This window comes from Ursus arctos, unplaced genomic scaffold (genome assembly GCF_023065955.2).
Source record: "Ursus arctos isolate Adak ecotype North America unplaced genomic scaffold, UrsArc2.0 scaffold_16, whole genome shotgun sequence".
Lineage (NCBI taxonomy): Eukaryota > Metazoa > Chordata > Mammalia > Carnivora > Ursidae > Ursus > Ursus arctos.
The window spans coordinates 44,160,692-44,304,870 of NW_026622830.1; the positions used below are offsets into that span (position 1 = coordinate 44,160,692).

At 42.0% G+C, this 144,179-nt stretch overlaps 1 non-coding gene across 1 annotated transcript; it reads left to right on the forward strand.

Annotated features, from left to right (window-relative positions):
• Positions 1 to 61,703: 61,703 nt before the first annotated feature.
• Positions 61,704 to 61,810, forward strand: LOC113246798 (U6 spliceosomal RNA). Its single transcript, XR_003313070.2, has one exon. It is a non-coding gene; the product is annotated as a U6 spliceosomal RNA (small nuclear RNA).
• Positions 61,811 to 144,179: the final 82,369 nt, after the last annotated feature.

The window sequence follows — 144,179 nt, forward strand, 5'->3', positions numbered from 1 at the left end:
ACCCAAAGATTTATGGCAACAGTATTGCAACCCAATGGGGAAAAAAAAATCTTCAACGTAAAGGCAGTTTACATTATGGTTTTTTGTTTTTTATTGCTTTTTAAACTTTTTGCTTCTAAATCTTGGTTCCCAGAATGGTTTAAATGAAAATAAGGTCACCTTATTTTTTTAAATATTCATCTTTGACTCTCTGTTCTTGGGAAAACACCTGACTTAGATGTACGTAACAGACTGAGTCCTTCGGGGAAAATGTTATAAGAAATCCTATTTAAACAATCATTCTGGTAATAAACGAACAAAGTCATGGACATAAAAATGAAAGTATAGATAGGTCATATGAGCATGAGTATCAATGTAAAATGTGGTCCCTTAGCTTCAACTCATTTCAGTTTTTTTTTTTTTTAGATTTTTATTTATTTATTTGACAGAGATAGAGGCAGCCAGAGAGAGAGGGAACACAAGCAGGGGGAGTGGGAGAGGAAGAAGCAGGCTCATAGCGGAAGAGCCTGATGTGGGGCTCGATCCCATAACGCCGGGATCACGCCCTGAGCCGAAGGCAGACGCTTAACCGCTGTGCCACCCAGGTGCCCCTCATTTCAGTTCTTTAACTGGAATAATATGTGAGAATAGAATTTACAAATTTTTTTTCTGCTCTTTTTCCTTCCTTGTGCACATTCTTTGTTTCTTCCCCCATTAACATACTAAAAAAGTAATATTTAACCAAGGATACTAGAAATGTAACAGTTTTTAGATCCAGTTGTTAAACTTCTTGTTTAATTCAGAATTTGTGGTGTTACGATGGAGCTTATCCTTTCACCCGAGTGTTTTCAGCCCTGTCTTAGGGTTCTCCAAAAAACAGAACCAATGGTGTGTGTGTGTGTGTGTGTGTGTGTGTGTGTGTGTGTGTGTGCACGTGTGGAGAGAGAGAGAGAGAGAAAGAGATTTTAAGAAATAGACTCACATCATTATGGAGACTGGAATGTCTAAAATCTGGGGTGCAGGCCAGTATGGAGACCCAGGGAAGAGTTGTGATTTCGTCCAAAGGTGGTATGCTGGCAGAATCCTCTCTTTTTCTGGGGAGGTGAGTTTTATTCTGTTAAGACCTTCACCTGATTAGATGAGGCTCACCCACATTACGGAGGGCAATGTGCTTGAATCAAAGTCCACTGATTTAAATTTTAATCTCATCCCAAAAATACATTCTGAGAAACATCCAAAATAATGTTTGAACAAATATCTGGGTACTGTGGCTCAGCCACATTGACACATAAAATTAACCATCATAACCTATCATTTTTTCCTGCCAAAATGATTTCTTGAGGGCACAGACAGACCTTGGGATGGGCAGGCACTTTTCGTATCATCTCACACTCAGGCACGCAGTTTTTACACAAGACAACACAGCAGGGAGCAGAGAGAGGGCACTGGGCTGTGAGGTTAGTCTCATCAGTACTGACCACTCGTGTGGCATTGAGGAAGTATAAGGTCCCTCCTGTCTGTGGTTTCCTCCTTCAGGAGAGTAAAATCTCCAGAGAGCTGGCAGTCCTCCTGCAGAGGCCTGTGACCCAGTGAATGCCACAGGAAAGTCAATTGAGCCAGAAGGTTCTAACCCAACTCCTGGAAGACTCAGGCAGGTGGGAGAGATGCCTTCTGGGGATTAAGGCCAAGCTCTTCATTACAGGGTTAGAGCAGGGCCCAAAGTCTGAATCAGAACTTGGCATATGTTGGGTATTGAGGCTGTGGTAAATTGCTTCCAAAAATGGCTGCAATTATTCCCCTCCCCGTATCTATGCCTCTTTCAATGTGACTCTGCTGCTCTTCCCACCAAAAAGCAGAGTCTGTGTTCCCACCCCTTAACTCCGATGGCTCTTATGACTTGCTTTGGATGATAGAATGTGGCAGAGCAATGGTGTGTCAGTTCTGAGCCTACGTCTCAAGAAGTCTTGCATGCCTCCTTTATGCTTCTTAGAATCCTACCTTACCTCTGTTTGAGCAATCCTGGGGTAACCTGCTGGAGGACATGAGATGTTTGGCTCAGGTATCCCCCGTTGCTCCGGTCACCTCAAAGTTAGGGGTGCTTTGTTTAGCAGCAGAAGAATGAAGTGGCTGACCAGTTCTGGGAAGAAATTTCTTTACCTAGAACCTTGCTATGGTAAATAGCTCCAGTAGACGAGCATACAAACCTCTCCATACCACTAGCTATAAAACTCACTTTAACTGGCACAAGTACATTCATATGCACATGAAATAAATGAATATGTTTTCCTTCCCAGTCATAACATCTTTAACTTGCTGGGAGCTCAAGGTGGCAATTCAGTTTCTGCGGTCTAGAGATCTTTAAATCATTGCATCCTCTTGGGAATTAATCCTTGTTTGGAAGTTTCTAGTAGACCATCCCTTGTTAACATCACTTGTCAGAAGGCTGTCTCAAGCTTCTTAAATAAATCTGCCTCTCAACCTACCCCAGTCCTGCCTTGGCTCCCAGACCAAACCCTATGGGAGGCACTATGCTACCTGCCTTAATTACCCGAGTTCTGTCTTTAAGATACCTGCCCTTTCATGCCCTGGCCTTCAAAGCCACTTCAATTCCAGTTAGACTCAGGGACAAGAACCTCGAAGTGATAGATTCGGGCACCTGTACTGTCCCCCACCCTGGTCTCCTTTGTTGCTGTTGATCCATCCTTGGGAATAGACCTAAATTCCAGCTTCCTGTCCAGGTCCTTCCTGGGTCAAAGTCCAGTTCTACCTGCTTGCTCTCTGCCTGTAGTCCTGACACTGACCCCCACCTTCCAGGTGGTACCCTGCTGTCTCCTCTCTGGCTTTCAGGGATTCTGTTTCAGGACCTAAAATCACTTTACCACACCGAGAGGCCATGACGTACAAGGTGGTTAACACCTCATTCCAATCTATAAGGCTGTGAAAGACAGTTTATTCCTCTTGGTAAATAAACACTGGATGATGGATGGGCACGTTGCCCTGATGGACTAGAGCCATAGGATAACACACTTCTCTCCAGTATTTCCACTGGAGCAGTGTCGTGATACACAGAGCACTCTTCACAGGAGATTATTTGTGAACATAGGTACATGGGACTGTGACCAACATTTCCATCCTACAGGTGGGGAAGCTGAGGGTTGAGATCCCATGACTCGTAAAGACTAGACCTGAGAGCAGAGCTCTGGTTTCTTGATTCCAGACCCATCTTCCTTGAGTGAAAGGGGAATACAAACCCCTGACAGGGTCCATAGTCCCAAACTCTCATTTTTTCCCCCTTCAAACTCACTGGCAGGGATGGTATGGTGCACAAGGTGCCACATTTGGAGTGCTGTGGTCTCTGAATAAAACAAGTCTTACAAGAACATATTACCACAGAAGAAAGTATATTACAACAGACGAAAGACAGTGTCTGATGCTGCTGAAGCTACAAGAATAGACAAAAGATATCCCCTGCGTCTGAGAAGCTTACTCTGTAGCTGGGGAGGAAAACATACCTTGGAAACAGCCAAGTCATCAGCTAAAGGGCAAGCACACGCATGCCCTGCTCGGTGTCATGTTTTGGGGGGGAAGGGATGGGTGGGCTCCCCAGGATGCTTCCCTGAGGGAACGGAGGCTTCAGAAGACTATGAGGATGTGTGTGTTACAGCTTACATTTCATGTACATCTTGCACATTAAAGAAAAGATTTAAAAAATCATATCTCATTTCCAGCTTACAGTGAACATATATCTGCCTCCTTCCTCTGCCATTTTCTGGGCTTTGCTTTCAAGTGCTTTATCTTGATTCAATGAAGCATTTTTTTGTGCATTTATTTTTTATTTATTTTAATTTTTAAAAAAGATTTTATTTATTTATTTGACAGAGACAGAGAAAGCACAAGCAGGGGGAGCAGCAGGCAGAGCAAGAGGGAGAAGCAGGCTTGCTGCTGAGCAAGGAGCCTGAGGTGGGGCTCGATCCCACCTGAGCCGAAGGCAGAAGCTTACCCGACTGAGCCACCCAGGCACCTCTGTTGTGCGTTTAAATACATGTTTAGACATAACATTTCTCGAGCTTCCTTCCTGACCAGAGGAAAGCATCATCTATCGATATTTGGATCATTTTACCAAGGTTTCCAGGCCTCATGGAAGTTAGGAATGTGAGGAGTCTCTGGGGCCCTAGACTTTGGATGGAAAGGTACTAGCACATCCCCGGTGATGCTGTATTGGGCGGGGACAGCGCATGTCCTCCTCCTCCCAGTGGGCTAAGCATCTCCCCCAAAGCGAAGCTGGCCTTAGCACTCCCCATGCTTGGCTGTCACTTCCTTAATACACTCCCAGACCTCACAGGATTTGACAGTAAAGTATTAAAATAATATTCCTTCAGCGTGAAGTCTGAAATTTAACAAGGTTTTAGACTTCTGATTTTGACATTTCTAAAAGATATCATGGAACTAGTCACAACCTACTTTCCCAAACTGCAAAAATATTCTGGCATCCTCTGGCTTTGTGACACACTGCCAGCTGGTTCTGGAGGCCTTTGGCCGGCTTTGGATTCCCCAGTTTGAAGATGCCTGGAAGTTCTCCTTTTCCCCAGGAGAGGTCAGGAGGGGGAGCTGCAGGACAGCACTCTTCCTCCTCTGTGTGCTTCTTCTGCTTCTTCCTACCCAATGCCCTTCCTTGACCTACAAAGAGCTTTTAGAGGGAGTGGCAGGCCTGCCCACAGTGGACACTCACTAAGTAGCCCATGTGATTACGATCATTAATACTTTCCCCTGCCAACTCCTCCATGTCCCATCTTGACCCCTGCCCCCTGTAGCCTGACAGCCCTTGCTTCCCCTGGGGGGCCCCTCCCCAGCTGGAAAAGCTCCTCACTCTCCAGACTGGGATCCTCCATGCTCCACCAGTGAATTTCTAAAAGGGCCAAGGGAGAGCACGCAGAAAGCCATCACTGTGGTGTATTTTACAGAAAGGTTCCAAGAACTCTAATGCCCTGTAACACGCTCTGCGTGTGTATTCCAGGCGCGGTCTCTAGGGAGAGAGCTCCAAACTTCAGGAGGTTATCAAAATGAATCAGTGACAGACAAAAAATTAGGAACCACTGCTAGACGGAGGAGGAGGAGAAGAAAGAATCGTTCTTATACGTGGAAGAAAGCATCCTGCCCCAACATGGCATATTTTGTGGGTTTGTAAAAAAGATAACTTGAGACATCCTCTCTTCACATTGGCAGCTTGTATTAGCAGGTAGGCTCCCCCAGAAACAAGTAGAGTGTTTCTGAGTAGCTTTTTGAGTGGGAGATTGAAGTATGGAGCTTCTGTTCAATGACTTGGTGCTTCAGTCTTCAGATGCTTTGTGCAAGTTCAAGGTCATATGCCCTATTAAGCTAGAAAGAGAGCAGAAAAGGCATTCATTTTGTGTCTCCATTTAAACAAGCCAAGAAAAAGTAGACACCCAGTTTAGTCATGGTGGACATTCCAGACTCTGGGCAGCTTGGTAAACTCTGGTTAAGGAACAGGGCAGGGGATACTGCTCAGATATCCCCAGAGAGGTGACAAAGCAGTTCCCCAAGGCTTGTGTGCCCATGAGCACTGCCAGCCAGGAACGAGGAGTTTAGAGTTTCTTGTTTAAGTACCCACACAATTACAGTGCATGAGTCTCTCTAACCGGTCCTACATTTATTTGTTTTAATGTAAAATGCCTTGACAGTGTGAGTCGCCTGCTCCTGCAGGGGACCTGTTCTTTGATGTGCAGCACATGCAGTCAGTGACCTTGCAGCCCTGAGGGGAGGAATCCTGGGATGGAAAGCCCCCATTGTCGTTAAATGGTGAGCCTCTCCCTATCCCTTTTGCCTGGCCTCCCTTCTTGGCTGCCCTTCTCTCCTCTGTGTTCCTGCTGTGGGTAGTCACCTGACTTTCTTCCTTCTCTCCAGATAAGCCACTTCCTTTCTGATGCAACTCATTTAAACACATGCTTGTCCTGCCAGGAACCCGAACTTGTCATTTTCATGGTAAAAAGCCAAAGTGTGGATTCAGGATTATTTAGCTTCTTTTTTTTTAAGCAGAAGCAAAATCTATTTATTTATTATTTTTTTTATTATGTTGTGTTAGTCACCATACAGTACATCATTAGTTTTTGATGTAGTGTCCCATGATTCATTGTTTGCGTATAACACCCAATGCTCACTGCAACATGTGCCTTCCTTAATACCCATCACCGGCTAGCCCATCACCCACCCCCCTTCCCCTTTGAAGCCCTCAGTTTGTTTCCCAGAGTCCATAGTCTCTTATGGTTCGTCTCCCCCTCTGGTTTCCCTCTCTTCATTTTTCCCTTCCTTCTCCTAATGTCCTCCATGCTATTCCTTATGTTCCACATGTAAATGAAACCAGATATGACCAGACAATCCTCCTTCAGAAAACAGCTCAGATTCACAGAAACAGATCAACAAATCAAATGTCTTCTAGTAGAAACTATTGCTAGCTTGATTTTTCTATTTTGTAAATATATATATATATATATATATATATATATATATATATATATATACTTTTCTTCAGTTAAAAGTTTATTTTTAGTGGCTAGTTTCTATTTGATGATGTGACATCATTTTAGTATTGGGTGTTGCTACTTTGAACATTATTGTATTGACAAAACGTGTTCTTAATTTGCTTAAAGAAGTTCTTTTTATTTCCTTCGGAATACCTCATGTGCGTTTTGTAACACCCACTCTGTCCTGTGAAACCTCTGAGCTCTGTTGTGACGGAACATCTGCAAAAGAATTGCAGATTACAAAGGAGGTGGAGGGTCAGCTTTTGGGATCCATTTCTTAGTAGGTGGTGTCCCTTGGTCCAAATAATACAGCAGTGTTATTATACTGAGCGGGTTGTTAGAATGGGTTCTCTTATTGTTATTTATCTAAGAATTTTATCTCCTGACATAGATGGATGCTGAAATGGGGGGTTGGGGTGGCCTGGGAGATGGAACCTGGTAGTCCAGGTGCTCAAGGGTAGTGACAGACCCAGGATGGCCAATGATAGAAAGCCCATCTGGCTGGTAAGATACAGTGCTAGGCAACTAGCGGTCACCTGGGCAACCAAGGGGGTTGGGGGACGTCCATCAAGGGGTGACTATGGGCCCAGATGATAGGGACTGATGTGCACACAGGCAGGCCATGCAGGCAGGCACTATTCAGACACCCAGGCAGGGGGTCAGCACTGGGGACATCTGCCAGCTGCAGAGACAGGACGTCGGTCCATAGAAAGAGCAAGAGAGAACGTTCCATTAATGTGAAAGTTACCCAAAAGGAGGTGGGCACAGGAGGAAGAGCTGTGTGTGCAAGTAGGTGAGCTTCAGGTGGGGCAAGGCACTTGAGGGCAAACAGAACCCAAAGTAGCTTAAAGGTTGCAGAACCATGAAGTTATTGAAAAATTTTCTTAGGACCTTTAGGTTTCCATCCTGGGAAGGCCTACTCTGTGGTCCTAAATATGAAAACAGCAGACAGAAGTGGGGCACCAGGTGGGGCATTCTTGTGCTGGGGCACTTGGTTGGATATTATTGAATTTAAAAGTGTGGATTTGGAAGTCTCTGTGTGTGCCCAGGGCATGGAAGTGAGAATGTATGTAAGGGAACGTGTGTGCAAGGGTGTGTGTGGGTGTACGCAGATGTGTGCGCAGGGATGTGAGTGTGTGGAGAAATGTGTGTGTGTGTATGCAGGGGTGTGCGGGGGGGTGTGGGTGTATGGGTGTGGGAAGAGATAAGTGTGTGCAGGGGTGTGAGTGTGTGTGTGTGTGTGTGTGTGTGTGTGTGTGTGTAGCAGCTTGGATGTTGGTGGCCAGAAGATGGAGAGCAATAACCCCATGTCCAACGGTGCGCTGTGTTTATCAAGAGAGTGATTGGAGTCTCCTTTCATTTTCTCAGAAGACATTTGCCCATGTTTAATTTCCACCTGCCAGACAGGCAAACTGATAGGTGAGCTTTGACAAAACAACCTCCTTCGCCCTGAACAGAGGGCTCCAGAGAGGGAAGCCAGAAGATGTTTTATATTTGTGTTTGTCTTTCCGGGACCTCCATCTGAGTGTTCAAGACACTAGGAGATTGAAAGTCCCTGTGCTTCAGAAAAAGGGGCTGGGCAAGGGAAGGAGATAGGGCCAGGGCTGTCAGAGGGGTCGGGCTCCAAAGTAAGCCATAGCTTTGAGCGGCCTCACACTCAAGTGTCCCTTCTGTAGCCTCACAAGGGGTGAACACCCCAGGGGGTATCAGAGGTGTTCGTGCCCTTCTGTTCTGATTTCTCTGGCCAGGATCATCCAGCAGTGGGGTAGCAGCCCTGAACAGTCGGGTGACTTTAGAATAAATAGCAGGGCTGAACGTGGAAGTCAGCGGGTCTTTCCCAATGAATGGAGCTCTCAGTGTCTCTGATGCAGAACTGTTCTCCTTTTGTCTCTCTCTCTTTAGCTCTCTGTTACATAAACATCTGGAGGGCCGAGTATCATTTTAACCATAGTAAATAGCTTAATGGAAGAATACATCTTATATTTCCCCCACAAAGAGGCAAAATGGTACATGGGCTGAACTAGCAAAGGAACTGGAAAATCTCTGTGTGGAGTAGATTTGAAGGACAGTCACTCTTCGTGCATGAATCTCTTTCCTCTTCTTCTTCCAAACATCTGTGAAGCAATGAAATAATATGTATGAAGACTCAAGATTCCCTTCCGGATCAATCTGAGTATATTTGTTTTACATCAACGGTCATAAAGAAATGGGTTAAAACATCTAATGGGCATGAAATTGCTTCCATATAATTTTTCAAACCCTATTTTTTCCCAGTGTATTAAGCAGCCTGACAACTACCAAGCTGCTTATTTCTGTATCTGGAATAATTTCTGTTGTGATTATATGTTCTTGTATTTTCTGGAGTTAGGATGTCTGGCAAGATAAAGAAAGAAAGAAAGCAAAAAAAAAAAAAACAACATTTGTTTTCTGGTCAGTGTTCTGTTCTCAAGACTAAATAAGAGATTCAATTATTTTAAGCATCGTTTGGTTATCTACAGCCTCACTGCTCAAAATGTGGTTCACGGTAGCATTGGCATCCTCCATGACCTTGACCAAAATGCAGAATTTGGGGCACTTGTCCTAAATCAGAATCTGAATTCTTAACAAGATCCCCAGGGGATTCCAGTACATATAAAAGCTTGAAAAACACTGGTCTCAAGGCTGTGTCTGGATGGTTCGGGGCGGGGTGGGGGGGGCTTCTTTTTTGCAGATCGACTTTGCTTAGTGCTCATAGCTGGTACAGACCTGTTTCAACTTTCCTCATATTCTGCTTGCGTATCTCCAGGTAGGTAGATGGATGGATAGATAGATAGATCCATTTTGTACTCTGCTCAATCATTTTGCATAGTTCTCTATCTTATGTGAAAATATCAGGAAAAACTTATGCTTCGTTCTTTAACAATTGATCAGCGAGTATTGATTAAACACCTACTGTGTGCTCAATGCTGTTCTAAGTGCTGGGGACACAGCCGTGGCTGAGACAAAGGCCTGCTTTCATGGAACTTAAGTGCCAGAAGATGAAGAGTCAAACAAGCAAATAACAAGTTTTAATAAAGGCTCAGATCAGAAATAAGACAAAATAGGGCACCTGGGTGACTCAGTCAGTTAAGTGTCTGCCTTCAGCTCAGGTCATGATCCCAGGGTCCTGGGATCCAGTCCCACATCAGGCTCCTTGCTCAGCAGAGAGCCTGCTTCTCCCTCTGCCTGCTGTTCCCCTGACTTGTGCGCTCGCTCGCTCTCTCTCTCTCTCTCTCACACAAAAATAAATAAATAAAATCTTTTTAAAAAGAGAAATAAGACAAAATAGACTATAGGAATAAGACCAAAAAGACCATAGGGGAAAGTTACAGTTGGTTCTGCGGAGATCTTTCACAGCTGTCCATAGAACCACCTGCCAGATGGATTAAGAGCGATTGGACCAAGGGGCAAGAAATGAACTAAGAAATCTCTGAGTTTCCATCTTGTCTTGAGAGTTTTTAAATTAGAAGAAATCCTGGTTGAGATTTCTATTGCAGGAAAACCCAAGCAGGAAGTGAAAGATGGGGGGAGAGCAAAAACTCATTTCCTTGGGTTTGATCTAAATGTCCATCAACCTTCAGATCAGGAGGGGCTGGGAGGCAGGCAGAAATGATTCATCTACAAGAACAGCTGCTATATCACTGCTGACTCTTCCAAGTGGGTTCTTGACATCCCAGGAGCAGGTGGCTCCTTCCAGGCGTGCAGCCTAGACATTACAGGACAGGATGGGGGAATCATCACCTTTATGAAGAAAGAGTGGCTGTGGATTCAAGTACCATATTTAAAATACTGTTCTGTCAAATCCTAGCTAACTGTCCTCCAGTTGGTGAAAAAATTCCTGAAAACCAATGTTAATAGCAGCAGAAATGGGAACTACTAGTCAAGGCTAAGGCTACTATACATACACCAAAATTTTTTCCATTGGACTTATGTTAGGAAAAAAGATTTCCTGCTGGAAAAGTATCTGCTCCGAATTATTGTTTCCAGTTCATTATTATCAGGGCTTTTTTAACCAAAGGGAATAAAAGCCATGTGTTTGTTTGAAATAAAAGCAGGATAATGTCCACAATAGCCATTTTGAATAAGAACTCTTTGAAATAGGGGGAATAATTCTTACATGAAGATAGTCAATATTTTTCCCCACTGGAGTTTCCTGTTGGCTCTGAGCATGGCAACCTACAAGTCTTCTTCTTCATGAGCTTAGAAAACCACTTGTTCTTTTCCTTGGCTTTTGCCACTTAGCTTCTTAGTTGGGGAAGAATGAGAAAAGAAACATGTCTTTTTCAATTTCCCAATAAGGTCATTTTAGTTCATACATAAGGGCATTTGTGGATGGAGAAGTGTACCTGCCGTTGTGTGGATGGCATTCCATTCATACGTGTGCCCTTTTGCTTGCTCTTGGGAGAAAGGAAGATAGTCAAGCCAGACAATATCACCTACTGACTATTCTTCCCTTCAGCAAACCATTATTAAGATGGTGAGTGCCTCCTGAGTAAGATGCTACAGGTGGTGGTGGCAGAAACATATAGAAATGTGGTCTCTAATAGTGAAGGTGACTCCCCTCTAAGAAGAGAGGCAGGTACACAAAGACCATCAGAGGGTACCACCAAGGAGTTTGGAGAGAGCCAAAGAAAACAAGAAATTCATGCTGGAACAACAGGAGAGTTGATTGAAGGAACAGTTACTTTAGTAAAACTTCAGGAAACCCCTGTCCAAGAGGTATCCAAGAACTTATGTTCAATCATAAGTGCTCTCAATTATACCATGGAGTCTACCATCTGGGGAAGATAGGACTGCAAAGGGAAAAGCATATAAATGGGAAGTAATGAGATTTGTTTAGACTACAGGGATTAGAAAGACAGGTTGTGATCAGTCTGCAGAGAATCTTGCAATCCCAATATGCAAAGGGATTGGAAAGTTTATTAAGTCAACAGTGAGGTGCTATTGAAAGTTTTTGAGCAGGGGACGTGCCCAAACCATAGAGGGTCTGTGCTAAATTAATCTGGTGGTGTTATGCAGACCTGTTGTGAGAAGGAAGAACTGAATTCAGAAAGATCTGTTAGGATGTGTTTTTAATGCAGTCCCAGGAGGTGGCAGTGGGAATGAAAAAGAGAAAATGGATATGAGTGAGATGTGGAGTAGTTATCCGCAGGACAAATGGGATGAAGGAGACAGGAAACAAATCGAATGTAATTTCCAACCTTCTTGTTGAGGGATGGGTCACGCCTTTGACCAAAATCAGACAGTTGAGGGTGGACTACATGTTTGGAAGGGGGACATAATGAAAGTGACTTGACATGTTGAGTTTGATGTTCTAAGGCAGTATTTATAATGTTTATAAATCACTTTATATATGTATAAAATATCTATATTTTATATAAATGTATAAATACATGTAAATTTACATATAAAACATGTATAATGTTTATAAATTATTATTATTATGTTTTACAGGGGGTACTTATTAAAAGAAATACCATCAATATGACACTTCAGAGTTTACTGAACCCTCCTTCCTAGGCTTGGAAAGACCTTCACATCGCTCATCTTATTTTTTTTAATAGTAGTTTTTTATTATGTTAGTCACCATACGGTATATCCTTAGTTTTTGATGTAATGTTCCATGATTCATTATTTGACATCGCTTATCTTTTGATTCACTTTCTGTTTTTCTCTTAAATAATTTAGTTAGACTGGTGCAAAAGATCGGAGTGTCACGGTCATCTGGAGTTTTCTCTGGGTGGGGTTAACTGGACCTTTGGTGTCCATAACATACTTAAGGACTCATGCTATGTTGAAATATCACTGGAGTTGGAAGCAGGGTAAGAGGGGAGGCTTCCCTTCTGAAGAGGCTCTGGATGATACAGGAGGTGACACAGAGTCTGTCATTCTTGGTGGGGAGAGAAAAGAAAAGATCCAGCAGGTGTCATTCACTGAGGATCCTTTAGAGAAGTGCAGGGGGCAGTGAGATGGTATTTTCTAGTGTCTGTACTAGTGATGTTTGGAGCAAACCAGTTGGAGGAACCCAGATCAGTCTCTTTCTGTTGTCTCTGATTATGTCATAGAGAATCTTACTAAACTGTCTAGAAAATCTGAACAAGTTCAATGTGACACAATGGTGTACTCTTGGCTCTTACAAGGTTGCTAAGGGCTCAAATGACTAACTGCGGCTGCCATGAAATATGTGAGAGGAACTAAAGTTATCTCTCTCCCTCAAGGTGATATGACACATAAATGACAAAGGGTCTCTAAGAAAAAAACATTTAAAAACTCTATAATATCTCAGAAACATAGATTTATAAAGAGGATTGAGATACAGTTAAACCACATTTTGAAGCTGTGAGCATTTTTATGCCTCTGCTATGTGACTAGAGGAAGTGCAATCAGAAGAGACATCTCAGTGGCTTAGAGCAGGCTTTTGTGGTAGGATCCCATTGATCGACTTGACTGAAACCCTTGAAGCTCATTGAGTCTTTGTTGTTCCTTCTCTGAACTGCTATACTCCTCTCCCTATGTTCTAGTACCAGAAAGATACCTGTTGCTTGGTAACTTGATATGCTTACTCTTAAAATCTTGACAAGTGATAATGAGAAGAGAAAACACATTTCTTGGAACTCTAGCCCCTGCCAGGGAAATTCTGGAATTCCACTCCTCCCAGCATTTCTCAACACATGGCCAGGAGGTGTCTCAGCTCTGCTTACCATCAAGTTTTCCCAGGGAAAGCATGGTGCCCGCCATCTTCCTTCATCCCTGCTCTGACTCCACTTGGCAATGTCTGTGACTGATTATTTTGCTGCCAAATAAAGCCATAAGAGTAGAAAGGCTGGCTCCTGTCACCAATGTTCCTGCCAAGGCAGCTCTTTCCTGTATGTGAGTCCCAAAGGGCTGGCACTGCCTCCATGCTGCTAGAGCTATGTATGCCACCACCTGAGTTATTCTTTTATTTATGCAGTAAGTAGTTATAATTATTGATAACCTACTTGATACCATGCTCTGAGGTAGGCACTGTGAATACAGTGACTAGTTCTGATCCTGACCTTATGGATCTTAGAATCTGATGTTAGATGCACTCGCAAAATAAGCAATGCAAACAGAGGAGACTCTTTAGATTTGAGGTTGATTGGAAAGATCAGTGTGAGGCTCCACAGTGATATGAGCCTTGTAAGCTATGGGTTGGAGATTTTAGTCTTTATTCTAAAAGCACTGGAAACCTTTGAAAAGTTTTAATCCAAAGCATGAGATGATCACTTTAGGTGTTTTGAGGAACACTTTGACTCAGAGTGGAATTGTAGGTTGCAGGAGGACAAATGGAAATGGAGACAGCAGTTGTGAGACTGTTGTTAGGATGTGGGAGACATAGTGGTAGCATAGATGGGGTATGGCCGTCACAGCCCAGGTCCTTCCTGTCACTGCACTGGGCACTGCTGCTTCACTGCAGCCCACCCTGGCCAAGCACCAGACACCATATTTGTTCTGCACCAATCCAAGGAGATTCTATTTTCCTATTGTGCCAGTCTGAGGTCTCAGCCTCATAGGAGCATTAACTTACACTACCAATGTCTCATTCCAGGTTGTGCCTGCCAGGTCAACCCCTCCGCACTCCTAATGTGCCTAGAGTGTTGGAATCCAGAGATGAACACCACTTGGGCTTCAGCCAACCGTTTAGTGGTGGAATGTTCATATTTAGGGAACTGGCTGGTTACCAGAGTAGGGCTGCTTTGGAAAATGACCTGTGTTTTGGAGGCACATGGAAATATCAGAGTCACTATTTGGTAACATTTCTGTTACATATAACTAGACAGGTAAACATATACATTTCAATACATTTTAAGTGGGGTGGTGGTCCACAGTTTCCATCTAGAAGCAGTCATATGGCTGGAAGTGGCAGCAGTGGAAATGGGGGTCTTGGATGTGCATTTGTATAACACCCTCTAGAAGTTTGGGGAAATGCCACTTGCCCATATTTTTTTAAAAATGGAAGAGCTGATGGAAATAGGCAAGCTGGACTAAATCAATCTCTCTCTCTCTCTCTCTCTCTCTCTCTCTCTCTCACACACACACACACACACACACACACACACACACACACACATCTGCTACCTCCTCCATGACCAAGAGTCCTGCTTGGAGACGGTTACAATAAATAGTAAAATAAGACCAAATTCCTCAACATCTGTTACCATAATCTGAGCCAGCAGAGGGCGCACACACGCAGAGTCATGGCAGAGGTGGAAGCCCTGCTTACAGTTTTACCATTGACAGAGGTTCTCTCCTGCCTCAACCATTCAGGAGGGAATGGCTTTGGTGTCCGGCTGTACATGGATTTAAAATCCTAAAAAGTAATGCAAGTTCTTTTTTACTGTTGGAACTAAAGGCAATTATGTAGCAACTCTTAATTGTTTTTTAAAAAATCAGAAACCAACTAAAGCTTCCAGAACCATTATTTTACAAATTGACAAGAGCAATAACTTAAAAGAACTAAAGAAAAAAAAAAACTTGTTATGTCTCCCAGCAGACTCCTAGCACACATTTGGGGGAAATGATAAAATAATCGTAAATACCAGATTCTTTTCTGAAAGCTCGAAAAGGCAATGAAAGAGATGAAGGCAGAAATGATACTTAAGCAATAAACACATTCGAGTAAACGTATCAGTTTCTGTACACACTCCATTCCCATTGGCATCTGAGCATGGATCTTAATTCAAGAGGTTTAACCTACTCCAGGGAAAACGAATAAAAAAGAATGCAGCACAATGCTCGAGGATCTTCACATTTATAGACTGGTGTGAACTCTCTCCCCCATACACTGTAATTTGGGTGACTTTCCTTCAAAACTATTAAGGCATCTTCGTGGAGCCAGGGTAATTCTCAGCAACACTAATGGTGTTCTCGATGTTACTGTAAGTGAGATAAATGATAGCAAACTTGTCTGAGCAGATGCATCTAATAACAGAGGCGTAGAAGCATAATACGGCAAGAACAGAAATGTTCAACAGCAGAACACAAGAGCACATGGAATCACTGTGAGTGCGTTAGTGTGCAGCGAGTGAGGGAATAGTGCATGTGTGTCATCGGTTTTGCCCACATCTCTGTCTCTTCTGTGGCCACCTTCTTCAAAAGGTCAGAGTCACAGTGAAAGGGAAGCCCTTTTGGGTTTCAGGTCCCCACTTCCAGAAAACCCCAAGAAATTTCTAGTGGAGGAATAAAGAGAAAGCCCTTGAGTTATAGAGCACTCAATGGGATTGGGAGATTGAATCTCTAATATTCACCCCCCACACACACATTCAAGGGAAATGACACAAGTATTGATTTCAGCCTCATTTCTTACAGATCAAGGAAAATCTAAAGCAAATAGACATGGCTTTCTGCACTGCCCCATCTAATCTGTTTGTTGGCCCCTTTATCCACCCCCAATATGGTTGATGTTACGCATTTTCTCATTATCCACATGCTGGAACGCTCCCACCACTCAAGAGATTTCTTGAAGAGGAGGGAAAAGATGGAGCCAGCACAGTTTGGGCAAATATTTTAGTCTTTGGCATAGATATAACAGAAAGGAGGGAAAAGACATATTCAAAAATAAAGGCACCATCTCTTGGTATTTAGTTCTCAACATTTTAATATTATGCCTTCAAATGACCTGATAGCAATGAGTCTACATAAGGCACAGCTCTGTGTGGGGAGTTGCTTGCCTGGTATGCTCTACACTCCAGGATCCTGCCTGCACAATCACGCATGGCCCATTCAGTCCTGGTGGCCACACACAGCACCCTTTTGCAAGGTTCATTAACTTGTAGTTTTTATGAAGATGACAAATGGGCGTGTCAATGACTGGACCCACACCCAGAGAATTAGAACAATGTGCATTTTACCATACAGAAATCAATCTGGAAATATAAGCAACTAAAAGATTTTGATGTGAACTATCAGTTCCTTCTCACAGAAGAAATGGTGAAATTGCAGAGGCCACAATGGGGCGGCAGGAGGGGAGGACTTCCTCTTCTCCTGATGTCTTCTGAGGGCCAGTGTCATTTTCACTCTGTCCTGTCCATGCTCCCAATCTCGTAAGTACAGTTGGCTTTCCACTCTACTTGAGACCCTTGGAATGGAGGCTCAGGATGGTAGCCTGCTTTCTCACACCTTCTAACCAGGACCCTGAGCATTTGTCTGTGTTCCCTGGTTGGCTATGCAGCATTTTCTGCCATACTTCAATGGAAGGGTGGAGATTCCAAATTCCTTAGGGAGAAAGAACTTCTTCCTGAGAAGAGTTTACGTCGAAGATGGTTTTCTTCCCTGCAACCACAAGAGTTCCTATCTATACGACACCACTGAAATTCCCCTCTGCTCAACCCCTCTGGAATGGGGAAGCCACCTCTGTTAATAATTTCATGTCCAATGTTGCATAGGCCAGGACTTCCCAAAGGTTGAGCCAAGTACAAGTGTGTGGTGACTGTGGCACTGGAGACTTCATCAAATGAGAAGATTTGGGGTATGCACCTTTGTACTTCTGATTCATCAGGTCTAGGAGGGGCTCTGGGAAGTTCACTGAAGGAAGGCACCACAGACAAGTGCTATACCTATATCCCCAAGAAGGGCTCTGGGTTGCAGAGCTACCGGAAATAGTTCTACCAGGATAACAGAAGCCAAATGACGAATTATGACATGAAGTGTTAGGTAGCTTGATTCTAGTTAGATAATATAGTTGACGTGGAAACAAAATGTAACTTCTGAAAAGACTAACTGTGAACCCCAAGATTCTTTCTTCGATGTTTGCCTACCTCTGCTGAGACTGGTGTTTAGTGGGGTGGGGGTGCATTTATCAAGTATGTCAGTATGGGAAAATGAAAATCAGAAGTGGATTAGCATATGGAAGCAGAGAGAAGGCAGGGAAGGAGAAGCGTATTTCAGATACAGCTGGTGGAAACCATCCCCGTCTTTCCCATGGCAAACTCCGGATTCTGTCTGTGCCTTTGCATTGAGGTGTAGGCCAAGGCAGTAGCCACTACTCTAGAGTGGCTACTGAGATTTAAATTAATTAAAATGAAAGAAAAGTGGAAATTCAGTTGCTCAGTCCCACTAGCCACCTTTCAAATGCTCCAAGGGCCACATGTTTTCAGGGGCTACTGCAGTGGACAGCACCGATAAAGAGCATTTCCATCATCACAGGCTGTTCTGTTGGACAGCGCTGGTCTCGAATAACCGCTGGGGGGTAGAGATAGGGCCCCACAAGCAGTGGGACCATGACTAAGGTGGTCCTTGTTCTCTGATGTTGGTGGAGAGTGTCAGGGTAGAATCCCTCACTGGTTTCAGCTGAAGCCAGGAGACATTGGTTAAAGGGCAAAAAGAAACGCGCATTATTGGAATACCTCAGTGCTGGCCTGAGTTCTTCTGAGATTGTTCAACTATTAACTTCACGACTCTCTGAATCTCTAGCCAATATTTTTGATGCAGTCAGAGAAACGTGTGGAATCCTCGAATCTTTATTTTTGCTCTATTTTTTTCCTCCATAATTGGAATTAGGGATCTGGCTCTGAATCAGGTTTTGAGTGTCGGCTGCATGGTCTGGAAAGACCCTTAAAAGAGGCCTGCTCTTCAGCAGAAGAGGAAGATGGAATGCTGTTTCTTCCCATCATCTTCTGACGTCTAAGGGAAGCACGTGGCTTGACACAGGCCTTAAGAATCAGGCTATTTTAATGGGGAGAGTTTTGAGGGGTTGGAGTTGGAAAAAGGAAAAAGGACTTGCAGATGAGGTTGCTGTAGGGTGTACTGTTCGGTCCGATATTCAAAACGGGCTGGGCACTGAGGCGAGTTTTGCATGATTTCCTGAAGGTGGAGATGTTGGAGCTTGGATGGGCTTTGTGGCTGTGAGGAGAGACCCAGCCTTTCCACAATGAGTTCAAGCTCCATGTAAAGAGACATGATCCTACATTGCTGGCTGGATGATAACATAGGGGTGGGTCACACTTCAAAACAAAACAAAACGAAACTCATTCAAATAGTTAAAAGGGAAAAACTGGATTCCAAATCTGTGTGTCTATGAACCACGTAGACATGGCTTGCCAGGGAAGAGTTACAAAGAAACCATTTGGCAAAAATATTTTTTATAAACTATTTATACCCCTTGGTACCTTGCTATAGAAAACCAACGAAGATTTATGACCACAACTTCATCTTGCATCTTTTTAAATTAGCTAGCTCTCTCAACTTGCCGCTAGGACTGCGGGTTAACCCATCAGTGAATCAATACCCATTTATTGAATGCATGGTATATGCAGACTGGAGCCAGTGTTTCTCAGCTCGGCATGTCCCTTAGTCTATAATTCCCAGGGCCCTGAATTCTCATTTTTGCTAGCACTTAGAAACGCCAGTCTCTGCTGTTTCCTCTCCATTTTTCACTGTACCCTCTGGCTCCCAGTTCAAGAACACAGTATCTAGTATATGAGTATTTGTTAAATGAGTGAATGAAGTTTAAAAATCAGGCTTAGAGGAGGATGTCTTGGGTTAGAGTCAGCAAAATGCACTTGGAGAGTGGTGTCAAGACATCGTGGAGTACCAGCTTCTCTGTAATGATGCCCTGTATTTGGATAGTGCTCTTCACTCCTGCAAAACTCTTTCACACCCGTAATTTCATTTGATTTGCTGTTAAACCCTAGATAATGTTATTAGCCTTTCTATGCCTTCAGTTTTCACCCATGGCACACAAAAAGATACCCAATGGATATACCATTATCTTTTCATCAAGATGCTGTAATAGTTACTATTGAGTCACTCCCTAGAATATCCTTAGAAGTCAATCTGAATATAAAAGGGAACATCATCACTTTTGAAGTTTTTCAAGCCATTTGTTATGGTCTAAATGGGAAAAGCTGTCTCCAACAAACTTGTACAATTCAAATATGGACGTCAGGTTACCTCTGACAGGGGCTCAGTAGAAAGTGAGAATCTTGGGCTTTAAAATCCTGCTGAGATGATTCTGGAAGGCAAGCCATATAAACAGATCTGCTTATTTCATAGCCAACCTATTTTCTGTACCTCCAGACCATCCTCTGAGTGTTTTCCAGGTGGGTTGCCCAGCCAGCCTGTGTGCACGAGTTTTATTCCCCAGTCTGTGTATAAATTTCTTAAAGGCAGAGGTTAGATGAGACTCCATGGCCAGGGACGTGGGTTCAAACCCTATCTCTGCCACTTACCAGATGTGGGAGCTTGGAAATTCCCTCACCTCTATGAATCTGAGCATCCTCATGTCTAAATGGAAATACTTAGCTCCCATAGAAGGAATAAGAAATCGACAACTGTACAATGTAAGCAATAGTGCCTGGCATGTAATAAATACTCAATAAACAGTAACTAGGATTATATTCTTGTTGAATTTTCTTTCTGACACATCCCTTAGTGCCTATAGAAAGGTTAAGAAGTTGGAAGGCAACAAGTAACCATCTACCAACTGGAGTGAAATGGTCCTTACATGGTATTAATGATCTTGATCTTTCTTTCATTGATCTTTGATCCATTTCTATAATGTGGGCAGGATATATTTACTACTAAAGGTAAGATGGTGGAAATTCAGTATGTAATTGAAACATCTGCACTTTTTCTTTAGTGGGCTGAGAAGATTCTGGGCAAATTAAATATTAAACTCTTCTAGAAACAGCTGTTAACATCATAAAAAGCCAAACTAAAGGTAACTGAATGTTGATTTAAAATGCGCCGATTTCACTGACTTGCTTTACATAAGTAAGTCTAAATTAATCGATAGGAAAAAACAATAGCAATGTCCCAAATACTTCATCTCAGCAAATATAGATGATTTTGAAAATGAAACTCTCACTCTGAAAATCTAGGAGGGAATCCTATTTTTTTTGGTAGCATTGTAGGGCAAGCACCTTGGCTCTTGGTGGGAATTCCAGGATCCCAAAGCTAGATTTTCACCTGATATTAGCATTTCTATGGAGAAAATTATGTATGAGATCACATTTTGAAGGAAGGAGAACAGATAGCTCAACAAACTCTAAGCTTCTCTGGAAGGTATGTGTCCTCATTGTCAAAATTAACTCTCTGATGACAATGCTTATCACTTTTCATCTCTTCAAGAAATTCTTTCTGTTACAATGCTCCCCCCTCCTCACGATAGAATGGATTTAATTTTTTTTTTTTTTAGTTATTTACTTTTTCAAGTTCCAGTACAATTAACATACAATGTTATATGAGTTTCAGGTACATAATGTTTCAAAGAATCGATTTTGCCAGACTAAAAGAAAAAAGAAAAAAACCACAGCACTTACACAGCATTCTTTGATATTTGAATCAACAGCACTGTTCCTATGAAAAGCAGAATAATAGGCTATTAGTTTGGTGTTAAGAACCCTGATTTATCTCCTTGCGATTTTGTTACTGGACCACCAATAGAATCTTTTTTGTTTTTTAACAGTTGCAAGCTCTGATTCCCCCTTTCCAATCCCTCTTGAGATTGTTTCTCTGTACCAGAAACTTAGCCTTTATCCTTTACTGGGGAGTTGGCATGCGCTATGAAAATATCTTTTCAAATTAATGTTTTCATACAAAATCTCAAGAGCAGAGCACAGCATTTCTTAAATGAGGAAATTGACAATGGTACTGTTTCTAGAAGGAGCCACCTACCAAAAAGGGAAGTGGCAGGAATGCTGGTTTTGGAGAGAGAGGAAGAACAGTACTTGCTTTACTGAGCTCTATGTTTAAGGCCTCCTGAGCGTGTGCAGGATCTTGTGGCTTCATTTCGTCCACCGGTGCCGCTCAGAGGAATGTACTACTATCTACTTTTTACTTCTGTGACAACTGAGGCTCAGTGGGATTAAATACTTACACGGAGTCCTATTTAGTAAATATTTGACTGGAATTTGAACCCAGATCTGTTTGACCCTGAAGGCACTTTGTACTATGTTACATCGCCTCTCAAGATAGTCCATTCTGTTTGTTTCCTTAATGATATTAATTAAAAACAGTTTTTTGAAGGGCACTTGAGTGGCTCAGTCAGTTGGGCATCCCACTCTTGATTCTGGCTCAGGTCATGATCTCAGGATTGTGGGACCGAGCCCGGTGTCCAGCTCTGCATTGGATGTGGAGTCTGCTTGGAAGTCTCTCTTTCCCTTTCCCTCTACCTCTCCTGTCTCTCCCTCTCCCTCTCTCACTCTTAAAAAAATTTTTTTTTGAGTAAAAGAAATTTTTACTCAGAAAGATCTTTTTTTTCTCTCTTTTAGAAACTCAGCAGCCCAAAAGACTATTCTGTCAGAACATCTGATCAAGAGTTGGGAAATTTTGAAATTTCCAGGCTCAACAGTTATTCCAGAAGGAACTATATATGTGAACGATGTTGTTTTACTTCATTGCTATGATGAAATGATTAAACTTTCCAAAGGTTTCCAATTGGTGAGATTGGTATGCCGTGGAGATGTGCTGTCAGCATCTGTGAGTGGACACTGTTGCCCCCTTGTGGGATGAAGACTGGGTAGAGCAGTGTTTCCAAGATGGCCTCCATGAGCCTTAGTGGGAGGGGCTTACACTTGTGCTGTGAAACAAGCAGGTGTGTGGTGCCTTCTTTGAAAATAAAGGCAGGCCATTAGCACAGTAAATGTTGCCTTCCAAGAACTGTAGTGGGTTTTAATCTGGAGTCTATTGGCCCTTGAAGAGGTCCATGACTGGAATTCAGAGAATCTGTGAACTTGAGTGACAAAAAAAAATTATATCACTATTTTCAAAATCTTGTGACTGAAGTTTAGCATTTCCTTTAGTTATGAATGGAGACAACAAACTGCAATAGTATCAACGGTGCCTGTGACTTTGTCATCCAGAGGTATCAGATATCCTCATATCCCATTGTGGCTGTTGTGGACATGAGCAGTTATACTCATCACTACCTCAAAATTATGGTCATAACTGATTTTATCACTAGATCCTGTTATTTAATGTACTAATAAAGAAGTATGCATATGCCATACATTTATTTTTTAATACTTTGGTAACTGTATTGCAAGGTATTGGTTCTCTTTATAATTTGCTGTATTTTGTGCATTTAAAACACTATTTTGAGAGTATTTTCAACAAAATGCAGTCAAGATCCCTGTCTTAGGAACAAATAACAAAAATACATGTTTAAAATCATAACTCCCTCTCAATGTGTTTGGTGATCTTTGGACTTCATTCAGTGTAAGTCAATATTTTTCAAATTTTACCCATGCACCTGTTTTAACTAAAATCTCTAACAAATTTCAGAATCTGTATCTATTAATATTTTTAATTGGTCACCATTTTGTATTGAGATGATTAAATAAACCATATTTTGAAATTTGCATGTATCTTAAAGGGAAAAAAATATATCAAAGTCAATTTTCTATACCTCCAGGTATTCTGGGGAGAGAAGGTGAGGTGAGGGACAGATGTGACCAAACACTTGCCTTTGGGTGCTTGTTGAAGTTTCAGCCTTCCTCAAGAGCTGGCAGCTTCTTTAGGGTCCTTTAAACTGTAACAGAAAATGAGTCCCTGCTCAAACATCTTCCCCACCAACCTGACACAGTGCCTGAAATATCCACTATTAATTTGACTTTGAATTAAGGCACTATAGTTGTAGAACCACTGGTCTAAAAAATAATGCAGAAAAGATACACTGTCCTATTTTTATACATTTTTAAATGCCTCTTTCATCCTCTCTTTTTATATCCCCACTTCACCCCCTGAATAATATAGACTCCTGTGGAAGAGTTCAACTGGTTTTGTTGTGAAAGCAGGAAAAAGAAAACATGCAGAGTTTAGCAGTGCTTGTTAGCAGGAAAACAGCATGATACATGTTTTTTTCCCTTTTGTTGAAACCTTGATTATGTGGGTCAGTCCCAGCACTGGCCTATGAAGTCCTGGGGGGGTCTGGTTGTGGGCTTCAATTTCTTGCACTGAGTAAGTATCAATATCACTCTGATAATAGAAGGTAGGTGTTTGTTGGTTTGTTCTACCAGCATTTCCCAGCCTAACAAACATCCCTGGACTGAAGTGTAATTTCCAGGAAGCTCTGGATTATAATGGAAATATCTTTCCTAGGAGGGGCAAAGACGTTGTTATAGCACCCCTTTCACTTAGAAAAGTATCTTCCTTATTTGGAAGACATTATCTAGTGACCCATTTATTGAGAATACCTGTCATGCAAGCAAGTATAAGAATGGGACAGAAGAAATGGAAGGTGAAAGTGTAGTTTATCTGTGGAGGAAAGGTGCAGGACAGAGTTGACTACCTGTAGGAATATCACTAATTAGAAGAAATTGGTAAAAACACCGGGTGCCCTCTGGTGACAGCATACCGGGAGCACAGAGGATCAAAAAGGAGAACGGGCCAACAAGTGATTTGACCTCCTCCCAGATTTCCTGACTGCCAGGACCATCTTGATGAATGAGATGTGCAAATTCGGACCTTCAGGCCTCCTCCATACCAAATCTTGGATTTATAAACCCTCGTGTGGGCAGGTTCTGAAGTGACTTGCTGACATCTTCCCCACAGGAGCTGGAGAAACTCTTCAACTGAAAGTTTTCATTTCTATCAGGCTCCCTCTCTTCCCTGCCTTCTGTTTCCTATCTTGAAATCCACATCCATGTAGCTCCTGGAAACCTAGGGGTGCGCGGGTGGTGCTTGCTCATTAAAAAGAAGCCCCCAGACCATGCATCACCAAGGAGAATGAAAAACTGAAGCCATCCGTGGTTCGGTAATCCACACTTATTGTTACTTTGTATTTTGAGCATCACCTTTTCCACTTACAAACAGTTATATTATTAAAAAGATATTTTCCGAAGATAGTAACCTTGGCAGTAGTTGTCAAGGCTAATAGTTTGACATTTCAGATCACCCACAACTAATCAACTGAACATGGCAACACATTTGAAAAACCCATTATAGGCAGAAGGCCCTGAAGTAATATGTCAACGCTCGCACTAACAGCTGTTATGTAAACGGGCTGATTTTTCTCTGCTGAATGGTCACATGGTTGGAGGGAGAGTGGCTTTGAAGGACGCGTGCATGTAGCTGGGAAGGGAGATTGTGTTATTGAATGCCACATATTTATGGGGGAAAAGTCCCTATCACTGATGATAAAAACACTCAGTCATCTCTCACAAATGCTTTTAGGGATGTTTTCTCTTCTAAACATAACACTCCCTGAAGGGCGTGGAGAGCTGTTACACCATTATTGCCTTCCGTATTGGGGAAATGATCTTTAGGACTGAGCATCCCAGAGCTGTTTTCCAGGCTTCCTTGAAAGATAAGAAAGAAAATAAGCCAGCATCTCCAGCTTTCAAAAACTCCCGAGTCCAGATGGGCAAATAAAGAAGGGAACTAATTTTGTTTCTGTAATTCCTACAGATTTTCAAGTCATTGGAAGTATTTGAAGAACCTCATTCCGAGGACAGTTCCCTTTTATCTCTGAGCCTTGGGCTGGATTTATTACTGAAGGGTCTTAAAGCTCTTTGTGTTTTTTGAAAAACAAAATAAGTCAAAGAGGACTTACATATTACTCTGAAACAACACAGAAGGGATGAAAATCAAGGGCTGGGAAAGATACCCCAGGTAAGCAACAAACCAGAGAAAGCTGGTAGCTAAGTTCATGGCAGACAAAAGTAGAATTTAGGGTAAAAAGCCTTAATATGGGAAAAAACAGACATGACAGGTTTTTAAAAAGGAAACATCCATACGTATGATAAAACATTCATGGACCTAATAATTTTACCTTGAAATATAAAAAGCAAAGGGTGGCCAAGAAGCGTGATAAATAAATCTACATAATGAGGAACTGTAACCCGACTCCTAGAAGCAGAAAGATTAAAGCAACCTGAAAACTGCTCAGAATAACACAAATAAACAACACAAATAAGCTCTATGAGATGGACACAGACATCTCAACTGGATAGAGAATATGTTTTCATTTTTGAAACATACACAGAATATTTAAATGAAGAAATTCTCCACAAACCTCAAAGAATTGAGAGATCAGAAGGCTATTCTCTGTCTAAAATAAACTTCAATTAGAAATTAATGCTAAAAAGACAGCCGAAACCCCTTCAACTTTCTGGAAACTAAAAAACACTCATCTGAAAAATTTCATGGCTTAAAGAAGAAATAATAGTGAAGACTCAGGTGAAAGTATTCACTATTATAAGAATAGTGAAAGATTCATTAGACCACAGTAATAAAAACACTATAGGTCACAAGAGGTGGGACAGAGCCGAGGTTATTCTGAAAAGAAAATCTTTAATCTTCGATGCATTTATTAGGAAATGGGGAAATAAGTATATCTTACCTAGTAGGGGAAGAATAGCAAGAAGGAAAGAATTACAATAGAAACAGGAATTAATAAAACGGAAAATGAGTCATTTCATGTTTCTCTGCAGAAATTGTGGTTACTGAGTAATGGTTTATGATAAATTGTTTATTAAAAATCATGTATTCGAACCACGATTGGGGAATCTTTTCAAAACAGCATTTCCATTTGTTCAATCAAAAAGAAGTAGTATGGCGCATGAGAGTTTCAGCAGGTGCGCGTCTCCCCGTCATGGTGTGGGTGTTATAGAATGGGTCTCTCAGAAAGAAGTGGAGGGAGGAGAGACTGCTACTGGCATTGATGCTTCCTTAGGTCAAGCTGGGAGTGCATGAACCATGGGCTTTGGTGGCTGGGAATGTAGTCGTTTTCTCAACAACTAGAGCCAGAAAGTTCCTTGTGCGTTAAACATTCGTCCATGTCAGCAAGCTACTTAGCCTTCCTTATCAAGGCAATTTCTCACAATTTTCTGGTCATTAGAAATATACTTTTAAACCATAGACTTCGCTTGAGGGCTTTCTTGGTGCAGTGGAATCAAAGTTGGCGGTCCCTTACCACTCCACTCATTTGACCATTCTGGTGGGCACCCACGCTAAATCTGAGAACCTGGATTTTGTGCCCAATTAAACACGGAATTAAAAGCTCAGAAAGGCACATCCATTATCAAAAATTGAGCCTTTTTACACCATACACTCACTTGAAACATTTCCTAGTGAACTGAAAAACCTCTGCTGGTTGTAATTCAGTGTGCTGTGCGCATTTGCAATGAAAGGTTGGCAGGTCTGAACGGAATCCAAAATAGCTCAGTTCCTGGGGTGCCTGGGTGGCGCAGCGGTTAAGCGTCTGCCTTCGGCTCAGGGCGTGATCCCGGCGTTGTGGGATCGAACCCCACATCAGGCTCTTCTGCTTTGAGCCTGCGTCTTCCTCTCCCACTCCCCCTGCTTGTGTTCCCTCTCTCGCTGGCTGTCTCTCTCTCTGTCGAATAAATAAATAAAATCTTTAAAAAAAAAAATAGCTCAGTTCCTATGGACTAATTGAAAGCCAGGTAAGTCAGGGCTTTTCTGAATTAAAAACATGGCTTACAGCTTTAGAAATCTTAACTTTCAGCCAGGTCAAAAATGGCTCTTGGGTTGGAAGAAGAGAATAAGCCAGCACACGAAGGTGGAATAAAATCCTGTCCAATGGCCATTATTTTTTTCTTTTTGCTATTTTCCCACTTAAATATGCTATATTTATTTAACATATGGACTATAGAGTGAAATGTATTGAACTTTCACATATGGCCACAATAAAGATTCGTTCCTTTATAAATCAGGCAGAAAAAGTAATAAAGCTCAAAGACAGGCTGGAGGTAGAAAAAGATAAATAGAATTAGCTATTAGTTTTGGAAATGCTATAAAGCAGATCTGACTACATTATGGGCAAGCTAAGGTAGGAAGAATTCATCTGTATTAGAAGAATAAGAAACATATATATTTGAGTATGGAGATACTGAGCAAATTTAGAGACTCTCTTACTTATGCAGGAAGTCCTTATTTCCTTGGCATACGCCTCTGACATTTCTATCTCCTCCTCTCAAATTCACTTACCTGCGTAAATATCTCCTATCCAGTGTTGTGATGGAGTGTGGATGGTGAATGGTAAGAAGTAGCAACTTATGGAAAAGTTCTGTTCCTTGCTCCCCAGGAATAGAAAACTGGGGTGTCCCCAGTGAAACAAACCACTGTGTCCCTTAATAGGTTAAGAGCAATCTCCTCCTAAGCCTAAACAAGGAAATTCAAGGTCATTGCCACATTGGAAAGCAGAGGTTTTGAGCCTCCCCTCATCAAATAAATGGGTAATAAGGGAGCCCAAGAATTTGAGATCATTCCACATCATCTTCTCTTAGCCCTTTCAGAGGTTTCTTAAAGGTAGTTGATATTAAAATCTGCCATAGAACAATATACTACAAAAGGCAAGCTGCTCAGTATCTAACATGGCCATATGTACCTGCCCTTTCAAACAACACAACTATTGCTTAATCTATTGATCTCATGACTTTTTTAAACAAGACAGTGGCTTGAAAGCCTGGGAGTCAGTGCTACAGGTGCCAGCCGTGGCTGAACTGCTAATCAGATGTCTGCCGTCTCTGATCTTTTCACCCATAAAGTGGTTAAGTGAGTATCTTCCCCGTGTTCCTTTCCTCTCTAACAAGTTATATGTTGTTGCTTTCTGAAATTCACTCTATTATATGTGAAACCTTATCTATCATCCATTTTGAAGGTTAATTTTTTAGGAAACACTGCATGATAACAAAGAAAAATCCTGGGCTCTGAACTCGGTCAGACACAAATTTGAATTCCTGCTCCACTGTGTGACCTCAGGAATTTGACCGAACTTCCGTTTTCTTCATCTACTGTAAAGGACCACAATATCTACCTTGCAGATTATTCTAAACAAAAAATGGGGCAATGTAGTCAGAGTCCAATGCCTGGTATGCAGTAAACACTCAGGAAATCATAGTTTTTACTGTTATTATTTTCTTTGCTGAGATTTGCAATTGCAAATTTTATGTAAAAAATTTATGTAAATTTTATGTAAAAATTTTTATGTAAAAAACATGTTAGGGTGACTCCAAACTCATCTTACTGGACACAGCTTTCCTACATTTTCCAGAACTCATTGCAGTGGCGTGTGCATATGTGACTGCATTCTGCCAAAAGAATGTGAATGGAAACCTCCCACTTGTAAACAGCCTTGCTCTGGCCCCTTTTCTAACTTGACGCAGACAACTTCAGAAGCCACATGTGAAAGATAGCAGAGCTCAGGGATGGAAGGATCCTGGGCCCCAAATTACTGCTTGAAGGACAGATGACTGATGATCAGATCACTCTTTTTGGACTTTGAGCATGGGGGGAAAATCTTTAGAGTCTTTAAGCCATTTTACACCTTTCAACATATTTATCATAGCGACCAGCTTTGTCTAATTTGTCTGGAGAGAAAAGCTATGATTAACATATCCATTATAATATATATAATAATAATATGAAATATTATTAAATGTAATTGTATGTTATATTATATATTATGTATTATTGTGGTGATAGATAATAAATATATTAAGTTATATCATTGTGTATTGTATATAATAAATTTTATGTATTTATTTTATATATTATATATAATTGTATACATAATTATTAAAAATAAATTGTTATATAAAACAAATACATTATAATATATAAAATAAATACAACTGCTTATTTTTATTTACCTAAATTTTGAAACCTTTCAAATTCAATTTAACTAACACTTATTGATTGTTTATGGTGTTCCAGACCAGGCAGGGGGACCTAAGTGGAGGATGAACACTAGGACCTATCAGGGTAGGCAAGGGAGGTTTGGGAGGTCAGGGTAGGCAACAGGAGAGCCATTTGGCCTATCTTGCCATTTACAGGGCTTTAGATTTAGTCTCTTGGCATTTTACCCAAATAAGGGTATACATATAATTACAAAATTCACCCAACAAGATTAAATAGAAGACATTCACCATACAACACCCAAACTATTTTGGAAACTTTTATTTGTATTTCCTGATTTTATCCCTTATTTTTCAACATGCCAGGAATGCTCTGAAATGGGATAGGACTGATTGTCTCATAATCCGTGCTCCCAAGAAGTGTCTAGCAATGAACCCACACAATTACACTAAGTACGGCAATGAACGTATGGAGCAGATACAGAAGGCACAGGGGCAGAGAAATAGAGAGATTTACTCCACTGGGGGTTAGTGGAGTGAACTTCCCAGAAGAGAGGGGCCTCAACCAGCTGATAAAGGATGACAAGCAATGTCCAGGTGGATAGTTTAAGTGGGAGGTGAGTTGGGGACTGGATTCCTGGCAAAGAATGACACGCTGGCATGGAACAGTGTCAGGGAGCCTTCGAAAGGTTTTGAGCCGGAAGATAACCTCCCTAGATTTGTGATCGAGAGCCATCTTTTGAACAACGGTGTTAAGGATAAACCGAGGAGCGGATAAATCATTGGCAAAGAAGACTGGTAGGGAGTGATTATCTAGAACAAAATGGGATGGACTGATCCAAGAAAGTGGCTGTAGGGGTGCAAAGGATGGGGCAGAATCAAGATATTTGGAGGCTTAAGTCACAGTGCCTGCTTGGCCTGGGGGAAGAGGGAAAAGGCATCTTGGATCACTCTGTGGTTCTAGCTTTAATGGCGGCTGGCTGGTAACCCTTTTGGTGTTCGGGTTAGTGTAACATCTTTATCCTGACCAGTAAAGGTAAAACTCAGAGCTTCTCAGACCATCTCTTACCTTCTTCCATTCCACTTCAGGTTTTGCCCAACAGCCTCTTGGCTTATAAGAAATAGTTACTTAGACTAAACCATGAGCCAGTTGTACTTGGGTCTTTGTGTGTGTGTGTGTGTGTGTGTGTGTGTGTGTGTGTGTGTGTGTGTTCCTACCAGGCTTAATTGCAATAACGTTTATATCACATAATATAGTGCACTGAGGTTGTAATTTTCCTATCATCTAAATTGCAGGCTGAAATTGTGTTAAGGAAGGACTGTAGAGAATGAATTACTGCTTTCAAAATGACTACTTTTAACCAACAATGTGACTGGCAAATGAATGCCAGAGATGGAAGGACGTTTTGTATTTAACATTAGTCCGCCGTACCTCAGGACTTTTTAAGTGTAGCTAGCTCACACCATTTGCATTTTAAATTAAAACTGGCAGCTGATCTACCTAGAAAATATTTTTTTCTACTTAATCTTATATTACCTTTGGAAAGCATAGTAGGAATTTTTGAAAATGTCATAGGGACAGTTCAACCTGTCGATTTCTTTCAGACTCTCCTGCTGGTTGGGCCTGGGTTTGTTCATAAAACCCAGAGTTGGGGTGCAAATTGGCAGGGACACTTTGACTTCTTGCCAGTTGTGAAATGAGCAAAGGAAAATTCAGCATCTTAAGTCCATCCGACTTTTTATTTGTTTGTTTCACTTATTAAACACAGTGACAGTGAGAAACTGGTCTCACCAGGGAGCAGGCATGACAGTTATGAAGGTGGGTGCTGGGTTGAAATTCTACTCTGCCATCGATTCCACCATCCACTGGATGACCTTAGCAAGTAAGGCAACCTGTCTGAGCCTCAGTGTTCCCCTCTGCAAAATGGATATAATAATTAAGCTATCCTCACGAAGTTGTGGGAAGGTAACCAAGGCAGTGTCTACAAAGTGTATGGCCAGGGTGCATTCTCAGGGAAGGTTAGCTACTTGTTTAGTTTGGAATAGGATTCTGACCTACTAGAGAAATCCAGGTGACAAAATAGAGCAAAACCGTAATACCTCAAGAAGCTTCCACTGTCCAAGCTTCTGGGGACTTCCACACCAAAATGGATCAGAGAGAGAAGGAGGTGAGTCACCAAAGAGACAGGGAAAACTGGAGCATGCAGAAACAAAGGTCCCCTGCTCCAGATCTCTCCATAGACAATGCCTCACTGTGTACAGCCTTTAGCCAGAGCCTGGGGTCCCATGTGCTTTTTTCATAAAAAACTATAACACTGTATAGTTAAAGCTGTAGTGATCAGCGGGGCCAGCAAAGTAGAAATGCTGGCTATGACCAGCTAGATGCTATCAAGTCTGCAAGGAACTGTTTGTCACTCCAGAGCCACTGACCCCAAGCCTCCCTTCCCCTGGTCACCTGAACGAGGCTGTTAGCCCAAGGTCTGGGATACAAGCTCGGGCTGGAGTAGGAACAGCTGCTCTGTAGTACTCCTTGCAAATCAGGCGCACCCTTGCTGGGCGTGCTCCTCATTTAGGATGTATTTGGAGTGAGGGACATGCAAAGGAAAGAGTTAAGGTTTGTCTTCTTGACTCTCCCTCCCTTTCTTTTTTTGCCCTTCCTTGCTCCCAAGGCCCCTTCTTAGGATGGGACTTTTAACCAGTGGTGCTGGGACAAACTGAATAGTTTTGGACAAAAATAAAATTAGTTCCATAGCTCACACCAGATGCAGGAATAATTATCCAAAAGGGTTTGAGAGCTGAGTGTAAAAATATAGCCATACCAGCATTTGGAGCAAATGTGTGAATTCCCATATGAGCTGCAGTGAAGGAAAGACCGTCTAACTGTCCCCAAATCCAGTAGCAGCAGAGGAACACATTGATAACTGTGACTATGTAAAAGAATTTTGAAGTTTGCCTGACAGAACACATTGTAATAAAAGCCAAAAGACGAGTGCCAAATTCAAGAAAGTGATTTCAACGTGTATTACAGACATAGGGGAGGTATCTCTAATATAGGGACACTTGTTAATACCTGCAAGAAAAAGACCAGCATGGAATAGAAACATAGGTTAAAGACATGTACAGACAATTCACAAGAGGTTGTAAAAATGGTCCTTAAATATAAGATGTTCAACTTTATTCATACTTAGAGAAACACAAATTAAAATTGCACTGACACCATTTCTCCTCTATGAGATTGGAAAACATTCAAAAGCTCCACAACACACTGTTAATGAGGCTGTGCGGCAAATAGATACTCTCATACACACTGGCAAGAATCTAAACTGCTACAGGTCTGGAGCAGGGGAACTTAGAAATAGCTAACACATGTGTAGGCACTGGCCAGTGACCTAGCAGTACCAGTTTGATGAACTTACACCTTTAACAACACAAAAACACATATACGCACAGTTGTTCTATTGTTTTTTTTTTAAGATTTTATTTATTTATTTGACAGAGACAGCCAGCTAGAGAGGGAACACAAGCAGGGGGAGTGGGAGAGGAAGAAGCAGGCTCCCAGCGGAGGAGCCTGATGTGGGGCTCGATCCCAGAATGCTGGGATCACACCCTGAGCCGAAGGCAGACGCTTAACGACTGCACCACCCAGGCGCCCCTGTTCTATTGTTTATAATCACAAAATACTGAAAACTTCCTGGTAGGCTAATCATAGGAGAATATTTGCATGAACTGTGGAGCTTCACAATGCAGTGCTAGGCAGATTATATATATATATATATATATATATATATGGAAGTTTACTATGAACTGCTATGCAGTGATTTCCAGGATATGCCATTTAGTGAAGGAAGCAAAGCACAAAAGAGAATCTATAGTCTGCCTCCTTTTGTGTAAGGAAGAGTGGGAAATAAGAAAATATGAATTTATTTGCAATTCTTTGGCAGAAAGAAATGCAGGGAGGATAAACCAGAAACTGACAAGATTGGTTACCTTCAGGGAATGGGTTGGAATGGGGCAAAGGAGACGGTGGGGTAAGAATGGAGTGGGGGAGACTTGGTGGGGGGGCTATAGAGTGGGAGCCATGGGAGCCAGAAATGCCACTTTTCTTAGGATACCTTGGAGTATGGATTTGACTTTTGAACCATGTTAATTTTTTCATACTTGGGAAAAAGAATTAGATGAACACAATGTGGAAAAACCCTAAAATGAAATATAAACAGAGACAAATAAACGTGACTGTCTGTCAAGCGGATAGCGTGGCCACAGTGAAGGGGGAAAGCGTTGGTCTGAACCTGTGATGGCCTCAAGTGCTTTATTTCCCTACAAGTCTACTTTAGCATGGAAGATGGTACTTCGTGCAAAAAGAGCTCTGGAGGAAGGGAGGAAAAACTTGCTAGAATGGATTTTTGAAATGATCCTTCAAAGCTCTTGTAACACGTGTTTTCATGGGTTCTTAATGTAGGAGCAATTTGAAGTGGTTTCAGTTTTATAGATAATAAGCATGAGGGTAAAGATCACAGCAGACATTTGGTTACTAAAGTTGAGTGATATTAAGATTTTACATACATGCATATATATATATGCAAAATACTGAAAACTGTATTATATATATAATGTGTATATGTATGTAAATGCACAGATTTATATATATGTATGTATATATGTATGTAAATGTGCAGATTCCGTGGGGCAATTCCAATGGACTAGTTTGCTTGATGCCACCATAAAATATAATTTCAAAAGAGAACCAAGAAATATCCAAGTGAGCCCCAAACAAAAATGTCAAGTGTCTTTTCCTTATCTTCCAAGTGGAATTCTCCCAACAAATATTTATCGAGTGCCTACTATGTGCCAGGCATTTTGTTCCAAGAGAATAAGGAACGAGGCCTTCAGAGACAATGCACAGGAAAACAGTCAGATGAGACAAATTTAAAGAGGGAAATGCCTCCAAGACAACAGAGTGGGGCTAGGAGCTAGTCGTACTATGATAGTTAAAAGTCATTTTCAAATAGAAGGCATTTGAACCGAGACCTGAGTGGCAATCTGGGGAGAAGAAAGTCAGGCAGAGGGAAGAGCAGATGCAAAGGCCCTGGGGTAGGATCAGCCTTGGAGTGGCCATAGCGAAATGAACAAAGAGGAGCCTGACATGAGATTAAGTAGGTGTACATTATAAAATAATAAACCCACTCAGATAAAGCTATATTCTTTAAAAGACTGACCAAAATTATATTCCAGTTCCCTGAACCTGAAAATTGTGTTTCTACCTCATGAAAATTCCTATGCCCAAGATAAAACTTGAAAAGGATTTAATGAAAAACCTTTACTCTTTTCCTTATCTGTTCTGATTTAGCTATTTCCTCGGAGGTTGTCAGGCAAGGAGAGGAAGCAAGCTTAATGTTTTAAAAATGCCATCACTCTGTGAAGAGCAATGCTGCTTTGCCAAGTCATGGGTGGGGTAAGCTACCCTTGATTGATGAAAACCCTGATATTTGTTTATTAAATAATTATTTTAAAAGTATGCTGCTTTCTGTCTGAAGATGCTTCCTGCAGCCTCTCACAGCAAAGTGGGGAGGCACAGGCCACAGGAGCAATTTCATGGTTCATGCTGCCATTAATCCCCTGTCGCAACCTATGAGAGCAAAACTCTTTTGTTCAAGGTCGGGCAGGGAAGGGTTTAAGTTTTAGATTCTGTCCACTTCCATCACCCAAGTGAAAACAGTGCATCTTGGCTAGAGTGCCATGAAGGTTAATAAGTGAGCGGCCCTGGGGAATCTTTCTGTTGGCCATGAGGTGGAACAGTTTTGTTAACCACCAGCCAATGCTTTGGGTGGGAAGGCCCAATCTTTGCTGTCCTCCTGGCAGAGTCTGATCCAGGACAATCAAACCACAAAGACATTTTCCTCATGAGCTCACCTTCTCCTTCCTCTCTGGTCAGAGCCAGCGTTGGCAATGAGATGCTCAGAAGACACAGAATTAACATATCCTGCGCAGGGCTGTAAATCCACAAGAGGGCTGAGGAGAGTTCAGGAGACCACACCACCATTTGCACATTACTTAGGTCCAATCAGACTGTCACCTGTACAGAGAGGGAAGCAATGCTTAAACAGGCATCGCTTACCAGCCCAAGCCTCTAGCCTCCTCAGGGTGCTGTGGGTCCTGCTGAGTCCTGTCCCTGGAGACATGAGGAGAGAAAGACTGGAGAGCATCTCAAATGAGCCCTGAGAGGGATGCTCCAGATGCCCCTTCCTGGAGCCAAGGATGCCAGTGTGGGGTTCTGCGTGGTCCCCTGGAGACAGATACTCAACACTTTCCTGTTTATAAGTCTCCAACCCATCCTGCATCATGGAAGAAGTTAGATTTGTTTTGGAGGCTTTTTCATCAGCAGGGAGCATGGACATACCAGGATGGCAAGATAACCAAAACCAGTTTGCTATCTGCAGCCATGAGAGCTGTTAGTATGAAAGGTTCTGAGTTCTGATCCCTGCAAATAGTTCCCAGCCCTGCTTCTGGTGAAGTTAGCTACTAGGGATGACATCTCCGGAGAGAGGAATGAACAGGACCCTAAACACTGCTGTGCTTTACTGGAGGAAGAAGCCTATCCACATGCAAGCCACGTCCACAGATCCTTGAGAGCATGGTGATGCCTCTTTGAAATAGGAGGAAAAAGAAAAGAAAGACATCAAACAGATGTCTGTTCATCCTTAACTTTTTCAGGAGTATTTTCAATAATTTGCTATAAATGAAACCTGATCCCAGAATCTTGAGGCTGGTCTGGGTGTAGGTACATTTTTGGAGGAGTCATTCATAAGAAGCGCCACCAGCTCCATCTGCATTTTTGTGCTTTTTCAGATCTATGGGCCGGCCTTTTGTTTTCTTCTCTCAGTTATCCAGTTTTCTCATGTTATTACTGTTCCAGCCCCCGGGGTTTAGATGCAGCATTTCACCACTTCTTTTCAGAAGGAAGGAGAGAGGGAAAGAGAAATTATTGATCACCAGCTCTTTCCTTCTATAGGAAATCTACCTGTTACACCATGGTTGTCATCATCAAGCCGGTAAGCAGAATTTAAACTCCATTGCTGTGGAACAGCAGACAACCCTGGTGAACCTTTCCCCACTTCACACACACACACACACACACACACACACACACACTCTCATACACATGTCATACATGCTCACTTTTATCCACTCACACATACTCACACCTGTACACATGCCCACACATGCTCATACACTCATACACAGAGACTTCCATTCACACTTACATGCTCATACATGTTCACACTTGTACACACTCACACACACGTGCTCATGCACACTTTACCTTTGCTTACAAGAGTGGGTGTAAGTGGCCATCTTCACATTTCCAGTGAATGAAGACATTCACTCTCAGTTTCGGTACATTGAGACCTGAATAAAACAGCACATTATGCCAGGGAGACTCATGACAATCTTCTCGAAGATGCCTATGGTTTATGAACAACAAAGTCTTCACTCCTGGCCCACCTCCTAGACTCTATCATCTAGACCATGTTAGGTCCAAACATGGGACCGAGGGTCACCTGGGCATGTTCCAGGCTCTGTGGGCGCTGTGGAAGTCGGCTTCCCAGGTGGTCCAGTTAGAACTATGTGGGGCTGACCGGTTCTCAACTACCCTGGGGCAGGGTTGAGGCCAGCACCCATGGCGGGGGGTTGTCACTCAGATGCTTGAGACCCAGGGACTAGGGGAACAAGAGCAGGGCTTAGAGATCTTTTGATCACATGGTTAGCTTGCAGAACAGGAAGGCAGAAAAGTGGGGGTTCAGGACAATATTGATTTCCCGCACAGGCCCCCCCTGACTCCCCAGAGGGTCATGAGGCCAGGCTTGTATTTAGTTAGTCATAATGATCTCATTAGGGGTATGAAAGGGCCACCACCAAGACATTCGCCCTTGCCAGCGGGCCTCCCCACCCAGCTCTGCCTCTCCTGTGTGGCCTCACACAGGACGTGAACTGTGATTAACAGACTTCTAGTGCTTAGTAATTTGCAAAACAGCATTAAATAAGGGAAGTAGAGGACAATGGGAATGGGCCACTCGCCGGGCAGGAGGTGGTTGCCAGCGGGGCCGGGACAATCCCGGGAGCGGGGCCTTCACACAGCTGGTGGGACACAATGTCACAGCTGGCTGCTGGCAGGGCGCCTGGCCACAGCGCCTCCCGTCTGCCCAGGTGGTGGGCTGAGCTGGCCTTTTAACTTCTGAAGTTTTTGAGGAAGGGAAGAGATAGAGAGAGAGACTTAAAAAAAAAAACTCTCTTGTTTCTTCAGTAGGAAAGAAAGTAAGAGAGGCCATTGAGCAAGAGAAAGAAAGAGATTAAGGAGCAAAGAAAGTGACAAACGGATCATAGAAACCCCCTTCAATGGTGGTAATCCTTGACATACAAGGACAAATATGAATGCTTTTGTTCTTGAATTTAGATTAACGTGGTGTCAGGAGGGAAAGCGAAATGAAAGTTGATCCAGTTGGGCCTCCTGTGAAGCTCGGGAAGGCGGGCTGCCTGCAGCTGGATGAGGCCACTGGGAAACTGTCGCTTTCCCAAGTATTTACCAAACACGACCGCGGCCGGGCAGTCTGTGTAACCGGCGAATTATTAACTGTGCGAGACGGGAGGGTGTCTGCCCTGTCTTCCTTCTTCTCTCGGTCCCGCACACCGCAAGGTCACCTCGGTCCTGTGGACGCTGCTTAGCATTCAAAAATCATAAAAGTTTGGTATTTTTAATATCCATCGCATGCAGAAAATCCGATTTTTATCAATGTGTATTCAAACTTCCATGTATCGGGGCCATTATCCGCGGGTTTCAGAGCAACAGGAAGTTGGTTGTATGGGAACCTCATAATGAGGAGACTTGTTGGATTCGAAGAAACTTAATGACTTATTAAGACCCAGGGAAAGGATGCAATAAGCTAGGAAGTGTCTGGGTGGGATGTATTTTCAGTTTCTTGTGCGCTCTGTGTCTGAGCCTGCTGGAGCCCTGCGTTCAACTTGGGTGGTGCTCAATTTATCTCCCATCTACCGATTGGAGTAAACAAACCCGGCACCTTCTTCCAGGGAGTTCACCTCATGCTAAACGTATTTCACTGCTGGAATAGTCAGTAACGCTCCTGCCAGCCGAAATGGCACACTGTGTTTCCTGGGGGAGATGCCTTCACCGCTTTAAAAATAGAGCACCAGCTGGCACATTGGACTCGCCCACAGGATTCATGATGGGAGTTTGAAAAATGGGTTCTCAGTTTCCTAAAGAGCCTGTCTGGAGTGACAGTCAGAGAGATGAATGGGGACATGCTATGTGTGAGGCACAATCCAGCACCGGCAGTGCTTCAGTGAGGAGGGTTCTATGGAGATGACCCCTTGGAACTCAGCATTGTTTCTCACGGTTCAGGTCAAAACATAACATTTTTGGAAAAGAATGGCGCCGGGCAGCTGAGACTGAGACCATAGTAGTGTTGGTGATGGAGGTGCCAGAGAGGTGGTGGGGACCTGGCAGGGGGCACGGTGGGTGTCATTGGGCAGTGACACAGTGACATTTCATGGATGTTGTACTTTTAGGGCCACATGGCATGCAGTCAGGATGACTGACAGCCTTATTCTGTGATTTACTTAGGAGCCGGGGATTTGTCTTGACAGCATGCTTGATGTGTCCCTCTCCAGGACTGGCAGTCTGCAGGAAAAAGAGCCTGGGGACCCCCACACCCTCCCGGGTGCAGGCCAGAGCTGGTACACCTCCTGCTCCTTCCTCGGAGTCACTGTGTCAGCCTCAGAAACCCCTGTTACAGGTGTCACCTCGGGCCTCTTAGAGCCTCTTCCTGATTCAAACAGAAGAACAGAATGGTTTTGCTAGGAGTCTTGTTTTCTTTCCCAAAGGGATCCTGTTTTAGCCAGCCGGGGTTGCCATGCCATAACACAATAACACCCGCTGGGAATGGCTTAAACAACAAAATTAATTTCCTCATAGTTCTGGAGGCTGAAGGTCCAAGATCAGGATGTCAGGAGGGTTGGGTTCTCATGAGGTCTCTCTCTTTGGTCTGTAGACAGCCACTTCTCTGCTATCGCTCACACAGCCTTTCCTCTGTTGGTGCGAGGAGAGAGAGATGGAGATCTTTGGCGTCCCTTCCTCTTCTTGTGAGGACACCAGTCCTATCAGGTCAGGGCCCCACCCTTACAACCTCATTGAAACTTTACCTCCTTAAATGCCCCATTTCAAATACGGTCACATTTGGAGTTAGGGTTTCCAACATAGGAATTTGGGACGAGGACACAATTCAATCAATAACAGACCCTTTTCTGGAAAGGTGTGAAGCAGGCACATCCTGGAAATTCTGGAAGAATTAAAGGTAGTGTCATCTTCTCCAACCAAAATAATTGCTTCCAGAGAATTGCTTCTTCTTCAAAAAATCAAAATTGGATTTGTATAAAGTTTTCAAATTTTCATGGGTGTGGGGGGTCTACCTGGGAGAATAGCTAAAAATAGCAGTTTTTAAAGAGTTTGGGATTTCTGTATGATACAGTAATGATGGACATATGTCATCTAGAACACAAAGAGTGAACTGTAAGGTAAATTTTAGTTTATAATATATATTTATATTATATATTTATATTTATACAACATATATTATATATGTATGTATAATATATATATTTAAAAGACTTTAGTTAATAATGCATCAATATTGGATCATCAATTGTAACAAATAAACCACACTAATAATAATACTAATAATAGGGGAAACTGTGGGGAGGGGCTATTGGGAACTCTGTACCTTCTCATTAGTTTTTCTATAAACCTGCCATAAAGGTTCTATAAAGGTTCTGTAAACCTTTCAGCAAAACTTCTCTTTAAAAATAAAGTCTATTAATTTAAAAGCAAACAAACAAAAGCATGGGGTTGAATTTCAGCCAGAGTGGAAAATTTTTGTTTTTAATTTGTAGCCACAGGGTACCACGCACACGGCTGCTGATCAGCTGCATACCCTTAACCCTCCCCACCACTCACACACCCAGCACGTGACTTCCATCTGTAGGCACCCGATCCTCTCTGCTGGGGCATTTTCTGGCCCATAGTGTGGGGCAGGCCAGAAATACTAGGAACCAGACTTCAGGTAAAGACTCAAAGGTATTTATTGGTAGAGAAATGCCAGCTATGGGCAGGGGGCTCCGTGTTCTCTACACTGTCCCCAAGGGCCCCCAGAGGGATGGAGCCCTCACTGCCCACTGTAGAAACCTGCTTGTGAATGCCCTTTATCGACTCCCTTCCTCTCCTTGGTTTACCTCCCCATGCTTTCCTGATGTTTCTTTAATTCGCTGCCAACTACTATCCATCACTCTCATCAGTGTCTGGGAGGAAAGCAGACATGGTGTGGATTTCCGCTGGTTGGATCCTGTCTCCTGTAATCTTTGATGGAGACCAACAGCATACTTGCATGTGCTTCTTGACTATCTCAGACACATGGCACCCATCCCCATGAGCGTCTCTGAGAGGTGGTAACATTGGAGTCCTACCAGATACTAAGTTACTGAACTGGACAGGTTTATAGGCATTTTAGCATGGAGTTATTAAAACCCCTGTTTCTGGGGCACCTGGGTGGCTCAGTCATTAGGCATCTGCCTTCGGCTCAGGTCATGATCCCAGGGTCCTGGGATCGAGCCCTGCATCGGGCTCCCTGCTCCACCGGAGCCCGCTTCTTCCTCTCCCACTTCCCCTGCTTGTGTTCCCTCTCTCACTGGCTGTCTCTCTCTCTGTCAAATAAATAAATAAAATCTTTTAAAAAAATTAAAATAAAATAAAAATCCCTGTTTCTCATGCATGATTAGGTTTACAAAGTAGGAAAAACTGGGTGGGAATGCAAGTTGGTACAGCCACTCTGGAAAACAGTGTGGAGGTCCCTTAAAAAGTTAAAAATTGAGCTACCCTATGATCCAGCCATTGCACTACTGGGTATTTACCCCAAAGATACAGACGTAGTGAAGAGAAGGGCCATATGCACCCCAATGTTCATAGCAGCAATGTCCACAATAGCTAAATCGTGGAAGGAGCCGAGATGCCCTTCAACAGATGACTGGATTAAGAAGTTGTGGTCCATATATACAATGGAATATTACTCAGCTATCAGAAAGAACGAGTTCTCAACATTTGCTACAACATGGACAGCACTGGAGGAGATAATGCTAAGTGAAATAAGTCAAGCAGAGAAAGACAACTATCATATGATTTCTCTCATCTATGGAACTTAAGAACTAGGATGATCAGTAGGGGAAGAAAGGGATAAAGAAAGGGGGGGGTAATCAGAAGGGGGAATGAAGTATGAGAGACTATGGACTATGAGAAACAAACTGAGGACTTCAGAGGGGAGGGGGGTGGGGGAATGGGATAGACCGGTGATGGGTAGTAAGGAGGGCACGTATTGCATGGTGCACTGGGTGTTATACACAACTAATGAATCATCGAGCCTTACATCGGAAACCGGGGATGTACTGTATGGTGACTAACATAATATAATAAAAAATCATTAAAAAAAAAAAAAAAAGTAGGAAAACCTGTACTCTCACTTCACGGACTACTTTGTTTGTTTGGGTTTTTTGTTTGTTTGTTTTTGTTTTTATTTTCTTTTTCTTTATTTGTCTAAAAAAGGTAAACAAACATTAATTTGCAAAGAGCATGGGGAGAAATGAATCCAAGATGACCTTAAGGACTTTTCCAACTCCAACATTCCTTCAGCAAATGTTTTTTTTTTTTTTTCGTTTTTGATGTAGTGTTCCATGATTCATTATTTGCATATAACACTGAGCGCATCATGCAATATGTGCCCTCCTTAATACCCGTCATCGGACTATCCCAGTCCCCCACCCCCCTCCCCTCTGAAGCCCTCAGTTTGTTTACCAGAGTCCACAGTCTCTCATGGTTCATTCCCCCTTCTGTTTACCCCCCTTCATTCTTCCCTTCCTTCTCCTACCGATCTTCCTGCTATTTCTTACGTTCCATAAATGAGCGAAACCATATAATTGTCTTTCTCTGCTTGACATATTTCACTTAGCATAATCTCCTCCAGTCCCGTCCATGTTGCTGCAAATGTTGTGTAATCGTTCTTTCTGATGGCTGAGTAATATTCCATTGTATATATGGACCACCTCTTCTTAATCCAGTCATCTGTTGAAGGGCATCTCGGCTCCTTACACAATTTAGCTATCGTGGACAGTGCTGCTATGAACATTGGGGTGCATATGGCCCTTCTCTTCACTACATCTTTGGGGTAAATATGCAGTAGTGCAATTGCTGGATCGTAGGGTAGCTCAATTTTAAACTTTTTAAGGGACCTCCACACTGTTTTCCAAAGTGCCTGTACCAACTTTCATTCCCACCAACAGTGTAAGAGGGATCCCCTTTCTCCACATCCTCTCCAACAATTGTTGTTTCTTGCCTTGTCCATTTTTGCCATTCTAACTGGCGTAAGGTGGTATCTCAATGTGGTTTTGATTTGAATTTCCCTGATGGCTAATGATTTTGAACATTTTTTCATGTGTCTGTTAGCCATTTGTATGTCTTCATTGGAAAATTGTCTGTTCATATCTTCTGTCCATTTTATGATTTGTTTATTTGTTTCTCGTGTATTGAGTTTGAGAAGTTCTTTGTAGATCTTGGATACCAGTCTTTTATCTGTAGTGTCATTTGCAAATATATTCTCCCATTCCGTGGGCTGCCTCTTAGTTTTTTGACTGTTTCCTTGGCTGTGCAGAAGCTTTTTATCTTGATGAAGTCCCACAATTTCATTTTTTCTTTTGTTTCTTTTGCCCTTGGATATGTGTCATGAAAAAAGTTGCTGTGGCCGATGTCAAAGAAGTTGCTGCCTATGCTCTCCTCTAGGATTTTGATGGATTCCTGTCTCACATCGAGGTCTTTCATCCATTTGGAGTTTATCTTTGTGTATGGTGTGAGAGAGTGGTCAAGTTTCATTCTTTTGCATGTAGCTGTCCAATTTTCCCAGCACCATTTATTGAAGAGACTGTCTTTTTTCCACTGGATGTTTTTTCCTGCTTTATCAAAGATTGGTTGCCCAAAGAGCCTAGGGTCCATTTCTGGGTTCTCTATTCTGTTCCATTGGTCTATGTGTCTGTTTTTGTGCCAGTACCATGTGCTGTCTTTGTGATCACAGCTTTGTATTACAGCTCGAAATCCGGCATTGTGATGCCCCCAGCTTTGTTTTTCCTTTTCAACAATTCCTTGGTGATTCGGGTCCTTTTCTGGTTCCACACAAATTTAAGGGCTGTTTGTTCCAGTTCTTTGAAAAATGTCATTGGCATTTTGACCGGGATGGCATTGAAAGTGTTTCACGGACTACTCTGGAACCACAGAAAGACACTGCTGCGTAGTCTTATACTCCAAGGCAGTGTTCTTGCTCACTTTACCATTGGCACGATCACTCTAAAGCCAGATGTGAAGACCAAATAAATTCATGAGGTAGTCAACAGGACACACAGGAAGGACTTAAAATTTGAGAAATCAATGCTACAAAAATAATCGGGCATACAGATTTGTGTCCAGGACGACAGCCTCTTTAAAATGAGGCACCAGATGATCTAAGGTATCTTTCAACCAGCTTTGGTGAGCTGAGGGGTGGGGGCACATAAGACACTGTTGCATTATTTTGCTACTTTGGTTTGTATTTAAGACTCTCAGAAGGACTTTCCCAGAGAGAAGCTCTAGACAGCTGCAGGTCTTTCTTCCTGCTCGCTCCAGGCTGGTGTTTACAGGCTCGGGCAGGAGGGCACTGGGAGAGGCTCGGGCCACGTGTCCACCTTCATGCAACATCTTCCCTGGGACAGATCGATGCCACACTGTGGGCTCCAGAGAGGACAGTTCTCTAGAGAAGCACTGAACTAGCTACTCTTGGTCTACTTGGTTACTTCATGTGAACAGGTAATACATGAATATGATACAGTTATTCAAACAGGAATAATAAAAGACAGCAGAGCCATTCCCTTCCTCTGGTCCCAGGTTTTCAGTTCTGCTTTCCAGAGACAAGCCTGGTTATAGTTCCTCCTGTTTTCCTGCATATATATTTTATGTGTATTTCATGTATGCTTTTCCTGTTTGTTAAAAGTGATCAGTAGTGTGGGAGGCCCCGAGTAATCCTCTCCTTGTGTGGCGGCTGGTGAAGATAAAGGGATGTCACTCCCATGATTAGGTTAAGCCTCCTTACCTAGGAATCTGCCATAGTGGAGCAGTGGGAGGTGCTCCTGCTGGCCTTGAAGCAGTGGCTGCCATGTGTGGGTGAAGGTGGGACTGAGGCTGGTCCATGGGAGCTGAGGGTCAGCGAGAATCAGATTCTGCCAACACAGCTTGGAAGAGGAGCCTGAGCCTCAGGTAGGATCCAGAGTCCTGGCTGATACTTTGATTTCAATCTGGTGTCAGGAGATCCTGAGTAGAGGACCCAGCCAACTCCTACTCTGACTACTGATCCCTGGAAACTGTGAAATAATAAATTTGTGTCGTTTTAACCTGCTACCTTTTTGGTAATTTATTACACAGTAATCAAAAACTAACACAAGTAATGCACTGTGTGTACTGTTTTGTAGCTTTTTTTTTTCAACTTAAAATCCATCTTGGAGATGATTCCAACAATACTTTCTTCAGCAGCTTATGTACAGCTGTTTGTTTGACATTTGATCAGTTGAGTTCTTTCCTAAAGAAGGTTATGTTTCATGAATCAAAGTTCAGTAGCAGCAGCATTTGACAATAGTCTTAGGCTGTCAGCCAGGTGATACCAGAGTAATCTGGCCAAAATAATTCCTGATCCTTCTGTTTTTATTGGTTGGTTTATTGGTTTGAAGGTCAAATCTGTGAAGACGCTTAAAGATTAAGATAATTTCCAATGGCACATACTTAATAAATGAATTTGTCCTGTTACGATTTTAATATGCAGATGTATTTTCTTCTCTTAGGAAAGCCACACCAGAGACATTAGGGACGTCTGGAAGACACTGGTGAGTTTTTCACTGACTCAGTTTCCCTTTCCTCTGACAAGTAGCTAGACCACATGTCTCAGCCTTCCTTGGGTTCAGTTTGGCTGTGACTTCTGGCCAATGAAAAATGGTGGAAGTGATGTATGCCTTGTTGGGTGTGGCCCACAGAAACCCCACACTGGATCTGCCACACTCTTTCCTTCATCCCACCTGCCAGCTGGAAGCAGAAGCATCAAGCGAGAACTTCATGTTCTGAGGGATGGTGAAACCACAAGCTGGAAGGAGACTGGTCTCAGAATCACCACATGCATGGAAGGCTGCCTCTATTGAAGCATTATGTGAGCGAGAAAGAAACTTCCATTGTGTGAAGCTGCTGAAATTTGGGGGTTCAAATTTCAGAGAGCCTCTCCCAACTGATAGAGGGCTGAAGATTTGCTTTCCAAAAGGATTTTTTTTTTTAACCTTGCAAACGAAATCACACCGGGATCTTTTTAAATTGCAGGATGGCCTTATAGAGATGATGGGATGCTGTTTCTTACAAAGTGACTTCAGGGGCACATGGGTTGTGCCAGCTGCCAGCACATTCATGGCCACGCTCCAAGTGGGTGCTCAGCAAAATTTATGCACTGAGTTCCAGGGCTAAAATACACACAGTGATATTTGTGGTTAGATCTCCCCAAAATTAATTGCACATAAATGCTAAGTCTGTCTTTGTTTTCCTGTCTATGCTGAGTCCACCTTGTTCTCTTAGTTTTTCACCTTATCCTCTTGTTTTTCACCTTATCGTTTGAATTTCCCCAGAAGCAATCTTCGAATTCAATGCAAAGCAATCAAAAGAATTCCCTGCTAATTCTATTATTTTTTCCATAGGAACACACTCTTGAGGAAAGTCAATCTACAAGTGGTTCCCATCAAATTCAGAGGACTTAAGCTTTTGATCAATGAAATATTTTTAATATCATTTATTTATTGAGTGGACAGTTTACACTCCATGGGATTTTCAAAGTTTATTCCCACTTTTCTGCTGGACTGTGAGCTCTGGGAGGTCAGGAATCATGGCCTTTCCTGCTTTAGTCCTAGCTCATGGATCAGAGCCTCATGGTCATAAATTCCCACTGAATATAAGAATACTTCAATCACAGGCCCTTTGACCTTTATGGACACATATATCCTAGTTTAGCCCACATGCAGAAGATGACTTCAAGCGATGTGTACTGGAGGTAGTACAGATTCAGTCAACCATCCTGGTTTGATAAAGTTGAGATTCCAGTTCAATGATTCATCTTTGGTCTAAGGTCACGGAATGAGGATTGGAAGGATAGATCCTGGCTTTAGAATCTTGAAAAATCAATAAACAACCCACAGGGAGGAGAGCAAACCCTGAAGCTTTGGGAAAAGTGGGAAGCATCTTCTTAAGAGCAAGAAATACTTGCTTGAAAAGCAAGGGAGATTACAAATATTGCCTGAGACCAATTTCTCTGAAAATTTGCTGTTGGCAGCTACGAGAATTCACTTGACTGGACAATCCCGTGAAAGCGAAGAATGAATTCCAGGAATAAGCCTAGGGAATCTGAGATCACTTTTCCTTGCCTCCTTTTAAGAAAAGATTCAACAAACTCGATTGGCTTGGCAGGAAAGAAGAGAGGGAAAGAGAAATGGCACCCTTCCTTTGGGAAGTTGCCACAGCAACACTATGGTTGCTCATGGTTGTGACAGCTAAGAACTTGAGCCCTTGGGGTGGTGTGCACAACCACCTACAAAACCCAAGTGGGGTGGGCTTTTGGATTAATTATATTTTGATGAAGATACATGTTACAGACCTCAGGAGGAAGAGAATGGGGGGGCCAATGTAGTACAAAATCACAAACAATATTGGGATGAAGGAAGGAGCATAGAACTACATTCAAGGACACCCATGCTTTTAGTTGAGTTCTATCTCTACTGAACCATGTGTCACTTCCCTACAGGCAAAATTAAGGAATGGGATGAGCTGAAGGTTTCCTTCCCACCTACAACTCTTTTATCCTAGTGAATCTGGAGGTACAGTTATACAGCCCAAAGAAATCTTCATTTTTCCAAAAACCAGAGTCAAAATTCTTTGTTACAGTGCTCTAAATCGAAAAGTAAGATAGACTAGTCTTCTCATGAAAGACCCTTGTGCACATTTCCATAATCAGAAACTCACTCCTGGGACCAAGTTGTACTCCCTCATTTTGCTTTGCATATTTGACAATGGCCTTGGCTCTAGATCCCCATTAATTTCTCTTGAAAAAGAAGATTGTGCTGTTTCATTTCAAGACATTATGGGATGGCAGGGATTCCTACTGGGAATAGATGTGACCAACAGAGGCACCAAGTACCTAAGAAAGTCAATTACAAAGAAGTACCATTGTTGAAGCTGAGGAATGGAAAGTGCATGGGGGAGCCACCTGAGTGGCTCAGTGGGTTAAACGCCTGCCTTTCACTCAGGTCATGATCCCAGGGTCCTGGGATAGAGTCCCACATTGGGCTTCTTGCTCAGCGGGGAGCCTGCTTCTCCCTCTTCCTGCCTCTCCCCCTGCTTGTGCTCTCTGTCTCTCTGACAATTAAACAGAATCTTTAAAAAAAAAGAAAAAGAAAAAGAAAAGAAAGTGCATGGGGAAGGGGGTGAATTTTGCAGAAGGAAATAGACAATTTGGGCAAGCCTGTGTGATTCGTTTCTATTGCTACTTTTGGGCAACTGCCATTGGCTGAATTTCCAACTGTTTCCTTCTGTTGTTTCTATATATGGACAGCATATAATGACTTTTGATGTTTTCAAGATAGAAAAGCATGGTGAAAAGCATGGTCAAGTGTTTACAAAAAAGAAATAAAGCAAAATAAGTAAGAGTTACATTAGAACTTCTGGTTCCCATCTCAGGCTGATTATTAGTGTGTGTGCAAGTGCCTGCCTATGGAAGAAAATAGGTGTTCATTAGATGTCTGTTGAAGCTTAGTTCAATATATCTGTTTATTAAATATTAATCTTCTAAATATTCTCTAGCATAAAAGAGCATTTTCTTTTTGATAGGAAAATTCTTTTAATGAATGATCACAATCATATTTCTCCCTCTTAAATTCCGAGTTTAAAAAAAAGCCAAACGTCAGATAACACGAGTTCGAATTTTAATGGCCTTCACATCATGAATACAACTACAATAAAAAATAAACTCATCACTACATCTCAATTTACTTAAAAAAGATCCCAGCTGTCGTCCAATGCCAAAATGGGTAAAGACGGTTTGGTTCACAGGACTGGATCTCCGGCTATTGAAAAAGCATTTATAGGCATTCTTAGCAAGAAGAATCAGCCTAGTGAATAATACAATTATGAGCTATGGTTCAGATATTCAAGTGCAAGTGTCCAGAAGGTGATGTAGCAGCTAATCTCTGAGGGTATTTTTTAAAATAATGACATTTAACCTATTAGAGCAATTGTTCTCATAGAAAGCATGAACTGCTGTAATGAATAATAAAATCCAGCATAAAAATTACATCCTGCTGGTAGAAATCATGAAACTGAACACAATTGGTCTTGCCATATGAAGTCGCCTATATGGGGAAAAAAAATCAATGCATTTAAAAGTACTTAGGGAATTTATTTAAAGAGGAAAAATACTAGTGCACCTCTGTTTCTTCTGTTCATTTCTAGACAATGTACTTGCCAAATTCACTAAGAATAATTTTAATGATTATTCAAAGCATAACATGAAGGACAGCAGTTAATCTGATTACAGTAATGACATTTCTAATGTATTTACTTGGAGTAGCGATTGCTGAATTGCACTGTTATTAGCAAGCTTACCCTGTTTACTGGAATGTTGATACATATTTAAAAATCTGTCTTTGAATAATGCAGCCTGAGCATATGGACAATAGAAAGGGTCTTCTGCTTTCCTAGCTTCCTTTATATATTATCTGATCTGTCTGCCTTGATTTGGAATGGGCCCCCGGGCTTTGCTATTGTTGATGCCTCTGCTCTCCCCCACCTCCCTGGTTTGGCCTCACTGGGCCCTGATGTCTGATACACTCATGACATCTTGGAGGAATGCAGCTGAGAATTAATTGTCCCTCTCCTTGCTTTTTAAACATCCTCATGAACTCTCCTCTTTTTGCCTAGTTAGGAACCATTTCTCATGCTCGCTTGGTTGATTGACCAACCTTAAAATTAGTGCATCTGTAATTTGTGAGTAGCATCAGTTATCTAAGACATTCAGCTCCTGGCACTATCAGCCCCACTGAGACAAGCTAGAACACAGACCCTCCTAACCTGAGGCTTTTTCCAAAATAGTATTCTCTGATTTATACCCAATCCCCATCCCAGGTCCAATCCCTTCTGCAACTGGAAACTCAAACTACATTCCTTCTTTTCATTCTGCACTTCCAGAGTCTTCAGGAGAACTTGAAAATTTTAATCCTCAGATGTAAGAATGGGATTGGTGTATATTTTTAAAAGAGGGGGGTGGAGGTCCAAAAGGAAAAAAAAGAGAGATAATCCAAGCCATTAGGTATTGGCAGCCTCTCCTATATAAAAGCCTTTCGTTTATAAGAGTTCTGAGTGAACTTGAAGATTTGGACAGACCTGTAGCTAAATCATCCTTTGGATGCCATTGAATTGATGGGCTGATAGTTGTGTCAATCAGTTGATGTCTGTAGAGCTCCAGCTACATTCCAAGCTGTGGATACCAGGGCAGCGAGGACAGGTGATACCTATTCATGCTCCCATGTAGCTTTCTGGCATACCATTGACTCCTACTGGGGTTTTTATCCTGAGGATTCACAGGTCAGTAACCATCTGGTATTGCATGAAGTTCGCATGTGAGCGCAGGATGACAGTTTCCAGTAAGCATCGTACTGCCTGTAATGATGGTCATTGAAATGCTTCTAGTCTGATTGGTATAAAAAGGACTAGACTTGGCCATAAGTAATAGAACCTAGGAACAGAGCTCCTGTGGAAGTGAGTGGCCCCTGGAAACTCTGAGTAGACCAAGGTGGGGATGGCAGTAGGGCAGCAGGGCCTGGGCAGTGCCTGTCCATTGCCCTGGGGCAGACCTGCATGGTGGGAGCTATAGCATAAGCAGGCAGGTGGCCTTGTTGTCAGGACCTGAGGCTCCAGGTCATGCCATGCCAGATATGCAGGCTAAGGTACAACTACTTTAGCTACAAAAATGACCAGGAGGTGGGACCTAATGACCACCACTTTAATAAGAAAGAGTTTGATGAGCTTTCCTGTGTTATATCATGCAGACAAAAGCTGTCTATATATGGACCTTTTCTATCATTCTCACTGTAGAATTCCCAGCACCTGCTACAATGCTTGAGCTGAAGCAGGATCTCGGTAGTATCTGTCACTCAGCTAGTGACAGTGAGTTAAACCAAAGGTCACACTAATGATTCTAAAATCAGTAAAAAAATTATTAGAATGACTTGATTAGCTATAATTATATTACCTGATAAGAATTTTATTATAATATATATATAATATATATTATGAGATACATAAGATAAATATATACATAAATCTAACTTATTTAGAAATTTTTAAAGATTTTTATGTTGATTTGTATATTAATATTTTTTATTATGTTAGTCACCATACAGTACATCCCCAGTTTTTGATGTAAAGTTCCATGACTTCATTACTTGCGTATAACACCCAGTGCACCATGCAATACATGCACTCCTAAATACCCGTCACCAGCCTATCCCATCCCCCCCCCCAAGCCCTCAGTTTGTTTCCCAGAGTCCATAGTCTCTCATGGTTCATTCCCCCTTCTGTTTACCCCCCCCTTTCTTTTTCTCTTTCTTCTCCTACCGATCTTCCTACTTCTTATGTTCCATAAATGAGTGAAACCATATGATAATTGTCTTTCTCTGCTTGACTTTCAATAGATGACTGGATTAAGAAGATGTGGTCCATATATACAATGGAATATTACTCAGCCATCAAAACGAACGATTTCTCAACATTTGCTGCAACATGGATGGGACTGGAGGGGATAATGCTAAGCAAAATAAGTCAAGCAGATTTGTATATTAATTTATATTACTTACCAGTTCTCAAAATTGTTAAATCTTCTAAATATTATCTTCTGTCTATATATGGATTTTTCAGGAACATATAACTTTGGCTTCTAGTGAATTTTCAAGTGGTTCTAATATTGGCAAATCTCAGCACAAAGTACAGATGGAAGCTGCCATAACATATGTCTAGATATTTGAAACTTATGCATCAAGCTTTTGATAAGTGTTTATCTTCCCACCTTGAAAAATATTCCTTTGTAAAATGACCTGGAAGACCAAGTTTGCATTCAGGATTCTTGAGACTCCTCTGAGTTCCCATCAGCATGTGGTGATACAGTCCTCAAAACATGGCCATCTGTCCTCTTTCTGCCTCTACCTCCCTCCTTCACTGTGAAATGCCTGGACATGAACATGGAGACCCATACATACTCACCTGCAGGCTCAAGGCTGTATGGACTGTGAATTCTGGGTTCTTGGTTATTCCCACCATGGTCCAGGGGAGAAGGCTCCAGGTAGGCATGTCCCTAAGACCCTATGCTTCCCAGAACTGCTCCCAACCAAAGATGAGCACTGGGGGGCACTAATTCAGGCTCATTTCTGTGAGATGTGGGACTCCTTTAAGGGATAACTTTGGCTCAAGGACTCCTTGTGGGCCTGGTTACAATTTCCTGAGAACTGCACTACAGTCTGGGACTTTCCTCACCAGCCCTCTTACCTCCCTCTCTTTATCAAAGGTCAGGTCTGTATTGTGGTCTGAATGCTCTCCTCATCTCCTGGGCTGCCTCCCCTTTTTCCTTCACAGGTGTTCTCCCCAAGTCTCCTACATATCTAATCTCATCTTGGTATCCGTTTCGTGGAGGACTTGAATAAATAAAGCCCATAGTTATCACGAAACTATATTTCTGGATTTTCTGGGATGGCTTAAATTATAAGTATTTCGTCACATTATACTTTTTAAAAATTCATCCATAGGTTACCTTATCTGGATCCATGAATTTTATTTTTAACTTTTTGTTTTGAAATAATTATAAAGTCACAGGCAAAAATAAAGTCACTATTGCAAAAATTGTCCCATGTACACCTTACCCTGTTTCCTCCAATGGTGGCATCTTATACAGCTTTAGTGCAATATAAGTCCATGGATCCTACTACATGCTGATGACTCCCCCATTTTATTTCTAGCTCAAAAGTCTCCTCTCCCCTGAGCTCTAGATGCATCTATTCCTATCTGCTCAGCATTTCCATCTGGTTGTCAAACAGTCATTTCACATGTCACATGTCCACATAGAACCCTTGGTCCCTGGCTTCCCTAATTCAAACAAGTCCTCTTCATTTTAGTAAATGGCACTGCCAGCCACGAAGTTGCCAATATCAGCAAAAATCTTGTGATGTATTTGCTTACTTGTTCATTGTTGAATCCTGGGTTCTTGGTTATTCCCACCATGGTCCCACCATGGTTCTGGGTTCTTGGTCATTCCCACCATGCCTATCCCCATGGGCATGTGACATACAGGGACCTCATCTGTCTTCTCCACTGTAGAATTTCCAGTACCTCTTACAATACCTGGGCTAGAGCAGGCGCTCAGCAATATTTATTAAATGAAATATTACACAGGGGCTCCTGGCTGTCTCAGTTGTTTGAGTGTCCAACTCTTGGTTTCAGCTCAGGTCGTGATCTCAGGGTCCTGAGATCAAGTCCTGTGGCAGGTTCCCTGCTCAGTGGGGAGTCTGTTTGAGATTCTCTCTCTCCCTCTGTCCATTGCCCTGCTCGCACACTCTCTTTCTATCTCTCTTTCTAAAATAAATAAATAAATAAATAAATAAATAAATAAATAAATAAATCTTAAAAAAAGAAATATTATTCACTTAACAGATGCTTATTTGTTAAATAAATAGATAATTTTTGGCAGAGAGAATATGGCAATGTTATGGTTTCAGATGACACCAAGCCTCAGGATTTGGTTTTCTGGGTCATGGTTTACATACTTATGGGATGGGTGGCTAGAAAGGAATAATGTGTATCTCACAAACTGAGAAGAAATATATTGATCTGGTTAAGAAAGCTTCAACCTGAGAATTTGGTAAAGACAAAGATAAAACGAAAACCCGCTAGCCTCCCTTCTTCCCTCCCTTCCCTCTGTTGATTGCCCAGAGTCCATTTTCAAGTTTGAAGAGAGTACATTGGACTTGTTCTTACTTTTGCATGTTTGACTGACAATACCTTTCTTTGACTTCACATAGGAAAGAAAACGAAACTGAACACACCTTGTTCTTCAGCATTTTGTAGATACCAGTCATTGTCCTCGGGCACCTAGTGTGGTAGTGAAGCGAGGTCAGCTGATATGCTTTCCCCTTTTGATCCCTGTCTGGATGTTGGAAGAACATAGCAAAATGGATAATGTTCATGGGTTCTGGAAATAGGCAGTTTGGACTCCAGTTTCGACTTATGACCTCGGACAAGTTACTTCATTTCTGTGAGCTTTACCCATCTCGTCTGAAAATGTGGATTACAATACCTACTTTGTGCAGTCACCATGAGAATCAAATGAAAGACAAGTGCCTTAGACTCGTGCCTGGCATATAGCATATGCTCAAGAAATAGCAATGCTTTACTTGCCCTTGTAATTGAAAACACTTGCCAGGAAGAGGCCAGATATCTGTTACTTTTGTTGGTTTTTGCCTGACATACAACCTGACTACTCAGATTTTGGTCTTGTTTATTTTTACCTCTGTTTCCCAGTATATAGAATTCCCTGCTTCAAGCAGTGAGCCTGCATCAGGTTCGTATTGTTCAAGGGGCTGATTTTAGGCCTCTCAGAAGCTGAAGTTCCAACTGCTGTTGCCTTCTTCAGGACAGCAGCCCAGAAAGCTGGAGGCCCCAGCTCTATATGTGCCATTTTGTGTTTTTGTTATATTGCTTGTTTTCAGAGATGAATAATCACTGCTTGTCTCTTCATATCTCGTGCATCACTGCCCTGTGTTTGGAGAAGTGGGGCTTATTGAACTCAGTACTTATCTTGACCAGAAGATTCACTTGCCTTATCAACCTCATTTTGCCTCCATCACCTGTTCTCAATCAGTTTCTTGGCTACTCTAGGCTCCTCCTGCACCAGGAACGTGTGCAGGTTTTATTCTCCATCTCAAATGCTCTTACCTGCCCCACCCCCAAAGCATTGCTTCATCTGGTTGATTCTTACCATCTTCAGATCTCAGCACCACTTACTCCTGCAGGGGACCTGGTCAGCGCTCAGACAGATTCCCTCAAACCCTTCCACCACAGTGTCTGCATGTTTCTAACCAGCCCTTCCACATTGGTTCATGCCAATGACTCTTACTCATAGAATGGTTATCAGGTTACTGGGGCCACTTTTTTGCCAGAGAACCAGAGTGCCTGGGAGTTTGTAGCCCTTAGGCAGTGACCAAGAGATGTGTATGACAGCTCAGCCCCTTTCCATGAGCAACACAAACTCTCAGCCACACCTTACACTCCAGAGTCTCCTGCGGGATCAGGCCGAAAGCACCCTCTGTAAGACTTTGCCCTACATAGCCTGCTGTGGGGCTCCGCTTTGCCTCCCTGTCCTGCTTCTCACACCTTGATGATTTCTCCTGGGACCACTTCCCTAAAAAATTTTTTCACAACCAGTGATTAGATATTCACGTGTTTGTGTGCTAGTTTATTTCCGTCTTTTTTTTCCCCTAAACTTCAAGACCCAGGACAGGAATCAGTATTTGAACAATGTGTATGGTACCTGACCTTCAGTTACTACGTATTTAATGAATAAATCAACAAAGAAGCCACAGAGAGTGAAAAAAGTCATAAATGCATGTATGCAATGGGCCTGCGTCCGACTTTTGGAGTCCAGGCCCCTCCTCCCAAAGCCTCCAACCCGTAAGCCTTATTTAAAGATATAAATGCACTTCAATATCAAGGTGACATCACACATACTCAAGCTTCCCTCTCTTGGTTTATTATAAAGCTGGGTGAACACTTCAATGCATTTAATTCACCATTACTTACTTGTTCTTTATTACCTCCATATGCATTGTGTGAGTTTGTGCATGTAAATTTACATAAATTCTTATGATTCGGGTTCATAAAATATCCTTTATAAGAGGGACTATACATGGCTGACCCAGATGCACAAGAGATGTTTCATTTCCCAAGAAAAGCCTTCTGTGTGCCCCCCCATAAGGTTTACCCGTGGGACCTAATGGTTCTAAAAATTGGAGCAGCTGTTTGGCTCATAATTTATTGACCTACTGTGTGCATAACAAGTGGGTCTTAACTATAACCAGCTGGGGTTGTTTTTGTCAAAACCAGATTTTGAATCCTTCGAAAACTTGATGGAAGCTTCTAGGGTGTTTTGCTGGTATACGATCATGTCTATCCGTCTGTATATGAAAAGAGAGGGACAGAGAGGTACATGGAGAGGAACTCAGGCAAGTGGATTTCATATTCTTTATTAATCACAGGCATACATATTTTCTCCTTTAGCAATTTCAGGCTGGCGTATCTAACACTTGACTGAAAAGGAAAAAGTTGCCGTTTGTGTCGAACCCCAATTGCAAGGTCAAAAGCAGCCTGCACCTACAAAAGATTATATTTATAAGAGAAAAAGCCATCAAAAACTGGGTTAGGAGGAATATGTTAGCTCTGTTGTGCAACTACAATTAGCACATACTTTATACCATTTAAAAATAAGTATTAAGTGGTTTCAATCAAATCATTATTAATTTGAAAAGATCAGCATTTGGGGAAAGTGACAGTGCTCTCTCCACAGTCCTTCTGACGTCTATAAACATGGGTGGCTCAGTTGGTTAAGCATCTGCCTTTGGCTCAGGTCATAATCTCAGGGCCCTAGGATGGAGCCTCATGTCAGACTCTCTGCTCAGCAGGGAGTCCACTTTTCCCTCTACTTCTGTGCTCTCTCTCTCTCTCTCAAATAAATACAATATTTAAAAAAAAAGAGTGGTTACTAACTTTGGTGGGGGCTTATGGGCTTCCTGGAAATCTAATGAAAGCTATGAACACTCCCCAGAAAACCCCCCCACAATTTTGCATACAATTCCCGGGGGCTCACTGACCATCTGAAAGTCATGCATGAGTCTCACATTAAGAACACCTTCTCTAAAGGAAACATAACATGTAAACATGATTTAAAGGAAGTTATGGAATGTGAACTCGTTAAAAGAACGGACTCATTCCATATTCTCGTTTTCTAGATGTGGGCAGAGATCTGGAGAGGGTATGAAAGTCACATAACAAAATGGTGACTATGGACTCTGGGAAACAAACTGAGGGCTTCAGAGGAGAGAGGGGTGGGGGAATGGGATAGGCTGGTGATGGGTATTAAGGAGGGCACGTATTGCATGGTGCACTGGGTGTTATACGCAAGTAATGAATCATGGAACTTTACATCAAAAACTAGGGATGTACTGTATGGTGACTAAGGTAATATAATAAAAAATATTATTATAAAAAATGGTGACAGAGTTAGGAATTTAATGCTATTTAAAGTTCACTTCCTTAGAAGCAGACCTTGGAACAATGACTGGTGGGAAAGTGATTTATTGAGGAGGTGTTCCCAGGGTAGAGAGACAGGACAGAGAAAAGGAGCAGGTCAGGCAGGGGTGCCTCGCAGGCAAACACCTGCCAGGGAGGGGGTCCCACGGGGAGCACTGGAGTGTAAGTCATGCCCAAGGAATGGATCAGCTTTCACACCTGCACACCGTCTTCATGGGTTGGAAGAGAGGAGGAAATGAACTTCCAGGAACCAGTAGCCCAAGGGCAGTCCTCCAAAAAAGAAACTGCAGATGTCAGGTGGGGACAGAGCTCAGAAACAGTGAAAGGGGATTTCAAATCCTGCCAGGTGGAAGGTAGCTAATGTGACAGCCAAGCCTTCTTGTTCCCATGCTGCTGCTCCACCCTGCAAAAGAGGCACATATGGACCTTTTGGTAAGTGACTTGATGCTCACTCTCCCATGATTAAAGATTAATGGATGCATAATATTCATTTTAAATTTTAGTCTGAAGCATAATGAAGGTTCCCAGACCTTTAAATGTAAGCCTTGTGCAGAGTGGCACCAACAACAAGAACTACCATATAGGCATCTTCCTTTTGGAGGCTCCATGATGCATGGCCTCTGGGGATCCTATTCTGTCCCACCCTATAAAGGCACCATAAACTCTGCCCCCAATAGCACCCCCACCTCCAACCTAATGTGCATACATAAGGTTGCATCAAACAAGGGCCAGATAAGTTTGTTTGTTTCTTCAGGAACTCTATTTTGTGGGATTGAAAATCCCTTTTTCCTCCTGAGCAACATAATTGCATTGCAGGAGAGACTGTCCACATGTGCTTCTTAGTCTTGAAAATTCTCCCCACCCGCCAACAGAAACGAGCTTGACTTTATTTATGTAACAAAATCCTGATGATGGAAGCCATACCTTGCAGTCCCTGCTCTGAGTCTAAAAAATGTCAGGAAACAAGATCAACAGCCCAATAGAAATCTAGGTAATAGAAATGAAAGCAGTTGGGAGATGGAACAGATGGACAGACGATGGCTGGACCATACATGAGAATAGAAATTGAATCCACATTGTGCAGCAACCAGTCCAGGAAACCAAAACCACCATCTCTATAGCAACTGGCCCCAAACATCCAGGACCTAATCAGTAACTGAGAACTTCCCTAATTTATATCCCTGCATCCAACTTGGGACCGACCAGAGAAACCCAAATATGCACCCCTAAGCAGTCCCGTAGGACGCTGGCTGCTAGTTAGCCTGCTCCAGCTTCCCCAGGCCAGCAGCCTGTAATCAGGGCATACTGGACCTGAAGCCTTCCCTTTTTCCCACTACAAACCTTTCCAGCTTCTCTGCCTGCCTTTGACTCTCTGCCAAACACAAAAAAATTGTGGCCAGCTCCTTTGCTCTAGCAAGCTCTGAATAAATAGCCTTTACTTGTTTTCATTTGGGTAGTCCTTGTTTATTTCCACACAGCTCATAGGAAAATACAAAAGACCAATAAATTTGGGGGTGGAGGGAGCTTAACTATAATTTTAAAAGAAAAGCAAATTAAAACAACCACGAAATGCTTTTCTTTTCTTGATTCGAGGGCAGTTTGAAAGCATTAAGCAAAAGACAAAAATGTGGTTGCCCTTAAACCTAGTCATTCTAATTCCAGCAATTCATTTTGCAGAAATTATCTCATAAATGCACAAAGTTATGTACAAAGATGTCCCATGTTTAAATATTTGTACAAAATAAATGTCTGAAAGGGGACTGGATAGAGTGTGGGACATCCATCCATGCGGTGGAATTCTGTGAGACAACACACCGAATAAAATGTTGGGGATGGCTAGATGGCGGAGCGAGAACGGCAAAGCAACGTGGGTGTGTGCCTGGGGACATGTCTCTGGCTGTTTCACATGACGCTGATAATGGTGCGTCCCAGAAGTGGGGCTGGAGGACGGGAGAGGGGCTTTCACTTTATACATTTCTCGTTGTTCGTGGTTTTGTGATGATCATATATTACCTTGGTAATGAAAAAATTAAAATAAAAAGAATCCGCTGGGAAATGTGGTGGTTCGCGTGCAATGTGGTCCTGAGAACGTTATTCACTCTATCACCTATTTTCTCACTTCTCCGCATATTGTGGCTGAGTTATGCAGAACAAGGCATGGGCATTGATTACAGCTTTGATTCCTGGAACAATAGCAGAGATAATGAGGAGCCCACTCCATGGACAATGCCCAGCCACACCTTGCCGGCAGCAAGACAAACGCTGGTGCAGGTGCTGGAACAATTGCATCTCATTTATCTGCCGTTGCCCAGGAAGGAGCCCAGCTACGCTGGTGAATTTCCCAAAATAATAGAAGCTTACCTTCTGTTTAAAGTGCTAACTTCTTTTTCTAATTTACTCATTTTTTGATGCAAATCTTTCTTAAGTAGATTTTGCAACCCTTACCTTCTCCTTGAAAGTCTGGTGATCATCACATAACCAATTCCTGACATTTTGGGACATGGTCCTGACTGTTGAGCCCTGAGCTGTGACATTTCAGTCCCTGATCTGAGAGAGACCCAAGTGGATGGGGAAGCTTCTTTTACTTTGAATACTTACCAATCCCTGTGATTTTTAATTCTTTTCTGATTTGAACATTTCTGCTGCTTCTCTCACTTTCAGCTGTCCTTCAAACATAATATACGTGTTGGATCCTGCTCTGTCTGGGGGAGCCCCTAGCTATTGTTCGTACCTCATTTCTTTTGATGCTCCTTCCCAGAGTAGAGCCAGAATAAAGATGTGGGTGAACACGGTCCCTGGGAGGTGATCCCAGGATGCAGAGTGAGGGTGGGTGGAAGGAGGGAGAAAATGGAAGGTGGTCAGCAAAGGGGGTGTTAATGAGCAGGTTACCATGTGGGTGACAGGAACTCATAATTGGGGACCCTCTGAGACACAGCAGGGACACACCTCATTACTGTGTCGCTGAGGAGTGCAGAAGTTGGACTATTTATTCACCATCTCCCCTGATTGAGGATTGCTGGAGAAATTGAGGGGAGTCACATCTTTAGCACTTCGGTCTGTATGTTGGTTCCACCAGTCAATACCTTCAGGCAGAAAGACACAAGAACTGGCCAAGATGTTAGAGCAGAGTTCCAAGAGTCAGCTATACTCTCACACAAGCCATGAAGTCAGCAATACTACCTCATTTTACAGACTGGGGAAATGAGGCTATGAGGTTAGACTCTCTGTCCACGGTCACACAATTAGCCAATGACGGAGCTAGGATCCTCACCTTGGTTGAACTGGCCCCAAAATCTCCTTCTGCTGTCACAAATGGCTGCTGTGCATCCAGGGGCCTCTGGGGACCCTTCTAAATTGTCACCTTCTGAAAAATCAGCTGACCCAGATTATTAGGCCTGAGAAGGTTCGACTCTGCCCTGTTTCCTGATGTATACTGGTGCCTAGAACAGCACATGGCATGTGACATGCACTAATGAATGAATGAATGAAACTAAACTCTGCAATGTCTTCAGGGGCCTAAGTGTAGGTATTGATGGGGCCAGGAGCATTATAGTTCATTGCTTAAAGGTGTAGCTGCTTACTCCTAGGTGCATAGTTTCCATATGTGTTCCCATTCATTCATTTATTCAACTAAAATTTACTGAGTATCTGCCTTATACAAGGCACCATGCTAAATTTTCAGTCGAGAGAAAAATATTCATGAGCCTACCTCCATGGAGTTCACAGTCTAGAGAAGGGGACAGGCATTAATCAAAAGAATCATATAAATCATATCTGAAAAATCCTCCTGTTCGCCTTTCAATTTACAGAAAAAATAAGGACAGTGGAACATGTTAGACATGCACAGAGAACTCTCAGCAAAATCCAAACTCTATGAAATTCTGTAGGACAAACAATCCACTTGAACAAATAAATTGCAAAGGGAGAAATTAAGGAGGTAGAAAGGAGAACCTACTAATTAAAAGAGACTTTAAAGACATATCAACTAATCCCACAATGGCACTCCTATTTAGATGCTGATTCATAAAGATAATTTATCTTTATAATTCATAAAGATGCTATTTATTCATTTGACACAGAGAGAGAGAGAGAGAGAGAGAGAGACAGAGAGAAAGAGCACAAGCAGGGGGAGGAGCAGAGTGAGAGGGAGAAGCAGACTCCCCATTGAGCAGGGAGCCCAATGTGGGGCTCGAGCCCAGGACCCTGAGATCATGACCTGAGCCAAAGGCAGACGCCTAACTGACTGAGCCATCCAGGCACCCCTAGATGCTGATTCAAACAAATAAAACTTAGGTAAGACAGCTAGACATTTGGAACTGACTGGATCCTTGCTGTTGAATAATTATTGTTCTAATTTTCAATATGATAGTATTACAGTTGTGTTTAGGAAAAAAGGCTTTATTGTTAAGAGATACATACTGCAATCTTTATAGATGAAATGAAGGCTGTCTTGGATTGGCTTCAAAAGAGAGGAAGTGGACAGGGGCTGCAGATAAAACTAGGCTGCACATGAGTTGACAAAATGCTGAAACTGGAAACGACAGGAGTTCGTGATACTGTGCTGTCTACTTTTGTGTGTTTGCAATTTGTCTCAATAAAAAGTTTATAGAAAAGATCACATAAATATTTTGTTACAAATGGAGACACATGTTATGAGGACCAAGGACTGGGGACCATGAGGAACTGGAACAGGTGAGCCCAAGGAAGGTTTCCCTGGCAAGAAAGGGTGTTTACTTTTCTGTATTGGTTCTTTTTACTTAAAAATACTATGTTTGGAAATATATTATGAAAGCCATTTTCCTTTTCTTTTTTCTTTTGTTTTCTTTCTTCTTCTTCTTTTTTTTTTTTTTCGGTAGAGAAACTCTTCAAAGTATATAATACTAAGCAGGTATATTTTTCTTCTTCCTTCTGTACTTGTTAAGGTGCTTGTTTTCTTTCCTAACTTGAAATTTGTTGGTTTGAGGGGAAAACAGAAGTAGATCCAAGGACGTCATTATCCTAATAAAACCTCAGTGTCTGAATACCCATCCCATCACTAAATAATTACTGAGAGTGTTTGCTTCTGCAGCACATATACTAAAATTGGAATGACATAGAGAAAACTAGCATGGTCCTTGTGTAAGGATGACACGCAAATTCGGGAAGCATCCCATCTTTGTGTCTGTGTGAGAAGATGGTTGTTGGCTGCACTTCTTGTGGTAACCATTACAAGTATGTGTAAATCAAACCATCATCTGTACACCTTCAACTTACACAGCGAAACTGGAAAAAGAGCAATTACTGAGATACCCTGTGGAAAGAGGACTGACGGGGTTTTTTTTTAAGGTTTTATTTATTCATGAGAAAGAGAGACAGGAGCAGAGGGAGAAGGACAGGCAGACTCGGTACTGAGCAAGGAGCCCAACATGGGGCTCGATCCCAGGACCCTAAGATCATGACCTTAGCCGAAACCAAGAGTCAGATCTTAACTGACTGAGCCAGCCAGGCGTCCCAAGAGGGCTAAGGGAATTTTAAATTAAGGCCATACATTCTTTGGGGCTCCTCCCATCTAGAGATGTAGACCGTTTCCTCTCCTCTTGTGTCTGGGTCGGCTTAACACTGCTTCAACCTAAAGAACGTGGTGAAAATGGCAAGGTATGACCTCTGAGGCCAGAGAAGCCCAGGAAGCTTCACCTCTTTCTCTTGGGACATTCACTGTGGGAGCCTTAGCTGCCATATAAGGAGTCTGATCAAATGAGGCTGCTGTGCTGGGAGGAAGCCCTGGCTTTGTGAGGAGGTCACATGTCGGTTCTCTGATTGTCAGTCCCAGCTTATGTTACAGCCTAGATAGCATCAACTACCAAACCTGTGAGTAAGAGGTTTCTAAATGACTCCAGACCCCGACTGGTAAGTCACCCTCAACCATTAAGTCTTCATAGCTTCATTCCCCCCACATCGTGGAGCAGAGACAAACCATAGGCACCACACCTTCTCTGAGCAAAATAAAATTGTTATTGTGTACAACTAAGCTTGGGGATGGTTTGTTATACAGGGGTAGCAACTGGGACAGAGGGCTAGCCAGAAGGCTGGTAGGTAAGCAGGTATTTTTAGAAGGCATTTAGTAAGGGACTTTGGTGCTTACAACATCTGTGGAAGAGCTGGAGGTAAGGAAGTCAGGGGCCACTGCTGGACCACACCACTGCAGCAGCAGGTCATGAGACTGTGTTTGCTCCTGCCCTCACAAATGCCACCAGCACAGTCCCCTTCACAACACATCACTGCAAACACGGAGGTAACAAGTTGCCTGTCAGCCACATTTCTACAGAAATGTGGCCTCCACATCCCTTCCACCATCCAAATTTTGTGTGAATAAATATCACTGGAAAAAACTGTATCCAGGACCCTAGCTGCAAGAGAGCCTGGAAAGGTTAAGGAGTCTAGTTTTTTAGATTTCTGGCTTCCACAGTATAGTGGGAGGGGGGACATAGAATTAGATGTAAGTCAAAAACCTTAGCCTTGGGGTTCTTTCTCCTCTTGGAGGTGGAAGGAGAACCGAGATGCATTCAGGTTTTCCATTTTGATATTTATGACTGTAAACCATTTGTTCTAAATACCATTTAGAAAATAATCAAATTTTTCATTTTACAGAAGAGGCAGGGCAAAGCAAGGCAAGGAGCATAAATGATCTGCATTGTGAGAACACATAAGCAGAACCAGGACTGTGTGAAATGGTGGGCTCAGGAAAGGAGCCCTGGGTCCCGTGCTGAGAGGAGGAGTCAACATTGGAGAGGGGCAGAGAAGGGCTGGCCTCCATTTCCACCATCACAACTGTGAGGTCAGTCACCTTACTGTATTAGGCAATCCAGATAGAACTAGAGATAACCAGTACTTGGTATTTCCTTACTTCTTGGTTGTCATGCCTTCTCTCCGAAACTCAATTCCCTTACCAATAAAATGAGGGATAATAGCTAATAGACTCTTATTATATTATAGGAAATCATATGTGAAACTACCTAACAGATCACCCTCTGTCCTTTCTGACAGGGGCCCTTTCCTTCCCGACATGAGGCAGTAAATGGTTGAGATTTCAAAATTGGGGTTGCAAATGAGACATCTGACATAAAGAGTTTGTCTTGTAATCTTATGTATTTCTCTGCTTCTTGAACACAAATAGTAGCATTGCAATGTCTTTTCTTTTTTCAATCTTGCCCATGCTTTTTCCTCCAGAAATACCAACATGAGTTTGCAGAAGCTCTCCTTTGAAGAAAGTATCACGGAGCTGGATACACATAAGTGAATCAGTAACTTTCAATTTGCTTCTCTAGTAGTGTATCTGAGGACCCAGATAATTTTCTCCAAAACATTTCTAACCTCACAGCAGCTGGTGTTTGTTATAACCCCATTACACACCTGGGTGGGTCTGCTTGAGACTCTTCTATCTTCAACTACCTAATGAGCCACTGTGATTAAGAGGGCACCTTCAGCTGGCCCTACAACTCACCATGGTGGTAAGCAATGTTTAGTCAAGTTGTTCTCATCATCACCTTGCAACAAGCTCTTAGAAAAACATGAGGACTCTTAAGTGGCTGTTGACTTGAATGTGATAATAATGTGGCTTTTGGTGAGAACACATCAGTACCCCTTATGTTGGTCTAAAAGATGTTGATAAAGATGTTCTATTTGTGCAGCAGTTTTCTTGCATAAAATGGGCATACCTGTAGTTTCAGCTTTATGAAAACCACCTGGCAAGCTCTGATTAGAGCAAAATCTTCATGGCTTCATAAGGCAGTCTGAACTCAATCTCGGTTCTCTGAATTCTTTCCAAAGTTCAGAATGTCTCCCCAACTCAGTCCCATACTAGAATATGTGCAACACTTTCAAAGTTGTATCTCTGCAAAAGGCTAATCATAGCCTCCCTTTTCCTACCATAGAGAGCATCACTGTCTTCAGTGACTTTGAGTAAGGCCAATTATCCTACTGTTTTGGTTTGAGTTCCTCCAATAGCTAATACTGAGAGAAGAATTTGGAAGCAAGTAATTTATTTGGGAAGCAATTCCAGGAACTATTGTGAGGAAAAAAGGAAGTGAAGGAAGACAAAGAACCAATACAGAGTGTTAAAGAGTAGGCTAATGCTATGAACAACTAGAGTTTAATTCTGCTTGGACCTCTAAGACTGTTTCGAATGCACACTTCAGAATTGTCCTCCTGAGCAAGCCAAGGCACTTATTCATCAGTCTCCATCTATCATTGCTTGAGGGCTGTTCTTGGGAGGATTCATTCTCCAACACTTCCAGCATGACCATCTTGTAGGCCGAGAATGTCCTACAACCAGATGAAGACCTCAAGAAGAGAGAGACCCAGGTGTTTAAGGTAGAAACCCATTAACCTATATAAGAAGAGTTTACTCAAGCTACAGGTGATTTCTATTGTGGGCCAATGGGATATGACCAGAGCATCAGTATCATCTGCTACACAAACCAACAGCTAACATTAAGACAAACCATTCACTTTGCCTCTCATATGATTTTTCTGAACACTGAATGATTTATTTATGAAGGATTTGATAAGTGAATGGGTAGTCTTGCACCCTGGAAATAGCAGCAGATAAACTCAAAATAGAAAATCTAGAAAAACTAGGCATAGTGCAAGGTAAGAGGAATTAGCAAGTAGTTAGAGAGCTGAGAGACCTCACAAATCAAAGACCAGAGCAAAGGATAAGACACAAAGGCGGGTAGAAGTGAAGGTGTAACCAGCACCCAAAGATCAGCACAACATTGGTGCAGAACCATGCAGGCAGATGAGAAGACATGGCCTAACATATAGTTTTTATTAAACTGTGTCTCCTTCCTCTGAAAGAAGTAAACATTCTTGAAAAATGAGAGTTTTGTATGCTTATTTCAAGGGCAGTACTATAGAGAAAGGTAAAAGTGATTCTCTTGGTCTTCAGCAGCTCTATAGGGAAATGACCCAAGCAGAATAAAAGAAAGGGCCTGAGAGAGAACAGAAATGTGGGAAGAGAGTGCCGGCCTAGTCCTGAGGGGAGTGCCCTGAGGAGAGTACCCTGAGGGTTGCATTCCTGGAAACAAATTTCCAGAATATGCATGAGAGAATGGGAGTCACTGGCACAGAGAGAGAAATTAACTGTGAAGTCTGTATTGGAAATGCAAGACTGCTTGTCTTCCTTTCCCTTGTCACTACCTCCCAACACAACTCCTGTGAGACAAGAGCCCAGGTGGCCGTATTTATACATGGTCTTTCACTCCAAATAAAAATAGATGACTAGTACAGAATGAATCATTCCTTTGCCTGAGATTTTTCAATCAGATTTTCTCTCATAACAATTTGAACTAAGAGACCCAGAGAATCCAGTTAGGGAATGACTAGCACAAGAACTATAAAGTCATTTAGCTCTGCTGGCAGTAACAGGGCACATACAACAGAGGAGTAGGCAGATGTATAAAGAGAAGTAGAGGCAAGAATGGTGCCAGTGGGAAGTGGCAGAGTAAGGATCTCTGAAAATTCAACCCTCCATAAACACAATGAATCAAATGGCAAAAATGGCCAGAACCAACTTTTTCAGAACTCTGGAAATTAACCAAAGGCTTCTAGCATCCTTGGGAACATATACAAACATGGCTGAATCTTGGCAAGAACAAAAAGCTTGCAGCATTTTGATCCCCAAGTCCCTGCTCACCAGCTCAGTGGCAGCCTTAAAAAATAACAGTCTGTATTCTTAGTTCCAGAAAGAGTAGAATGAGCCTCAGTCCCAAATAATTGTGGTTGTCATGGTGGTTCACTGGAAGACCCCACACAAACGGCTTGTTTTTATTTTGCTTCACTTGAGGAATTTCTAGGAATCTAGAAGGACAGTTGTCTGCCTATAGCTGGGTGTAGCTGTGAGAATACTCAGCAAAGATCTGAGAAGGCTCTAAGCTCTCATCTCTGACTACCAGGAGGCTCTACTTAAGCAGGAAATGAAGATGAAAGCAGAGCTGTAAACGGCCTGGCTGAGCAATGAACTCCTGTAGCAACACACACCTAAGCCCCAGGCAAAAACTGGAGACTTATAGGCTCCAGGCATTTGAGAAAATCTCTGTCCAATCATTAATATACCATAAGCTCACTGAGCAGACTTCAGTAGCTACACATGACAAAGATAGAGACATAATAGAATTCATTCAGAAAATTCATTAAACAAAGAATAATTTCAACAATGAGCAAGAACAACAAATCCTGAGAAGAGGGGAGAATCTAGTTTCCAGAGTTTCAAAATTATATTACTTGAAATGTACAGCTTTCAGTAAATTTTATAAGGCATGCAAATAAACAAAGTATGATCCATAAATAAGGGGGAGTAAGCAATTCATAGAAACTGTCCCAAAGGAAGCACAGACATAAGATTTATTAGACAAAGACTTATATCAGATATTTTTAAAATGACCAAAGAGCTAAAAGAAAGTATGAAGATGATGTCTCAACAAACAGAGACTATCAACAAAGATGAAGAAATTATAAAAGAAACCAAACAGAAATTCTGGAGTTGAAAAGTATGATAACTCAAATGAAAAATTAACTAGAAGGATTCAACCACAGATTTTGGGAGACAGTAGAAAGAATCAGTGAACTTGAAGATAGGTCAATAAAGATTATCCAGTATGGGAAGCAGAAAGAAAAAAGAAAAATGGAAAGAGCCTCAAGAGATCTGTGGGACACCATCAAGATACCAATATACATATAATGGAAGTCCCAGAAAGAGAGGAGAGAGAAAAGGGGGGCAAAGTTGATATTTGAGGAAATAATATCTGAAAATTACTCAAAGCTGGGGGAATCACAATGCCGGATTTCGAGCTGTAATACAAAGCTGTGATCACAAAGACAGCATGGTACTGGCACAAAAACAGACACATAGACCAATGGAACAGAATAGAGAACACAGAAATGGACCCTCAGCTCTTTGGGCAACTAATCTTTGATAAAGCAGGAAAAAACATCCGGTGGGAAAAAGACAGTCTCTTCAATAAATGGTGCTGGGAAAATTGGACAGCTACATGCAAAAGAATGAAACTACACCACACCATACACAAAGATAAACTCCAAATGGGTGAAACACCTCAATGTGAGAGAGGAATCCATCAAAATCTTAGAGGAAAGCATAGGCAGCAACCTCTACGACATTGGCCACAGCAACCTTTTTCATGACACATCTCCAAAGGCAAGAGAAACAAAAGAAAAAATGAACTGGTGGGACTTCATCAAGATAAAAAGCTTCTGCACAGCCAAGGAAACAGTCAAAAAAACTAAGAGGCAGCTCAGGGAATGGGAGAATATATTTGCAAATGATACTACAGATCAAAGACTGGTATCCAAGATCTACAAAGAACTTCTCAAACTCAATACACAAGAAACAAATAAACAAATCATAAAATGGGCAGAAGATATGAACAGACACTTTTCCAATGAAGACATACAAATGGCTAACAGACACATAAAAAAATGTTCAAAATCATTAGCCATCAGGGAAATTCAAATCAAAACTACATTGAGATACCACCTTATGCCAGTTAGAATGGCAAAAATAGACAAGGCAAGAAACAACAATTGCTGGAGAGGATGTGGAGAAAGGGGATCCCTCCTACATTGTTGGTGGGAATGCAAGTTGGTACAGCCACTCTGGAAAACAGTGTGGAGGTCCCTTAAAAAGTTTAAAATTGAGCTACCCTGTGACCCATCCATTGCACTACTGGGTATTTACCCCAAAGATACAGATGTAATGAAGAGAAGGGCCATATGCACCCCAATGTTCATAACAGCATTGTCCGCAATAGCCAAATCGTGGAAGGAGCTGAGATGCCCTTCAACAGATGACTGGATTAAGAAGATGTGGTCCATATATACAATGGAATATTACTCAGCTTTCAAAAAGAACAATTTCTCAACATTTGCTGCAACATGGATGGCACTGGAGGAGATAATGCTAAGTGAAATAAGTCAAGCAAAGAAAGACAATTATCATATGGTTTCTCTCATCTATGGAATATAAGAACTAGGAAGATCGATAGGAGAAGAAAGGGATAAAGAAAGGGGGGTAAACAGAAGGGGGAATGAAGCATGAGAGACTATGGACTCTGAGAAGCAAACTTAGGACTTCAGAGGGGAGGGGGGTGAGGGAATGTGATAGGCTGGTGATGGGTAGTAAGGAGGGCACGTATTGCATGGTACACTGGGTGTTATATGCAACTAATGTATCATTGAACTTTACATCAAAAACCAGGGATGTACTGTATGGTGACTAACATAATATAATAAAAAAACATTAAAAAAAAAAGAAAATGTGATTTGTGACAATCACACATAAAAAAAGAGGAGAGATGGAATTTTATAGAAGCAAAGTTTTTACATACTATTAAATTAAGTTGCTATTAATCCAAACTAGATTGATATAAATTAAGATGTTAATGGCAATTCCCAGGGAATTAATAAGAAAATAAGGCAGAAATATAATGTAAAAGAAACAACAAAGGAATCAAAATGGTACACTAGAAAATACCTATTAAACACAAAAGAAGGCAGTAATAGAGTAATTGAGGAACAACAAAAAGCCCACATAAAATATGGAAAACAAATAGCAATTTGGCTGATATAAATCCTCCCATATCAACAATTACATTAAATGAAAATGGATTAATTTCTCCAATTAATAGAGGTTAATTGAATGAATGAATTAAAAAAAAAACATGATTCAAGTATATAATGCTACCTACAATAGACACACTTTAGATTCAAAGACACTTGAAAAACTACAACGAACAGTACAGAAATTCAATAAACAAGTAAGATACAAAATTAATACATAGAAACCAACAACTTTCATAAATACAAATAACAACCAGATCAAAGATATAACAGAAGACCTTGCTTGTAGAAACATTAGTACAGGGGAAGAACTTACATAAGAAATGTGCACAGCCTCTATTTAGAAAATGAAAATATCACTGGAGGATAAAGAGAAAACTTAACAAATGGAAAGATCATTGGACAAGAAATGTCAATATTATAAAGATGTCATTTCTGTTCAAATTAATTTAGAGACTTAACACAAAGCAAATAAAAATATTAAGGTTTTTTAAAAACAGGATTGTCCAGTTAAATGAACTATGGAGGAAAGACTAAATAGTGAGAAAGAATCTTAAAAAGTATTATATTAGTAGATTAGAGCATACGGTGTTTGATGTTCTATGAAGCTTCAATAATTAAAATAGTGTGATACTGGCACACATACCCATTGAACACAAAAGTAGATCCAGTAATAGACCCCCAAATATAAAAGAAAGTAATATGTGATCAGGGAGGCATTTCAAATCAGTGGGGAGTAAGTGGACTAATAGTTGGGACAACTGAGTAGCCATCAGAAAATAAATAAAGCTTGATCCATCCTTACCTTAATTGGACAGAGTTAATTCCAAATGAGTCAAAGGTTTTTATGTTTAAAAATAAATTTTCACTTGAAATACTAAAAAAAAGAACACAAGAGGAGGGGTGCCTGGGTGGCTCAGTTGGTTAGCATCAACTCTTGACCTCAGCTCAGGTCTTGGTCTCAGGGTTGAGTGTTTGGGCCCCATGTGAATTTGGACCCCATGAGCCTACTTAAAAAACAAAGGAGGATTATTTTTAATAACCTTGTAGGAGATGACGCTTTTCTAATGCTGACTCCAAAGCCGAAAGTTACAAAGGAAAAGATGAAAATGAATATAATGCAAAGCACCTGCCTGACAAAGTAAGTCAAGTCAAAGGGGAAATAATATTGTGGCTCATATCAGGGCTTAAGCTTTAAAAAATAGTTGAAAAAATGTGAAAAATGCAGATCAAACTTTTGTTTTGTTTGTAGCCATTACATTGAGACTGGCATAAAAAAAATTGAAGAAGTATTCTTTCACCATTGAAAAACTTGTATCTGATTTGGAAAGGAGTCACTCCTGTCACTGATGAATGAGTAAAGTTGCAGTATACAGCTCCACTGCTTCACTTTCATTTTACCTTATTGAAAATATCCACACTCCGCCGTCAGTTGCAACCAACTGATAGTGGTACCAATGGCAACAGGATCAGGCATTGACCCGAAGTCACAGAATGAGCAGGGACAGCTGAGGACAGTAGGTCAGAGTTTTTAACAAGTACATATGAGGTGCTCCTTTGGGACCCCTCTGAAATAACTGATCTTGGCACAGAGTGGTAAAATTAAAGAGATAGGACCTACTGCTAGCTTAATTAGCTACTAATGTCAACATGACCTCATGTATACCCACAGCCCTGTGAGATCTAGGGACATCCAGGTCACAATTAATTATGGGTTGAGGATGACATTTGACATTACAAGTATCAAAATAGCTTGGCAATGCATACCATAAAAGGGGAAGGCTGTGATTTCAAAGTGAATGAAACCTAATGACATGCCCAGAGCCCAGGGCTATTGTTGAGGTCTTATGAGAAAAGTCATATGCTGCAATATGTACCTGAAATATTCTACCCCTGACTTTGTAGGTTACTAACCTTGAGGTTAGGGCAGTTGTTGAAATTTGATTTGCTCTTCAGCAAAACAGGCTCCGGTGGTAGATGCTATTAGTGCCTCACCCAGATCCCCAGTACTGGGCCAGCACGCCCACCCTCAGGGCTGTTGGAAGTGTGAGCTGCTGGCCACTCACAGTTTCCCACCTTCTCCAGAGAACTGCCCTCATCTGATGGATCTGCCTCACCTGGGAAGTTAGAGCCCCCAGCTCCCTCCCCAGGAAGCTCCCAACTAATGACTGACTGCCATAGAGGCACAAAAGGCCACACCTCTTGCCCCAAGGGGAGCAATACAGAGCAGCCTAGTGCTTCAAAGCCCCCATACCCATCCCATGGATCAGACCAGAGCTGGGCCCACATCCTTGGTGGGCTCCTTCCCGTGTTCTATCCTGGTTGACTCTGCCCACCCCACTTACTGAGAACCCTCTTTCAAAAATTCACATACACCAGATTCCCTGCTTCAGGCTCTGCCGCTAGAGGACCCAAACTAAAAGAGAGTTGTAATTCCTGGACTGCCAATTTTACACAGTTGCCATTGTCTGGGACCAACTTTTGAGACTAGTTGAACTGAAACCTGCTGTGAGCCATGGGGACTTATGTCCAGGGGGTTGAGCTGGGCTGGGCCAGGCAGGGTATTAAAAGGGCAGTGGAAAACAATATCACAGCAAGCGTAAAGAGGGGTTGTTGCCAAGGAAGCAAGTCAAGAGCAGACACAAGTCAGATCTAGCTAGAGGTGGGGCCGTGACTGGCCACCATTATTGCCAGCCTGGAAGGGCAGCACGGAATCCCTCAAGAGCAGCTCAGGCAGAGGCATGAAGCAGGCAGGCTGTTTGGGGGTCAGGCTGGGTCAAAGAAGTCCACATGAAAACAGCCTGAAAAGTGAAGTGCTGTACGGATGAAAGCTGGCATTATCCTTCATGTTCACATAAACGGGCTCCTAGGGGTTCGCTGTGATCTACATCATATTCCACATTCTGAAAGCAGGACGAGGAAAACTCCTTTGTGGTCCACTAGCTCTGAACCGAAAGGACTGCAGGTGGGTAAACTTAAGTCACAGGAAACTGCTTTCAGAGACCGAAATCCTTTTGCTGGCATTAAGATAAACCATGATCCATCAAATTTGCAGGATGCAGCAGAGCCTTTAATTCATATATTAGAAAAGAAGAAGAGCTGAAGCCCCGTGACTTAAGCTACCATCTTCAGAAGCTAGAAGACGAACTACAAAATGCAGGAAAAGAAATAAAAGACAAGAGCAAAAAGCAATGAAACAGGAAATAAATGTGCAGGACAAAAAATCGAGAAAGCCAGAAGCTGGCTATTTGAAGACTAACCTAATTAATAAACCTCTAGCAATACTGATCGAGAAAAGAGAAGAAAAGACGAACTTCCAGCATCAGGAAATTAGACCCATTCTGTGTTAAATGCGCTCAGAAGGGGGTGGGGGGTTTCTGGGGAGCTGCCTTAGAAATGCCTTCCAGATATTCAGTAGTTAGGAGCCCAGAGCTGACAGGTCATCAGTTCAGCCTTGTGATGTCCCAGGTTGCTTGACTCTGTTCATGGCAAATTCTCCAGCATGGAGCTTTTATATCATGCTAGAATCAGTTTTTTATAAAAAACATTTGTCCTCCAAAGTGGGGATTAAAAACTAGCAAAATCAAAATTAAGTCTAAAAATAAGATTTGGCTGCCTGAGGTTGGGGTCTCCAGAAGCAGACCCTGTGACCAAGCTTTTAGTTTAACTGATAGGAAGTGTAAATGGGGAAGTGGGACCTTTGTGTAATCTCCAAGGACAGCCTCCCTGACCATTCCGTCCCTGGCCAGCATGCAGCTCTCAAAATGGCGGGGTCTGTGCCTACCCCTCCTCCCCCAGGACCTGGGCAGGCTCTGTAACTGCCATTCTGGGACTTCTGGGCTCAGGCAGAGGAGGACTGGTAGCTTCTGCTTTCCCTTCGCTGGGGAATCTTGCCACTCAGCTATACAGCAGCTCGGGCTGGACCACCGACAATGAAACACCACAGGAAAGAGGCACTGAGGTGCCCAGCCTGAGTGAAGCCAGCTTGGACCTCCCAGCTCAGCACTGTGGCCAGCTGAATACAGCCGAGTGATGGAGCCAGCACCACGTGGAGCAGCAGAAACACACAACGGAGTCCTCCTCGAACTTCTGACTCACTGAATTGAGAGAAATAATATATAATCATTGTTGAGAGTCCTGTCTCTGGGGGAGGGGATCATTGTATGGCAAGAGATGACTAAAGGAAACGAATGCCAGTGGCAAGAATGGGCAGGTTCCTATGTGGGGCTGCTGGGAGATGGTGCGGGACATACCTCGGGGTAAAGAAGTTGGGGTGTTTATTCACTAACACCCCTTAGTCCTGGGTGGAGGGCTTCTTCTTGGAGTGTCAACGCCATTTGTGTAAGAGCAGTGTCTACTCCTATAGCCAGAGAGGTGCTTGTTGGAGGAAGTTGTCACACATACAGAAACTGTGAGGGTCCAAACACTTTGAGCAGGGCACAAGCAGCCACGGCAACATGGTCCAGCCCCTGTGTGCGACACCTAACTCATTTCTCCCAGTCAAACCCACAACCAGATGAGATTTCTTGGGTTCTTTATCTGTTCCTGACAGTTCATTTCAGTTTCTTGTGGCATGATGCAGCATTTCCTCGGGGTACCCCTTCACCTTCCATCATTCTAACTCCTACTTAACCTTCAAAGGTCAAAATGAACCTGACTCCTCTTAGGAACTTTCAGTATCATTTAAATCTCTTTCCATCACACATTTGAAACAACAATACTTAGGGTGCCTGGGTGGTTCAGTGGATTAAGTGACTGCCTTTGGCTCAGGTCATGATCCTGGAGTCCCAGGATCAAGTCCCGCATCAGCCTCCCTGCTCAGTGGGGAGTCTGCTTCTCTCTCTGATCCTACCTCCTCTCATGCTCACTCGCTCACTCTCTCTCTCTCAAGTAAATAAATAAAATCTTTAACAACAACAACACTCAACTCAAATAGGCTTCAACCAGAATTATTGGCTCGTTAAACTGTAAAGTCCCACGGAGATCAAGCTTCAGTCTCAGCTTGACCAAAGTTCAGTTGAGGTCATCAGAACAAAGCTTCTCTTGGCATCTGGTCTCAGCCCTGTCCACTTTATTTTCAAGAGCACGGTGGCTGCCACAGCACTGACTCACCATCTTGAAGGAAGAGGAAAGAGATTCTTTTCAGTTGCTCTCAAACAACTCCTGCAATTTGCTAGCTTTAGACAACTTAAGTTATGTGCTCATCTCTGAACCAATCAATGTAGCCAGAGGAAGAATTATGCTTTTGCCTTTGGCCTGGGTCATTTGCTCTAGCCCTGGGGCCAGGGGCTTGGACCTTGTTCGAACCAAAGGGTGATGAATTGTTCCACAAATAAAACTCAGGGCTCCTGCCTAAATAGGGTGAGGGGATGCTGAGGGACATAAGGCAGCAAATGCTCTCTACTGCTTTCCTGAACATCTCACTACACCCAACCAACTTAAACCAAGTGCCCTTCCCCTGTGAAATTAGCATTGGCTACACTGTACTGTAACAGTTACTTTATGTGATTCTCTCCACAGGTGCCTTGTGAAAACCTTGAGGACAGAGACCATGATTGATGTATTTTTATATCTTCATACATACACCCACCAGCATTACAAATTAATTAGGCACTCAGTAAATACTTGTGGAATGAATGAATGGTCAGATCTAAGTGATCATGTAGCCGCCTAAATTAGAATAAGCATCAACACACAAAAACGAAGGCAAGTGTCTAGCTAACAGATTGAGTTTGTGTTTGCTTTACAAATTTTATTAAAATACAGCATGCATAAAAATGGCATCAATCGCAATCAATCAATAAATGTTCACAAACCGAACACATTTATAAAACCAGAAACCAGATCAAGAGACAACATTACCCAGAACCCAAAAGCTTACATTTACTACCCACCTCCATGGAAAGCTACCATCCTGACTGCCAGCATCGTAGAGTAGTTTTGCTTGTTTTCGAAATTTGTAGATTGTTCATTCTCATTCCATGTCCCATACTATTCCATTAAGGGAATATGCCATAATTGATTTACCCATTCTACTGCTGATAGGTAGTAAGGCAGTTTTCAGTTTGGGGCTACTATAACTAGTTCTGCAATTAACATTCTAATATGTGTCTTGTTAGCGAACATGTGGACACATTACTGTTGCTTCTACACCTAGCAGTAGAATTGCTGTCATAAAGTAGGTGTGTATTCAGTTTTAGAAAATGCTTTTAATTTTCTAAAATGGGGGTACCAATTTACACGCTGCCAGAAGTAGAAGAATTCAACTGACTGAAGTTTGCAGGGTTCATCTTTATATCCCATGAACACATTTTGGGTATCTTCACAGAGCTACGCATGCAATAGATGCTTGATAAATACTTATGAAATGGATGAATGAAGGAAGGAAGGAATGAATGAAGGAGCCCACTGAAGAACACTGAAGAGCCACAGAATTTGCTGAAAGCAAACTTTCCCGTTCCTTGACTACAATGTGAATTAAACGGAAGACTTTGTGGAGGATTTCATTCATAATCCCTTCAAAATGAGTTAGTCCCGCTATGTACTAAATGGATTATGCATGAATCCCAAAACAAATCCGACTGCAATTAATGTTTTAATAAACTGGTTGCTAGTGTATGCAATACCCACAACTCATCAGGAGGGATTTTATTATATTTATAAACATTAATTAGGTGTTTGTTATTGTCAAACTAAATTTAAAATAAATCCACAGCATCACTGGCCACTTGGGTGAAAAAATCTCAGTGGTGACTGTAATTAGAAAGTAGATGTGAGGGAAGAGCATTAATTAGTTAGCTAATGGTGAGCTTTCCACTAATTGAAATGAGGAGCCCCTATCTTGCAGGATGATAAAATATCCTAGGTGTGAGAGTGAGTAAGAAGTGAGCTCCTTTGGGTATTAATAATAAGCTAAAAGATTCATTTAACCCTTTCCTCATGGCATTTTCACATAAACGCTCATTGCCAAATAAAATACAAAGTTATACAGTTGTTTGTTTGTTTGTTTGTTTGTTTTTAAGCAGAGACAGTAACAGGAGGTGTTTGGCAGAATGAAACAGAATCTGCTTTTGCCAAAATAGGGAATGGGTTCCTGATGGCGAGATTTAATTTTGGTCCTTGTCTTTTTAAAACTCCTCTGAGACAGGTGACTGCCTATTTTCCTGGTTCTCCTACTTCTTTGGATACTCGTTCTCAATTTTCTTCCTTATCTTTTCTCTCTTCCAACTCTTAAGCATTGGTGCTCCTCTAGGTTCTAGCCCTTCTACCTTTTATTCTCGCACACTTTCTCCCATGACTATCTCCTGCACTGTGGTGGCTTCAACCTCCACCGTTGTGTAGTCAGGGTCTGCGTCCCTCATCCTGAGCAATCAGGTTCAAGACTCAAATATCCGATCATCTGCTCACTTTTCCCACCGGCTTGACCCACAAGGACTGTGGAGCAGACATGTTTGATGCTCTGCCCAAATGCCCTCAGATTATCTATTATGCCCTTCTATCATCTCTTCTTCTCCTTCCTTAGCTTTTGCATGGTTCTGTTTCTGCCTGCCTCCATACCCAGAGAGCTAGAAGTGCCAAGTTCCCTTGTGGGACCAGGCTGAATCTGGGACCTGATCTAAAATCTTATCCCTGCTCAGCTGATTCCCTTGGCTATTCTGCTTTTTTATTCCCTTGCTACTCCCCGCTGGAAGCAGGTCCTTAATAAGTTATGTGCACACAAATTCTCATCTCAAGGTCTGTTTCCAGCAAACCTGGCTTAAGATATACACCCAGCAAAACGCATCCTCTTTCCCCAACAAACATAGTTCTCTCTCTTATCTTACAACCCTCATGTGGTATTACCACCATCTAAGAAAGGAAGATGTCACACCCTTCCCCCATTTACCTGCTACTTTCAGCCGTATGGAAATCCTCCCCAAATCCCAATGATACAACTCTTCCATGTTTCCCACCATCACTCCTCCCTCTCATCTGCTGCAAGGACATCTAGCTGTCTCCCAAAACCTTAAACTTTCTGTCTGTGGTACTGGCATCCAAGCCATCCTTTTATCTGAGCAGACTGCGTGACTGGTGTTCATCTATCAAACTGGAAATGATGTGTGTCTCCTCCAGACCAAGGTCTCCAAGAAGTGGTGAGCCTCTCCCACTTTCTCTTGCTCCCTCCAGCCTGGATGCAGAGAACCTGAGGTCCTCAGCACTGTGGAACCATAGGAAGGAAAGGGACTAGGTTGTTGCACTCCCATGTGGAGGAAAGCCCTCTAACTGAGCAGAACACTCCCTCCCGGAATGTGATGTGAATACAATATAAACTTGTATGGTACTAAGCCCACTGAAATTTGGGGGTTTGTGTGTTATGACTGACACTATGCCCTTGATTATTACACAAGTCCTGCTGCCACTACTCAGGTTCAGATTTGGGGTCATCCTGCCATTATTGCCTTAGCTCCTGACATAGTCTGCAACCTCCCTGCCCTTCACAGACCTGCCCTTTACCTATTTACGGGAATAGAGTGACCCCATAGAAATGCAAATCTAACCCTGCACCTCCTCCACTCTAAAACTCTTGAAACCTGCCCTGTTAAGTACAGAATAAAGGTCAAGTTCTGCAGCATCTTAAGAGACCCTATGGTGGAAAGTCCTCTCCCACCACTCTCCATCTTGTAATTTACACCCCAGGAGTGCTGCCTACTTACAGCTCACCGAAAGCACCCACTGTTACACTCACACCTGGCCAGTCCTTCCTTGCATTTGGCTGATTGGTTCCTAATTGTCCTTTAAGACAGCTTGGACAAGAAGCCACTTTTGGATTCCCCTAGGCTGTGTTAGAAACCCTCCTTGGCTATGAGAAACAAACTGAGGGCCTCAGAGGGGAGGGGGGTGGGGGAATGGGATAGACCGGTGATGGGTAGTAAGGAGGGCACGTATTGCATGGTGCACTGGGTGTTATACAAAACTAATGAATCATCGAGCCTTACATTGGAAACTGGGGATGTACTGTATGGTGACTAACATAATATAATAAAAAATCATTAAGAAAAAAAAAAAAGAAACCCTCCTTGGGGGGCTTCTCTCAGAGTACATTCGCAAGGCATGGAATTATCACTCCCCAAGCCCCTCCTGGACCAGCCTGCATGCTTCCCAAAAGTAGAGATCTTGGCTTTCCATCCCAGAAGTTGCTCTGTCCCTACTGCCAATCAAAAGGTTGTTGAACTGACTTTTCAAAATTATTTAAAGTTCTGAGATCATTTCCAAGTTCAACAAACATGCAAGTTATGTGTAGCAGAATAAAGTCCCACATTTTGTCATTTACATGACATTGCTGGGGTGGGTTGAGGAATAATTTGGCAGTTATAGGGTGGAGATAACCCTAGAGGGGCAAGAGAGGGAAATTGGCAGCTGGAGGGAGAGGAGAAATCAAGAGCATGGGGGTGGGACTGTTGCTTGAAATTCTATTTTAGCCCCAGAAAGAAATGCTGCAGCTCAATTGGCCCAAGTGTCAATTGCACAATGAGAACATGGGCCCCTGGATGACTTAGCTGCTTATCTACGTGCATCCAGCCAGTCCCAGGCCAGTCTAAACTCGAATCCTGATCACAAATACCTAGGCCTCTTTCTGCCTTTCTTTCCACTGTCATCAAGTGCTAAGTTTGGTCCAGATGAAGCCAGAAACTTCCATCCATTAGTAACAACTTATTTTTCCAGCAGAACCCTAGGGACCACACAGAAAGCATGAGCTTGGGAGATGAGTAAATCTGAAACGGGAACGATTCTTTCTTAGCCATAATTCTGAAATTTTAAAGTTGTTTCATGTGTCTCGTTCTGGCTTTGACAGATTTCATGAGAAACCCATCAGTCAGTGAGCCTTGTAGAAATGAGCATTCCAAGAAAAAGATGTCCATAAGAGAGAGTACATAGCTAGTACTGCTGTTTCGCATGGTTTGCTCTTGCAGGGGGAGGGGGTGCTGCTTCGTAGCAGCAAGGAAATGTAGCAGACAAGGAAATTTCTGTAGAGGCCTCTAAATCACTTAATGGTGAAAGGGATTCCCAGACGGCCCTATCAGCATCTACGTAAAATTGTTAGATATCAGCACCAACTAATAAATTTGAGTTGGGGCTTGATTTTCTGACATTTGCTTAAATCCTCAGAGAACCGTAGTTACTGTATATCCTTGTACAGTATTTGAATTCTGAATTGCTATGCGTGGTTGGCTGCCCACCGGGACAGGAAATAAAACTCCATAATAGAATGTCATTTTTTAAAAGTCTAAGCATTATGAGTTGCAGTGATATTGTATGACAAACTCATGTTTCTTTTTTGTCTCAAATGTTTTATTCTCCAGTAAAACTCATTTGCATTGTTGTCCCATATGGGGATTTGTACATCCCGGTACATGATAAAGATGCAGAAGGGAATTAGGTCACTAGGCATGCTCTTTTTTCTTTTAATAACCCCGTCCAACCTCCTCCTTCTTAATCCCATGCAGACAAAAGCAATAGAGGCTAAACCTTCCAGAGCTGTGATAGGAAAGGCGGACAAGCAAATCCAACATGCATCCTTTCACTCACTATGGATGTATTTAATTAATCCCATGTGGACTGGTCTTATTCGAATAAAACTATATTTTATAAGACCGCCGCCTTGTTTTCTGGTCTGTGTGGTGACCCCTGATGGAGGCAGCTGGGCCGTTTTAAGCAGTTATTACAGGTCTGGGTTTCTTTCTGCTAATGGCGCTATGCCGGAAAGAATCTGTATTCTATGCAGGGTAAAACCATCCCCAGTGGGTAAGGAATTAGGAGAACATTAGAAGGGTACGAAGCAGCAGCAGCAGGCAGAGAAGGGGTGAGCGAGCAGGGGGGAGGTGGGAGGCAGCTAGGTCCCAGATGCGCCCCCGGGCAGGTGGTGAGCTTGGAGCTTGGATGTCTTCCACAAGCTGGTGACCACGTAGGCAAGTTCTCACTGTGCCAGTGGAGTTCTGAGAGGCAGTATGTTACTGCGGTCCTTTCCAGTCTTCTTACTACGTGCCACTTTCTACCCAGGACAATCCCACATTGGTGAATTTGAAGACAGATTGCCAGCATAATGACAATATTAGAGAACTCTCGATTATAGCTTAATATGTTGTGTCAAGATTTCCCTGGCATTGACTCATCCAATCCTCACAAGAATTCTATGAGCCAGCTGCTGTCATTATCCCCTACACCAGACGTGGAAACTGAGGCATGGGATGGTTCAATAAACTGTCCAGTATCACTCAGCTAGCTGATGGCAGAAGGAAACAACATCAGTCAATGGTGCCCTCTCAAACCTCTCTGTTGGTCAGATATTTTGGCAAACATTAGCTGGTTACTCAGTAGGGTCTGAAGCCGGTAATTGTTGATATGTGATGAGGGAAGAAAAGGCAGGCTTATTGGTCTTGAGAAATGGAAAATCTATTTGATTTGAATTTTCAGAATGTGTCCGTTTTACCACCCAAATCCTCACTGAAGGAGTAAGTATAAAAACTTCCTTTAAATTTTTTTAAAGATTTTATTTGTTTGTTTATTTATTTATTTATTTATTTATTTGATGCTGGGGCAGGCAGCGGAGCACAACCAGGAAGAACAGCAGAGGGAGAGGGGGAAGCAGACTCCTGCTGAGCAGGGAGCCCGACACGGGGCTCAACACCAGGACCCCGAGATCATGACCTGAGCCGAAGGCAGATGCTTAACTGACTGAGCCACCCAAGCACCCCTTTCCTTTCATTTTTAAAGAAACCTCCAAGATAATAGCAAACTCTTAAGAAAACTAATCTGAGAATCCTCTCTGGTTCAGACTTCTTGATATTCTTAAATAATAAAGCTGGAGTTGGTCCTGCTGTGTCTGTTTTGGAAGTGACTCTGTACTGCACCAGAGCATAACGTAACAGTTGAATGTTGAAGACAGGTATGTTTCTTAACTTGCAATTGTCATTCTTCCACAAAGATTTGCAGTTAGAGGACATTAATTTGTGCTCTTTAGTCAATAATCTCCAGCCTGTTTTAGAGCCAGATGGAAGATGCTTTATCAAGGGGTGTGTGTGTTTGTGTGTGTGTTTGTGTGTGTGTGTGTGTGTGTGTATACATGTGTGTGCACAAAAGTAGGATGATGAATTTCCACTTGCTTTTTTTTTTGGTAGAGTTTTAATTGGTTTAACAGATATGAAGAAAGTGCACAAATGACAGGTTCACAGCCCAGTGAATTTTCACAAAGCGAACATACCATGAGGTCAGCACTTAGCCCCTCTGAACCTTCTTCTCCACACCCCAACACCCTCCCTTCATCAAGAAAAAGCGTTATCCTGACCTCAACACCAGAGTATTCACTTCATCTATGTTGAAATTTGTATATCAGTGCAATCATAGGTCATCTACTCTTTTGTGCCTAGCTTTCTTCTACTCCACACTCTGCTTATGAGCTTCATCCATGGTGCTATGTGCTGCAGTTTATTTATTTTCATTGCTGTATTGGATGCTGTTGTATGCGTATGCCCTAATTTGTTTTCACATTCTCCTGTTGATGGACAAGCTGAGTTGTTTAAGTTTGGGATTTTTACGAATAAAGCTGCTCTGAACCTTTTGCTGGACAGAGGTATTCATTTCTCTTGGATACACACCTAGGAGTGGAATGTGGGTTACAGAGTATGTGTATATTCAGTTTTGGTAGATACAGCTGACACTTTTCCAGAAGGTTGTATCAGTTCACACTTCCCCCCAGAATCCACTTACTATTTTACTGCGTTTCACAAAGACCACAATGATCTATCATTTATGCTTTGTATAGTGGTTTTGCTTTCTCTTCCTGCCTACATTTTTGCAATTTTCTGGCTCATCACCCATTGTCCTTCCAAACCCAGACTCAACCTCTGGAGCACTGAACAGGAAGTGAAGGTCAAGTTACATCAATTATTTCACTGTTGATTTGCCTGTTAAGGAGAGAGACCAGGAAGGTGAAAAACAGGTTTGGAATTATTTGTACTTTACTCCAATGAGAGTCTCTTTATACCCCATCCTCAGTGGCCATTTAGAAATGTACACATACAGAAACCTGCCAGAGGTAGTTTGAGCAGAAGAAGAGCAGGTTGTTTTTGAAAAACAACCCATAGTGTATTCTTTTCTTCTTAAGGATCGGCTCATGGGTTTATACAAATTAAATTTTTAGCAGTAGATTCAAACTAATTTCTACTAATAGAGTTGGTTGGATCTCAGAGACTCCATGGTTTTAGGCACCATTCTGGCTTCCTGCCATTATTTTCTGATAATGAGAATAAAGCACAATCTAAGATCACTCTGAGTTGTCCCTCCATTGCAACAAAACTATCTCTTCAAGCTGGTGGGTACTAAACTCTACCTTTCCTTCCCTTAGTTCTTACTAAAGAGCTTATTTTTAAGTAAGGGACAAAAATGAAGGTAGTGAGTGGATAGGGCAGTAAGCAAAAGAAATCATCTTCTATCATTGGATCGAGAAAGAATAAGACTCAGACAAATGGAAGGAATCTACTGTGCATGAATAGGTTTTGGGGGGCTCGAGCACCCCAACCTTACCACCTATGGCAAGCCTTCTGAGTCAAAGAGATGTTTCTTCCTAGTCCTTTGATTCTTCTCAACCTTTCGCTGAAGACAATGGGAAGACATGATTTTAGGGCTGGCTGCTCCTGCTCAGTATCGCCCCTTCTCAGCGAAGCTTACACTGGAGCAGAACCTTAAAACAATCTGAGTATCAGGGCTACTGTTGATTTCCTAGGGTGGCCATAACAACATACCACTGACTGGGTGGCTTAAAACAACAGAAGTTAATCTCTCACAATCCTGGAGGCTAAAAGTACAAAATCAAGTGTCAGCAGGGCTATGCACCTTCTGGGTAGAATCCTTCCCTTCTTGCCTATTCCCAGTTTCTGGTGGTGGCCAGTGTTTGCTGGTGTTCCTTGGCTTGTAGCTGTGACACCCCAATCTGCCTCATATTCTCCTTGTGTGTCTTTGTCTTCACATGGTGTTACCCTCTTCTTATAAGGACACCAGTCATACTTGATTAGAGTCCACCCTAAGGACCTTATCTTAACTTGATTACATCTGCAAAGACCTTATTTCCAAATAAGGACATATTCCCAAGTACAGGGAGATGGGGGCTAGAACTTCAAAGTATCTTTTCAAGGGGACAAAATTCAACCCATAACACCATCTGCCTTAGGTTGAATTCCCTAGAAGCAGAGCTTGAGATGAGGATTCTTGTTCCAGTGATTTATTGAGGTTGCACCCTCAAGAAAAGGGGAGGGAAGAAGCAGGAGAGGACAGGGGAATTGCTAAGTGAGGACATGGCCTCAGGTGAAGACTAGCTTCAGCCACATCCCATGGAGAGTTCTAAAGAATGAATTCTACCAGGGTCAATCCCATCTTTAAGCAAGGGGACCAGCTTCTTATGCCATCATATCAGTCAGTCATTGGCCACAAGCTACCCTGGGTGTATTTCCCTGGCAGAGTGTTCTGTTTTCTGAGGAGAGTTTCCTGAAGAAGGGGAAACTACACCCTGAGAAGACAATCCTCACAGCATTTGGAGCATATCTGTTGTAGGGCATTAACACCAGCCCCTCTACTGTCTTTAATAGTAGAAGGCAATAGCACCAATATGTTTCTCTCCTCCTTCTTCCCAGGCTCACTCTCACTGCTTCCTCACTCTTTCTTCTTGAGCTCATCTCCTCAATAAACCACCTGCATCCAAGTTCTTGGCTCAGGCTCAGCTTTTCCAGAAGCCCTGAGTAAGACAGCTTCAAGGAAGGAGATTTTACAGCCAGGTGTTTGAAGAGTATAATTTTCCCAGAACTGGCCAGTGATTGGGCACTTTCTGAGGGTTCAATTATAGCTAGGGCATTGGCACTGCATTAGCCAGGTTCAACGCATAAAACATCTGGTCTTGGTACTCCAGTCTGTATGTGCCAGACCAAACCCCAAATTCCACTTTTTACTTTCCGGTTTTGTTTTCTTTTGAGTAAAGTAACTTTACGTACACTGAAATACATACTTTCATGCAAACAATTAGGTGAGTATTGACAAATGTATACACCCACACAAACAGCATCCCGGTCAAGATACAGAACGTTTCTCATACCCCCCAAATTTCCCTCATATCCCCGCCAGTCAAAGGAAAACCACTTGATTTCTGTTACTTTAGATTAATTTGTCTGTCCTACAGCTTGATATAAATGGATTCATATTTTTTAGTGTCTAGCTCCTTTCACTCAACATGATGTTTTTGAGTTTTATCCTTTATCCTCATTTCATATATTAATAGTTTGTTCCTTGCATTTCTGATGTAATATGTCATTGTGTAAATATATCACAATTTGATTACCCATTCCCCTGTTGATGAATATTTGGGTTGCTTCCACTTTGGGGCTATTATGAATAAAACCACTAGGAAAATTCATATACAAGTCTTTGTGCAATTATATATTTTTATTTCTCTTTAGTAAATACCTAGTAGTAGATAGCTGATAGTTTAACTTTTAAAACTTGTTTTCCAAAGTGGTTGTACCATTTTATATTCCCACAAGAAGTATTAGAGAATTCCAGTTGTTCCGCTTTCTTGCCATATTCTGTTTTGTCAGTCATTTTAATTTTAGTCATTTTAATATCTCATCAATGTGGCCAATTTTAAGGGGAATATGATGGTTTGGATTATTATTTAGAGTCAATATTATTGACTGTCCTCCCATGGTGACAATGTGCACCTCCTCATCCCATGTGACTTGGTTTGACCAATGGAAGATTAATGGACATGAAAGAAGCAAAAGTATATAGTATCCTTGTGTAGTGAGCCTTGCCTTCTAACATTGCCGCCAATGGCATGAGAAAAATATGTGCCAACTAATCCACCAATCAAGTAAGGAGAGGAGATATGAGGAAGAGCTGGACAAACTGCATTCCAGAGCTAAACACAGTTGAACCAGCCACCTTGGACATTTTGAGAATAAATTATCATTGTTTTAAGCCAATGAGCTGTGGGAGGATTTGTTACACAGCATTACTGTGCAGTGATTGATTGCCACAAAGATAGGCAATTGTCCTTGTCAAACTCATCAAACTGCCTAGAAGCATAACCCTCAGCTAGACTGACTGCTAAGATCTGTGTTTAGCTAACATAGTGAATAGCTGCATTCACACTACTCCAGGTAACCTTGAACTCCCTGCCACTCAACATTTATCAAAGCCTTGATTCAAAGAAACAATATTTACAGAAGACTGACTGAACATCATGCCATCCATCCATTGCCCACTTTCCTGCAGTAATCCCAGGTGGCAGAGAGTTATGTCCTAGGACTGAATTGTTTTCATTCTCCCAGAGCAGCTTCTACTAGGTTGTTCTTTGGCATTATGCCATCAGTGTATCTTGGAGGAAATCATGCAGAAAATCTTCATAAGACTTATGCTTATATCTTCTGTAAGGACATTGTTAAGGACACTCTATGGAATGTCAGGGTAGTTCAAAAAGATGGGATTGTTTCTGGTTTTAGTAGGTGGGACAATTGAAATCTCCTAAAGAACTGAGTTTTTTATTACATCACAAATCATGTGGTGTAATCATCTGATCCAGTTTCTCTCTTTGTATTGGCCACCACAAAATTCAGACCAAATTGGTGGACCACTGTATTTAACCTTTGGCTGTGCTTTTAAAAAACTGTCTTCACTTCTGGCTCCTCCCTAATTTTCTCACCCAAGTAATTTAAAATTTTATTTAAGGGTGCCTGGGTGGCACAGTCGTTAAGCATCTGCCTTCGGCTCAGGGCATGATCCTGGTGTTATGGGATCGAGCCCCACATCAGGCTCCTCCGCTATGAACCTGCTTTCTTCCTCTCCCACTCCCCCTGCTTGTGTTCCCTCTCTCGCTGGCTGTCTCTCTCTCTGTCAAATAAATAAATAAAATCTTTAAAAAAATAAAATAAAATTTTATTTAGTCTTCTTTTTCATGTATGAGTTTTGGTGGGGACTTGGTTGCAGAATGTGGTGATAGCCATCACTGATTCTACGATCCACCCACCTGCCTGATTTCATCGTGGTGTCCTCCCACTTAGTTGCTCCCATCAGTTCAGCCTCCAAGTACCATCACCTTGCCCTCTCTAGTTCAGCAAATGTGTACTGAGCACACGCAATGTTCCAACTCTGTCCTAGGCACTGAGAAAAAAATATGAACAAAATTGGTTCTTGACCTCAGGGCACTTGCAATCTATGAAGAGGGTTAGACAACTCTGTCTTTAACACTAAATTTAGAATACAGGAGTACCTGCACAGTGGGATGTTGAGGGGATCAAGTTAGAGTGACATAAAGTGCTCTGTTAGTTTTATTATGACTGATATTGTTGCATTCTTATTTCTTGATTATTTCGACATTGTCTTATCTACTATTCCTGTCTCCATTTTCTCATGACACCAAACTGCCCCTGAATGTTTTTGCCAGAATAATCTTTAAAATATAACTTTTCCTATATATATGTAGGAAATATATATATGTAATATATATGTGTAATACATAGACAAACATATAGGAGGAAATAAAATGCGTAATATGTAGACAAATATATAGAAGGAAATACAAAATTACTCCCTCTACTCAAAAATATCTGTTTAGGGGGCATCTGGGTGGCTCATTCAGTTGGGCGGCCGGCTTTTGATTTCAGTTCATGTCATGGTATCAGAGTCCTGGGATCAAGCTCCATTTAGGGCTCCCTACTCAGTGGGGAGTCTGCTCAAGGATTCTCTTTCCCTCTCCCTCTACCCCTGCCCTGCTTACTCTCTTTCTCTCTCTCTTTGTCTCTGAAATAAATAAATAAATCCTCTTAAAAATACATCTGTTTAACATCTTGGTAGGTTTATTTCAGACTTGCCCTTTGCACATGTGTATGGGATAGTCCAGCAGAGGAATTTAGAGTCCAGGGTCTAAAATCACATTATCCAGATTGGAATTCTACCTTCTACCACTTACCTTTAACAGACAATTTCATCCTTCTTTTCCACTGGGTCCTCAACTTTAAATGGGATCTAACAAGATATTCAAGTGGGTCTCAGCCCAAGACAATCATGCTCCTTCCAAATGAGTTGCAAGACCATGATGTAGGTTTTGTGAAGAGGGGGTTGACACTGGTTATATGCCTCTTAAATGTTCACACACAAAAGTGAAATATAAGGGATGGAGGTTATTGAAGAAAAAGGAGGAAATTTTTTAAAGAGTAGTTGCTGTCCAAGTCCTGCATTCTCACACTGGAGAAGAGTTGGGTGTTCCCCTGTTTACTTCAAGTCAAGGAAGCAGCCTTTATAAAGAAGTTAAAGGGCATGGTGAGGTCTCCTGTAGCCACGGAGACTCAGTGGACTGGTCTGCCCTGAGCCAGAGACCCTGAAGGGCAAGAGACAAGCCAGCTGTTCTAATGGTAGAAGCATCCTGAGATGGCTGCCCTGGGGACATTCTCTCCCAGAGTCTAGAAGGACAAATGATGTGTGAGTGTTTCTCATGCATCATCCATGAAAGAGTGTTATCATGGGATCATTCTAGAAGCTTCCTGGGAGTCATCTGGAGAAGCAAAAAGATAAAATAAGGTAGAGGTACCACCAGATACCTTTTGGGTAAGGAAGGAGACATAAGTGACCATCTGGAGATGCTTTCATTAGTAATAAGGGAATCAAAGGTGGAAATCAAATCCCCAAGCAAGTGGGAGAACCCACAAATATTGCCTTTGAGGAAAAGGGTCAGCCTTAAGACTTACTAACCCAGAGAGTGCCAACACCAGCTCTCCACATTTTCCAGTGACCAAATAACAACTTTCCTGCCTCTTTCCCTCCCATCCCCAACCCAACTCTTTCCACCTACTCCCTGGAACTCACTCTCCCAGACTGAGAAGGGGGGACATGTAACCATCAATCATGGGCAAAGTACTGATTACAACCTGGGCTAGACATATTAATTACTGACTAGACGGCATTTTATTACATGAAAGTATCCAGAAAGTTCATGAGACACCCCAATTTTCATCTTTGGACAAGAGGAGAATGAACCAAAAGAATAAGTGTCAAAAAGCTGTGGCACGAATGAAGCTACTTTGGAATACAGCCTACAAGCCGTCCTTATTCACCCTGTTGGCTACAGGTGGATGATAACAGCACCTACCTCATGGGGTTGTGAAAAAATAAATGAGCCAATGTGTATAGAACACTTAGAATAGTGTCTGACAAAATTATACCACCAGCAATTCATTACTACTCTGATTAGTGGTTTAATCATATCTATTAAAGTCTTAAGTTTAAAGTTCACAAGTAGTTAAATTTTTATATGATTCAATAAAACTAGAATGTGAATATATACTATTTTTAGCCATTTAATAATAACCTATGTCATTAAACATTTTTCTAAGACAAATTTTTTGTTGATTACAAATATTCCATCCCATGGTAGTATAGCAATATGTTGAATCATTTGGCTGCTCCTGAATTATTTAAGAATCATTTGTTAAACCTCAACTCAGTCTAGCAATGCTCTTTCTTTCTGGTCTTCAGTCCATCTACATCACATCATGCTTCAAGCAAATCAAGATTTTTGCCTTATCCTGAACACAAGCAGTAACTTTAGCTTTTTCATTTGTTTCTCACACAATTAACAATGACTGTCTTATTCACCAGCTCCTTTGAACACTCTGCCTATCCTTCAATCCAGGTTTAAATGCTATGACTTACAGGAAGTCTTCCTGGATTTCCTTCTCCTTCCTTTCCCTCCAGATGGAAATATTTGCTTTGCCATCTGCCTTGGTGGAACTTAGCACTTTCCATGGCACTTTTTACTCTGTTTTCTGAGGTCATTATTTGAATGTGTATCCTTATCTTCATATCTTGACAGTAAGCATATTGAGGACAGAGAATGCCCTTTTTTCATTTTGACATACTTTTATTTGAGCACACATACTCTAGATGCCAGATATTGTGCAGGGTGATGAGACTACTCAATAAACAAGACATAAGCTCTACCACTAAGGATGACCCTATGTCATATGGAAAACAGATGGTGTAGTAGGTTGTATTGCTTTTTCCAAATACGTGCTTTCCCTCTCTGTGAGAGGATTATATCCACTGATATTAGGTTTGGTCCTTGATTTGCTTGGTGTAACAGTTTGCTTTTGCAGTGTATCAAATAACTCCAATGCTTAGTGGCTTAAGACAGCAATCACGTTCATGATCCTGTGGGTTAATGATCTGAGCTGAGCTTAGCTGCATGGTTCTTCAGCTGCTCCTGCCTGGACTCACTTGCACTACTGCCGTCAGCTGGGGCTCAGCTGTTCTGGGTGGTCCAGGATGGCCTCACTCCTGTGACAGGAGGTTGGTAGGCTATTGGCAAAGGTCCTTGGTTATCCTCCACATGCTTCTCCAGAGGCTAATTCAGGGTCATTGACAGGGTGGTCAAAGAGTTCCAAGAGCAATAAAAGACAAGCCATAATAATATGCAAGCACTTTTCAAACCTTTGTTTGCATCACTGAGAGAAAGGAAGTAATTTGCCTCACACCAGTGGAAGCAGAAAATTTATGATCATAATGTGCCAATTTGAACTGAAGGTATAAGAGATCAGAAACTATAAATAGGCAAAAACTAATGAGACTGAGAAAAATACAGAGAGAATTAACAACTAGAATCAACCGATGGAAGAAAAACAGAGGAGAGATAAAGAGAAAAGCCAGAATTCCGAGAGAGTTCAAGAATTCGTGGTAGCTTTGAATATTATTCCAAGTTCAACCTTACATCATAGCAAGTTACAATAAATCCCCTTGTTCTTATTTCATTCAAGTGAGCCTCTGTTCCTTGTAACCAAAGAGACGTGCTATAACAAAAATCAGTGCTATGAGTGGGGTTGCATGGAAGCAGACACTCATAAGAGGCAGGGGGTGTTTGGCACAGGCAATCAGGTATGTGAGAGAGTCTTGATAGCTTGGTATAGATTCCATTTAAACAATAATGCAATGCAACATTAAGCTGCTGTTTGTGGTTCCTTATAACTCAGACGACCCCTGCAGGTCAGTCTTTGAGGTTTTGGGTAGCCAGAGTAATTTAAAGAGGATAAGAAGTATGGTGTGGCAGGTATCAGATGAGCTCAAGACAGCAGTGAGGCATTTCCAGTGGCTGAAGAATGAGTACTATATCAGGGGAGTGCAGCTGGAAGCAGACCTTTGGAAACACAGTGTGACCTACCGAAGGATGCCCTTCCTGCTGAGAGCTGACACAATGAGTCCTTTGGAAAGCAAGTCTGAAAATAATCATATGCTTTGCTGAATTGCAGCATGGGTCAAACTCCCAATATTAACATTTTCTATGACCTGGTTAAGGATCTGTTTGACAAGAACTGAGACTTTGCCATGAATATGCAATATCTGGAAGGCACCCAAAGATTGGAGAGCCCCTACACACTAGATTCTTCCTGAACACTTCCCACTTCAGTCCCACCCCACCCCCATCATCACACAAGATATTCTCTCTCCATTAACAGTGGATAGTGGACATATTGATGCTTCTCCCAGGTCCCTTCAGATCACTTTTTACTATTTCTGTGGGTCTCTGACTTTGATGCACTTTTCCAGACAAGAGCCTGCACTCTCATCTCTTAGAGGCTACTAGAGTCCACTTTGGGGAGTGCCTGGAAATTGGCCTAAGATTCTGTACCCAATTCCAATGTGTGAGGTTTTCCTTTCACTGGGCAATTCTCTGACACCATCTGAGTGTCCTACAATTCAACTCAATTCTGACACTATCTCTCAGGTTAAAGGCTCCATCCCACAAGACTGCCTACCACCCCCACTTCAGACACCAGTCTCAAGCCCAGGTCGTCACCTATGCTTCTGACCAACCAGCAGTAGATCAGAGGTTCCAACAACTCCCTCCCTGGGTTTAATGAATGTGATAGAGGAGCTCTCAGAACTCAGAGAAGCATTTCACTGACTAGCAGCTTACTATAAAAGGATACAACACAGAAACAGCCAGTTAGAAGGGATGCACAGGGTAAGACATGGGGAATGGCTCAGAGCTTGCATTCCTTCTCTGAGCATCTTCACCAACCAGGAAGCTTTCTGAACCCTGTTCTTTTGGGATTTTATAGAGGCTTCATTATATAGGTGTGATTGATTAAATCATTGGCCATTGGCTATTGAACTCAATCTCCAGCCCCTGCCCTCCCTGAAGAGGTCAGGAAGGTGGGACTAAAAGTTCTGACCCTCTAATCACATGGTTGGTTCCAGTGGCAACCAGCCCCCATCCTCAGGTGGAGTTCAAAAGTCACCTCATTAAATGAATAGAAGGCACCTTTATTGCTTTCATCACTGGGGAAATTTCAAGTGTTTTAGGAGCTCTGTGCTAGACACAGAGACAAAGACCAAGTATATATTTCTCATTATCAATCACAATATCACAGTACCCTTTGTATGACCTTGCCTGAGTAACATCTTGGGGATGTTACTCCCCATCCTGCATCCCCCCACTCCCGTGTTTCCCTAGGAGAACTTCCTTAACAAATCACTTGCACACAAGTCTTTATTCTCAGGTCACATTCTGGGGATCCAGACATAAGGTGGAAAAAATGGGTACAGAAGCAAGTAAGGTGGGCAGTAGTTGCTAAGTAACAGAAAACACCTGTATAGGGTCACTCTTTCATATTCTTATCAAACATGCCAAGCGTGTTGGGTGGCTTGGTGTGGAGAGCTTGATAAGGCATTGTCACTGGTTGGACCTTGGATAAAAAAGAGCACAGCCCCAGAATAGCCTTGGTTTTTTACATGTACCACTTTCAGTTCCAGTACAAGGGCATCTAAAATGAGCAGCCTCCATCAGATGTGAGTTTTCCTTTCAGCTGATATAGGATCCTAACAAAAAACCTGCAACTATGTGAAAGATGGATCAGAAAGAGGTCCAATGCCGTATTCTGTTCATGGTAAAGTGCCTCATTAACATTTCTTGAAATCACTGTTGTTTGTTATGAAATTCCCTAATGCCACCAGCAGATGATTTAGAGGAGGGTGAGCAAGCAAGAGTTTGAGGTAAACAGAAGCACCATCTTTGTGGGAATATTCAAAATCATGGGTCACTGGCTTGGCTTGTAAGGCAGAGCCTATGTTTGGGGTCACAAAGCATTTACCAGGTTTTCCAAAAATTTAAGGAGGAAAAGGGAAAAATGGGGCATGGTTGAAATTTTGTATATACCTAAAATGTTTTAAAATTTTCCTCCTAATAAATTTAAAAGATGCTTAAAAAGTGTTCTCATTTGTCTTTGATTAAAAAGAAAAACAGTTTGGAATATCAGAAAATCACTCAGAATTATCTTCGCATCAATTCAGATGAGGAGCTCATCTTGGGATTTCCCACATCTGGTCCTTTTGGAACAAGAACAAGCGTGTAAATGTGTTGTATTAAGGACACCACTAGCGCACAGAGAGACCAGATCATCGTTTTTTTTTTTAAACAAAATTCTCCTTCGTTTGGATTGCAACTAATTCTTGAATCTCATTGTGATTAAGCTGAGTGAGCACAGGCTTAAACCAGCAAGTTCTACTGGAAGAATCCTCCTTGGTGAAATTGCTTTATAGATTGAGGGGGTGAGCCACCCCACATCACAATATGACTTCCTCTAACATCTTGTCTTTTTATTATCAACAGCAAACATGCGTTGAGTACCTGTTATATGTGTCACACTGAATTGCATGCTGGACATGTTTTTAATGTCTGTTTAAGGAGGATTTTACCTGTGAGTGGTTTTCAAGGCCATTGAAAGAAAGACAATTTAGCTGCATAGAAGGTTCACATCTAGAGGACAAAAGGACGTAGGCAGAGCAAGATGCATGAAGATCTCCTCAAGGCTGGGCACAAAGGGATTTGCTCAGAGAGGGGGGGCCTAATCCAGTTGTGTGTAAGAGTTAGGTTGGGTGGGTGTCCCAGCCAGCCATGGGCACTAATCCACCAATAGTTCTTAATGCCTGTAGCCCTGAAGTAAGTAGTGATCTGTTTGGGGGGAGTTATTCTAGAGAAGTCTGGATCAAATGGATACACACTTCTTTTGGCCTGGGGCATATTCTGGCTCTGCAGTAAGTCGGTTTGTGTCTAATGGTTACCTACATATCTGAGGACTCAGATCCTGATCCCAAGTTTTCTCTTTTTCCTCAGTGGACAATTAGGGTCTCTGGTGGTACCTGTTGTGCTTCCCAGCCCAGTACCCATTCCTCTTCAAGTAGTCTTTTCTTTTTTTTTTTTTTAGGACTATATATTTGTTTTGCTTATTTTTTTTAATGTTTTTTTATTATATTATGTTAGCCACCATACAGTACTGTCTTTTCATTTGTCTTTGGGAAACTATGGCCAGGAGCAGCATTACAGTGAGGAGCCTATGAGAAGCTGTGAATGTAAGAATTCAGAGCCCAGGATATGAAGCCACTGTGCTTGAGCCCTGGCAATACTCACCAGCTGAGCAGCCTTGGGCAAGCAACTTACCCTCTCTGAGCTTTAGTCTCCTCAACCATAAAAGAAGATAATCATAGCTCCTGACTCCTGGTGAACATGAAGTGACTGACTCTATGTGCCTGGCACATGCTAAGTGCTGAATCCAGGTTAATGACAATTATTATCACCTCACCGTCATACATAGTCTTAGTAGAGATGTCAGTCAACATACTCTGATCATTCCAGGGGCTGAGCACCTGACCCACTCTAAGCCATCAGACTACTTCTCTTGGGAATTTGATTCTTGGACCAAATGAAAGGATTGAGAAATTCACAGAGCCAGTTTATTCCAGGATGTGCCATGACAGTGCTGCCCACGTGTGTTTACCTCCCAGCTCCCTGGATAGCTGGGTCCCAGACCGTCCCAAGACCTGGCTCATCAGGTTCCCCTTTGGACCCTGAAAGCTGTCCCCATGTCCTTCTAACACATCCATGTTTTGCTAAATTATTCACGATCTGTTTCCTTTGTTTGTAACCAAAGCACCCTGACCAACACAGGAGACCCCTCATAACGTTGGGGACACTGCAGTCTTTGTGTCTTTGAGTCCCCTAATTTGCTCAGCCACATTCTCTAGAATGGGAAAAGGTAAAAGTATTTCTGCCTGTAGAGATGTGGTAGACAGTAGAGATCCGCCACACAGGTCCCCTTTGAGGAAGGACTTGCCCCACTGCGTAAAAGTGACCCCAAAACTTAGTGACATGAAACAATCATCTGTTTTATTCATGGGTTCTGTCGTGAGAAATTCAGGTAGGGCAGAGCAGGGACAGTTTGCCTCTGCTCCAAAAGACCTCAGCTGGAAGACTCTGAGGCTAAGGGCTGGAATCATCTAACTGCTCATTCCCTTGCACAATGGCATTTGATGCTGGCTATTGACTGAGGCCCTTGGGCCTATGGCCAGAACACCTACCTGTGGCCTCTCCCTGGGGCCTGGGCTGGGTTCCCAGGGCCAGTGTTGAGAATCAACAGAGCCAGAAGGAAGCTGTGTGGCCTTTGATGACTTGGTCTCAGAAGTCACAGTGTTACTTCCCCCACAATCTCTTTGTGTCCAATTTCAAAGGGAGGGAAAGGAGTGAGTGGCAAAGTTTTAGAAGAGCACGTGGAACCCAAAATATTGCTTTGGCCATTTTTGGAAAATGCCATTTGCCACAGGTATGTTCCTTTCGAGAGAAAACAGAAACTATGAGGTTTGGTTCAATAGGAGAGCTATAGCTTAGCCTTCATGCATCCTTGGGGGATTTAGAAGGAAAAATGGTGAAAAACATACAGATAATGTGAAATATCCATGTGTTTGTATCTTACAAGTAAAACCATTAAAACAAGCTTAGAAACACCCAGACACTTAACCTCATGTAGACTGTAATCCGAACTAGGATAGTTCCAGCCTTTGGAAATATTGTAACAGACACCCGGAAAAAGATGCTGTTCCCTCATCACAGCCCTTCACTCCAACCACAAGGCTCTGTGAAAAAGACCTTGTTTGGGGGTGAGAGGAGATGGCTGGACCAGGCTGGTGGTAAAAGCTCTGCTTCTACCTTAGAGATAATCCAGAGATGAGCCAGCCATTCCCTGACAGGGTAGAAACTGATGCCACCTTTACTTCTGCAGCAGATGCTACCTATGCCCTGCTCACATTACCTTGGGACTAACAATTCCTGCCCATGCCAACCCTATGTCCTCCTGCTTTCAGCAGCCATGAGCCCAAGGCCAGGAAAGCCATCCAGCAGAGGCCTCTCTGCCCAGGAAATTGCTCAGCCCTTGCAAGGGGCAAGTCAGAAGTTCCAGGGCCTGATGCCCCAGGAGCAGTCCTGGACCCATGGGAGTTGGAGAACAAGTCTGAAGAGTGCTGCATCCCAGGGCCCAGCAAGATTGAGCCTCTTCTTTCCTCTGTTTCACTTTCTCACTCTCCTACTAGGAGTGCTGCTTGGCATCTTCTCCAAACACACTAGATGCCCTCAAATTGCAGTCTTGAGGCTGGCCTCTGGAGGATCCCAACCAAAACCTCCTATCTACAATCCTGGGAGACAAGAAAATGGAGGTGGAGGGGAGAGGTAAAGAAGTAAGCAGCTTGGGATGTCCTACAAGAGGGATATGGAATTGTAGGTCTGTTTGTATATGAGGATAATCACCATGACGTGTGATGATGATCAGTTTTCAAAAATGGCCATATTCAGATTTTAAGCTGTAGGGTCACAAAGCTTCATCGATAGGCAATATAAGGCTACAAGGAGCAAGGTGGGACCTCAAGCAGGTCCATAATGGCTATCATCCACTATTCTTCTCTATAAAATGGAAGTAACACTAGTAACTACCATATAAATGAGTTAGAAAAATAATAAGTGATCCTAATACCCTTGAAAGAGTACCTGGAAAGTAGCAAAGGTTCAGAAAAAAAATGTTGTTTTTATATCCTCAAAGTCTCCCCTTGAGGTCTTAGAGCTACCTTTAATAAAACTGGTCCAAAACTGAACTCACCAACTTCCCCCAAATCCATTTCTATCAGCATTCTCTACCATATCACCTAGAATGATTAGTTGTTAATAGTTGGGAAGCAACTCAAACTGGCTTAAGCAAAAAAGGTTTAACTAAGAAATGATATTTGGGGTAAATTGGCATACGTGACTGGAACCCTTAAGAAGAGCTGGTGTTGGGCCAAGTTCGTGTCTGCATCTGGTATCTTTCTTTTCATTTCCTAGCTCTGCCTTCTCAAGGCTGGCTTCATTCATGGCAGTTCACCCTTGAGGGGCAGCTCTGATTATTACTTATTCACACCTGCTGCCAGTGGGATCCCTTCCACACAAAATCAGTTCCTGGGCTTTATGGCCTGAGTGGGGCAAAACAATCTGCCCTGTTATCCCTGAACCAATCGGTGGCCAAGGGGAGGGAATAGTGCTGACTGGCTTCTGAGAGAACAACCTGTCTGTCCCTCCCCAAAGACCACTGTGTCATCCTTAGGAGGATCAGCAATGGATATGGGAACAAAAATAGAGTGTAATTTGCAAGAGAGGGGGAAACGAATGCTGGATGGCCAAAAGCACCAGAGTATAGACCTCACCCATCTCATTTCTGGTCCCTCCTTCCACCAGTTGCTTATTTTAGAAATCTTGAGTCCTTTCTCTTCCTTTCTTCTCCATCCATAGTTTCCATGACTTTTTTTTTTTACTTCCTAAATACCCTTCCAATCCATCTACTTTCCTCTATTCCCATTTTAATGTCTCATGTTGCCCAGGCTGCTCCAATGGCTTCAGTAGCAGTTGGAAGTCAGAAGCCTCACCTGATATGTTAATAGAAGTGGAATAAAATAGCTATTCACTCTGTAACAGAAAGGATAAACAGTGAACTTAAGGGAATCTTGGAATAGCAACTGCAGGAAGCAAGTACTATTTCTAGGCCTGAGGGATAATAGAGAAGAGGTTGGAAGTACCACAACTTAGAAGCATGGAGAAGGGGTTCCATGAAGCTGAAATTCAGACCCTTGAAGAGGGAACTTGGCCAGCTGGGCTGGGTCTTTAAGCAGAACAATGAAGCTAGCTCTGTGAGTGTTATAACAACTGCAAATTGCTCAAGTGGAAGATGAGCAGTTGTTGCTGGGGTGAAGTGAGGCTGGGGAGATGTCATCAAGGACAGGAAGTAATCAAGAATGGGAAGCAGCCAGGAAGTGTGGCCAGGGCGGTGTCCATGTGAGGGACTGGAAGAAGCAAGTCCTTTCTCACTCCAGTCTTGTGGTCTCCCTTGAACACCCCATACTGCCAGGGCCCCAGGCAAAGCAGAGATGAGGTTTGCAGATTCCCAGCCCTAGGACCACAGAGGAGACTGTAAAGGATGGGCTTGGAGCTGAAAGACAAGACCCTAATCACCGACTTTCTGAACAGTCCCCCTTTCCACTCATCATTTCCCAACCTACCCTTGATCCCTGCTGCCTCAACTAACACCCAAATGCATCATGGCTGGACCAATGAAAAACTGTCATAGTTTCAACAGGGAACAATGTGAGGTGAGGAGAGGATTTACAGCCATGCTGAAAATGAAAGAGGGTACAGTCTACCGGGTGTTGTGTGGAAGTGATGAATCATTCAATTCTACACCTGAAACTAATATTGTACTTGTATGTGAACTAGCTGGAATTTACATAAAAACTTGGATTTCCTCCTTCCCCCCACCACCCCAAAATAAAAGAAAAAAATAAAAAAGCAAGAAAAAGGTGTACTCTAGTGGCCAGTATCTCACTCATGCTGTGAGTAGAGATTTAGAGTTCACAAAACAACCCTTGATGTGAAATTAGCCATAACAATTTGAATGTTATTGGCTTTGTAGAGTTCTTCTTGCTTTGAATTTGTAAAATATTTAATAGTTGCAATATGAGCTATAGTCTGAGAAGGTGAATATGTATGTGTACAAACTTAAGTAACAGATTTGTTTTAATAAATATAAGTCAACACAGGGAGTATGCAAGATTTGTTTCCCTTTAAAATGGGTCAATATGTTGCTCAAATTGATGACAAGGAAGATGCCATCTGATTGGTGGCCAGGGGGGCTGGTAGCCCTGATCCCATGGTCCCCTGGCCTGCAAGATGAGAAAAGGGCAGAACCACGAACACATGTGAAAGAGAAATGCTGTTAAATGTTTTGGGTGTATTAAGAGCTGAAGTTTTGTTGGGAGTCATAAAGAGATGTGGGCGCCAACTAGATGATAGGAGCAGAAGGATGATTCAAGGAAAAAAAGCAGAGAAACATTCAGTATTATTAAATATAACCCTTTGCTTAGAAACATTGCTGCTGATTAATCTCCCTACCGTATCCACTCAGTGAAGTTCAGATGTGCTGAGAGAGACGAGAAAAATGATGAGGGACCATCAGAGACGATGGGTGCTGTGACATTTGGAGGATTCATTCAAAGGATTGGAGAGGTTTTAAGAGGTGGACAACTAGGGTGAGGGTCTTCCAGGCTGAGGGAATGGCCAGGGGCCTAGGATACCCAGAGAAGAAGTCAAAGGCCACGGCAAAGCACCAGGTGACTGATGACAGGGTTTGAATTCCAGGTAAGGGAGCTAGAATTTTATTCTGAAATAAAGTTGGACACCCTCTGCTGCTTAATGAGGGAGGGAATGCAAAACCCAAATTTGTTATCATCATTCTCACTTTCTCATCAGGGAAGGTAAGATACAGAGACATCCCCAAAATCACAGGTCATCTAAACAGGTGTAGAGAAGACATTCCTGCCTTCTGCCTCCCTGTCTATGTGGGACCATCACTTCTGCTCCTGATTTCCACGCAGCTCAGGGAAGAGAGGGGTTAACACTATGTGCCTGGCTTGCAGCCTGAGTCAAATGCCTCATTTGCATGTCTCTCTGGCCCACAGGGAGGGAACTGTCCACATCACCCCAGACTCTGTTATGGCAAAACTGGGACTAGAGGTGTTCACAGGCCCCAGTTCATCTGGGAGATGTATAACCATGCAGCTAGCTCTCCCTGGGCTGCCATTAGCGCTTTATCTGAAAAGGCCAAGCAGCTCCTGCCCTGTAAATTATACCTCATTTCTTTAAAAAATGTGTGTGGATGGAGAGGGGCAGAGGGATGCATGGGAAGAGACACAGAAAGGGGGGCAGCAAGGAAGGGTAAATAGATAAAATAAATGGGCTTGGAGCATGCCTTTTGACCATTTTGCTTTAGTCTATTGATTTGGATTTTTCCCCCTTCCCTGGGAGTAATCAATTTTTCGGTGGATGGGCAGAATACAATAATTTCAAGCAAACTCTTCAAATGGGTTGTCATTAATTTGCCTTTTGCTGGTCCTTATTCACTCGGAGTAAGATGTGTTTAGCTTTCTCCAAACACTATTGGAGGTATACTCTGGGGATTTCCTGGGGTTGATTGGCACAGGGCAGGGAATGTGGGCTTGGGATGGGGAGAACAGAGCTGGTGCGGACTAATGAAGGCACTGTGTTTGTTCATCTTTACAGAGTCACTTATTACCGCTAATTGGGAGGGACAGTTCAAATAAGCACAGAGGAGCTGTTATCACATGAGCGTGACATGGTTTTAAAGAGGCCTTCCCGACTCCCTGCACTCCTGCCGCAGGCTGGCTGGACGCCTGGGCCTCGAGCCTCCACAGAGTGGAGGCTTTGTCAGGGACCCCATAGAAGTCAGCAGCCTTAAGAAAGCTAGGTTTGGCAAGTCATCGCAGGGAGCCACAGACACGCAGCTGCCTGGGACACTTAGAAAGTCAACAGCTGACGGAAGGGAAAGACTCTAAGTTTGGCTGTAAATGGACTTGAAAATGTGATTGGAATTAATTCGCAGAACATAGAGGATGTGTTCTTTAAAGGGCCCAATTCGTTTTAAATAACATTCATTTGTATGAGTGTTCAAATATTAATAAAGCAACTTACATCTCCTAGGGTTCTGCCACTGTATCTTTTGATTATTTCCCTTGTAAGAAGACATTAATTTCCTCTCCAGTCTATTGATATGAGTGAATGCACCATTATGGACAATATTTCCCAATTATTTGGTTGCATTTGTGCAAAGCAATTAGTCATCAGTCAATGCTAACAAAAGACACCTGGATTTTCCAGAGGTCCACAAGGAAGTAGTGACACCGATCCACTCATTTTAAAAGGTAGTAAGTGCCTACAATGAGCCAGGATCCACTCTAGGAACTGGGTAGGAACTGGGGACACAGCCGTGAAAGAAACGAAGTCCCCCCTTCCCTGGGACATGTAGAGTAAGCAAGTAATGAACAATGTCATTTAAAACAAGGTGGCAGTTGTAGAGACAATGGAGCAGGGGATGCTCATGCCACTATGTCACTAGGCTTTTAAGGCACCTCTGAGTAGTCTTGTGGAAAACAACATCAAGCAATGCTGACAACAGTCCTATGGTGGAGCTCAGAACTTTGAGGGGATCTTAGGTAAGACTAAGTTACTTGCCTGTTTGTAGATACCAGAAATACAAAACCTACTGATTCAAATTATAATCCTGTCCTGAGGAAATGTATGAGAGTTTCTAGGGCCATACTGTTGTCAACTGAGCAAGTTTATCATAAGGCAAAGTTTTGGTCAAAGCATGGTAACCGTTCGTTGGGACTGGTTTCATCCCCACTCTGTCTTGGTTCGTGGTTGTTCTCATGATTTATACTTTAAAACTACACACACACACATACACACTATCATCATCAACTTCATCATCACACATACACACATCTCCAACTTGTGGATGGTAGTAGCATCTTAGAAAGAAAAAAGAAGTCATTTCCTTTCTCCTGAACACTAAAAATTGCATTATCTATTTATGACAGAGGCAGATGGTATGTATCTGGGCTTCCACTTTGGAAGTGTTTTCAAGAAGGTGACTGACCTTCCCTAGTGAAGAGAGCAGAATATTAGGAATATTAGTTTATGAAATTCATATAAGCCATTCTTGCAAACCTTTGCACTTGTTTTGAAATTGAAATGAAATAATGAGCTATTAAATCAGACTAGTTGGTAAGCAGTTGAATGCTTTCCTAGAGAATGTAAGCCTTGGTACTTAGCAAGAAATTAGGTTTGGGTTTCTCAGCATGGAAAATAAGAAATTATTTGCTGGGCAATACATTCAATTTTAGATTTCCTGTGATATATTAAGAATGAATTTGTTGTTCATTGATACCTTCCAAGAGACCCCAACATAAGGAAAACAATGCCCCCTTCACTTCTGCATGAATGCGTTCAGTTCTTTTCTTCACATCTGGAAGTCATTTATTTTGCCCTGAGACATCTGCAGGAGCTGTCGACATATGATGGAGGCAGCGGAGCTGGCAAGCTTGGTGAGACCTTGGACCGTCGTCACTCTTGGTGAGGCCTGGCTTTGTTGGAGGCAAGAGGAGAACCCACTTCCCCACTGGGTGATGAGTACAGGTTGACCAATTAAGAAGCCAGTTGAATAAGCTTAAAACGCCTTTGTGGGGGAGGGGAAGAAGGAATTTATTTTGCAAAAATGAACCCTTCATTTTAAGACCTTAAAGGAAAACGTCTGGCTCAGCTCTCTGTGGGATTTCTTTCTTAATGGGCCCGAACACAAAATATCTTTTTTTAGGATGTGTATGTGTGTATGAATAGATGTGTAACATTGAAATTTGTTGTTTTAAAATAACTCCATGTGATGGCTGCTTTGGCCCTTTTGTATTCTCTTTGGTCAGAGGTCCTTGGAATCCACCACCCACAAATGTTTGAGGAAACATATCGGGAGCACCGAGCTGGGTGCTTTGGAGAGGCAAAAAGCTTCTGTTGGAGAAGCCAGCCTGAGATTCTTCCTCTGCTTTCATGAAGAACAGAGCATATGAAACTAGCCCACAACCCTAGGTCAAAAAATGGAGTGCTGAGCTATGTTGAGAATGAGCACCAGTCCTCCAAATATGGAATGAAGGTCGTAGGAAAGCCCCATTGACCTCACACCAGTATCTCACTCTCTGAAATACCTAAAATGCCCCCCATAGAGCTTTATGGGAGTCGTTAGCAAAGCCCTCTCCCAGCAGCCTTTCCTAACATGCCCCATGAGGGGCTATTCTTGGAGCTGCTAGGAATTCAGCAGCCACCTCCAGCCATCCCAGCAGCTTGATAGGAAGGAGGGAAAGGGGAGAAAGTGTGAGGATGCTGCTTAGGGCTGGAGGTTGGGAAGGGAACTCCAAAGACTGGCTTGGCCTACTACATCATTTTAACAAGGGTTTGCCCTGCTTAGAACCCAAGGAAGGAGTGGGAATGGCTGAAGAGAAGGGACATAACTGTGCGATGGGATTGTTCCCCATAAAGCAGAATCCTTTCAGGCTCTCACAGGACACACTGAAGGAAGGAGGGCTGGGGAAACAGCCTGTGGAGATGTGCAGTAAGATGCATTGATGGCCATGGGGTAGAGGATGGCTATGATGGGGACAAAAGGAAGCCACACGGGAGAATAGCACCCCATGGAGCCAAAGGGCAAGATGTTGAGTTTGGTCCACAAGGTAGGGGTTGTGCCTTGGCCTAAAGCTAATGTGATGAGGTAATAGCCTGAATATTAATAATTAAAACTTCTTCCTTGAAACCCAGGAGTTTCTCCCTGCTCCTAGGAATCATGTTCTTCTAAATCAGAAACCGGATCTATAAATACTGCCTACCGGACAACAGGAGGGAAGGGAGAGAGGGAGCTGATGACTGTGGCCTGTGACAGAAAGATTCACAGGCCTAACTTGCAGCGTTTTCCTGCTCTGGGAGAGAAGATAAAAATCCCCTCATCTAATGACACATTGGAAGGAAGGACAAGCCACAGGGATAAGAGACTGAGAGAGAACTGCCGAACAGGCTTACCATCCACAGCCATGCTGGGTATTTACAAGGAATCATTCATAGTTCATTCAACAAATATTTATTGAGTGCCTAGGACGTGGCAGCAACTGTTCTGGACATTTGGGACATGTCTATGAACCAAACAGATAAAGATCTCTGGCCCCCTGGAGCTTACATCCCAGCAGGGAAGACAGAAACAATAAACAGAAATAAAGTGCATAGTGTCTTAGAGAGTAAAACATGCCAAGAATAAAAGAAAAGCAGAAAGAGGGAGGGGACCTGAAGTACATGGGGAGAGTTATAATTGAGCATGGTGATAGTAAGCCTCACTGAACTAGATTGCAGCCAAGACATGAAGGTGTTGAGGGAATGGGCCGGGTAGGCAGTGTGGCCCTCATGGGCCATCATAGCTGTCTGATAAGGCCCCTATTTTTGGGAGACAGCCCAGCCATAGCCCATTTTGGAGTGAAACTTGTCTGTACCCCTCAGATTCTCTTCAGCAATCCATGACCCATTCGGTGAAAGCCACCACCTTCAGCCAACCCAGCACACACTGAGAATAAAGAGAGAAGATGGAGACTCTTTGAGAAGGTGATGGTGAGGTTTAGAAAACCTTGAAGATGATCAAAGTGGAGGAAGACAGAAATACGTGACTAACTTGCTCACTGAACTAGGACCACGGTGGAACCCTCCACCAAAGTGGATTCCTTCTACTTCAGAATATCAGCCAAAACACAGCCCCAAATGAGCTGTCAGATAGCCGGCTATTTTGTTTCTATTGTTTCTTCTTGATTGTGCTTAAATTTTACAACTGACTGTTCCCAGGACAGCCTACATCTTGTGATAACTTTCTAATTTTGTTTTTATTTTTTCAGGCTTATTTCATTTTGACCGTTGAGTCAGGGTGTTTCTTAATAATTACACTTATTAATACTTCTGTTGTCAAAAGTTTTGTCAGTTGCTTTATTTATGAAGTCACGAGTTCACTAGAAATAAAACAGGGTATAAATAACCCCCAAAGTGGATAGGATCTATGACACCCTTATATAAAGCCCCTATTTTCTGAAATTGCCTTGATTTTGAAATTCTGCTCCCAACAAATTTACTACAACCTAGAAATTCACACTTTATGTCCCAGCCTGTCACTAATAGCCAAGCAGCCTGCAAATTGGTGTGACCAGGTGTCTGAATACTTGGCTTAGAATATGTGGCCCTGGGACACGTGTCTGTGTTCACACATGTGCTCAGGTGCCTCTGTCCAACTACTTTGTAGTTTGTCCTCTTTATGAGTCCTCAAGAAGATTCCAGTCTTTCTACTTCCCTTATTTGGAAACCACCTCAAAAGCTAGTATCTCCAAGAGCAAAGATTTGGTCCCCAGAACCATGAATCCCAAGTTCCCACAAGCTCTTGTCCTTTGCAGTTAGAATCTTCTCTTGGGTGTAACTAGAAAGCATTCCTTGGTAATTTGACAACAATTCATTCCATTCCTGTCCCTAACTATAACATATTCAGTCCACAGCTCTCCAAAAGGCCAGTTCAGTGGTCAAGAGTGTGGTTTGGGATATTCACGACCTCAGAGGTATATATCTAAATGGGTTCCCACCCTCTTTTTGCCCTCCCCATTTTATAATCATTGCTCTTGTGGGGTGTTGAGGATAAGGTAGAGAAAACAGAGAGTAATGGGAATCCAATGGTGTTACAATGCTTTCTAGCATGAGCGAAAATGGACAGTTGGAGCCTAGCTCAAAGGGAACACATTTTGTCGAGGTTTATACAAATCAAAAGCCCTCCTCCCATTGCAAGTGCCACCGTCCCAACTCACATTCGCCCATCATCACAACAGCCTGTGTCCATGACAAGCAGTGCAGCACAGGGAGAATTAGCAGAGACCTTTATTCCCACATTGGCCTCCCACCTTTTGTGCTCATATCATATTCTACAGAGCACCACCCGCAAGCCCTTAGAGGTTGCTGATGAATACTCACTTTCTCCCACGTCTTGGCACCAAAGATGTCATTTTAGTCTTTCTTTATATCCAGCACCAGTAGGTCTCATTGTATCATAGAATCAGACTATGAGGAGGAAGACAGACGAGATGGCCTACGGTGAAGGCAAGTGAAAAATACTGACGCATAAATGCCACGTATGCAGGGAGTGACTCGGCTGCCCCAGTTCTGGCCAAAGGTCCTCAGGGCTGTTCTAGATGGGAGGACAGTGTGTCCTTGCATCTCACCCCTTATATGCTCCGTCTCCTCATGTGTAAATTTGGGAAAGCATTATCTATATTAAAAACTGCTGTCAGTGGGGCCCCTGGGTGGCACAGCGGTTAAGCGTCTGCCTTCGGCTCAGGGCGTGATCCCGGCGTTCTGGGATCGAGCCCCACATCAGGCTCCTCCGCTGGGAGCCTGCTTCTTCCTCTCCCACTCCCCCTGCTTGTGTTCCCTCTCTCTCTGGCTGTCTCTATCTCTGTCAAATAAATAAACAAAAATCTAAAAAAAAAAAAAAAACTGCTGTCAGGATTAAATGAGAGAATACGTGTAAAACCCTCACACACTGCCTGCCACATAGTCAAGCTTAATAAATGGTAGTGGTGATGATGCAGTTTAATGAGTGGATGCCAATTGTAATTATTTTCAATGTTATTGCTTAATGCAAGTCAATGAAGGATTTATTAAGCACCTCCCCAAAATGTCTGTGGCTGCATGTGGGGAAGGCTACACTAATTAAGAAAACTCTGGACTGAACAGGTGTTCAGGCATCCCCACAATATTCTCTGTCCTCTAGCAGTGAGGCATTAATCCTCAGAGGCCTTCATCTCCCACCTAAAAATGGGGTTAGTTATATCTTCCCTAACCCACCTCATAAATCCTATACAGAGAGATGAGAAAGTGAATGGCATGATTCTTTCTACCCTAACCAAAACAAAGCCAAAGCACAAAACACACATCCATTTTCGGTGATGGAGTATATGGGATACTATGTGACACCATGCTGTGAGCTCTGTGGTAAACCATGTTTTTCTCGCTCATTCTAAGCATTTGACAATGGGGGCGGGGGGACCATAGCAGACATCCCTGGAAATAGCCTTTTCCAGGTGTTCAAATTCAATGTCAACAAATATTATTGAGTGGCTACTATGTGCCAGGCGCCGCTAGGCCAGCACTGTCCCCTAGAATTGTTGGTGCCAATGAGAATGTTCTATATCTGCACGGTCTTGGTATAGAAGGCACTAGCCCATGTGGTTATTGAGCATTTAAAATGTGGCTAGTGTGACTGAGGAGCTGAATTTTTAATTTTGTTTAGTATTAATGAATTTTAAATTAAATCTGAACGGCCACAAGTGACGAGTGACTGCCATGGACAAAGCAGGACTAGACACTGGAGATGCAGCTCTGAACAGAAGAGCTGAAAGTCCTTGCTTTCTTGAAGCTTCTGTTCTAGTGAGAGGGGAGTAGGGACAGACAAAAAGACAATAAGTAAAATACATAGTGAGTCCAGTAGTGGAAAGGGCTATAGAAAAAAAATAATAAAGCTGAAATAGAGTCAGGAAAGGTCCTAATTCTAAAAGGAGTAATGTACTTAACTGTTTCCTCCTCCTGTAAAAGTGAGCCCCTCAGATTTTATTTCAGGTACCCCCTGAAGCAAACTGTAGAGTCCAAAGCCCATAGGTTTTGAATACATCCAGAAATTGGGTGTCTGATTTAGACATTTGCTTCTATCCTTCTCAACTCTGTACTCAAAATACACCACTTCTCACTTGGCACAATCATCAGAAATAATGTGTAGCTTAATAGAACTCCTCCATTAAAAGGTTTTGGAAATAATATATGAAATTAATGGTTTACAAGAATAGTTTTAGACACTTGAAAACATAGCTAACCTAAAGACCTTCAATGCACCATGAATACATTCATTCCCCGACTAAAAATGAATCCCAAAATTGGTTTTGATTTTTATTTAAAATTCAAATGTCTGATGTCCTTAAATTGAACAAATGATATTTAAAAATATCCATATCAGCCTCCAACATCTGCAGATTGCGATTTGCATTTTGAAATTGGCTGCTTGAAATGAACGACATGAGCACTGCCTCTCTTCCCTGCCTCCCTCCTGTTAGTTAATGAAATGCGAGAGGTCAACCCTTTGTCCTTAAATTAGTTCCCATAAAAATCTTTTTGTACTTTCCAGCTTGTTATGATGTCTTGAGGCTGAAGGAAACGTTGCCATTAATTACATCTTTGTTGAATATGGATATCTATTCAGAGTTAGTTGAACAGTTTCAAACAAAATTAGCATCTAGTGACACTCAGGCCAGCTTTGGGTTGGTTATCAAGAATATTTTTCTTTTTTTTTTCTTTAAAAAAATTTTTTTAAATAGCTAAGAGAATGCTCTTCGGCAAGTGTGTATTATCTAATATATTCAGCTTTCAGTTGCTACTTTTTTCCAGATGAAGATGAGCTTAATTGAGGTTGTCCTTTTAAGTTTGTAGAGCCCTTCAACATCTCACACAAAAGCATCTAGAGGCTTTTCATTTGTCTTGAGTATGTTTCAGATGTACAAATATTATTTACTTTAAACTCCAAATCAAAAGGTGCACCGTAACTGTTTTAAGTAAAACATTAGTCAAGACAGAAATATATATAAATTCAAAGCAAGGATTTTTTTTTGAAAAAAAAAATCATTTATGGGAAGGGAGCTCAGTTAACAAATTTTAGAATACATGCTGGAGGAACTGTTTAGCAATGCACTTCATGCAAGCACTTAATAAAGGAATTTATTTTCAGTTCTCCAAAGATAAATATTACAAACCCACTCTACAGCGGAGCTATGAAGTTAGCTTCTTTTTTCAGATGCTTGCGTGCAGATGCTAAGCGTTTGCTTGAATCAGATGAGGTGAAGCTTGATTCCGAAGAAGTGAGGTTGATCAGTGAAATGTACCCGGTGTGCTTGTCCATGGGGGCGTTTTGAAGAAATGAAGAAAAACATTCAGCCCCAGGCTCGGCGCTATACAAACCAGTTTGTAGTAAGGGGGTCATGAAGGCTGATAAGTGGGACTCCAGCCCTGGGAAGGAAACCCTATTTTGTAAGCATTTGAATCAACACATTGGAAATTATAATACATCCTAGGGAAGATGGAAGAAACCGTGAAAAATAGACGAAGATAGCGTTTTGTTTTTAATAAAAGAAAAATAAATAAAGCCCCAAGTACTACACAAACAAAATAGATTAACTGGTTTAGGAATAAAATTCTCAAACCCAGTGAAAGCTAATTATTCCCTATTGTAGGAGAGACAAAGAGTATGAATCTTTTTTTCCACATCAATAAGGGTCTTGTTTAATATCTTAAAAATATGTTGTAGTGATTTTTATTTCTTTCATTTTCCTCCTGCTCATTTCCTGAATATGGAACCAGAGTGTCCCTTGTTGTGAAGCATTCCCGGGGAAGGGGCGCTAACCTTGTATCGCTTTTAAGTGAAATATACATTTTTCATTTTAAATGGGAGCTCATAATGACATTGTGTAGAAGGGATTCCAGGCACCCCCCGTGATTATCACCATGTCTCCTTGAGCTGAACCTCTGGAAAAAAAATGTGAAGGAGGTAGCCCTCTGGAATGAATAAATTCTGCAGCTGCCTGTAATTATTTATTAAAATAGATTAAAGAAATAGGCTAAAAAGGAATCCGCCACCCATGTTAGAGATAGCATAATAAGAGGACACAGAAAGGGAAAATTAACACCAGGGAGGAAAGAATGTTAGATATGTGTGTTCAAGAAGACAGCCGTCTCCGCATTGTTGGCTCACACGCAGACACACTCCGGTTTTCATTTGGCCGGCTGGGCTTTGCTAATGAAAACGTGGGGTTACTAATACGGATGTGTATGTCTCTAATTAACATTAGAATTGAGTGGTAAACATAACCAGGAGAGAATTCCAGAGATGGATGGGCTAAAAGAGAAGCCAGTGTATTGGGGGGAGGGCGAGGAGGCGGGTTCCAGAGAAGAAATCGGTCAGCCCTTGTTCAGATGGGCTTAATTTTGTCACTTGAGTCAAAATTGGAAACCCGTTTTCTAGCACAATTGCTTCTGTATTTAGTGGGCACTGTACTTACAGGCTCCTTTTATTGAGGGAGAATTTTATAAACTTAGCACACCATCATCAAACCATCTTGGGGGTCAACTTTCCACTTGTGCCTTTAGCTCTCACAAAGTACTTTTATAGTGTCTTCTAATATATAGGATTTATCTTCGGTTCTGAGAAGAGCTTTTAAACTTAATCCCTCGCTGGAGTACTAATTTGTTTCTTCATCCTTAAAACAGTACTTGCGATTAACTTTCATCGCATGCAGTAGATTTTTTTAAATACAGCCCCTCAAGAAAAGTAGGTTTGTATTCATTTTTTTTTTTATTTTGCCGCTGTTGTTTGTGATGCCTGGGGGTGGGTACAGTGAGGGGGGGAGAAATATTGATTATAGATGCTGATATTATTCTTGTATTTCTTCTTTTTTATTTAAAGTCCAGAAAAATGTGACTAGATACTGTAGTTGGGGACCACTGCCTTAATGTTTCAAATCATGTTTGACTAAAGAAAACAGAAACTACCACCTATTTTTAAAAAGGAAGATTTTAAAGATATGCTTTAATATGCCACAACTTCTTTTCCCTTTTTTTGTTGTTCTGGCTTATCCCATGCTATCTGAGTGCAATATTATTCCATGATGTTTATGTATGAAAAACAATACACTTGCATATGTCATAGGGAAGAAAGCTTTTTCTAGGAAAATAAACATTTTCCCTTTTCTTATGATTTCAGTAATGATTTATCAGAGTAACAAAATGATTCATTGGGAAGGCTGTGTTATCTATAAAGGCAATCTGTGTTTTACTTCCTTTCATACTTGTAAGGCTAAGGTAACAAAGATAATGTGGAGACAAAAAAATGCATTTGAATCCTTTTAACTGTAGGAATACTTATGAATTCTTTGAAGCTCACATGTCACCACTTTTTTAACCCAATTTAATAAGAGGTGTGCTTTTTCTTAACATTTAATGCTCAGCCCCCAAGATCGTGTCCACAGAAAATTTACATTTTCTACACAATATCTGCCTTTCCTTGTTAATTTATTAGGGGAAAAGAAACCCACATATGAGTATATCCAGAGAAATGCTTTGAATTTATTCTTCTAAATGTAATGCAGGTTATGCTTAGGGAACGGCAGCGCTGCATTTACGGGTGGACAGAAAGCAGAGACCTCCAGTGTCTCCGTTCCGAAAATGAAGAGAACTTTACAAAAACGTACAGCTGGAAATGTCATTCCAGTGGATCTCCACACCACAAAGTTATTACCGTTCAGTAGCTTTACCAATATTGTGTTTCTGTTTATCTGCCCATTACCATCTTAACAAAGTAAATCACTCCTGTTCTGCCCAGATCACATTTCTACCCCCGCCCTCCGAAAACCAACATTTGTTACCCATAAACAGGGGACGCTCGCTCAGTGATAAGTATAATAGCTTAAATTGAATTTTCCTCCGAATGATTTAGTGAATACTAGAACACGTTTTTACTTTGTTGTTTAGACTCAAGAAGGCATAAAATCTCTGCCATCTATTTATCATGTAGTTATTTTAATGTAAACATGTGTCCATTTAGATGAAGTGTTTCCATTATTAAAGCTAATTCCGACGTGTCTCAGATAGACCATGAGAAGGGAGCTCAACTCTTACTGATGGGGGACCGAAATCTGTCTCCTCAGCCTGCTGTCAGATATGTCTTCATTAGTTTTTTGTCATTCACCGATGGCAAACGCTGTATAGATGGACTGACAATCAGGTCCGCCTTGATAACTTGTCTTATCTCATTAGTTCTCACATCAAAGTTAATCAGCAATGTGAATTGTAATTGCTAGAGGAGACAATGCGTAGATCACTGGTCGGGTTTTTTTTTTTTTTTTTCGCCTGTATGGCATCTTGAAACATCAGCAGGCTGGTTGGAGCAGATAGGCTCGGAAGGAAAATGATGTGGAAGGCATAATAAGCAAGCTGCTCGGAATTAATGAGCTAACCCAATAAGAAAAGAATGGCCAATCAATGTGAGTTGGGCAAATATAATTTAGAAATAATTGCTTGATTGGTTGCCTATAGTAGACTGATTTGACCACACACAAGGATTAAGAATTAAGATGTCAAGGCAAAAAATAATTTGGCAACTGAGGGCATGTAATTTTTTGTTTCCTTCCGTTTATGATTGAAAGAGATGGGTGTTTGATATGCTGTTCGCCAGAATGAAAACATTAGACACCCTCTCGTTCTCTTTCTGTTCCCCTCACAAAGCAGGCCCATTCAGAACACAATTGGGATACTCCTGGACAGGACACGGAAAAGGTGCGGATTAAGAGAGAGGGAGAGAGCGTTCCCATTTACGGCAGCGATGCCTGAAGGATGAATGTGTTGGTACGAGGTGTTTGCATCTGCCCTGAGCTGCAACATCATTTGGAGGCATGGCCAAGTGATAGATGCGCATGTTTGCAAAATATGTCGATTGTCTGTCCTAGAGCCCAACGAGTTCCGCTCACATCCTACATGCTCCTAATGCAATTTTCCCTACAGCTATTCACCAATTAGTAAAGGGCCCTTGCTATATTCTTCTGTCTAAACTATTGGGGAGGTTCAGCCAGAAGGTAAATTTGCTTTGATCTACATTACACCTAATTGAGTCACCAGCAATGTCTCTATCCCAACATCAAGAAATGTGAAAATGTTAGATTATTTCACTGGGGATTAAACCTAATTTTCGCGTGTTCTGCATTAACCTATTAGGCTGGCTAATCTGCATTGCTAATGTGGCTGAGGCAGCTGTCACAGCTAAAGAAAAACATGATCATGCAATCCTTGAATGAATGATTCCCGGCCTGATTAGTCTTAGTGAAGTTAGCTGAGCCCTGGTGATAAGGAAGGAAAATTCCCAGGTTGCCAATAGCTTTGAAAATTATCAGACTGTAGGCAAAAATATACCTCATGATTCACAGGCTTCGGTCCAAATGCCGAGTTGAGTGACATTATTTAAGACTGACTAAGGCTAACTCGAATTGTCACTCGCATAAATGTTTGTGTTTATTTTAAGGGACTAATATAATGGATGCAGATTTAAATGCTAATAGAAGCCAGCCAGACACATAAAACCCCAGGCGGTGTTACTCTGTTGGTCTTTTATTAACACAGATTAAATTGTAATATTTTCTAGATAAATTGGCAAAATCAGGAAGATGCATTGCCCCCCAGAACACTGGAGAAGAACGACTCTTCCAAGACTTCTAGCTTTCTCATGGGTACACAGAGCGGGTTTATACTTTCACTATTCTCCTTCGTTGTTGGCTTTCTTTTTTTTTTTTTTAAGAAAATTAGGAAAAGATATATATTTATAAGAATGAAAAATTGGTTTCTGCTCATAGGCCACTACCCCTCTCTCTGCCTGTCCCCTTAATAGCAAACGGTAGGCGTATGTTTTTCCTCATCCCCGCACTTTGTTTGCTTGGAGACAGGCTTTGCTGCAGTGAAGCCTTTGCTTGCTTCTGTCCATTTGATTTCAAAGGCCAGAGAGCCACCATGATGGGTAGCCTTCGGATGCGGAAAATGTTCAAGGGACTTTGGTGGCTGCAAATAGAGCTAGGAGTGCATTTAATCCGATTACCGGTTGCGCACAATGGGCCTGCCCAACCCACTGTGGACAGAAGTCTTTACTTTGTTTCCATTAGCCAAGAATCAGTTATCAGGAAAGTGGAATTTTGCCCCATCTGATTGCCCAGACAATCAACAGAAAATAAATGAGGAAATAGTCTAATGTGTCAATATTTATCTATTGGCCCTAATTGGACTTGTTGAGCATGTGGAGTTGGCAGCTCTAGCTTATCTGTGTGCTCTTGATTGCCCCTGCCATTGTGTGGGCACCATCGCTGCTACGCACAGGGTAATGACATCTCAAAGGCCAAGAGCACTGTCTGGAGAATAAATGCATTTTAAAGGTCTAAGAACACTGGATTGGAAAGCCAGGGAGAGCCCAGAAGGAAGAGAGACCCCAGGAAACTGCAAGGCATTTGTGACTGAAGTGGGGTATCCTTTCCAGCCCAGGTTCCTAGTACATTGTCTTCTGGTTTTCTGGGAAACTCAGCTAGCTCTAGGCCTGTGAGGACACAGCCTTTCTCCTGTTCTTCTTGCCGTGTTGTTGGTTGCAAAGTGTTAACGTCTATAGTACTCTCAAGTTGCCTTTAAAGATAACGGGAATCAAAGTCATTGTAGCTCCCAATATTTGAGCACTTACATACCAGATAGTATTCTAAGCATCTGACATTTGGCTTCCCCAGGGCCCCAGAGATGACTTCTACCATGAGGTCCATTTTACAAATAAGTAATTTAAGGCCCGAAGAATAACTTATCCAAAGTCACTCAGCCAGTGGCAATAGAATCAGGCCTTGAACCGAAGTGGTCTGACTCCATGTTTCTAATTACCACTGGGCCCCAGAGTCCAGGTCCTGACCAGAGAACCAGGGTCTCCTTAAATGTTTCACTCTAGGTGCCCGGCTTGCCTAAGTAACAGCCAGAGTCCCCTTCCCTGGAGACCTTCTTTCCAGTCAGTGACTGATCTTTCTCTCCCTATCCTGAAAAGCCCAAGTGCATAGCAATGGTAGAAATGTTGCATAATTTCTTGCTTATGGTCCCATTGACCAAGTGTTTCCAACAGCACAATCCACTCAGTCTTCTCAGCATCTTTTCATGGAAGGAGGGACAGAAATTTCTATTATCCCAACCTCCTTTAGGCTTCTCAGACCACAGTGACACTTGAGTCTCAAGTCAGTGAAATCACTACCTAGGAGTCATGCCCCTGCAACTTATCTGAACCATGAACAATGCCTGTGAACTGACCCCCTTTCCCTTGCTCAGCTGAAAAGCAACCTCTCCCCAGTTGTCCAAGATGAGCTGTGTTTCCCAATTCATTCCAAGAAGATAGCAAATGGATCTAATCACAGAGCACAGCACACACTGGATTGGCCATAGACAGACACAGAGCCACAATCTCTTCCATAGCCAGCCTATTGCACAAAGTTAACAGGCTTTTTTTTCCTAGCTGGATCTGATAGCATCCTGGGAAGTCTTTGTATCGCTTTATATCATGGGATCACTATACCGGTATAGGAATGGTAACAAACCTACTACTATGAATTCCTGATATTATCTTTTAGCAAATTAGATCTGTCTTCCCTATGAATAGCAGAGTTAAAAAAGCTGAGACAAAGTCTTTTTTTAAAAAAATATTTCTTTGAATTCTATATTACTCACACATAGATTATTTTCTCTTTCTACCAATTCTACTGGGTTCATTCTTTCTCTAATAATGTATTGTGCCATCACCATGCCAAACACATTTTTGACCTCCAATAAGAGCTTCCCAGAGAGACAGTGAGGGTCATTAACATAGACGTCATCTCAATGCCAGTTGCATGGCTGTGAGACACAAATGTCTTCTTTATTTCTGGAGGTCACATGTCCAAAATGAGTCTTATAGGACTGAAACTACGGGATCAGCTGGCCTGATTTCTTCTGCAGGCTCCAGGGAAGAATCCATTACTTGCATTTTCCAGTTTTTAGAGGCTGTGGCATTCACTGGCTCATAGATGCATCACTTCAAGCTCTGCTTCTGTCTTCACATCTCCTTCTCTCCCTCTTATAATGATCCTTGTGAATACATCGGGCCCACCCAACGAATCCAGGATAATCTCCCCATCTCCAGATCCTTAAATTGATGCTATCTGAAAAGTCCCTTTTGCGATATAAAGTAACATTCATAGGTTCCAGGCATCAGGACTCGGGCCTTTCTAGGGGGCCAACATTCAACCTACCACAATATGCAGTAGATTCTGGAAAGAGAGGCAAAGTGCTTGTCAATCACTCATTTATTCATTTCTTTGTCCATCTGCAAATATTGACTTGCAGGCACTAGGGTTGCAACAAAAAACAGAACAGTGTTCACACTGGCATGTTCGATCTGGTGAGTGAGGTCACCACCCACTCAACAATCGCACTGGAAGTGAGTTCATTGCCATTGGGGTGCCAGCAGGAAAGAAACTGTTGAGAGAAGAGAAGATGGGGGAGGTAGAGCTAATTTAGCCTGGGGTGGTCGCTGGTGTCCAGAAAGCCTTCCCTGAGAAAATGACATTTAGGAGCTGAGGGAAGTGTAGGACTTTGCTAGGGGAAGAAGTGGGGAAAAGTGAAAAGCTACAAAGACCAAGTGGTCATCCAAGCCTCAAATAATTGTCGCCCTCGAACAGAAGTGTTCAATTGCAATGACAATGATTTTACTTTGTCTGATGTAGTCAAATCAAGGTCCCTGTTGTGAGTTAGCATCAGTGTTTGTGTTGTTTCCTAAAAGGCCAAGGGATCCCTGGAGGTGAGAGGAAGATAAGCAAGTCTTGCATGTGTTTAGCAGAAAAAGAGGCAGAAAGCTTTCCCAGTTTTTCAGTTCTTGAGTCCCAGCCCTTGTCTGAGGAGAGATAGACAGCTTAACTGCAGAGCCAATTGGCCGCTCTTCCTAGAAGGGCCAGGTGTACAAGGGTTTCTGACAAACCAGCTTTCCTCCCCCTTGTTGGATTTGGTGGTTACATAACTTCCATGACCAAAATGTTCTGTACTAAGGTTACTTACACAGCCTCAGCATAGCCCTCACGAGATGCTTATTCATTACAGAGGAAACAGTAAATTGACAGCCTGGTAGGCAATTCTTTAACCAAGTGATCAGAATTAACACAACCAGTCAACCAGTAATTGGACTTGACATCGTGCACCTCTTTATAGGATGCACTGAAAAGCATACAACAGCCCTTTTGGGGTCTTCCTGCCTGAAATGCATTCCCTCAATATAATCATGAAGAAACATCATACAACTCAAAATGAGAGAGTTTCTACAAAATGGCTGACTTGTATCCTTCAAAACAGTCGCTATCACAAAAGTCTATTCTTTGTGTCTACAGATATGTCTATTCTAGGTATTTAATATAAATGTATCATACAATATGTAGTCCTTTATGACAGGCTTCTCTCACTTGGCATGATGTTTTCAAGGTTTATAGCATGTGTTAGTACTTCATTTCTTTTTATTTCCAAATAATATTCCCTTGCATGGATACATCACATTTTGTTTAGGCACTCATCAATTGATGGGCATTTGGGTTGTTTCTGCTTTGTAGCTCTTATGAATAATGCTGTCATGAACATTCATATGCAAGTTTTTGTGTGGACAGTTTTCATTCCTCCTGGGTGTATATGTAGGAGTGGAATTTCTGAGTCATATACTAACTCTGTGTTTAAACCTTTTGAGGTACTGTCCCACTGTCCCAAAGCGGCTGCACCATTTCACATTCTCACCAACCACGTTCTGGTTTGTCCACACTCTAGCTAATACTTGCTATTTTAACCATCCTAGGAATTTTGAACTGGTAACTCACTGTAGTTTTGATTCTTTACACTATTCTTAAAAGCTTTCTTTTAGTCTGAAATTATGTCAAAACAGAAAATAAAAAGAAAAATATCCCAGACCATAATTATTCTTAATGAAAGAATTTTGGAGAGAAATCCTTTCTTTTTCTTGGGCTGAGTTGATGAACCAGCAAATAGATCCTGAGGATAAGAGCAGAGCCAATGACCTGAGTTCTAGAAATTTGGATACTTTCTGGGTTCAGTGTTTCCATTCATTCACTCAAAAAACATTTATCAAACCCCAGTTAAAATAGGTTAATATGACAAATATAGGGAAATGTGTACTGCTGTCCTTCCCATGTAAAAGTGAACTGCTTTTGAAGCTTCTTCCTGGTGGGGATTGAAATTAACACATTCATAAGTACAACAGATGCATACCAACTACGAAAACCTAAATTTATCTGTTCCATTAAGATACCACATTCAGCATTGCAACTGATCAGAGCTATCATCTGGTTAAGTTTATGGTAGTTCACTGTCATCTACCATAATTCATTTGGTTTTTACAGAGGCTCATACAATGAATTAGATGAGCATACGATGGGGACCACCACTCTTGCATTCTTGTAGTCTTTGAGAGTGATGCAATTCCTCCTGAGATGTGTCATGTTTCTATCTTGGCCAAGACAGGGGAAGAATGGTTTCAAAGGCTTCCACTTGGACCTTCCTTCCAAATTATCTCTTAATCCCCATAATAGGGAGTAAAGCTGCTAAGGATCTCCATCCTGACTATGCATATGAGTACTGGGAAAATAACATTAAGATGAATGTGAGGACACACTGAAAGCACTGTGAGATGGAGTTGGACTAGAATTCAATTTGTCACCTGATCTGCATAAACCCCACTCTAATAAGGAGTCACTCTAATAGGCTCTAACCCTACTGTCCTTGTCAGCTCACATCTATATCAAGTAGCTCTCTTAAGGTCTGGGTATTTCTTTTTCTCTAGTGCACAAGGACTGTGGCACATGTTCAATGATGGGCTAATTGACTGAAAACCAAATAAGACACAGAAAACATATGTAGAACATGGAGGAAACTCAAAAATTCCAGACCCACATAAAAAACATGGACTTTGGATTCATACATATCTGGATTGGATGCCCCCTTTACCACTCATTGGCTGGATAAGGCTCAACAACATCTGTAATGTGGACTGTTAATGCCTACTTGGCAGGGCCATTACAAGTCAATACAGAAAGCAGAAAGCATGTCACAGAGCAGATTCTCCATAAATAAGCAGCTGTTTCTATTAATATTAATAATGGGATGTCTCATTGTGCATGTTTCACAGTTCATGTGGCACAAGAATATTCACATGGTACAGTCTTAGCCAGTTGAAATTCGAGATATTTATGAGTATGAAATAGTTTCACTTGATACCCTGAGATAAAAGAATAATAAGCACCTGCATATAATAAAGTGTGTCTTTGCGGCAACTGTATTTTACCAAGGAGCAAGAATTTAGTCTAAGATGAAATGAAAAAAAGAGACAGAGTTACATACTGACTTAGTTTGGATCCTGCAAAAGCAGAACCTGTATTAGGGGACTTGGGTGCTAGTAATTTATTTGGGAGGTGATTCCAAGGAGGGAATTAGGAGAGTCTTATAAAAGAAAATCCAGTAAAAATGTGTATTAATATCATTGCTTTTGTAGGACCTGAGGCTCAGTTCTGCTGGGAAATCATGTAGAACGTACCGCTATATTGTTCCTTCGAAAGACTGTAAGTTGAGAATTTTTTTATCTTTTAACTCTTATCAGCCATTGATTGAGGGTTACCCCTGGAGACATTGGTTCCAGCCTACTTGGAGGCACCTGCAGCTGAGCATGGCTCCAACAAACCTAGCAAGACAGGAGGAGCTTTGCGAGGGTCCTTGAAATGGGATTAAAAACATGGCTTAGGAGATACCTACCAAAGCTAAAACTAGAGGCAAGCTTAGGAGATATTGAGCAGGATGACATAAAAAGGCTCCTACATACACTTTATGCCTCCATATTTCATTATTATTCATTGGTTCAGCCACTGAGGTGTTTAGTTTTATTTTTAATTAACCTCAGTTTACCCATCTGCAGTGGTCCCACAGGAAACCATAATGATTTTGCATTTTTTTTGTTATATTCAGTTTCTTTTTTTTTTATAATGATTTTGTATTATATTATGTTAGTCACCATACAGTACATCCCCTGTTTTCGATGCAAGGCTCGATGATTCATTAGTTGTGTATAACACCCAGTGCACCATGCAATATGTGCCCTCCTTACTACCCATCACCAGTCTATCCCATTCCCCCACCCCCCTCCCCTCTGTAGCCCTCAGTTTGTTTCTCATAGTCCATAGTCTCTCATGTTTCATTCCCCCTTCTGATTACCCCCCCTTTCTTTATCCCTTTCTTCCCCTACTGATCATTCTAGTTCTTATGTTCCATAGATGAGAGAAATCATATGATAGTTGTCTTTCTCTGCTTGACTTATTTCACTTAGCATTATCTCCTCCAGTGCCGTCCATGTTGTAGCAAATGTTGAGAACTCGTTCTTTCTGATAGCTGAGTAATATTCCATTGTATATATGGACCACAACTTCTTAATCCAGTCATCTGTTGAAGGGCATCTCGGCTCCTTCCATGATTTAGCTATTGTGGACATTGCTGCTATGAACATTGGGGTGCATATGGCCCTTCTCTTCACTACGTCTGTATCTTTGGGGTAAACACCCAGTAGTGCAATGGCTGGAATAGGGTAGCTTAATTTTTAACTTTTTAAGGGACCTCCACACTGTTCTCCAGAGTGGCTGTACCAACTTGCATTCCCACCAACAATGTAAGAGGGATCCCCTTTCTCCACATCCTCTCCAACAATTGTTGTTTCTTGCCTTGTCTATTTTTGCCATTCTAACTGGCGTAAGGTGGTATCTCAGTGTGGTTTTGATTTGAATTTCCTTGATGGCTAATGATTTTGAACATTTTTTCATGTGTCTGTTAGCCATTTGTATGTCTTCATTGGAAAAGTGTCTGTTCATCTCTTCTGCCCATTTTATGATTTCTTTATTTGTTTCTCGTGTATTGAGTTTGAGAAGTTCTTTGTAGATCTTGGATACCAGTCCTTTATCTGTAGTGTCATTTGCAAATATCTTCTCCCATTCCGTGGGCTGCCTCTTAGTTTTTCTGACTGTTTCCTTGGCTGTGCAGAAACTTTTAATCTTGATGAAGTCCCATAAATTCATTTTATCTTTTGTTTCTCTTGCCTTTGGGGATGTATCATGAAAAAGGTTGCTTTGGCCGATGTCGTAGAGGTTGCTGCCTATGTTCTCCTCTAGAATTTTGATGGATTCCTGTCTCACATCGAGGTCTTTCATCCATTTGGAGTTTATTTTTGTGTATGGTGTGAGATAGTGGTCAAGTTTCATTCTTTTGCATGTAGCTGTCCAATTTTCCCAACACCATTTATTGAAGAGACTGTCTTTTTCCCACCGGATGTTTTTTCCTGCTTTATCAAATATTAGTTGCCCAAAGAGCTGAGGGTCCATTTCTGGGCTCTCTATTCTGTTCCATTGGTCTATGTGTCTGTTTTTCTGCCAGTACCATGCTGTCTTTGTGATCACAGCTTTGTAGTACAGCTCGAAATCCAGCATTGTGATGCCCCCAGCTTTGTTTTTCCTTTTCAACAGTTCCTTGGAGATTCGGGGTCTTTTCTGGTTCCATACAAATTTAAGGACTATTTGTTCCAGTTCTTTGAAAAATGTCATCGGTATTTTGATCGGGATAGCATTGAAAGTGTAGATTGCTCTGGGTAGCATGGACATTTTAACTATGTTAATTCTTCCGATCCATGAGCATGGAATATCTTTCCATCTTTTTATGTCTTCCTCAATGTCTTTCAAGAGTGATTTATAGTTTCTAGAATAAAAGTCCTTTACGTCTCTGGTTAAGTTAATTCCAAGGTAACATATGGTTTTTGGTGCTATTGTAAATGGGATGGATTCCCTAATTTCTCTTTCTTCGTTCTCGTTATTTGTGTACAGAAATGCAACTGATTTCTGAGCATTGATTTTGTATCCCGCCACGTTACTGAATTGCTCTATAACTTCTAATAGTTTGGGAGTGGCTTTTTTGGGTTTTCCATATAGAGTACCATGTCATCTGCGAAGAGAGACATTTTGACTTCTTCTTTGCCGATTTGAATACCTTTGATCCCTTTTTGTTGTCTGATTGCTGTTGCAAGGACTTCTAGTACTATGTTGAATAATAGTGGCGAGAGTGGGCATCCTTGTCGAGTTCCTGATCTTAAGGGAAAGGCTTCCAGCTTTTCCCCATTGAGAATAATATTTGCAGTAGGCTTTTCATAGATGGCTTTTATGAGATTGAGAAATGTACCTTCTATTCCTACACTCTGAAGGGTTTTAATCAGGAAAGGATGCTGTATTTTGTCAAATGCTTTTTCGGCATCGACTGAGAGGATCATATGGTTCCTGAGTCTTTTCTTGTTGATATGATGTATCACGCTGATTGATTTGCAAATATTGAACCACACTTGCATCCCAGGTATGAATCCCACTTGATCGTGGTGGATAATCCTTTTAATGAACTGTTGGATTCTATTAGCAAGTATCTTGTTGAGGATTTTGGCATCCATATTCATTAGGGAAATCGATCTGTAATTCTCCTTTTTGAGGGGGTCTTTGCCTGGTTTGGGGATCAAGGTAATATTGGCCTCATAGAATGAGTTTGGTAGCTTTCTTTCTGTTTCTATTTTTTGAAATAGCTTTAGGAGAATAGGTATTATTTCTTCTTTGAATGTTTGGTAGAATTCCCCAGGAAAACCGTCCGGGCCTGGAGTTTTGTTATTTGGAAGGTTGTTTATCACTGACTCAATTTCTTCATAATTAATTGGCCTGTTTAAGAAATCAATTTCTTCCTGTTTCAATCTTGGTAGTTTATAGGTTTCCAGGAAGGATTCCATCTCTTCCAGATTGCTTAGTTTATTGGCATATAGCTGTTGATAAAAATTTCTAATAATCCTTCCAATTTCAATGGTGTTGGTCGTGACCTCTCCTTTTTCATTCATAATTTTAATAATCTGGGTCCTTTCTCTTTTCTCTTGGATAAGTCTTGCCAGTGGTCTGTCAATTTTATTGATTCTCTCCAAGAACCAGCTTCTAGTCCTGTTGATCTGCTCTACTGTACTTCTGGTTTCTGCTTGATTGATTTCAGCTCTAATTTTGGTCAACTGCTTCCTCGTGCGTGGATTAGGCCTGTCCCTCTGTTGCTGTTCCAGCTTCTTGAGGTGAGAATATAAAAACTGCATTTTAGATTTTTCTATTCTTTTGAGTGAGGCTTGGATGGCTATGTATTTCCCCCTTAGGACCGCCTTTGCAGTACCCCATAGGTTTTGGACTGTTGTATTTTCGTTCTCATTGGTCTCCATAAATTGTTTAATTTGATTTTTGATTTCCTGGTTTATCGAGTCATTCCTGAGCAGGATGGTTCTTAGTCTCCAAGTGTTTGAGTTTCTTCCAAATTTTTCCTTGTGGTTGAGTTCCAGTTTCAGAGCGTTGTGGTCTGAGAATATGCAGGGGATAATTTCAATCTTTTGGTATCGGCTGAGACCTGTTTTGTGTCCCAGAACATGGTCTATTCTTGAGAATGTTCCATGGGCATTAGAATAGAATGAGTATTCTTTGGTTCTGGGGTGTAGTGTTCTATATATATCTAAGAGGTCCAACTCGTCGAGTATGGCATTCAAAGCCTTTGATTCTTTGCTTAGTTTTTGCCAGGGTGTTCTGTCTATTTCTGAGAGTGGAGTGTTGAGGTCCCCTACTATTAATGTATTTTTATTTATATGTCTCTTTATTCTGGGTAAGAGTTGGCTTGTGTATCTTGCTGCTCCCCTGTTGGGGGCATATATATTTATAATTGTCATATCCACTTGTTGAATACTTCCTTTAAGAATAATATAGTGCCCTTCTGCGTCTCTAACTATAGTCTGTAGTTTAAAATCCAGTTTATCTGATATGAGAATTGCATCCCCAGCTTTCTTTTGAGGTCCATTTGCGTGAAAGATGGTACTCCATCCCCTTACTCTCAGTCTGAATGCATCTTTGGGTTCGAAATGAGTCTCTTGTAGACAGCAAATGGATAGGTCATTTCTTTTTATCCAATCTGCAACCCTGTGGCGTTTGAAGCCAGAATTTAAACCATTAATATTAAGACTGAGTACTGAGAGATATGCTTTTAATGATGCCATGTTGTCAGTAAAGTCTTTGTATTGGCTGTGACTTTCTGTTCTGTATCACTCTTGGGGCCTTTTTACTTTTATAGAACCCCCCGTAATATCTCCTGTAGGGCTGGTTTCATGGTTACGAAATTGGTTAGTGACTGGCGATTCTGAAATGTCTTTATTTCTCCATCAATTCTGAATGACAGCCTTGCTGGATAAAGGATCCTTGGCTGCATGTTTTTCTCTGAAAGAGCTTTAAAAATGCTCCCCCAACCCTTTCTCTCATTCCAGGTCTGTGTAGACAGGTCTGACGTAATTCTGATGCCTTTGCCTTGGTACGTGAGAAATTTCTTTTCCCTGGCCGCTTTCAATACTGTATCCTTGGATCTAATATTTGCGAATTGCACTATGACGTGACGTGGCATAGGTTTGTCGTGGTTGAGCTTGGGAGGGGTCCTCTCTGCCTCTTGGACATGAATGTTTGTTTCCCTTGCTAGATTAGGGAAGTTTTCAGCTACAATTTGTTCAAATATCTCTTCTAGACCTCTGTTTTTCTCCACCCCCTCGGGGATGCCGATGATTCTAACATTGGATCATTTCATTGAGTCAGTAATCTCCTGTAGCCAACATTCGTGGGCGTGGATTTTTTTAAGACCATCTTCTATTTTCATTTTTTCCTCTATTAACCCATCCTCCAATTCACTAACCCTTTCCTCTGCTTCGGTGACCCTGGCCATCAGAGCCTCTAGTTTTGCCTGCATTTGGCTCATAGAATTTTTAATTTCTGTCAAATTTGCTCTCATTTCCGCCCTTAGGGATTCTATATTCTCAGTAACATTTTCCTTAATACTTTTTTCAAGTCTACTCATCATCTTGACCATTGTTACTCTGAATTCCATTTCTGATAATTTGGTTACATCCATATCCGTTACTTCTGTGGCAGAGGCCACAGACTCACTGTCTTTTCTTTGCTGGGGGGGGCTTCTCCTTCTTGTCATTCTGATGAGGAGAGGTTGCGGGGTTGTCCAGAGCCCAAATTATTGACTGGGTCCCAGGCCGTGCCCCTTGTTTTATAGGGATCTTAGAGATGTGGGCTTCTTCTTTAAAGATTTTATTTATTTACTTATCTGAGAGAGGGAGACAGACAGTCAGCAAGAACGGAACAGAAGCAGGGGAGTGAGAGAGGAAGAAGCAGGCTCCCAGCGGAAGAGCCCGATGAGGGACTCCTTTCCGGAACGCTGGGATCATGCCCTAAGCTGGAGACAGGCGCTCAATGACTGCGCCACCCAGGCGCCTCGGGTTGTGGGCTTCTTGATTTTTCAGCCTGCCTTCTGTGTTCTGGGGGAGGGGCCTGCCGCGCCGATACTCAGGCAACCCTGTTTGGTTAGAGTCTCCGTGTCCCCTGCGAGGGGGGATGGGGATGGGCACTCTCTGAGCCCGTATTTCCAGGCTTTTGTTCTCTGGCGGCTTTCCTTGGCGGTCGGCTATGCCTCTTCTGAGAGTCAGAGCAGCAGAGGCTGCATTGTCACAGAACAGAGGGATTGCGGCCCGTTCTCCACTGATGTTCTGGCCACTTTAACTCTGTTACTGTTGGTGCTGCTCAACCCTGCAGCGTCCCGGGATGTGCGCCCCACACCCAGCGTCCCAGCCCTCACTTCCAGGGCCGGCTGGTCTCTGTCCTTTGTGTTTCTAACGCTGCCAGCCGCCAGCTGCCCCGCGCGCTCCCAGATCTCCCGGTCTCAGTCTATGCCCGGTGAGCACACCTCGATTCCGGAGTTTCGTGTGAAGCCTGGTGGCGCACGCACCTGGTTCAGGGTCTCAGTCTGCTGTTTCCCGGGTGCCGACCGCGAGTCCACCTACTCCCCCGTGCAGGTGGCCCGCCAGCCGCCAGCCGCCCCGCGCGCGCTCCGGGAGCTCCTGGTCTCAGTCTGGATCCTGTGAGCACACCGGGATTCCGGTGTTCCGGGAGATGCCTGGTGGCGCGCGTTCACGGCTCACCGGTCTCAGTCCGCTCTCTTGCGGGTGCCCTCCGTGAGTCCACCCGCTCCCCCGTGCAGGTGGCTGCCGCTTCCCGGTGCCCAAACGCGGCGGCTCCCTCCCCCTTCCATTTGTCTTCCGATATCTGTGCACGGTTTACAGCTCCCCTCTTGGTACCTCAATACTCAGCGCTGGAGATGTTCATTTGTAGAGATCCAGATGTATCTTCCTGCGTCTCAGGCTGATTCCGTGGTTATTTAGGCTGGTCTGTTACCTATCCAGCTCGATTCAGGGGACCGGCTGAAAAAGGGGTCCCCTACTCCTCCGCCATCTTAACTCCTCCCTCTGATTTTGCATTTTTATATGGTTTTCTGGCATTTGCTTCTGAGGATGCCTATCACAGAGCAAGAAATATCTTGAGAATCTTTTAAACCTCATGGCCTTTCCCGATGCACGTTGTTATATGTGGCAGGAAACGGAGAGCATGGGCTAATAGATCCAACACAAACAGCAAAAGCAAAACATACTACTTGGATTTGAAAGAGTGTCTAAAAGATTTGGTTTCTGCAAACAGCATCTTTGGCAGCTTGGGATAGCTATAATCCTGTGTCCATAATTTCATTTTATTTTAAGGAGAGCTGTGCCTATTTTCTTTTAGCTGATAAGAATTCTCCTTGCATTATGAATAAACTCCAAAGCTTATGTGAAAATTCATTTGGCTCTACCTCAGAAATTTCCCAATTTCCCGTTTGGGGCCTGTGTACAATGGTAATAGTTTTCTCTTAATTGATTCTGTAAAGAATTATAATCATTCTTTGGCTTGGGCCTCTCAGCCTCAGGAGGTGAAGAAAGTGTGTGGTGATTGGCTCTCTGGCTTCTTGGTGACCCCCACAAAGGTGTACACTATGCCGTGGGTCCACTCCACCTATCAGGAGCCTGGGCCTGTGGGATGACAATGGGGCACTGGCAGCCAGAAAGGAGGTCAAGGCTGACATGTCAGCCCATTTTGCCTTCAATAACCCCCTAGTCGAACACATACAAAAGAAATGAATTTTTCTAAATGAATTTTTATTGTAAAGCCCTTCTGAAAAAGAAATTAATAATATGAGCCATAGTTTCATCAAACACTCATGTAACTTACAGAATACTGTTTTTTCTCAGGATGGAATGTCCATCCAACGTCACGCAATGAAGTACATCCTTCTTCCTCATGTTGAAGATTTGGAGCCTATTTGTTGAGACTGTTTTGATTGCAAGTGACAGAAGCCCAACTGGAACTGGCTTAAACTCAAAGGGAACCTGATCATAAGGGTCCTGGGCTATTTTACAGGAACAAGGGCAGTGATCTAGAGCTATGAGAAGAATATGTCTGGCCTCAGGAACAACTAGATCCTGGAACACACTGAGTCCCCAGGTAGACTCTCTCCATCTCTCGGATGTGTCCTTCTCTGAACATCTGCATCATTCTTCTCTTTAAATGGCTCCATTTCTGTCTTTCTGGTCTATGAGGTTAAACTATACAGCCTTGAATAATTTCTAAGTATTACATCATAAAGCCCAGCCACTAGTACGAAGACATTTCAGCTCCAAAATTCCCAGAGAGGGGCTACTGGGTGGCTCAATAAGTTGTATCTGCCTTTGGCTTGGGTCATGGTCCCAGGGTCCTGGCACTGAGGCCCACATCCGGCTCCCTGCTCAGCAGGGAGCCTGCTTCTCCCTCTGCCCTTCCCCTCTGCTCATCCTGTCTCTCTCTCTTTCATAAATACATAAAATCTCTTAAAAAGTATCCCCAGAGAAAGACTCTAATTGGCTCACTTCATACCAATCAACTGTATTAAGAGTTCCAGTCATAGAACAACATGGTTGACCCCTGTAAAACCATGGTGAGAAATCTCCAGAAAAAAGGAGATCATAGGTTGCCAAACCATAACTCTCTCTTACCAAAAGTTTGTACCCAATGATTGCTAAGATTTAATGGCTTTAACAGATGCATTCTCTGCTTGACTTAAGATGACTCAGTTCAAGGGAGCCAATGATTGTGTATTTCCCAAACAGAGGTGGAAATCTCTAGCCAAGGGCTGAGGCTGCCATAATGGAATCCCCGGTTATAATGTTGCTGAGTCCCCTCCATCCCAGGGCTTTTCATTCCATGAGCTGTTACACATCTAAGCTTACAAACAACTCTCTTGGGCACACTGTAATACCCACCTGAATTTCTTACCATCTGAGGTTGCCTTTGATCAGTGTCCCCAGGTTGGGAACCCTAGGGATCAAGAGTATTTAAAATTCCAAGTCAGTATTGCAGAATGATCCTCTTTGTCTTCCGTTTATTATAAAATCAACACTTCTTTAGCAAATATTGTTACCATTTCATTCATTCATTCTGCAAGCCTTTATTACATCCCTAGTATGGACAAGGCACTATCTAGATGCAAGTTGTAAATTAAAAAAAGAAAAAGAATGCATTGATGGAACTCAGTTATTTGTTTGCATCTTGCCTCAGTCAGTTTGGGCTGCTATAACAAACATAACATAGACTGGGTGGCTTAAATAACAACAAAAAAATTTTTTTATTTCTTATAGCTCTGAGGCTTGAAGTCCAAGATCAGAATGCCAGCATGGTCAGGTTTGGCAGGAGCCATCTTCCTGGCTTCTTCTCATGATAGAGAAAGAGAGAAAGGAGAGACAGAGAAAAGAGGCAACTCTCCTGTGTCTCTTCCTATAAAAGCATTAATACCATCATGAGAGATCCTCCTCTATTACCTCATTACCTCACAAGGGTCCCTTCTCCAAATACTGTCATATTGGGGATTGTGGTTTAGGGTTTCAGCATATAAATTTGGGGGGAACATAGCCATTCAATCCATAGCACATCTGTTGGAAAGACAGATGTAAGCAAGTACTTGTAATAGCATATAAAAGATGCAAAAATAGAATTAAGTGGCATAATGAAAGGAATTATTAACTATACTAAGAAAAAGGATAGCGTGCTCAAAGAAGAATTCATAAGGGTGGTGATGATTGGAACAATCCTGTAAGAATGAGAAGTTTCCCAGGCTAACATAGAAGAAGAATGAATTCCAAATAGCACATGAATGGGATTTCCTAAAAATCAGAGACTTCATACCCACGACAATAGCCAACCAGTTGGCAGGTGAGAAATCCTGCTTCAGGGATTCATGCATTTCTCATGCCCAATTTTAATTATCTGAGAGAGTTTCCTTACTGTGTTAGTTAGGGTAAGCTAAACTGCTATAAAAAACACACTCCAAAAATGTATTAAGGTGAAAATCCAATAGAGAATTATTTCTGATTTACATGATAATGGACTCACACACCCACACTCCATACCATAATCTAAGGCTTTGGATTCCTTTCATCCATGGCTCTGCCAGTTCTTAAATCCTCATCTGTTTTTATTCAGCTGATGGTAGGAGAGTATAGTGGAAGCATCCCCATCTCTCAACAGCCTTAGCCCATTGATGAGAGCCAGTCACAAGCCCACATTTTTTTTGCCAGGAAAACTGGGAAATGCAGTCCCTTCCTAGGCAGCCACTTTTCAACTACAACAAAATCTTAGGTTCAGCAAGTATTGATTTTGATCACCAGATAGCAACCTCTGCCACACTTACTATATATATAAACCATCTATAAAATATATGTAGCCTTCAAACTACCGACACAAAAATGAGCCACAATAAGAATTGGAAACATAGAAGGAAGAGAAAGAACCAAAATTTTTAAGCTCCTGCTTAAAAGTACTTCAAAGGGGATTTTATTTACTTTCAAATATGTAATATCTTAAAGATTTTATTTATTTATTTATTTATTTATTTATTTGAGAGAAAGAGAGCACAAGTGGGAGGAGCAGAGGGAGAGGCAGCAAGAGAATCTCAAGCAGACTCCATGATAAGCATGGAGCCCAAAGTGGGGCTTGATCCCAGGACTCTGAGATCATGACCTGAGCCAAAACCAAAAGTAGGATGCTTAACCGACTGCCCCACCCAGGAGCCCCTAAAATATGTATTTTTAAACAAATTTTAAAATTGTAGTTGGCCAATTTAAAATAATCTTGATAAAGTGATATTATATCTTTAAATGTTCTCAGTCTTCCTTTTGACTTTACTTGTGGTATAATCAAATTCATTGTAATTTAATTTAACTAATTTATTTATTTATTCTGAGAGAGAGAGAGAAAGTGGGACTGAGGGGAGGGGCGGAGGGAGAGAGAAAGAGAGAATCTAAGCAGACTCCATGTTTAGCACGGAGCCCACACAGGGCTAGATCTCACAACCCTGAGATCATGACCTGAGTTGAAATCAAGAGTCAGAAGCTTAACCAACTGAGCAGCCCAGGGGCCCCCACTGTAATTTTAAAATAAAAAAAAAAAAAACATCAAATTGTTTTTAAAAAAACAACAGCCAGAAAATACAATTTAATTCTAAGCATTCCAACAGCTATTATATAAATAATAAGTCAAAAGAAGAGGTATTTTAAAAGATCAAAAATAAAAAAGATCTTTTTCTTCATTGACCTATTTTATGTATGTATGAACTAATTTTTTCTAAAATACAATGAGATTCTATTTTGCTAAGTTGCTCTTTTATAAATTGCGCACACAATTATACAGTTAAGTTAGTAGTTAATCCTAAAGAAATAATCAGAAAAGTATGTAAGACTGCATTTATATGGATGTTTATCATATTGTTTGCAATAGTAAATAGTAAATTAAGTTTGCACTTAAATGCCCCAAAATAACAGGTTAAATAAGAGGGTCACAGCCAGAAGGATAACCTGACTCCTGCTGTCCTGATGCAGTTGGAATTAGAACTTCTTTTTTACCCTCTAAAGTATCTCAGTTTGTATGATAAATTATATGGTCACCCTGCATAGAATGGCATAATATTGCATCCTAAAAATGCATGATGTATGAGATTATATAATAAAAAGGTAAATTTTTAGCAATTTGTCAACATATGTAAAATGGAGTCTGCTATCTATAGATTTAACACAATTTTAATTAAAATCCCAGCAAGTTATTTTGTGGATATCAACAAACTGGTACTAAAGATTACATGGAAAAGCAAGACCCAGAATAGCTAACACAATAATGAAGAAGAAGAGCAAAGTTGGAGAACTCATACTACCCAATTTTAACATTTACTATACAGCTACAGTAATCAAGACATTGTGGTATTGGTGGAAATGTAGACAAATTAATTGATTAAATAGAACAGATATCCCAGAAATAGACCCACATAAATATAGCCAACTGATCTTTAATAAAGGAGCAAAGATATTCCAATGGACAAAGGATAGTCTTTTCAACAAATGGTGCTGGAACAACTGGACATCTGCATGCAAAAAAAAAAATCTAGACCCAGACTTAACATCTTTCACAAAAATTAATTCACAATGAATCGTCTGCTAAATGTGAAATGCAAAACTATGAAACCTCTAGAAGATTACACAGGAGAAAATCTAGGTTACCTCCAGTTTGGTGATGACTTTTTAGATCCAACAACAAATGTATGATCCATGAAAGAAAAAACTTGAAAAGTGGGATTTCATTAAAATTAAAAACATCTGCTCTGTGAAAGACCCTATTAAAAGAATGAAGAGACAAGCCACAGATCAGGAGAAAATATATGCAGAACATATACCTGATAAAGGGTTTGCATATAAAACATACAAAGAACCCTTAAAATCTAACAATAAGAAAACAACCTAATTAAAAAATAGAAGATCTGAACAGACACATCACCAAAGAAGATGTAGAGATGGCAAGTAGGCATTTGAAAAGAGGCTAAACATCATACGTCATTAGGGAATTGCAAATTAAAACAATGAAATACCATTACACACCCACTAGAATGACCAAAATCCAAAACACTGACAGCACAAAATGCTGACAGGCTGTAGAGCAACAGGAGCTCTCATTCATTGCAAAATGTTACAGCCATGTTGGAAGACAGTCGGAGGTTTCTGACAAACTAAAGGTAGTCTTACCATAGATCTAGCAATTATGCTCCTTGGTATTACCCGATGAGTTGAAAACTATGTGTACACAAAAGCCCGCACACAAATATTTATAACAGCTTTATTGATAACTGCCCAAACTTGGAAGCAATCAAGATGTCCTTTGGTACGTGAATGGATAAGTAAACTGGTATATCCAGACAATGAACTATTTTTCAGAATTTTTTTTAAATGAGCTAACAAGCCACAAAAGATACGGAAGAAACTTAAATGCATATTGCTAAGCTAAAGAAGTTAATCTGAAAAGACTATGTGCTGTATGATTCCAACCATATGACATTCTGAAATAGCCAAGCCTGTAGAGAAAATAAAAAACAAAAAAACAAAAATCAGTGGGTATCAGTAATTCAGGGTAAAGAGTGAAGGGTCAACAGGTGGAGCACAGGGGATTGTGAGGGCGGTGAAACTATTCTGTGTGATGCTGTGATGGTCAATACATGACATTACGCATGTGTCAAAAACCATAGGATGTACAAGAAAAAGACTGAACCCTAATGTAAACTATGGAATTTAGTTAATAATGTATCAATACTGGCTACTGGTTCATTAATTATAACAAATGTACCACATTAATGCAATGTGTTAAAAGGTGAAACTGTGGAGAAAAGGGAATATATGAGAACTGCACTTTTTGGGGGGGGACTACACTTTTTGCTCAACTTTTCAATACACTTAAAACTTCTCTAAAAATTGGGCACTTGGATGGCTCAGTAGGTTAAGCGCCTGCCTTCGGCTCAAGTCATGATCCCAGGGTCCTGGGATCAAGCCCCACATTGGGTCCTCACTCAGCAGGAAGCCTGCTTCTCACTCTCCCTCTGCCTACCAATCCACCTGCTTGTACTCTCTCTCTCTCTGTCAAATAAATAAATAAAATCTTTCAAAAAAACTTCCCTAAAAATTAAAATCTATTAATGTAAAAATGCAGTTTTGTACAATATTATTGTATGAACTCGTATTTGTTAAAATATATATGCCTCTATGACCTCAAAAAGGAATCTAGAGGATATAAATAAAAATGTGAAGGCATCTTCCCATGATAGAATTTGGGGACGGTTCCTGCTTCTCTATAACTTCTAATTTTTAAAATATGCATTGCTTGAGTTATTAAAGAGGGGAGAATTTTCTTGCCTCAAGAATCAGGTTCTCAAAGTGTTAAGTATTAATAATGACTCTCATTAATAGAGCTTACCATGTTCCAGGCACTTGGCATGCAATAGCCCTGAAAGTTAGGTCTTTTATGCCCATTGTATAGATGCAAAACTGAGACATTAACTACTTTGCTCAATGTCATGTATGTCCCTATAATTTTTAGACGGACAAGCCAAGTACACCCTTCTCCCTTTTTGCTGCTATGTAGACAGGTTTATGGGAAAATCTTTACCACCCTTCCACATGCATGTGGGTGTCTACAGGCACGTTAGCTGCCATACCCTGGAGGTCCTCAACTAGACCAGGGAGAAGCCATTTTACCTTCCTCAACTGAGGACTAGTGACATGTAGACCTAATGGAAGGTTGGCCAACTATCACATAATCAGAGCTAGCACTAAGCACTTAGTGGGATGCCAGCTTTCTCTCTAAGACTGTGAAAAGCAAGTCTTTTTTCTAAAGCAACACCATGGCTGTGTGTCAGCCTTGTAGCCGAGTTTCCTGTTTGCAACTAGACTAGCCTTATAGATAATAGCTTGTCAAAGGACAAAGTGAATTTCTATTCATGTTCTATTCTTTGCTTCTCTATGTTATCTCTGGGAGGGAAACTAGGCTGCCTTCGGGCAGTGGGGTTCTTTATTACCCTCTTTCTGGAGAAATGACTTGTGCCTTTAGGAAAATGAGCCTCATTCCATTTACAATAGCACCAAAATTCATATGTTATCTTGGAATTAACTTAACCAGAGACGTAAAGGATTTATATTCTAGAAACTATAAATCACTCTTGAAAGACGTTGAAGAAGACACAAAAAGATGGAAAAATATTCCATGCTCATGGATCGGAAGAATTAACATAGTTAACATGTCCATGCTATCCAGAGCAATCTACACTTTCAATGCTATCCCGATCAAAATACCAATGACATTTTTCAAAGAACTGGAACAAACAGCCCTTAAATTTGTGTGGAACCAGAAACAAAGCTGGGGGCATCACAATGCCGGATTTCAAGTTGTACTACAAAGCTGTGATCACAAAGACAGCATGGTACTGGCACAAAAACAGACACATAGACCAATGGAACAGAATAGAGAACCCAGAAATGGACCCTCGGCTCTTTGGGCAACTAATCTTTGATAAAGCAGGAAAAAACATCCAGTGGAAAAAAGACAGTCTCTTCAATAAATGGGCAGGGAAAATTGGACAGCTACATGCAAAAGAATGAAACTTGACCACTCTCTCACACCATACACAAAGATAAACTCCAAATGGATGAAAGACCTCGATGTGAGACAGGAATCCATCAAAATCCTAGAGGAGAGCATAGGCAGCAACCTCTACGACATCGGCCAAAGCAACCTTTTTCATGACACATCTCCAAAGGCAAGAGAAACAAAAGATAAAATGAACTTGTGGGACTTCATCAAGATAAAAAGCTTCTGCCCAGCCAAGGAAACAGTCAAAAAACTAAGAGGCAGCCCACACGGAATGGGAGACGATATTTGCAAATGACACTACAGATAAAAGACTGGTATCCAAGATCTACAAGAACTTCTCAAACTCAATACACAAGAAACAAATAAATAAATCATAAAATGGGCAGAAGAGATGAATAGACACTTTTCCAATGAAGACATACAAATGGCTAACAGACATATGAAAAAATGTTCAAAATCATTAGCCATCAGAGAAATTCAAATCAAAACTACACTGAGATACCACCTTACGCCAGTTAGAATGGCAAAAATTGACAAGGCAGGAAGCAACAAATGTCAGAGAGGATGTGGAGAAAGGGGATCCCTCCTACATTGTTGGTGGGAATGCAAGTTGGTACAGCCACTCTGGAAGACAGTGTGGAGGTCCCTTAAAAAGTTAAAAATTGAGGGGCGCCTGTGTGGCACAGTGGTTAAGCATCTGCCTTTGGCTCAGGGCATGATCCCGGTGTTATGGGATCAAGCCCCACATCAGGCTCCTCCGCTATGAGCCTGCTTCTTCCTCTCCCACTGCCCCTGCTTATGTTCCCTCTCTCACTGGCTGTCTCTATCTCTGTCGAATAAATAAATAAAAAATCTTTAAAAAAAAATTTAAAAATTGAGCTACCCTATGATCCAGCCATTGCACTACTGGGTATCTACCCCAAAGATACAGACATAGGGAAGAGAAGGGCCATATGCACCCCAATGTTCATAGCAGCATTGTCCACAATAGCTAAATCATGCAAGGAGCCAAGATGCCCTTCAACAGATGACTGGATTAAGAAGATGTGGTCCATATATACAATGGAATATTACTCAGCCATCAAAAAGAACGAATCTCAACATTTGCTGCAACATGGACGGCACTGGAGGAGATAATGCTAAGTGAAATAAGTCAAGCAGAGAAAGACAATTATGATATGGTTTCTCTCATCTGTGGAACATAAGAACTAGAAAGATCGGTAGGAGAAGAAAGGGATAGAGAAAGGGGGGTAGTCAGAAGGGGGAATGAAGCATGAGAGACTATGGACTCTGAGAAACAAACTAAGGGCTTCAGAGGGGTGGGGGGTGAGGGAATGGGATAAGCTGGTGATGGGTAGTAAGGAGGGCATGTATTACATGGTTCACTGGGTGTTATATGCAACTAATGAATCATGGAACTTTACATCAAAGGCCGGGGATGTACTGTATGGTGACTAACATAATATAATAAAAAAATATTATTAAAAAAAAGGAAAATGAGCCTCAAATTCTCCTGGAGGTCCCTTGTCTTCAGTGTGCCCACCTGGGCTTAGCCAAACACTGGCTCTCCCTCCTACAGGTGTGCTGAGCAGGGATAGGTTTAGGCCAAGGTGGAGACTTGTGAGAACATGTCCACATTTGTTTCTTAAGCCACTGTGCTTTTCAGCAGCACAGTGGAGCACAGTCAGCTTCCCGTGTGGCCACTTCCAGCATCAGTGGTATGGCTCTGAGCTCTGTTGGATGGAAGGCATGGTATGCCTGTCATCAGGGACACCTGGATTTGTCCACCCATCCTACTTCCAGAGACCGTTAAACAGCACTCCAAAAGTCCAGGAGGCACAAACCTCCTTCCCAAACTTCTCCTTCCACCTGCACAAAATGAGGTAAGAACTATGCCCCACCCCATTCTCCCGGTTGCCTTTTTTGGTGGATTTGGGAGATCAGATTCCTTAACTTAGAATGATGGCAGATGGAGCACTTAACGTTTTCTTAACTCCAACACCTCTCCGTGCAGTAGGGATTCTCAAAGTGCAAGTTTCAACCCTGCTCACTCATATGTGTGGTTTTCTAAACCAACTTCCTGTATGTGTAATCTCCAGTGCATGATGAAGGAACAGAGTGTCAGACAGAGACAGAAATGGAGACAACAGTCAATTCAAGGCTTTTTTATAGCGGGAGTAGGGGAAGAAAAACAGACGTGAAAATTTATTAACATCTAATCCTGTTAAGATTTTCTCCACCATATGCCAGCACAACTGCACACTGGAAATGTGTACTAATTACCCCGTTGTATCGTGTGTGTATGCTTTATACGCAGGCCCTGACCTTTTCGTTAATAACTTTGCGTTATATTCATTGACCTGAAACAAATTGAATTCAGTGGCACTCACTCAAGAATTGAATGACACAGTCTTCTTAATTGGTCTCTTATTTATTTAAATGTGAAAAAGTAACGGCTTGCCACCTGTAATATTTTCCCAACAAAGTAAAATTAGAATTCCAATATTTTCCCTAAGCTAGATGATTTTTTTCAATCATCTAGCCATGAATATATATTAGCCATGAAACTATAGTTCTGGCATTATCTCTAAAAAGAATCTCCTAATTTTCTCTTTCATTGCCAACGATCTGAAAAATGCTGATATAGAAACGTATTAATTAGAGGAGATTTATGTAAATCAGCTGGGCTAGAAAGTCTTTTCTGGGAAGTGGTCCTGAAACAGGCAGCACTCCACCTCCGTCACCAATAGTTACACTGTCTTACCCTCCCCAGCTCTTTGGAGTCTTCTGTGATTTAATATACCTCTGGATGGCAAAATCGGCAGCACTAAGACAGGAATATGTTAAGCATGTGAAGATATTTTCCGCTGCATTTGTTAGTTTTAAGTCCTTGAGCTGCATTGTCTGTTGACTGGAGGGGGGCAGAAATCTAATTTCAGGAGTTTAGTGATGTTCTCCTATCGACGGTTTCACAGGCAATAGATACTGCCGGTAACATTGTTCTTAACACCATTCACTCATCTCTTCCCTTGGAGGATTCTTGCAAGCGATTGAAGAGATAGGAGCCGCTAGAAATTTTTGGCTTTGCTTTCTAATTCCAGTGTGAAATTAATTGTCCCAACTGCAAAGAACTGCTTACTCCTTTACTTACTATATTTAACTTAAAAATGCAAATGTTATTAGTGGGCTGATGACTGATAAGGGTGCCTTTGTGCCCGGCTTTAACCTCTATTAGTGAGGATTATGAGGACGTAGCCACATTGGCATTTTCTAAGTGTCACCGTGACAGCACTTGCTGCACAAATGCCTAGCTGTCACCGTGAGTTTTATCACTTGGTTTTTCCCTCCGAATGTAGACTAATAAGCCCAGAAATTACAATTGCCTCCCTGCCGAATCTGTGATAGGCGGAAATAATGATATCAGTGCCCTGCTAATCTTCTTGCCTCTGCGCTTGGCACTGTCCTATTGAGTCACCTGTCACACTCCGCTTTGATGAGGCGAATTCAATCTCCCTGCTGTAATGACAATGGGGCCATTTTAATGTTTGGAAATGATTATGTGGAAGCTTCACTGTGCTCCATCTTGGCAAGCAAGCCAGGGCGCTATGCACACCAGGAGAGCAGGCTCTGGCTGGCGGGCAGGTGGTGGTAATGCTGAGTTATTGGGAGGCGGACGCACAGTTGGCTTGTCAGTCTTCTGTACTGGTCTTGTAGGAGGGAAGGATGGGGAGGGGAGGAGGTGGGCTCACTCCTGCAGAAGCATAGCCATTGGCTAACCTCTCAGTTGCCTGTACACATTTGCCTCTAGAAGGATTTCCCAGAACCATCTGTGTTGTTCAAGGAGGGAAGGGTGTTTGGAGCTTATAAATAACTACTGTCACACTACCAGCATCATTTGCTGGGCTAGGGGCAGAACAGCAGTATGCGAATTTTGGAGTACTTAATGTCCAGGATGTTAACCAAATCAAGCTACTCTTACCCCAAGCCTACTCTTTCCTTCTTCTTTGACAGTAATTCTGCTGCAGAGCCAAAAAAATGTATAAATTGGAACATGCTGATGAGACGTTGATGAGATCTGGAGCAACCAGAGCCCTTATCCATTTCTGGTATCAATTTCTAAAAGTACTTTGGAAAACCAGCAGTCTCTACTAAAGCCAGACATAGGCAAACCCAGCAATTTCACTCCTAGGCAGATTTCCAATGGAGATGCATGTCGTAGCAGAATCTCTCACGACTATGCCAAATAGAAATTCATCCAAATGCCTGCCCACCTGCAGTAGAATAGATGAACTGACCAGGAATAGGGTTACAGAGGAATACTATACAGCCATCAGAATGACTGAGCTACAACCACATGGAGGAATCTCCCAAATGGGATACTGGGTGAAAGAAGTGAAACTTAAAGTGTACATATATAAAGTATTGCATTTATTCACGTTCAGAGGCAGACAAACTGCTCTGTGATGTGAGAATTTGGGAGGGTGGTTACCCTTGGTGGAATTCCTGGAAAAGGCCAGCAGGGAGAGCTTCTTGGGGATGATAACATTCTGATTCTTGATCCAGGTGCTGGTTACACTAGTGTATTTGGTTTCTGAAAATGTATTGATTTGTGTACTTCTCTGTATATACTGTAATAAAGTTTTTAATTACATTTAACTTAATGTTTTTAATGTACTGTGAGGCATCTGTGTTCCTCTCTGCCTCTACAACATAGGTGACTAAGACAGATGGCACTTTGTAGCTAGACCTCAAACTCCTTCACCAATGACTTGGTCTTGTGTAAACGGGATCTGAGAAAGATGTCTATTATTGAGAAGCAAGAACATTGATCACTGAACTGGAGAGGGAAAGTGCTATGCCATCTGAATCTCCAGCACTTCCAGCATCCTGCCAGTGTCAATCCCTTGTCTTGGGCAAGAGAAAGAGAAGGTTCTGGAAGGCAAATAAAGTGTGTATGCTACACTCTTCAGGAGGCAGGGCAAGTGTCACAGTACATAGGGGTGATGAATCAGGTGTCCTAGGACCACTTCCCAAGTATATCTCCTATAAACTCTTCCTGCCCTGCTTCAAATCATAGCTTTTTCTGGTGCAATCACCAAATATAAGTCATGGGAATGAAAATTGCTGCCTTTCGGAGCTACTACTTATCCATGGCTTTCCCTATTTAAACAATAAAGCTCAAGGAAAGCATTATTATCTCTGTAATCAGATCCCAGAGGGATAGCAGCACACGGAATACACATAGCCTACAGCCTCTGATCCTTCCAGAAGGGCAGCTCCCAAGTTCCCTGTTAACGTGAAAAAAGAGTGTGCAGAAATGAGTCATAATTCAGCAGGCAAAATCATGTGCAATTGGAGTAGGCTGGGCTCTGTAATGTAAATTGCTTGGCTTATTTCCAGAGCAAACTGGAGATGCCCCTGGGCAACTAAGTAGCCTCAAACTCACTCTTTACCCTCATTTATTTCTTCTGGCAGGCTGTTTTGTCCATCTTACCTGTCCAACATAGGGTTCATTTAACTTAGATAGTTACAATGAAAGTCAACTGCAAAAGCATTTTAATCTTGTTATCCAAGACTCTCAGCAGTTTCTTAGTCTTTCTTAAATGTGGAAAAATAACAATGCTTTCTAAAATAATACCAATAACCGTGATAATAGTAATGAATCCACTGAATTTTAAATTATTTTCAAGAAAAATAGTGGGTTTTTTTCCCTACCACCAGCTAGCAGTGTGATATCTTGGAAAAGTTCTTTAACCTCTCTGAACTTCAGCTTCCTCATTTGTACAGTAGGAGAAGAAAAGCACCTGACTGCAGAGTTATTTTGAGGATCAAATGAGATAATGCTTGGAGAGCACTCAGAATGGCACCTAGGATATTGGACACTCTTGATAAACAATGGCCCCTAGAGCAATGACAATCATGATGTTACTTCCTTGAGCAAAGCTCATCATCAACAGGCTTCCTTTGCCGGAAAAACAAAGCCCACACTTGACCACGGCAGCCAATGCCCTTCATGATCTGACCCCAACCATCTTCTCAGCCCTAATGTCTTCAACAGATTAGACCCCCTCCCCATTTTCCAAATCTGTTCTGTCCTTTTTTTTTAATTGAGTATGATTGACATATAACATTATATTAGTTTCAGGTAAAAAATATAATGGTTTGTGGAACACCTGGGTGGCTCAATTGGTGAAACATCTGACTCTTGATTTCTTCTCAGGTCATGATCTCTGGGTTGTGGAATCAAGCCCCAAGTTGGGCATCAAGCTCAGCGTGGAGTCTGCTTGTCCTTCTGATCCTCCCCCCTCCCTCTCTCTCTCAAGTAAATAAATAAAGCTTTTTTTAAAAAAACATAATGATTCAGTATTTGTATATATTGTACAAATGATCACCACCGTAAGTCTTGTTAGCATCCATCACTAGTTACAAAAATTTTTTTTCTTGTGATGAGGACTTTTAAAATTTACTCTCTTAGTAACTTTCAAATATGCAGTACCAGTATTGTTCACTACAGTCACCATGCTGTACATGACATCCCCAAAGCTAAATTATTTCATAATTGGAAGTTTGTACCTTTTGCTGCTCTGACTTTTCTTTCTCTCCCTCCCTTTTCCCATCAGCATCTGTGGTAGAATTTCTTCCTTTCTCTCCCTTTATTTCTTCCATTTTAGAGACTACTATTTCTCAAGGCACAGACAAGAAGTTCTTCCCTTCATAAAGTTGTGGCTCCCTCAGAGGGGGACCTCCACTTTGGTGGGCACCCAGAGGCAGACACACAGTAGGACCTCATGGGTTTTAGTTGTGTGGCAGAGCAGTTATCACTCTACTACTACCTATGCAATTCCGTTCACTTCACAGCCTCCCTTGCAATGTAATTGGTTCTGACCAACATAGTGTGAACAGAAATGATGGGTGATATGTTCAGGATGAGCTCAGCTCCTCCTCAGTCCCTCTCTTTACCTACGACAGCAACCTCAGAAGCCACATGATCCCAAAGAGACAGTTAGAAGATGGCAGCAGTTCCATCAGCTTGTGCCCCTGATTGAGTGAGGACAGCCCCAGCTGGCCTGGATGGAATGTCAGACCTTGTGTGAGCCACTGATCTGCAGCAGCTGGTTCGTTGCAGCCACTGAGCCTGGTGAGTGCAACTTCCTCCTCTGTGCTCTCCAATCCCTTAGAATCTGTAACTTAATGGGCGTTGTATTACAGAGGTTGGGGATACATGTGTGTACACACATGAACTTTCTTCCTGGAAAGGATATAGCTTCCTAGAAATCTGGGGTCAAGTCAGCTTCATCTTTGACTCCCCAATCACCCCTACCAGGTGCTGGGAGACAGTAGGATTTCAGAAATATCTGTTGAATTGATTGTGCTTCCTTTTGTTTCCACATTAAGACAAAGTCCAAATGGGTAAAAGCACAACTTTAAGTAAGGATATTTTTTCCTAAACCTGGTAGTACCTGGTAGTACCTGGTAGTACATGATTATTCTCCAGTTTGGGGAATGTCTTCCCTTTCAATAAAAAAATAAAAAACAAAAAACTTAAGATATCTCCAAACCATTAGGATGTGAAACATTATCACAATTCAGTGAAATGCTAGGTGTCCTCCTTCTGGTGAAAGACTCTTCCCAGCCTCACTGGTTGGGCTGTAAGTCACCAAGCACAAACCAAAGCAAGTTTGTGAATTTGAGTAGGCAAATGGTGGCGTGTTTTTCCGAAAGCAATCCTCCCTGGAATAGTTGTGTGTGTGTGTGTGTGTGTGTGTGTGTGTGTGTGTGTGTGTGTGATTCCCTTCATTATTGAATCAACATGTGTCATAGTTAAATGGGCACAGATGATAGAATTCTATCAGAGCCAGGCCCATAGCATCATAGCTGATGCTGGAACACATGTGGTTACTACCTCTGTGCAAACTACGGCACAGAGGAAGGGAAATTCTTGCAGTGCAGGAGATATTTGTGTACCCTCAGTTTATTTAAATCTTTTCTCTATTGCTTGCAACTACTGACCTCCCTTATACATAAAATAACCACCTATAATGATAGCCAGCCTTTCATTTCAATTTCAAAAAACCCACTGAGAATGTTTCAGAGTCTTTAGACAATGCTACTCAGTCTGATTATTTTGTCTGGCTTGACAAGGTAAAAAATGAAAAATAAAAAGGAAAGTGCCCCAGTTTGACTGAACAGACCTATAAATTTATTTATTTTGTGAATGAACTATCTGTGAAGCCTACCAAAATCTTGGTCTAAGAGACCCCTGAAAAAAACAAAGCACCAGTTTGCTAAATTCAAAGAGATTTGGTTTGAACAAGACACAAAGAAAGGGTATATACATCTTAGGGAATAAAAAGGTGAAACAAACAAAAAGGATGCCCTACATGGGAAGTTATATTTCCAAATATCACTGAAATGATCAAAACAGAAGAAACAAGCATTAGTGAAAACTGAGTGCATTTGGTACTTACTATGAACAAGGGAAAATATGATTTCAGAGGGTGGGGAGAAGAGTACAGAATCCATTCTGAGGGAGGAGAAAGGGGTTCCTTGATAGGTTTGTATAAAAGGGGTCCCACAGTAGAACTGAATAAAAGCCTATTTTTCCCAGCCTTTTAAACACAGACAGACCTTTGTAGAGAATAAAAGTGTATTATTGGAAATGTGTCTGCTCCCAAGAAGAATGATGTTGGGAGTCTGCTCCTGCACAGACGTGTATTCCAGGTGAATATGCCTCATTGGTGAAAGATGTATCCCAGCTCGGGGCTTATAAATGGATCCCAAACGAAGTACCAGTGAGTATATGGAGAAAATATGATTCTCAGGGCAAAGCACAAATTTAAGAGATACACCAAAATATTAAAAGGGGTTACTACAGGAGCAGGATTGAAAGGCTTTGCAGACTACAAGCCACTCTTGACCAACCAGCATGGCCAAGTCAACAAGTCAGGCTGGCGACCTACGAACAAAGTGTCTGCATGGTTTCTACTCCCTAAAAAAGTTTGTGAATATTATAGAAACATTAAAAATTGCAGGTATCTAACGGGGGAAGAGAACTCATTTCTACTGCATTCACAAACTAATGAAGCTGTCTTTTGAGCTTTACCTTGTGACTCAGATGAGAAGCTGAAACCTTGATAATCACCATGTGCCAGATGATCAAGGATCCTCAGTCATCAACCAAATGCATGCCTATTTTTGGAGGAAGTGATTTTGATCTCCTTCTTCATATTTCCAGAGACTTGGAAGCAGCCAAGAGGGCTCCTAGAGAAAGGTTTGAAGTGAGCTTAATAGCTCCTTACTGCCGAGTAGGTTTAGCATACGCCCTTCAAAAGTTAATGACCCTACTAATGTGTCGTTAGCACACGGTGTCGGGCTCTTTGACTCTCTTTAGGCTCTCAGGATCCTCAGAGCTTCAGCAGAGGAGATAGTGAGGAATGGTTTAGCAGAAAAATAAATGCACAGCACATTTTTCTGTTATTTGGGAACACTTTCCAGTATGTTATCATATGTAGATATGTCTATTTTAAACGATTTTGAAATTTTGAAGAATCTTAAAAGGAAATTCTCTCTTCTTCCTTTATAGAGGGAGTTTACAAACACATGCACAGCTTATAAAATGAGGGAATTGTCTACTGTAATAACAACAGCTCTCAGGGCTGACTCCCCAGAAGCAGATCCCGAGACTCAAATTCCGAAGCAAGTGTTTTCTTAAAGTGCTCCCAGGGAAAACTGAGAAGGGCTTGGAGAAGTTGGAGAGGGAAAGAAAGGAAGCCAAGAAAAGGTGTGGTCCAGGCAAAGTCCTACAAAGGACAGAGGGAACCTGGCCTCTCAGAACCTCAGGAGCATAGGTTACATCTCAGAATTATCTCAACCTGGGGCAAGGGTTCAGAGAGCCCCCAAACCAGGGGAAAGGTAAAAAGGTCCCTGGGGGGTACAGGCAAAGTGCTAAGCAACATCTTTTCTTGTGGATACCTTTAAGAAGCATGTGACATAGGGAATGCTAACAAAGTTATCAAAAAGTGAGAGAAAGTGGCTGAGTAATATTCCAGTTGTGTATTTATATATACCATACACACACACACACACACACACACACACACACACACAACATCTTCCTTATCCATTCTTCTATCAGCATACACTTGAGTTGCTTCTACGTCTTGGCTATTGTAAATAATGCTGCAATAAGCCAATAAACATAGGGGTACATACATCTTTTAAATTAGTGTTTTCATTTTCTTTGGGTCAATACTCAGCAGTGGAATTACCGGATCATGTGGCATTTCTTTTTTGATTTTTTTAGGAACCTCCATATTGTTTTTCACAGTGACTGCACCAATTTAGATTCCCACCAACAGTGCACAAGGTGGAATCTAAAAAACAAAACAAGCAAAGAAACAAAGTGGTTGCCACAGGAGGGGGGTGGGATGGGCAAAAGGGATAAAAGGAACTAGGAGGTACAGGCTTCCAGTTATGGAATGGATAAGTCACGAGATGAAAGGCACGGCGTAGGGAATATAGCCAATGGTATTGTAGCAGCGCTGTATCATGACAGATGGTAACTACCCTTGTGGTAAGCATCGCATAACATATAGACCTGTCTGATCTCTATGCCGTGCACCTAAAACTAATGTAACATTGTGTCAACTATACGATATAAATAAATACATGAACAAATGAATGAATGAATGAATGAGAAAGTGGAAGTGGGAGAAAAACTATTAAATGTTCTTTTCAAAAATTAGAACAAAAAGAAGCAGCATAGAGGACTGGTAGACTGCTACTTTTTTTTTTTAAGATTTTCTTTATTTGACAGAGAGAGAGAAAGGGAGAGAGAACAAGCAAGGGGAGTGGCAGGCAGAGGGAGAAGGAGAAGCAGGCTCTCTGCCGAGCAGGGAGCCCAATGCAGGACTCAATCCCAGGACCTGGGATCGTGACCTGAGCCAAAGGCAGACGCTTAAACTGACTGAACCACCCAGGCAT